The sequence below is a fragment of the Grus americana genome, chromosome 28 (genome assembly GCF_028858705.1).
Source record: "Grus americana isolate bGruAme1 chromosome 28, bGruAme1.mat, whole genome shotgun sequence".
Lineage (NCBI taxonomy): Eukaryota > Metazoa > Chordata > Aves > Gruiformes > Gruidae > Grus > Grus americana.
In genome coordinates, this window is record NC_072879.1 from 2,500,054 (window position 1) to 2,626,417 (window position 126,364).

General features: G+C 55.4%; 11 protein-coding genes across 18 annotated transcripts; 5 read left to right on the forward strand and 6 right to left on the reverse strand.

Moving 5' to 3' along the window:
- Positions 1 to 1,732: 1,732 nt before the first annotated feature.
- On the reverse strand, positions 1,733 to 9,402 carry TMEM59L (transmembrane protein 59 like). Its single transcript, XM_054805362.1, has 8 exons — positions 9,077 to 9,402; positions 7,671 to 7,776; positions 7,290 to 7,384; positions 4,854 to 5,000; positions 4,649 to 4,757; positions 4,207 to 4,318; positions 3,933 to 4,050; positions 1,733 to 3,677 (listed from the first exon to the last, which is right to left on the reverse strand). Exons 1-8 carry the CDS (start codon positions 9,218 to 9,220, stop codon positions 3,516 to 3,518), a joined length of 993 nt encoding a protein of 330 aa, XP_054661337.1. The 5' UTR covers positions 9,221 to 9,402; the 3' UTR covers positions 1,733 to 3,515.
- Positions 9,403 to 14,417: 5,015 nt separating this feature from the next.
- On the forward strand, positions 14,418 to 22,295 carry CRLF1 (cytokine receptor like factor 1). 2 transcript variants are annotated; one of them, XM_054805791.1, is made up of 8 exons: positions 14,418 to 14,697; positions 18,518 to 18,796; positions 19,500 to 19,629; positions 20,002 to 20,171; positions 20,427 to 20,584; positions 20,665 to 20,833; positions 21,140 to 21,318; positions 21,482 to 22,295. In XM_054805791.1, the coding sequence occupies exons 1-8, from the start codon at positions 14,625 to 14,627 to the stop codon at positions 21,503 to 21,505; spliced, it is 1,182 nt and encodes a 393-aa protein (XP_054661766.1). In that variant the 5' UTR covers positions 14,418 to 14,624; the 3' UTR covers positions 21,506 to 22,295. The 2 variants fall into 2 exon arrangements, with proteins under 2 accessions (XP_054661766.1, XP_054661767.1); XM_054805792.1 differs by having other exon boundaries at positions 21,140 to 21,322; positions 21,482 to 21,628.
- Positions 22,293 to 24,658, reverse strand: REX1BD (required for excision 1-B domain containing). Its single transcript, XM_054805793.1, has 5 exons — positions 24,607 to 24,658; positions 24,105 to 24,187; positions 23,381 to 23,585; positions 23,196 to 23,284; positions 22,293 to 22,892 (listed from the first exon to the last, which is right to left on the reverse strand). Exons 1-5 carry the CDS (start codon positions 24,607 to 24,609, stop codon positions 22,820 to 22,822), a joined length of 453 nt encoding a protein of 150 aa, XP_054661768.1. The 5' UTR covers positions 24,610 to 24,658; the 3' UTR covers positions 22,293 to 22,819.
- Positions 24,659 to 24,851: 193 nt separating this feature from the next.
- On the reverse strand, positions 24,852 to 25,922 carry UBA52 (ubiquitin A-52 residue ribosomal protein fusion product 1). The gene is made up of 5 exons (XM_054805794.1): positions 25,838 to 25,922; positions 25,525 to 25,645; positions 25,340 to 25,426; positions 25,116 to 25,218; positions 24,852 to 25,017 (listed from the first exon to the last, which is right to left on the reverse strand). The coding sequence occupies exons 2-5, from the start codon at positions 25,625 to 25,627 to the stop codon at positions 24,924 to 24,926; spliced, it is 387 nt and encodes a 128-aa protein (XP_054661769.1). The 5' UTR covers positions 25,628 to 25,645; positions 25,838 to 25,922; the 3' UTR covers positions 24,852 to 24,923.
- Positions 25,923 to 26,015: 93 nt separating this feature from the next.
- KXD1 (KxDL motif containing 1) lies at positions 26,016 to 28,630 on the reverse strand. Of its 3 annotated transcripts, XM_054805679.1 has the most exons (6): positions 28,481 to 28,630; positions 28,026 to 28,126; positions 27,694 to 27,921; positions 27,251 to 27,297; positions 26,647 to 26,882; positions 26,405 to 26,561 (listed from the first exon to the last, which is right to left on the reverse strand). In XM_054805679.1, exons 2-5 carry the CDS (start codon positions 28,118 to 28,120, stop codon positions 26,647 to 26,649), a joined length of 606 nt encoding a protein of 201 aa, XP_054661654.1. In that variant the 5' UTR covers positions 28,121 to 28,126; positions 28,481 to 28,630; the 3' UTR covers positions 26,405 to 26,561. The 3 variants fall into 3 exon arrangements, with proteins under 3 accessions (XP_054661656.1, XP_054661654.1, XP_054661655.1); XM_054805680.1 differs by having other exon boundaries at positions 26,426 to 26,882; positions 27,769 to 27,921; positions 28,481 to 28,619; XM_054805681.1 differs by lacking the exon at positions 28,026 to 28,126 and having other exon boundaries at positions 26,016 to 26,882; positions 28,481 to 28,617.
- Positions 28,631 to 28,772: 142 nt separating this feature from the next.
- Positions 28,773 to 35,028, forward strand: FKBP8 (FKBP prolyl isomerase 8). Of its 3 annotated transcripts, none has more exons than XM_054805676.1 (9): positions 28,773 to 28,945; positions 29,275 to 29,568; positions 29,742 to 29,911; positions 30,091 to 30,179; positions 30,474 to 30,691; positions 30,766 to 30,938; positions 31,070 to 31,147; positions 33,386 to 33,523; positions 34,097 to 35,028. In XM_054805676.1, exons 2-9 carry the CDS (start codon positions 29,289 to 29,291, stop codon positions 34,181 to 34,183), a joined length of 1,233 nt encoding a protein of 410 aa, XP_054661651.1. In that variant the 5' UTR covers positions 28,773 to 28,945; positions 29,275 to 29,288; the 3' UTR covers positions 34,184 to 35,028. The 3 variants fall into 3 exon arrangements, with proteins under 3 accessions (XP_054661651.1, XP_054661652.1, XP_054661653.1); XM_054805677.1 differs by having other exon boundaries at positions 28,773 to 28,932; XM_054805678.1 differs by lacking the exon at positions 28,773 to 28,945 and adding an exon at positions 28,951 to 29,009.
- A 663-nt stretch (positions 35,029 to 35,691) lies between these two features.
- Positions 35,692 to 91,124, forward strand: ELL (elongation factor for RNA polymerase II). 2 transcript variants are annotated; one of them, XM_054805250.1, is made up of 12 exons: positions 35,692 to 35,875; positions 61,172 to 61,219; positions 66,646 to 66,767; positions 67,055 to 67,218; positions 70,095 to 70,348; positions 73,410 to 73,534; positions 76,905 to 76,998; positions 80,023 to 80,530; positions 83,492 to 83,558; positions 85,568 to 85,739; positions 86,665 to 86,709; positions 87,757 to 91,124. In XM_054805250.1, the coding sequence occupies exons 1-12, from the start codon at positions 35,741 to 35,743 to the stop codon at positions 87,859 to 87,861; spliced, it is 1,839 nt and encodes a 612-aa protein (XP_054661225.1). In that variant the 5' UTR covers positions 35,692 to 35,740; the 3' UTR covers positions 87,862 to 91,124. The 2 variants fall into 2 exon arrangements, with proteins under 2 accessions (XP_054661225.1, XP_054661226.1); XM_054805251.1 differs by lacking the exon at positions 61,172 to 61,219.
- Positions 91,125 to 95,634: 4,510 nt separating this feature from the next.
- Positions 95,635 to 99,937, forward strand: ISYNA1 (inositol-3-phosphate synthase 1). Its single transcript, XM_054805405.1, has 11 exons — positions 95,635 to 95,775; positions 96,651 to 96,775; positions 96,862 to 97,023; positions 97,209 to 97,338; positions 97,413 to 97,606; positions 97,695 to 97,844; positions 97,924 to 98,139; positions 98,225 to 98,389; positions 98,474 to 98,587; positions 98,670 to 98,887; positions 99,531 to 99,937. Exons 2-11 carry the CDS (start codon positions 96,662 to 96,664, stop codon positions 99,745 to 99,747), a joined length of 1,680 nt encoding a protein of 559 aa, XP_054661380.1. The 5' UTR covers positions 95,635 to 95,775; positions 96,651 to 96,661; the 3' UTR covers positions 99,748 to 99,937.
- A 1,321-nt stretch (positions 99,938 to 101,258) lies between these two features.
- Positions 101,259 to 111,706, reverse strand: SSBP4 (single stranded DNA binding protein 4). Of its 2 annotated transcripts, XM_054805406.1 has the most exons (18): positions 111,432 to 111,694; positions 110,414 to 110,486; positions 110,189 to 110,250; positions 109,002 to 109,086; positions 105,144 to 105,233; positions 104,231 to 104,314; positions 104,017 to 104,076; positions 103,835 to 103,904; positions 103,656 to 103,726; positions 103,349 to 103,416; positions 103,176 to 103,221; positions 103,038 to 103,073; positions 102,895 to 102,949; positions 102,704 to 102,774; positions 102,525 to 102,603; positions 102,230 to 102,258; positions 101,665 to 101,766; positions 101,259 to 101,402 (listed from the first exon to the last, which is right to left on the reverse strand). In XM_054805406.1, the coding sequence occupies exons 1-18, from the start codon at positions 111,485 to 111,487 to the stop codon at positions 101,373 to 101,375; spliced, it is 1,167 nt and encodes a 388-aa protein (XP_054661381.1). In that variant the 5' UTR covers positions 111,488 to 111,694; the 3' UTR covers positions 101,259 to 101,372. The 2 variants fall into 2 exon arrangements, with proteins under 2 accessions (XP_054661381.1, XP_054661382.1); XM_054805407.1 differs by lacking the exon at positions 104,231 to 104,314 and having other exon boundaries at positions 111,432 to 111,706.
- Positions 111,707 to 112,987: 1,281 nt separating this feature from the next.
- LRRC25 (leucine rich repeat containing 25) lies at positions 112,988 to 115,631 on the forward strand. Its single transcript, XM_054805410.1, has 2 exons — positions 112,988 to 114,007; positions 114,700 to 115,631. Exons 1-2 carry the CDS (start codon positions 113,106 to 113,108, stop codon positions 114,821 to 114,823), a joined length of 1,026 nt encoding a protein of 341 aa, XP_054661385.1. The 5' UTR covers positions 112,988 to 113,105; the 3' UTR covers positions 114,824 to 115,631.
- Positions 115,632 to 116,505: 874 nt separating this feature from the next.
- Positions 116,506 to 119,146, reverse strand: GDF15 (growth differentiation factor 15). The gene is made up of 2 exons (XM_054805408.1): positions 118,709 to 119,146; positions 116,506 to 117,977 (listed from the first exon to the last, which is right to left on the reverse strand). The coding sequence occupies exons 1-2, from the start codon at positions 119,022 to 119,024 to the stop codon at positions 117,196 to 117,198; spliced, it is 1,098 nt and encodes a 365-aa protein (XP_054661383.1). The 5' UTR covers positions 119,025 to 119,146; the 3' UTR covers positions 116,506 to 117,195.
- Positions 119,147 to 126,364: the final 7,218 nt, after the last annotated feature.

The following is a 126,364-nucleotide window of genomic DNA, read 5'->3' on the forward strand; positions in this document are numbered from 1 at the left end:
GCTCGGAGCCGCTGCCCGCGGCGGGCAGGGTTTACCAGCTGTCTGCACCGATCTTGTGCCCTGCCACCTCCCTCTGCACCAGCCCGTGGCAGGGGGATGCAGAGAGCCCCGCGCTGGGGGTCTCACCCCCAGGCAGCACTGTCCCGGGGTTTCTCGGTTTGCTCCTGCCTGCACCCAACCACTGCTCTATCGCCGCAGGGTGTCCGGGGCCGAGCGGCTGCCAGCACCCTTGCCCAGCCTGTAACAGGGCTCAGCGCTGATGCCCTGGGCTACGTATGGAAAATGCTGGAGAAAGAGACCCCCCGACATGCCATCTGGGGGGCACGCGGTGGCTTGGCCCTGCCCCGGGGGGGGTGTCTTACCTCTGGGTCATCAGCTTGCGCCTACCTCAAAGGCTGCTCAGCGCTGGACTCCCATCTCTCAGCCCTTCCCTCTTGTCCTGCCGGCCCCTGACACCCCCCTGCCCACCCTGGGACCCTGCGGCATCCAGCTGCCTGCTGAGGACACCGTGCAAGCCCCCAAATCCCATCGCCCAGGAAATGCGGCCCTGGCACACGCTCTGCCTCCCGCGCCGGCCCCGCACAGCCAGGGCTGCCCAAGGCGTCGTCCGCACAGCTCCCTGCCTCGTGTGTGACATCCCCCTCCGGCACCCGGCATTGCCACGCTGCATGGGGGTCACATCGCACCCCCGATTTAGGGACAGGCAGGGGCCGTGCTCCGGCAGCGGAGCCTGCTGGCAGGCAGCGGACCAGGCTCCGCGTCCCCTTTGGAGATCCTTCTTTGGCTGCGAGTCGTGCCGAGCACCCCAGCACCCATCTGCAGCCCTCCCCAGGACTGGGCAGCACCTCCTCGTCCCTGGCTCCGCATCCTGGAGAAAACAAGCAGCTGAGGCCAGCACCAGCTCTGGCTCCTCGGGGGCCCCGCGCCGCTGCTGGCTCTGAGGACAGGACCCTGCTGAGCTCCTGAAGTGCTAAAAACGAGCCTCCAGGCTCTCGCGTGAGCTTTTGTGTCGTGCTTGGCATGGGGAGAGCTCGGCTGTGGCATGGACGTGGGCGCCGCGCCAGGAAAAACACACGCCGCAGGGGAAAGGTGGGCACGCACACGTGCGAGCACGTCTCAGCCTTCAAGCCTGGGCGGCCGCGGCGTGTTCCGCTGACGTGTCGTGTGTGCACGGCCCAATTTACGCTTTCTTTCCTCAAAATGGGCGCCCGGGTGTCAGCGGGTGATTTTCAGTGGGAAAAGCCCTCGTTCCCCAGCCCATCCTTATACGCACACGTGAGCACGTGCGTGCAGTCCTCCCCTCTGCCGTGTCTCAGCCTCCTCCTCCTCACGGCTGACGGATGCACGTGTTGGGGTACATGGGCCTCTGCACACCCTGCACCCTCCCAGGTGGGTACCAGCACCCACCAAGCCCACCCACCCCACAGGTGCTGGTACCAGCCCCCCCGGGACCACAGCATCTCCTTTTACGCTTGATGCTGAATCTCTTGACCTGGTGAATCTGCCAGCCCCGCAGCTTGCAGCAGAGAGGAGCATCGCTCCACGTCCGTGCAGAACAGCCCAAGCAGGGGATTTCTCTCCGGTTTGCCGTAGGTTTCATCCTGGCTCAGCTCGCAAAGACAGGACGGCGAGCTGGGAACAGACCTGTGTGCTCCCAGCGGCCCCGAGCGGGGGCTCAAACCTGCTCCCCCGCTGGTGACGGGCACCCTGTGAAGCCACCGACTCATCCAGGTCTGGTACAAACCTTTTATTTCCCCTCCACCCGCGCTGCCCAGCCAGCTTAGGGCTGGGTTTGCCCTTTGGAAGTGAAGCCTGGGGGGGCTCCACGGCCGCCCTCTCCCCCGAGCACGCGCGGCCCGGCGCGGTTGCACCCCAGGGACCGGGAGACCCGCCGTGGCCAGGACAACACCGCAGACTCCACCAAGCTTTACACTGAGCCGAGCGGCGAAAAAGCAACCATGAAAAGTGTACCCCAAAACGGACACGAGACCCCCACCGCCCACCCCCAACCCAGTTCCCCAACCCCAGATATGTTGCACAGGTGAAAGTGATAAGGAGCAGCACAAAACCGGCGGGGGCCGGGGATGAGAGCCCCTTGCCCCACCACGCTGTGACCCCCCAAGACCGCTCAGCACCAGGGAGCGGCCGGCAGATGGGGAGAACCTAAAAACCCAAGGGTGGGGAGTCGTGGGTAATAAGTTAATCTGTACAGACGTGTTAGGTGGACACGGGGATGGCAGGGACCACCGCCGCCGAGCCGTCCCTCCCGAGCGCAGGGGTGTCCCCACGGGGCGCCAGGGGCCGAGGAACCACATGCCGGTGCAAATCAAACCACGAAACGACGCACAAAGTCAAGTGATGGAGAACGGAGGGGAGATGGGGAGATGCCCTGGCTCGCACCGAGCCTGGCTGCAGGAGCAGAGCCCTGCGGAGCAGGGGGAGGGAGGGGACCCCTCCACGCCGAGGGGCTGTGTCAGGGCAAGCCGAGGGGGTCCCTGCTTGGCTGGGAGACCCCAGCGCTGGGCCCCCGCTTCCAGGGCAGCGCTGTGAGCCTGGGGACCTGGAGGCTGGATGCTGCTAGGTCCTGCCACCGGCTACAGACCCACAGGCTGAGCCACTCCTGGCGTTGGGCAGGGATGCCGAGCCCAGGACAGAGGCGTCCCTGCATCTCCCACCTCCTGCCCAAGCTGGGACACAAGCCAGGAGGACCAAGCAAGGGATCCCTGCCTTGTCCCCCGCTTGGTCCCACTGGCAACCCATCGGCATTGGGGCCAGCCACCCCAAAAGCATCACGGAGCAGGGAGGGGAAGGAGCCATCCCAGGGCCCCTCCGCAGCTCTGGGAAGGAGCCGGCTGGGTCCTCGCGTGGGCACAGAGGCGGCGAGATCCGCTCCTCTCTCCGGCTGCCAACGCCAAATCCATTCGCCACGTTTCGGCTCCCCAAGGCAATCAGCTCCGGCCGGCGGAAGGGAGTTCCCAGGGCCGGAGACGGCGCCTTGGAGGCTCAGCCCAAGGTGGGAGGCCGGGGATGTGCCGAGCCAAAGCCCAGAACGCTGCAGACACTCTCCATCCCCCACCGCAGCCGGCTCCCTCCTGCCCAGCGCTGGACCCATGCCCGGAGGGCTGCGGGGCCCCGGGGGCTCCGGTCGGGAGGAGACAGACCGCCCCGCTACGAGGACGGGCTCCCCCCGGCCTCCCTGCTCTGGCAGCTCCTCTCTCGGCTCTTGAGCGCTGGAAACCGGGATCCCAGCAAACAGCACATCTACCGAGGAGCCAAAGCTGCTGCCCGGCTCCCGGGAGCATCCTCCGCAGCGGCCATCCCTGGGGAGGACAGCAGGACCGAGCCAGATCGTGCCCCCAGTCCCCCCCATGCCGGAGGCAGAGATGCCCCTCCGGGAGCCAGGGACGTGGGGCAGCCAGAGGGGCAGGGCAATGGGGCCAGGGACGATGCCACGGGGCCAGCGCGGGGACGGTGACAGGGACGTGGCATGGAGGTGACAGGAGGGGGTGGGAGCACTACAGGACGGTCTTGTCCAGGTCGACTTTGAGGGGCAGCGGCCCCACGTCCTCCCCGCCGTGCGCAGGGCACAGGGTGACGGCGATGACGGGTGGCAGGGGGAAGGCGCCGGGGCCATCCAGGTCCTCCAGGTATTCCTTGTCCCCGTTGATGCTCAGAGGCTGGAAGAGAGGCAGAGGGGACCGTGCAGCCACGGAGAAGGGCACCGGAGCCCCTTGCCCCCGGACCAGGAACGCCGTGGGGCTGGCGGGGGACATACCGTGCAGCACAGACATGCCGGCGAACCCAGCACAGTGGCCGGGGACCACAAACCCCCTGGCCACATCTCACCCAGCAGTGATGGGGACACGCAGGGTGTGAGGGACCCCCGTAGGACACCCCCCCGCCGGCTGCGCTGAGCACCACTCGCCCCGTACCTGGGTCTTGACGTGCTGCTCAGGGGCGGTCACCAAACTGGCACAGCTCAGCCACAGCATCACCATGATGGAGAGGAAGAGGCAGGCGGCCAGGATCCAGCGAGGAAGGCCCGAGCGCCTGTAACACCCCACCACCCCCCACCAAAGGAAAAGGACAAGTTTATGGCAGGGCACGGGGTGGCAATTTGGGGAGGGAGGGAGGAAGCATCTGCTCTGGCACGTCCGGCAGGTCCAGGCCCCCCCCTGGGCCCCCGCACAGCCCCGCTGCACCTACTTGGACATGCAGCCGAGGAAGTCGTGCTCTGGCTGCGGGGGCTCCGCGTGCTGCACCTTGGCTTTGCCCCGTGGCTCCTTCACAGGGGGCTTCTCCACCTTTCCCCGGGGGCCTGGCAGGGGAGAGGCGATGCTGAGCCCGGGCACCCACTGCGGGCACCCCCTCCCCATCCCCCTGCCGCCGTGATGGGGTGCAGGGGGTGCCGGGCAGTCCCCTCTCCCCCCAGGGACCCTCTGCCCACGGAGGGGGTGCAGAGGATCCCAGCAGCTTCTTGGAGCGGATCCCAAGTCCGGAGTCACCCCCCCCGCGTGGGTGCAGGGTGTGGGAAGCTAATCAGACCCGAGAAGCGGGTAATTTGTTTAGCTCTGGAGAAATCGGATGAGAGCCAGGAGGGCTCGGAGGCTCCCGGCCCCGCTGCCAGCAGCCCGGACACCCCCCGCACCTGTGTGGGGCTGGGGGACGCCGGGGCTGGACCTCGGTCCCGGCTGCACCGGCCTCTCCGGCTGGGTCTCCTGCGCCTCGGGTACCGGGTACTCCATCTCGGGCTGGGACTGGTGGGTTGGCAGGGAAAAAGGGAGAAAGTGGTGAGCAAGGGGGTCCCCACCCCTCTCAGCACCCAGCAGAGAGGGGACAGGGGACACCCCCACCTGAAACACCACAACTTTGCCATCGTCCGCCTGCAGGTAGAAGGTCCAGGTGGAGGAGATGAAGCTCTGGGCAGAGCTGACAATGTCGTTGCAGAAGGTGGAGACCAAATCGAACATGGAGAATGACGGTGCCTTCGGCTCCGGGCTCTGCGAAGGAGCAGGGACATGATGTCACCGCTGCCCCCTCGTCACCCACCCCAGCGGACAACATCCCACCCCGAGGATGTGGCCAGGTTGAGCTGGGAGCTCAGGTCTGGGGCTCAGCCTGCTTCCCCCAGGGATGGGGACATGCAGGACCCATGGTCCAGCCCCAGGAGGGTCACAGAGCCCAGGACCGCAGTCCCCAGCGCCATCGCCCAGCCCCTCGGCAGCCCCGCGCTCGCACCAGCTCTTTAAACAATAGGAGCGGAGCGGCCGAGATGCCGAGGGCGTTTCTCTCCTGGCAGCCTCTCCGTGCCCTGGATTCTTGGCCGTCGCGGCGGTTTGTTATTTTTAAAGCATCCCTGCTGGAATCCGCTTGGCTGCTCCCTGCCACTGGCTTCGAACATTTTCCGACAGCCCCTTGCACGGTCAAACCAGCAAACAGGAAATAAATAGGTCAGATTCTGTATCTAATTATTATGCTAAATCTGCTTTGCTTGCTTGTCTGGGAACCCGAAGGAAAAATGCTTTGGGTGGGTGAAGGGAGTGACGGTCCTCTCCGTCAGCCGGTTGCCCCCCGATGCTCATCCCCAACCTTGGAGAGGGGCTGGGAAGGGGGATCAGACACTGGGAAGGTCCTAAAAACAGGCTGCAAAGTGGTTTTTCAAAGGAGCCGCAGCTTTCTACAGCACAAATACATCTTCGCCTGCACGCGTACAAAGCCAAAAGCTTCTACCTTGAGCCAAAGTCTAATTTAATTAATTGGGCAAAAGCTGAATTAATTAAATGTAGGAGGAAAAAGCGTTGCTAATTGCTGGGAAGGATAACAAATCAAAACTGGGGGAATCTGCAACAATCACCGGCCAGAACCTCTCACCCTGGGAATTCGGTGTAACCACCCTGCCTGGCCCAAACCTCTGGGTCGAGCCCAGTTAATCTGATTTTTATGCTTTAGACTAGGCAGCGTGATAGGCCAGCGATGGGCTCCTATCTCCCCAGCACACCCAGAGCACCCATCCGCAGGGGCACATGTGACACGGGATATAAAATAAAGCAAGATGCAGCAGGCATCCTGCAGCGTGGGTTTTGCCGGGCAGCAGGAGCGCGCAGGGAGCGCGCCTGGTCCCAAACCACCCCAGGAAAGCGCCGAGGGAAGCCGGGTCCCGGTGCCAGGGCTCGCTGAGCGGTGAGGCTGGTGGTGGGGGTGGCCAGGAGGCAGCGAGGGGAGGGATGGGGCTGGATGTGCTGGGGAGGGAGGGGAGCATGGATGGAAGGATGGATGGATGGATGGATGGATGGATGGATGGATGGATGGAAGGAAGGATGGAAGGGTGGATGGATGGATGGATGGAAGGATGGAAGGATGGATGGAAGGATGGATGGATGGATGGAAGGATGGATGGAAGGATGGATGGATGGATGGATGGATGGAAGGATGGATGGAAGGATGGAAGGATGGATGGAAGGATGGATGGATGGATGGAAGGATGGATGGATGGATGGATGGAAGGATGGATGGAAGGATGGATGGAAGGATGGATGGATGGATGGAAGGATGGATGGATGGAAGGATGGATGGAAGGATGGATGGAAGGATGGAAGGATGGAAGGATGGATGGATGGATGGATGGAAGGATGGAAGGATGGATGGAAGGATGGATGGATGGATGGATGGATGGATGGAAGGATGGATGGATGGATAGATGGATGGAAGGATGGATGGATGGATTGCATGTGTGGGGTTTTATAGCCTCCATGCCCTGGCACAGGAGGGACTGGGCTGAGCTGCCACGGGAGCAAGGAGTCCTTCCTAAAGTGGGACCGAGAGCCAAGCCGCCACGTCCCAGTGTCCCCCCGCAGGGTCCCGGGTGGGGGTGGCCAGTGGGCTCAGTGTGGTGGCAGTGGTCTGCATCGCATCACATTGCCTGGCAGCAGCAAACCGCGGTCCCTGCCGTGCCCGTGGTGACTGAGATGCCCCGTGTCCCCACACCGGGGGTGACAGGTGAGGTGGAAATGCCCCCCCCAAGGGCAGCCCCACAGCTCCAGGTTCCTCGCAGGGGTGAATGCCTTCCCCGGCTGGTCCCCGCCAACCCTACGGGGTGATGGCACAGGCACGGAGCAGCCGGGACACCCTGGGGGGGCACATCCAGCCCCCACTGCCTCCTTGCTGCCCACAGACCCTTTGGGGAAGGAGCCAGATGCAGGGACAGGGCAGAGCCACAGCCGGTGGCACCAGGGACAGGCCGGCTGGGTTCAGGGGGGGAACGGGGGGCCCCCATCTCCCTGGCCTCCCACCTTCTCCTTCCTGCTCTCCACCTCGGGCAGCTGCTTGCGGCACCCCGTCACGCAGCCAAACTGCTCCTCTGCGTTGCTGTAGGCTTCGGCACACGCTGTGAGGCAGGAAGGGGGGGGCAGTGTTAGGGGGTGCTCAGTCCCCTTGATGAGCCCTGAGCCCCCAGAACCCCCCTACCCATCCTGTGGGTGTAAATCTGCACCCTGCTTGGTTTGCAGCAGGGTCAGGATGCGGCCCCAAGGCACAGCATGGGGCTGAGTGGAGGCAGGATGCTTGGGAGGGTGGAAGGCATCACAGCGGTGCCAGCGGCACATGGAAGACACCCCCCCCCGCCCCGGGACGGTGTTTGGGGCATGGGGGTCGCTCAGCCGCCGGCTCCTCACCTGCTTCACACTCGGCTCTGGTTGTGTTCAGCTCAGCACTCGCATCCACGAAGTGACAGATGGAGAACAGCCGGCAGCCCCGGTAACAGGCGTTGAGAACAGCATCCTGCAGGGAGGAGGAGGAGGAGAGCGTGGAGCTGGCACCAAGCTCAGCCCAGTGGCTGTGCCGGACCCCTAAGACGGCCCCCCCCCCGCACCCAGCACCGGGCGCTGCCACCCTCCCGCAGAACCACAGCTGGGGCTGGCACCCCGAACCCGGGGTGATGGCATCCCCGGGGGAGGGAGAGCTGCCTTCGCCCCCTGGTTTGCACCCGATGGTGGGGTCTGCATGTGGCCTCGTCCCCATCGAGGACGTGGCAGGTCCCCCCATCTATGTCGGGGCTCTTGGCACGGGCTGGGTCCTGGCATGGGCTGGCAGGAGGTGGGGGCTGCTGGGGTGTGTGTGTGATGGGGGGGTGCATGCATCGGGGGAGCCGGGAACACACTGGGGGGGACGCATGTGGGGGTCACTGCGTGCATCTGCATGCACAGGCTTGGAGGAAGCAGGTGCCCCCACCCGCGGGGGTCCATGTGCCTGTGGGGGAGTGTGGGCAGAGCTGGGTGCTGGCAGGGAGGCAGCTCCAGCCCAGATGGGAAAACAACTCCATCCCCAACCCCGGCAGCGGGGGCCGCATGGGGTCCTGCCAAGGACTGGCCTAGATACGGCCCTGCCACCGCGGGGGCTCGGGGACAGTCCGGGGTGCCACCACATGGCCCCCGGCACGGCTATGGCAGCTCTGATCCGGGGCTTTCCGTGATGCTCTGGGTCCGGCAACCAGCGCTCGGCTCCATCTCAGTCCCTACTGCCGTGGCTCGGCGCTGGCCCACGGTGCTGCCACGGCATCACCCGCTCCCCCTGGCTGTCCCCAGCCCCGCTGGCACCGTACCACCGGGGACGGCTCTGCCACGCCGCCGGCAATGGGGTGCGGAGGGCAGCTGGGGGGCAGGCGCCTGCTGCGTCCCCGGCAGGGCCTCACCGGTGGCACCCCCAACCCGGGGCGGCTGCTGCCACCGAGAGCACCCTCACCCCCCCAAAGCCGGGAAGGGTGAAACCGCTGTGGGCACCCCAAACCAGGATGGATGCCCTCACCGAGGGCACCCCAAAGCTGCGGTGGAGGAGACCACCGGGGCTCCCCCGGTGCCCCCCCAGTGCTCCCTGCAGGGGTGGCCCGGTGCGGGGCCGTGCGGTGGCGATGCCGGTGCAGGGTGGGCTGCTGCTCCCGGTGCCCCCGGGTTCCCCCCCCGCTCCGGTGCCCCCGACGCTCCCGCTACTCCCGATGCTCCTGATGCTCCCCACGCTCCCGGTGTCCCCTGTACTCCCGGTACCCCCGATACCCCCGGTGCTCCCGGTGCCCGACCGGACTCACGGCGGCCGTTCGGCGCTGCAGGCTGCGGCCGCACTGCCCGCGGCAGCCCGCGGTGTCTCCCAGCTGGGACGAGAAGGGGTCGGTGGCGGCGGCGGCCAGGGCCAGGCCGAGGGCGAGCAGGGCCCGGGGGCAGCGGGCCGCCATGGCGGGCGCGGGGCGCGGAGCGGCGCGGAGCGGAGCGCACCCACCGCCGCCGCCGCCGCTGCCGGCCCCGCCGTGACGCGCCGTGCGATGGCGGCGGGGGGAGCCGGGGGCGGGGGGAGCCGCCGCAGCCTGCCGCAGATCCGCCGGCACCGGTAGCCGCCCCCCCGCCCCCCCCGCCAGCGGCACCGGTGGGCAGCGCGGACCGGGAATGATGGGGTGGGGGGGATGCACGGGCACCGAGGGGTGCGGGGTATCACGGGATGTGGGGAGGGCGGGAGCTGAGGACCGGGAGATGCTCGGGCACCGGGGGATGCTCGGGCACCAGGGATGCGGGGGTAACGTGGGATGCAGGAGGACGGGGGGGCCTGGGGAGCGGGGGATGCAGGGGGAGCGGGGGATGCAGGGGTACCACGGGGTGTGGAGGATGGGGGGGACTGGGGGATGCAGGGGGAGCAGGAGATGCAGGGGTACCACGGGGTGCGGGAGGATGGGGGGATGCAGGGGGAGCGGGGGATGCACAGGGACCAGAAGGTGTAGGGGGACCAGGGGATGTAGGGGGACACCGGGGATGTAGGGGGACCAGTGGGTGCACAGGGATCAAAGGGGCACAGCCAGACTGGGGGGTGCAGAGGTATGGGGGAGCTCCACCAACACCAGCAGCACAGAGGGACTGGGGAGAGGAGGGGGTCCGGGGGGCACATGGGAATCAGGGGGTACATTGGCACCGGTGGCACACAGAGACAGGGGCACAGAGGGCCCAGGCTTCCCTGGTGCTGGGAGCACATCGGCACCAGCGAGCAGCAGCACTGGAGCCTCACTGCCCCCCGCGCCGGCACCCCCACAGGGACTGAGCCCCTTGTACCCAGCCAGTATTAGACCCAGGCGTGCCACCCTCCATGGCCCTCAGGGCCTCCCCAAGTCACCCTTGTGTGTCCCACCCGCACCCTCGCTCCGTGCCATGGGGCCCCTTCCCAGCCAGGGCGCTGGGCTCTCCCTGACACCCCAGATTTACAGCTTTGATTTCCCAGGGTTTAAAAGACATAAAAGGCACAGGCTTGGCCCCGTGCGCGCTGCCTCGCCGCTGCCCTGCCCATTAGCCTTATTTATGGCAGCACCCCAAAGCGAGCCCGGGGGGAGGAGGAGGAGGAGGAGGAGGGCTGGGGGCTTCGCTAACCTCCAGCCCTAATGGGGAACACATGGCAGGACCCCAGCATGGGGAAGGGGGGGGGGTGTCTCCCAGTCCCAGCTCAGGGTTGAGGGGTGCTCCACGCCCTGGGGCAGGGGGAGAGGGGTGGGGGCAGCTGGATCCCCTCAGGGACGGCTGGGGGAACACAGCCCTGTGCCCCCCCGGGAGCAGGGAGTGGGGCCTCTCCTCACCCCGCTGCGCTCCGCCAGCTTATTCATCTTGTTAATCAAACCAGGGCTGGGAGAAAATGTGCTCTGGCCGGGCTGGCGGGGCTGCCAGGTCGGCTCCGCTCCCCCCTTCCCCCTCTTGGAGCCCGTCCAGCCCCTCGGCCTCGTGTCCAGCACCGGTGACTAATGGCCAAGTAAATGGGATAGATTGGGGGCCGTCACCATAAATCACGGCACCGCGCTGCAGGTGAGGTTTTCATCGGAGGGAGGGACAGAGTCGGAGGCCCGACCCCAAGAGGGACCAAAATCCACCGGATCAAGCGCCAGGAGCACCGTGCTGCAGGCTGAGCAGCCAGTGGGCAACGCTCCTGCCGCACCTGCCCGCACTACACCTGGCACCTGCCCATGCTCCATCCACTCACCTTTTAATAGGAAAAAACCCTTCCCAGGCAATAATATTCAAGTTGGCAAATACTTAGTGCCCTGCCTCCTCTTCCCACCCCTCTCCAGAAACACTCGATGCCTTTTGCATTTACCACTACTGACCTACATTTTTTTTCTGGAGCCTTTCATGAAGCCGCAGGCTCCCCACATGCCAGCCAGGGTGTCCCTGCAGTCGTCCCCCCCCCCCCATGGGCAGGGGACCTGTCACCCCATATCCCGACCCCGCAGAGCCCATCCCTGATGCTCAAGCACCCCCTCAACATCAACCGCATTGCCCCCCCCGCCCCCCCCGCCGCCTCCAGAGATCAGCAAACTCTGTTGTGGGACTTTTTGTGCTTCCCAAAGCAAACAGAGGTGGGAAGGTGCGGCCGCCCGCTGAGAGGATGCTCTTGAGCGAGGGGGTTGTGCTGGGGGGGGGGTGGCAGGGAAGGGGTTAAGCGGGTTATAAATTACCCATGGATGTGGAAATGTGACTGAGAGGAATATAAAGAAAACTCTGACTGCTGGATTCTTTGCATTTCTAGCCTCTTTATTTTTCCCCCAGGTCACTTTAAAAGGATGCAGGCAGTCAGAAGCAGCTCTGCTGCGCCTCTCCTCCCGCTTTTTCTGGGCTTTTGTGTTTTTTTTGTTGTTTGTTTTTTACACCCTGGCCCTTGAGCCAGATGCTGTCTCTGTCCAAGGACTTTATGGAGCGAGCTCTGGCTGGGAAATCAAGTAATTAGATTAATTCAGGGTAGATGTGCTGGGCCCAGCCCTGGTGACACATGATGGAGGGCTGGCAGGAAGGTGATGGTTGGTGGGAAGCCGGACAGAGGATGCTCAGCCTGGGTTTGGGGACGTCACCAGGGCCACCCCGGGGTCCTGGATCCATCTGGGGGGAGTCACATCCCGCCTGGGCAGAGCAGGGAGCTCGTGGCTGTACGGGCTCCGTCTGGGAGCTGGGCCCCGTGGCCAGATCCTGCACTGCAACAGGGCAAAGAGGCCCTGGGAACGGAGCCACGCCGGGAGGGGGCAGCCGGACCGCACCAGCCCCAGGGGACCACCGCGCTGACGCTGACAGTCCGGTCCGGGGGTCAGAGGGGGCTGCTGGGCCGGATCCTGCCTCCCAGCCGGTGCCTGCGAGCACGGCGGCTCGTGGGCAGGAGGGAGCAGCCCTTTAAAGGTCACTGTCAAAGGGCAGTGCTGACCACATCTGCCTGCTGACCGACACGCTGACTCAGAAAGCAGGAGAGCAGCTCTGTCATCTCCGGCTGCTCCCCGCCACCGGCGCTGCTGTGGGCCGGATCCTGACACCAGCCAAGTGCCTGGTGCCACCGCCCCGGCACTGCCGCAGTGCGAGGACCACAGGCGCGGCTCGCTCAGGGCTGGCTCTGTCCCCCCACGCTGTCCCCATCCCACAGCGTTGGGTCCGGATGCTGCCGCGGGTCGGGCAGGGCGAACATCCCCGAGCCACCTGGGGTGACACCCCAGGCACGGCCCAGGTGACACCAGTGGGGACCGATGCTCATCTCTTCTCCGGACACCACTGTCCCCCCACCTTCCCCCTGCCCTCCCACCAAAGCCTCAAACCACCTTCTGATGATGCCTCTGCCAGAGCCGGCCACGTCCCCCCTGCCAGCACCAGGATGGGTGTCACCACCCCCCCTCGCCCCGGGAGCCCACCCATCCCTGCTTCCCGAAGGAGCTGTGCTAAATCCCACTTTGCTGTGGGCTCTGGGTGGAAGCTGAGGGGCTTGGCCAGGGGAAGAAGGCGGCAGATGGGGCAGGCAGCCATGCAGGCAGTGCAGGTGGGCAGCTGGGGGGGCTCCGACTCCAGCACCAGGGGGGTGATTTCTCTCCCCCCCCCCCCCCAGTACCCACCACTGGCTCCTGGCCCAGGGGGGCTTCCTGGGAGCATTGGGGCAGTGGGTCGGGATTGCGGGCGGCCGCCAGCCCCCGGGGCGGCCGTGATTCACTCGGCCAGACTGCGGACGCTGGGGCTGAAGTTTCTCAGGCTGGGTGGCTCCAGGAGCCTGACATTTTTGGGAAATTTCAACAAAAACAGTTCAGAAGCTTCCAAAAAACAGGATGATGGGAAAAGGCATTGTTTTGTCTCCCTCTCGCTCTCTTTTTTTATTTTATTTTCTAATCCATGCAGTCCCTTCAGCTGGTGCCCAACACCTCGGAGCCCTGCAGTGACTCCCACGCGGTGTCACACACCCCGTCCCTGCATGGCTGCGGGGCTCAGCCCTCACCCCGGTGCTATGGGGCAGGGGCTGACTCATGGTGTCACCCCTTTGGGAGGAGCACCCTGGGCCACCCAGGTGTGGTGTCCCCCCCATGCTCCATCCCCTGCAGGGAGCGATGTCCCTCTCCTTGCAGCCAAGAGGTTGCACGGCACAGAGCGGGGACAGGGAGCAAAGGGACAGGGAAAGCCACTGGACAATGTCCCCATGGGTTGGGAACAGCCCCCCCCCCCAGCTCTGAGCCCTCAGAGTCACCCACAAACCCTGGCCACGGCAGCAGTCCCACGGCCTTGGGGCTCCCAGCTCCATCCCAACCTCAGGGTCAGGGCCACTGGGTCCCTCCATGCCCCCCCGTGTCCCCTCTGCTGGGGGGGGGAACACAACCCAGGCACCCCCTTGCATGGGGTGCTCTCAGGGCACCCCACTGCACCCCATCCCACACCCCAAGGCTCAGGCGGACCTAAAGGATGCACAGCTGGGGACAGCCCACACAAAGGGACGGTGGCTTTGCCGTGGCCAGGACCCGCTGTCCTCGGGCTCTGCCCACCTGTCGGGGGTCTGCAAAGCTCTCGGTGCCCCCGAGTCCAGGGTGGGGGGACAGGAGGATGCACTGGCATAGAGGTGCGGTGCCCAAGTGGGTGACTTTGCCACGGTGCCGGTGGCACAACCGGACATGCCACCAACTCCGGGCTGCCTGGGACCCCCCGGGGACAAATGCAGCCCCAACCCAGTGGGGGCTTGAAGCCACTCGGGGCGTTTTTCCCACCTTGTGGGGATTTTTTTTAGGGAAAAATACAGAGATGTTGGGTTTGATAGAAAACGTCAGGATTTAGGGGAAGGTACTCCCGGTTTCACCCCCAACAGAAGGAGTAACAGGATTTTGGTCTCCTAAAGGCACTTTGGATGGGTGGGGGGGAGGAGAGAGCCCCCCGAGGGGGGCCCGGTCCGGCCGCGTTTGCAGCACCGGGAGCGGCCCCGGGGGCACGGGAGGGTCCGTGGAGGCCACGCATGAGTCACCCGTGGGAAGGCGGCCCCGGGGCGGCTCTTACTCACCTACCGCGGGGCTCGGGGGGGAGCGGGACACCGGCCGGGCGGGGGTGGGGGGTGGGGGCCGGGTGCAGCATCCCGCGGCAGCACCGGGCGCCGCCGGGCGGGCACCGTATGTCGGGGGTCGGTACCGGGGCCGGTACCGGAGCGGGACGGCGGGGCCCCGGGGCCGGTGCCTTTCTGCCCCCCCGGGGGCGGGCCCGGGCCGGGCGGGGCGGGGCCAGGGCGGCATTTAGGGCTTTGGTAACCGGGGGTTGCTCAGACTTGCTCGGGACTTCCCCGGACGTGCCGGTGCGTTCTGCCGCCCCGGGCACCGACGGGCACCGGAGCCGGCCATGCCGCCGTTGTTGCTGTTCCTCTCGCTGCTCCTGCTCTGCCTGCGCCTCCTCCGCGCCGAGCCGCTCGCCTGTGAGTACCGGGAGCACCGAGCGGTTCCCGCAAGGTGGGCGCGGGGGGGGGGGGGTGTGGGATGGGGGGGGCGATGCGGGGGGTCCCGTCGGGTCGGGGCCGGAGCGGGCGCTGCGCGGAGCCCCCCGGGGCTCCCCCGTTCGTTGCGGTCCATGTGCTGTGTCCCGTCTCCCCCCCACCCCCCCGCCCCGAGATGCGGAGCGGCCCCGGGAGCGGCGGGGGCATCGCCGGGCGCACCTCGGGGCTGCGCGCCGCGGGGTAGCAGGGTGAGTGGTGTGTGTGTCCCCCCCCGCGGAGAGCAGCCGGGACCCCTCATCACCCCCCGGTAGGCAGCTGGGACCCCCCGGCCCTCCCCGGCCCCGCAGCCCAGCCGGCAACCCCCCCCCCACCTTCTCCGCGGAGAACAATAGAGGAACCTTTTTTTTTGTTCCCCCATCCCCGAGAGCCGCAGGGACCCCCCCTCCTCCCCTGGGAGCAGCGAGTGCTCTCTCTCCCCATGGAGAAGAGGGTCCCCCCTCCCCGAGAAGGGTCGGTCCCCCATTGTCCGTGTGTCCTTCCCCCCCCTCCCCCCCCGCCCCCCGCCGTGCAGACCCCCCTCCCGGAGAACAATGCGGCTCCATTCCCCACCCAGGACAATGGAAACCCCCGTCCTCCGTCTGGAGAACAATAGCGGACCCCTTCCCCACACAACCCCCTCCCACCCTCGGGAGCGATGACCCCCTTTTCCCCCCCTCCGAGCCTCTGAGACCCCCCTCCTCCTGCTGAGAACAACGGGGGGGACCCCCCTTCCCTTCCCCCTGATGAGCCGTACCCCCCCACACCCGTCCCAGAGAACAATGAAACCCCTTTTCCCCACCCAGAACAATAGGGAGCTCCCTCCCCCACGGAGAACAATTAATCTCCCCCCCCCAAAATACCCCTGGGGGACTCGGCAACGATGCCCATTTGGGGGTCCCACCCGGCGGTGGCAGGTCTGGGAGGTGCCACCTGTGGGCTGAGCTGTGGGCGGCCTCAGCCCTGCGGGGGGTTGGGGTTCCCCCTCTCCTTGAGGGGGGGACACACACAGAGGGCTCCCCCCTCTTTCTGCAGAGCCCTAAACCCGAATTAGCCTCCGTCCCACCCGTCACCTCGTTGTTTCCCCTCCGGCCCGGGCGAAGGGGAGGCGAGATCCCGTTCTCCGCAGCAGGAAGTTTGGCTTCCTCCCTATGATGGGAATTTCTCAAGGCGATGGATGTTCGCTCCGACGCGCAAATGGGTCCCGCCAAGAAAAGGCACTGCTCAGCAGCTCCCACGTCCCCGGCGATGCCACGGGGTCCCGGCCGCCCGGGGCGTGTTACCCCCTGACCCGCACGTGTCATTAACGGGAAGGCTTGAAGAGCAATAATTGGGGCAGGAATTGCAGAAGCAGTGGAGGGAGGAGGAAAAATGCTCCAAAAATCCCTTTAGGAGCCGTTAACAAGAGCCTCCAAATCGAGGCGGGTTTCGGTGTGGAGCGGTGCCCACCCCAGTGCCCTTCCTGGGGGGCCGAGGGGTTAATCCCACGGGGGACAGCGTGGGGCTCTGGCCGGACCCCCCTTGGGGCTGACCTCGCACCTTTTGGCTCACCCCGGTAAGGAGATGCCTGGTGTCGCTCGCAGACGGTTTTACCCCCCTCCAGGACCCTCATTTCCCCCCCCGCCATGGGGGTCCGGTGCAGCCAAGCAGGGCGAGCGCTCGCCCCGTGGCCCCTCGACGTGCAGCACTGGGGAAAGGCGAAGCCAAATCTCCTTTTAGAGAGCGAATGTTTCCCCTCGGTTCAGCTCGGTCGCGCTCGCTGGAATGCCTGGGCTTTTTATAAATCCCTCCTCGAGCGGAGGGATGGGCACGAGAAATGCCAGTTGGAGAAGGGAAGGGGGAAAAAGATACTGGAAAGGAGGGATAAAGTGGTTTTGGGTGCCGTGTCTGCCTGCAAACCTTGTTGCTTGAGCTTTAGAAGAGCTCTAAATAAATATTTATTTTTTTAAAAAATTTATTTTTCTTGTAGAATTCAGAGCTGCCCAAATTTCCTTTTGTTCTTCAGGGTAATTATGTATATTATTTTTTCCTTAACCCCCTGCACATCTTAATAAATCTTTTTTAACTGCGTGATCTCCGACACTTATCGGAGGGGTTCTTTTTCTTTTCTTTTCCAACTCCTTAAAACACTGATATAAAAATAAAATGAAATCCGGCCCTTCAGAAGAAAAGCATAAACGTTCCCGACACCTTGGAAATGTGGTTTTACTTTATAGCATTACTTAGCACCTGATCAGCATTTTTTTTTTAATAGGAAAGCCATAAAACCCCCGAGCAGGTATTTTCGTTGCGACTTGCACATTCCACAGCCTGCCTGCGTCTCCCTGGCCTTTTCCTCTCCGATCTGAAAACTTCACACTTTTCCCTTTTAAAACACATGTTTGGCGCTGTATCTGTGTGGAGGGGGAAAAAAAATTACAGGGGGGAAATAAAAAAAAAAAAAAATTATATAAAATTGGCCCCTCCAGAGGCTCCTGCTTGGAGGAGGGGAAAAAAAAAAAAGCAGGAAAAAAAAAAAAAAATAAAATTGGCCCCTCCAGAGGCTCCTGCTCGGAGGACGGGAAACGTGTCTGTTTTACGGCGCTCGTGTGTGTTTCTGGTGCTGTTTAGATTAAGATTTAGGAGAATTAGGGCCCGGAGCGCCGGATCTGTTATCGGCAGAGCTGGAGCAGCCCCGGTTTGGCTAATGGAGGAGCGGGTGCTGGGTGGGCTCGTTACAGAGCTGGGGGTGCGTTTTTTTGGAGGCCCTGCTGGAAGATGGGACGAGTCGGGGGGTGGGGGGGGCTGACACCCCACCCCCCACTCGGGGAAGGGTTTGCTTTGGGGGTGGGTGGGATGGATCCACGCCATCCCCCACGGGTGCTTGGGGAACCCGGCACCGACGTGTCCCGGATGCTTTTACGCTCACCTCGACAGCATCCCCTGAGCGATGGGAGGCACCGCTAATTGAGATATCTCCAGGGTAACGAGGATTTTTGGAGCATTAATTGCGCCGGGGTGGGAGCTGGAGCACTGAAAGCTGATAGTGGCCGGGGAGGTCGGAGGGGAGAGGAGGTCGCGGTGCTTTCCGGGAGGTAATTTGGGATATTAGCCTGGCGCGTGCGGATGGAGCCGATAAGGCTGATGGACACGGAGAAACCCTACAGTGGGGTCGGGGAGCTTTTTTTTTTTTTTTTTTTTGAAGCTTCATGTCAGAGGGGTCTCAAAATAAAGCAGCATGGGGGGGATTTTTCCATCACGGAGGGGCTCGCTCCCCAGCATGCAGCACCCTCGGCGGGGGGGGGAACACCCCAAGAACTTTCCATAGTCGCTTTTGAAATCCTTTTGTTGCAAAAAAAATTTACAAAGCCACAACCCAGCCCCCACCCAGCCCTGGAAAAACCACAGCGTCACCGAGATCCCCCCAGCCTCGCGCAGCAAAGCCTCCCCAAAGGCTGTCGATGCTTCCTGGCTTGAACCCCCCCCCCCACCCAAACCCCTGGCCCCCGAGCTTGCGGGGAGAGCGCGGCCGAGCCCGGCGCCTCGCGTGCTCCTGCCTCTGCTTCAGAGGAGGGCGAGCGCTGCTGTGAGGGGCTGTGCCGTGAAAAACATAGATAATTTTTATATATGTATATAAAAAATAGATATAAAATATATTTAAATATATTTAGATGTAGAACATAAATATGTACTAATATAGATAGATAATAGATATCTAAAAATGACATATAAAATTATACATATAAATGATTTTTTTTACCCCCCCTTTTCATTTCTCTGGCTGCAGACCCCGCAGTGATTTCCCCCCAAGATCCCACCCTGCTGATCGGCTCCTCGCTGGTCGCCACGTGCACGGTCAGCCCGGACTTTCACCTGAAAGCCGAGGACCTGTACTGGACCCTGAACGGCCGGCGCCTGCCCGCCGCCTCTTATGCCGCGCTCGGTCCCACCACGCTCAGCGTGGCCCTCGCCCGCCTCAACGGCTCCAAGCAGCAGTCGGGGGACAACCTGGTGTGTCACAGCAGAGACGGCGGCATCTTGGCCGGCTCCTGCCTTTACGTTGGACGTACGTCGGCGGCGCCGGCACGGTTGCACGTGCCGGGGTTTCACCCGGCCCCGGCGCTGCTTTGCCGTTTTTGGGGGAGTTGGGCGGGGGGGGCGGGGGGGGGGGGGGAAGAACCGCGGCTGCCGGCAGAACCGTGGGAGCAATTGGGGATCCCCACGGGATTCGCACCCCGGTTCTTGCCAAAACATGCCGTGGGCTCGTGGCAGTTGCTTGTGGCTGCTCAATTTTCATCTCCCCACGGTTTGTGCCCGGTGCCCGGACCTGCAGCCGCAGCCTCCGGCTCGCAGGAGCGCGCAGCAGAAAGGCTGTTTTGGCAAACCCTCGGTAAAATTACACTTGTCCGAATCAATAATCGTAAGATTTTATCTCAGGCTATTTTAAGGACGATGCTACGTCCTAGGAATACAGAGGCTTAACTGGGAACACAACTTGGATTTGTTTTTTTGGGTTGCTGTTGCCGAAAGAAAACAGCTCTGGAGCTGGGTGCAGGCAGGGGCGGGCAGGAGCCAGGGGCAGGCAGGAGCCAGGGGCAGGCAGGGGCTTAAACCCCCCCCCCAGCAAACACGTTCACAGCTGCGGGGCTGGAAACCTGCGGCTGCCGGGGACCGCAGTGGCATTGCCTGCTGGGACCGCAGGCTGCGTTTCACCGCTGCGCCTTTTATCCCCCCCCCTCCGCATCTTATTTTTTTCTCTTCTCTCCCAGTACCCCCAGAAAAACCAGTGAACATCACTTGCTGGTCCAAAAACATGAAGGACCTCACCTGCAAGTGGGCACCCGGGACGGAAGGGGAGACCTTCTTGCACACCAACTACACCCTCAAGTACAAGCTCAGGTGGGGTCCTTGCTTTAATTCCTGGTATTCTTAAAAAAACCCAAACTGGCTGGCAGGGAACAGGGAGCCCAATGCCTCCTGGCTGGCCCCTGCTTGGGGATGGGGGCCGGTGTGATGAGTTTCCTCGGGTCTCAGCTGCCACTGGTGGGCAGCCGTGCCCCGTGCGTGCCGGGCAGGAGGAGGGTGAGGAGAAGCTGCCGCGGGGCCGGTAACCCAACGCCTCGCCAGCGCGATGCCGGCGGTGTTGGATGGCGGATAAATGAGCCACGGTCCGCACCGGGAGCGGCCGTTTCCTCTGGGGATGGGTGAGCATCCTTGGCTTGACCGCGGCACCCAGCGGTGCCAGTACCGGCACTGAGCGCCCGCCCGCAGGTGGTACGGCCGAGACAACACGTGCCAGGAGTACCACACGGCCGGGCCCTACTCCTGCCACATCCCCAAGGACCTGGCTCTCTTCACGCCCTATGAGATCTGGGTGGAGGCGTCCAACCGGCTGGGGGTGGCCGTCTCTGACGTCGTCATGTTGGACATCCTCGACGTGGGTAAGCGACGGCATCATGATGTCACCGCCATACCGGCGACCTCGCGGGGGATGCGGGTGGCAGGTTCACGCAGTGGGATGTAGGGGGATGCAGCAGGAAATGGGCGATATGTGACCAGAATTGCTCCTAATCGAATTAGGCTGTTTTCTTCGAGTTTGGTTGGGTTTTTTTTTTTCGCATCTGCGGCTCCTTAACCCCCGCGGCCCCGCGGCGCTGCCTGCGCCAGCCCTGCCAGCCCCTGCCCTGTCCCTGCAGTCACCACCGACCCGCCGTCAGACGTGCACGTCAGCCGGGTGGGGGACCTGGAGGACCAGCTGAGCGTACGCTGGAGCTCGCCCCCAGCCCTCAAGGATTTCCTCTTCCAAGCCAAGTACCAGATCCAGTACCGGGTGGAGGACAGCTCGGAATGGAAGGTGGGTTGGCATCACCCGCTGGCAGCGGTGGCCGGCATCATGCCTGACCGCGCCGGCGCTGCCATCTCCTCCCTCTCCAGGTGGTGGACGACGTGGGCAACCAGACATCCTGCCGCCTGGCTGGCCTCCGCCCCGGCACAGTCTACTTCGTCCAGGTGCGCTGTAATCCCTTCGGCATCTACGGCTCCAAGAAAGCCGGCATCTGGAGCGACTGGAGCAACCCCACCGCCGCCTCCACCCCGCGCAGCGGTGAGCACCGCTGGTGCTGGTCTGGCATTGCTTGGCGGGCGGGAGGGGGGGGGATGCCAGCAGCGCTGTGCTCCCCCTCCCCTGTGCACACAGGACGTGCCGGGGGGGGGGGGCCCTTCCCCGCTCCGTGCCCGGCACCTGGATTTCTTGCAAAGGAGCCAATTTGGAGCTCGGCTTTCCCAGCAGGAAGCCGAAAAGCCGCTCGTTTTCCTCTCTCTCGCCCACCATTATTTATGGTGCGGTGGCGATGGGGGGGGCGTTGAGCCGTGTCCCCCCGGGGCGGTGCTGACCCCCTTGTCCTCGCAGAGCGAGCGGCGGGGAGCTGCGACCCCAAAGGAGGGGAGCAAAACACGACGCTGCGGCGGGAGCTGAAACAGTTTTTCGGGTGGGTGAAGAAACACGCTTACGGCTGCTCCAACCTCGGCATCAAGCTCTATGACCAGTGGCGCGTGTGGCTGCAGAAATCGCACAAAACACGCAACCAGGTAGGTAAGGAGCCTTTCACACTTCTTTTCCCCCGCCGGGTGGGGATGCGGGGGGGATGCAGGGTGACACCCCCCCACCACCACCGCCACCCCGGGATGTGGGGTGATGCCAACCCCGAGGCGTGCGGCCAGCGGCGACGCGGGGCTCTGCTCCTCTCCGCAGGTTCTTCCCGGTGATAAGTTGTAGCCCCCGGGGGACTGAGCGCCAGCAGGATGACACGGGGCGCCCAGTGACCACCCGGGACCGCCTGCTCCGGCCCTGCCGGGGGGGAGCACGAAGGCGGCCGGGGCGAAACATGGCCCCGCAGCCCCAGGGGACGGGATGGGGTGAGGTGGGGGGGGTCGGCTGGGCCAGCCCCGGGAGCCCCTCACGTGCTGCTGGCCCTGTGAGACCACGGCCCCCCGCCACGCCGCTTGCACCCCATGGCAGTGAGGGGACCCCCCAGCCTCGCCTGGCCTGGGGGGGGCGCGGAGGCTTTGCTCCTTAACCGCCAAACGGAGCGGCCTCTGGGATGAAAGGGGTGGCGGGGGCTTCCTGGGTATCCCCCCCACCCTCGGCGCAGCACCCCCCTCCTCCGGGAAGCGATTTTGGCTGTTTTCTCCCCGGGGACCCACGTGCGAGCGCACGGGGTGGGTCTGTCCCCGGGGGAGCCACGCGGGCTGGTTTGAGGCTGCTGGGGTTTGCCCAGTGCCTGCTCCAATTTTGATTCAAACCAGCCTTATTTTGGTTCCATTTCAGTCAATTAGGAACAGATTTAAGCTTAATGCCAATAAACCTCTGAAACCCCACCGGGGTCTGCATCAGCGGAGCGGCAGCAGCGCGCGGGGATGGGGATGCAGCGGGCAGCCAAATGGGACCCGTGTCCCTCGTCGCCCCATCCCAGGGCTCCCAGGGGACCGAGCCAAGGCGGAGGGGGTGGCACTGCGTGGGGGACAAGCCCTTTAGATCACACGACTCAGGCCAGCTCTATGGGGACAGCTTTATTGTGGGATGACCGTAGAAAGGACACTTGTGGGGCACCAGAGCTGCCATGGGGCTGGGGTCGCAGCTGATCTCCGAGAGGTGGTTTTGGGGGGCTGCTGCCTGCGGAGCTCCAGCTGGCAGCAAAGGCAGAGCCCATCGCAATGGGGGTCAAAGCAAGGCAGCCCCTTGGCAACCGTGGGTTGTGGTTTCCCTTGGGTAAAGCCCCACCATGGTCGGCAGGGCCGGGGGGTGGAACCAGCCCCACGCTGGACCCCTCTGCTGAGGGGTGCTCAGGATTCAGGGGAGACCCCACTTCTCCCGGAGAGGGTAGTGGTGGGGGGAGTTCTCCACCCTTTCCAGGCTCTGCTTAAGAAAAGGGGCTGGGGGCGGGGGGAAGGTGCCCACCTCGCTGGGGTGGCGTGGGTGCCCAGGGTGGGTTGGGGGGCTGCATCAGGAGCGGGTGAGGGCTGGGGGGGGAGCGAGCAGGGCCCCCGCTCCACCAGCCGGCCCCTCCAGCAGTTCCCACGGGGACACCCATCACTCGACTTCTTCCGAATCATACTTGAGGTCCTGGAGAATTTCGCTGATTGCCTCAATGGTTTTAATTAGCCTATGAGAGCGGATGGAAACTATAAATAAAGCCCATATGGAGCGTATTATCTGGGCCGCCTCGCCTTCCCCGCGCTGTTTATGAAACACTCAGCCCAGGGAGGCCGAGGGGACCGCGGCCGTGCGGCATCGCCAAAACCCTCCCCGGGGCTGTGGCTGAGAGCACTTCTGAAGGCACCATCTGGGCCCCCCTGGGCCGGAGGGAGGGGAAATGCGGGGAAGGGGCTCCTAGCACCCACTGGGGGGGATGCTGCCACCCCAAAGTGGAGGGGAGAGGACAGACGGCAATGGGGCCACCACCTACTTGTGCTTGAGCTCCCGCACCTCCTGCTGATGGGCGTCCACGTCGGGTTGGTCCTGCACCCGCTGCCGAGCCAGCTGGAGCTGCGCCGTCTGCAGTGGGGGCACAGCAGGAGTTGGGACCCCCCCAAAAAGCAGCCCCAGCCCTGCCTGAGGCAGCGGTGGGACCCCCTCCCCCCCGGCACTCACCAGCTGCAGCTTCTCCTGCTCCCGCTCCTGGAGGCGGGCAAGGTGCTGGGCCAGGTCGGGGCGGGCGAGCTCGTCCCGCAGGCGCCCAGCGATGCACAGCACCTCCCGGGAGATGCCACTAAAGGCCAGCGTGATCTCGTGCACCAGCTGCCGGTAACGCGGGAAGTCATAGTGGGGTGCGCTGCTCAGGTACGCCCGGTGGCCCCTAGGAGGGGGGGGAGAAACCACTGTCACCACATCCAGGGGGGCACCGGGATGGTGACACGCCGCCATCCCGGTGCTGAGCCCCCTTTGCCACCCCACCAGTCAGCACCGGGAGGGTTTTCCTGCCTCGATTCGGCAGCTCTCCGTCCCTGTGACCAGGCAGCTTCGCCCCTCACATGGGGCTTGGCAACTGCTTTTTTTCTGGGGAGGGAGATTGTGGATTTTTTTTATTTATTTATTTTTTCTTTTCACTCGCAAGCCTGTGAGTCCGGGAAGTCCATCATCTCCCATCGGATGCTAAAATAGGATACAGGTGTCCGGTGCGGGCATCCCCCTGCCAGCTGGAGCTCATCAGCCACCCTGACGACTGCTGCTCCGCTCCGGCAGCCTCTTCCCATCGGGATGCCAAAAAACCCCCCCCAAACCGGGACAGGGAATTCGGTTCTTTGCTGGGAATCCCCTGCCCCAGGAGGTGCCCAGTGCCCCGGAGGGTCCCGTCCCCACCGGTGCCGGTACTCACTCCTCGAAGAGCCGGTACGCCTCGGCCCGCTCGCCCTGCAGCGCCCGGAGCCGCCGCAGCAGCGCCTGCACGGCCTCGCCGGTCTGCCGGGGAGAAGGGGACGGCGGCGGCTGGGACAACGGTGACACCGGCACGGTGCACACTGCCCCGGGGGGGAGGCGGTTGTCTCTGCTCCCGGTAAGGGGCTCTGGGCAAGAGCTGGCACCGACCCGGGGGTCTCGTACTGCTGCCGGGGCATTGAGCTCTCCCCCCGCCCCGGTGTCGGGGGAACCCAGGCTGAGCCCAGCCCGGCACCGGGACCCCCCCCCGGCCACGCGTGCACGGCCCCGCACCGGGACCCCCCCGGCCACGTGTACACAACACGGGACCGGTTTCGGGACACCCCCCCCCACCCCCTCCCATCCCCACGCACCGGGAATCCCCCACCCCCAGCCACGCATGCACGAACCGGGCCCCCCTCCGTGCCGCCCCCCGCGGCCGCCCCGTGCCCGGTACCGCTCACCATGGCCCGGCCCCGGTCGCAGCGCGCAGGCCCGGCAGGGCGCGGAGGCGGAGCGCGGTTCCGCCGCCACCTACAGGCACCACCCGGCATCGCCGCCGCCTCCGCTCCCCTCCCCGGTCCCCCACCAGCCCCACGCTGCTCCACAGCACGCCCGCCCACCCCCCCCCCCGCAACTGAAAAACGCACCCATTTGGGGAAAAAACAAACAAACAAACAAACAAACAAAAAAACACCACAAAACGGGAGCGGTTTGAGCGCTCTGATGCTTTATTGGAAGGGTGCAGGCAGGGGTGCAGGCAGGGCCGCCGCTGCCCGCTCTACTTGACCTTCTTCTTGGGGCGGAGGTTGTTGGTGTGCCCGCACTTCTTCTTGCGGCAGTTGACGGCACGGGGGTGCAGGCGGGCGTAGCACCTGGGGAAGGGGGGGGTGTCACCAAAGCCCCCCATTTCCCTGGGGAAAAGGGGGTTCGGGGGGGGTCCCCACCCCGCGGGGGGGGAGCGGGGACATACTTGCGGCAGATCATTTTGTCGCAGTTGTATTTCTGGGCGAGCTGGCGGAGGGAGGGCTCGATGATGCCCCCGCGTAGGCGCAGCACCAGGTGCAGGGTGGACTCTGAAAGCAGAGAGAGAGAGAGAAGCGTCACGGCGGGGCCGGGTGGTGCTGGGGAGCAGCCGGTACTCCTCAAAATAAATAAAATAAATAACAAAAAGCCCGGCCCGGGATCCGGGGGTACCTTTCTGGATGTTGTAGTCTGCGAGGGTGCGGCCATCCTCCAGCTGTTTGCCCGCGAAGATCAACCGCTGCTGGTCAGGGGGGATCCCTGCGAGAGAGAAACCGGGATGGCGGAGGGCAGCGATGGCGGCAGGGGCCGCCGGGGGCGGGAGGGCAGGCGGGGGCTGCCCGCGGCTCCCCCGGTACCTTCTTTATCCTGGATCTTGGCCTTGACGTTCTCGATCGTGTCGTTGGGCTCCACCTCCAGGGTGATGGTTTTGCCCGTCAGCGTTTTCACGAAGATCTGCATCTTGGCACCGTTCAGCGTCTGCGGAGAGCGGTGGCCGCGTCACCCCCGGCCGGGCCCCGAGCAGAGGCCCTCCCCCAACCCCCCCCCCCCGGGGCCCCGCCGCCGCCGCACCCGCCCCCAGCCGGGACGCAGTCCCCTGACCCCCCCCATTGCCGCTCCCGAGCCCCCCGGGCCCCCCCAGCGCCGCCGGTGAAGCCGCCCCGCGCGCACCCGCCGCCTCGCTGCCGAGAAAAGGGACGACCGGAACCGGAACCCGCCCGCAGCTGCGTCACAACCGGTACGTTATCGCTCCGCCCCTTTCTCCACGGAAACGTAGTGCGCAGGCGCCAGCGCCCCCTCCCCGCCCGCCTCGGTACCACAGGCCGGGCCCAGAACCGGGCCCCCCAGCCCCACCCCACCGCCCGGGTCTCCGGCCCCACGCTCTCCCCTCAGCCCCTCGCAGGCAGCAGCCAGGAAGAGCCCGGGCCAATCCCCCGGACACCGTGAGGAGCCGGGGAGGGAAGAGGCCGACGTGAGGGGCTGAGGCATGACGCGGGGCAGGTGAGAACCAAAGGGAAACCCGGCTCGGGCTCTTCCCGCAGGCGGGGAGCGTGGCGGCTTGCGGGGGAGACAGCCAGCACGAGTCCACGAGCAGCACGGACAGACGCGCAGGAAAGGCGGAGCGCTGGCGGGCACGCACGCGAGCCTCAGCGACAACGTTCCTTAACAAAAAACACGGGTGCCCCAAACCGGCTCTTCTGCACCAAAGTCTACGTCAACGGTGGGGTTTTGCCGCTCTCCTGATCGCACAAATGAGAAAGGACAAGAGGCGTTTCAAACCCACGTTTTACTTATTCACCCGAAAGCGAGTCACAGGGTTTACACTACGGTGGCAGTTTAGAGGCAGAAGGGTACCCTTCACTCGGCCATTGCTTCTCTCAGCCTTCGCTTCCCTCTTCCCGAAAAAAAAAGAAACACACAAATATAAATACAAGGTAGAAAGTTCTCCAGGGACGGGTGGCGGCGCAGGACCCGCGCACCTAGTCCAGGTCGTTGGCCGTGTCTTCATCTGTGAGACTCTGTCCGTTCACGGCCGGTAAATCGTACTGGCCCTGGGATAAATCCTCAAAATCCTGACTCATGGTGGGAGAGATGATGTCAGGGCTGGTGTCGCAGGACTCTGTGCTCTGCTCAGAGGTAGCGATGGTGGTTGTCGTGCTTTTTGGGATGGGGTCGAAGTCATCATCGTCTTCTAGGATGGGAGATTCGTGGATGTCTGGAAGGGAAGACACAAACATTAGTTGCACTGGTGGTGTGACACCAGGTACAAGAGATGCCCCAGCAGAAGGATTTGCTAATTTCTAATTCTACGTTTTGTCTGCATGTAGCAGTAATCAATTAAAAAAAAAAAAAATCAACACCACTGCAATTAGAGGCCATTTGTAACTTCTTGCAACCATGTTTAAGATAATCAAGGAGCTTTCCAGGCTTTTAGCACAGCAGCCACGCGCTGGCGCACACCCGGACATCCCGTCAGCTTCTCCCAACTCCCGAGAGCCGCCTCGCGCGTTCTTAGGACAAGGGACTCTTTGCACGGAAAGAAAACCCGACGGAAAAATCCGCGTGTCGGAAGGAACCACTCACTGCTGAAAGCCTCCGGGTACTGCTTCGCCAGCTTCCCTTTCAGCGTCCTAGGGGAGGAGAGAGCGAGCTGAGACCACAGGGAAGCCAATGGATCCAGAGCTGAGCTGCCTAGTGTTTGTGGATGACATAAAGGAATCCCCGGGGATTCCTTGGGCCGAGGGGCTCCCTCCCAGTCCCCCCCTCAGCATATCGAGTCTTTTTCTGAGTCTCACAGCTCGTAACCACCCCGAGCAGAGCCCGAGCCGTGTCCCTCCCGCTGCCCCGAGGGAGCACGGACCATCCTGGCCGGAGCAGAATCGAGGAATCCTGAAGCTCCGTGCTCCGCGGCTCCTCTCCTGCATCGCTTGGCCACACGTTTTCCCCTCTGCAACTACTTTTACCTCCGAGAGCACCCCACGCTCCTACGTGTGTCCCATTTTAACACCCCCCCAGCCCCTCCAGACCTTGACCAGCCACCCTGCCATCTCCACGCTGTCTCCCTCCCCGCTGGCAGCAACGTTCCCATCACCGTTGCCCACCGGATCCTCCGGAAGATGCTGTCCAGATCCTTCTTCATTTCCACCAGCGTCTTGGTGTGGTGGAGGAAACGCTCGTTCATCTGCTGCATGCGGACGCTGGAGAGGTTGTTGAAGTTGAGGAGCATCTCATTGGTCTTCTCGAATCGATCCAACCTGCGAGGGGGAAGCAGACAGAGCTCAGCAAAGATCCCGGGAGGTTCCCGGTGCCAGTACCGGGGTCCCCACGGGTCAGTTTCCCTGGTTTTCCCGGGACTCACATATTTTTCTGGGCCAGGATGATGGCGTTGACGTCCTCGGTGTTGACCATGCCTAGCACCCGCCCGCAGAACACTTGCGAGGCCGTGGGCTCCATCGCGGCCTGTGGGACCGCGGGGGGTGGGGTGGGGTGGGGTGTCGGCTCAGCCGGGGTCAGGAGCCTCCCGCGCCCCTAGGACCGGTAACGGAAACCCTCTCCCCCACATCCCCGGTACTGGGCTCCCTCCGCCCTGCCATGCCGCCGGTACTGGAGATACTACCCCCTCCCCGCCGCCGTGCCCGGTCCCGGGGCGGCCCCACACGCACCCGACTCCGGTAACGGGGTCCCCCCGCCTCCCAGCCCCGGTGGCATGTGCGTGTGCCCCCCCCCCCCCCCGGTACCGGGCTCCCTCGGGGGAACGCGGACCTGGGCCCCTCCCAGTGACCCCGAAGCCTCCCGCCGGCAGCGCCCGCGCACCTGGGGGAGCCCGTCCCGCCGCTTCACATGACGGGAGCGGGGGCGGCACCGGCGGCCGCACCTTGCTTCCGGGTGCGGGGTCACGTCGAGCGCGACCCCGTGGTGTCAGCGCGTTCTTGCGTCACGGCGCCGAGCCGGAACTAGTGGTGGCTGGAGGAGGGAGAGGGTCGGGATCGCCCCCGGGTATCACGGGGCCACCCCAGTGCCGAGACCCCCGCACAGCACCCCGGGCACACACGGGCCCCCACGCTATGGCCCAGCGGCGGCAGCCGCCACCCGGCCCGGTCCCCCCCGCCCCGCCCCGCGGAGCGGGTGTTGCGCGGCGGCCCCTTTAAGACAGTGCTGAACCCCGTCCGGCGCCTCGCTGACGAGCGTTCTCACCACCCAATGGCGTCAGCGCGGTGGGCGGTGTCGGTCCAATAGGAGCGGCGGGGCGGGGCCGGCGGCCGCAGGTTCGCGGGCCAGGTGGGAGCGGCGGGGGGCGCGCGGTGGCGGCGGCCGTTGCTAGGGGGAGTCCCGGCGCGTGACGGTGACGTGGGGCCCCGCGGGCGGGGGGCAGGCACGTGGCGGCGGGGGGCGCGCGGGGCAGCCCATTCTGCTACCGGCACCGGGCCGGGGCCGCAGCTGCCCCCCCCCCCCGTGGGGCCCGTTCCCTCCCCGGAACTGTCTGGGGTCTCCCCTGCCCGAAGCGCTTCCCCCCGCGGAGGGCCCCGGCGCTGTCCGGGCTGGCGGTCACGCCCCCCCCCCGCTCCGGTAGGCGTAGGCCCGACGTCCGTCCTCTCTCCCCGCTCCAGGTTGCTCCGCCGCGATGGCCTCCAGCGAGGAGGAACCGAGGAGGGGCTCCCCGTGCCGGGCAGGCACCGGCACTGAGCCATCATCGACGGCCGACACCGCTCAGCTGGACACGGCGGAGGATTTCGAGGTCCTGGAGGAGGAAGATGATGATGAGGAGGAGGAGGACCTGAGTGAGCTGCCCCCACTGGAGGACGTGGGCAGGCCACCGGCCCTGCCGCGGGAGGATGCCCAGCCCTTGGAGCAGGGTGGGGGGGAAGTGGCTGATGACCCCCAGGAGTGGCTCGACATTTTGGGTAAGAGCCTGGGCAGGAGGACACTTGGCTTGTGGGGCTACTTGGGCTTCCCTGCGGCTCTGCTGGTGCTCCCTGTGCCATGAAGGCCAGCCAGGAGTCGGAGAGGGGCGTTGGGAGCGAGGCTTTTCCCTCCCAGCCACGGGCTGATGCTCCTCCGGCTTCTCCTTGCCTAGGGAGTGGCTTGCTCAAGAAGAAGACGCTGGTGCCAGGCCAGGGGGTGGACACCCGTCCCCGCAAGGGCCAGGATGTGACTATCCGCCTGAAGGCCACGCTGGAGGATGGCAGTGTGGTGGAGGAGAACCCTGCCCTCACCTTTACGCTGGGGGACTGCGACGTCTTGCAGGTCAGGGCTGGGAGAAAGCTTGCCTGGCTTTATCACTGCCTTGCTTTTGCTCTGCAGGGCAGGACCTTGCCTTGGGGGCTATGGGTAGGGTTTGGGGTCAGCGCCATCCCTGTTTGCGGGTCAGAAGCAGTCCCTCTGCCCTTGCTTATGCTCCCTCCCCACGATGTTGTTCCCTGTAGGCTCTGGACTTGTGTGTGCAGCTCCTGGAAATGGGGGAGACAGCTTTGATCGTGTCAGATGCAAAGTACTGCTACGGCTCTCAGGGCAGGTGAGCAGGGAGGGAGCAGGATGGCTTGAAAGAGGGCTGTGAAAGCTGTCCCCTGCGCTCCCGCTGACAGCCCAGCCAACAAGCAACTGTGGGCAGGGAGACCCGGCTCGCTTGCCACGTGCAGTGGATGGCAGTGTGTACTGCCTGGGGAGAACGATCTGCATTGTGCCCTGTCCCGGGTAGCTTCTGTTGCTCTGATTTCTGGGCCGCAGTGCTATATCTATGTGGCCCAGTGGCTGATGGAACTGACAGAGGTGGCAACGGTGCCACAGCTTTGTGCCCCTCTTTGCACAGGAGCCCTGACATCCCACCCAATGCGGCCCTCACCCTGGAGGTGGAGCTGCTGGCAGCTCAGGATGCACCGGACCTGGAGCTGCTCAGTGGGAAGGAGAAGATAGAGCTGGCCAACCGCAAGCGGGAGCGTGGCAACTTCTTCTACCAGCAGGCAGATTATGTACTGGCCATCAACTCCTACGACATTGCCCTCAAGGTCATCGGCTCCAGCTCAAAAGGTACCTGCTCCTGCCCCGGGCAAGGGCTGCCTGGGCTCCCTTCCCCCTGTAACCCAGCTCTGGGGTCTTTGCAGTTGACTTCAGCCCGGACGAGGAGGCTGAGTTGCTGGACGTGAAGGTGAAATGTCTCAACAACCTGGCAGCTTCTCAGCTTAAATTGGACCATTACGAAGCAGCTCTGAAGTCCTGTAACCTCGTCCTGGAGCACCAGCCAGGGAACATCAAGGCTTTGTTCCGAAAGGGCAAGGTGAGGCCGGGCACGCGGCAGGCGCCGTCGTCCCTTCTCCGCATCATGGCTGGGCCTGGCCATGGCAGATGGAGGGCAGGGATGAGGGACAGACCTCAGCCGTCCTGCTCAATCCGTATCTTCCCTTCCAGGTCCTGGCTCAGCAGGGTGAATACAGAGAGGCCATCCCCATCTTAAAGGCGGCGTTGAAGCTGGAGCCTTCAAACAAGGTAGGCCGCTGTAGCGTGCCGCTGGTGATCCTCCTGGGCTGGGCTATCCTTTTGGCCGTGTCCCTGCAAACCTCGGTGTCCCCTGCAGAGGGCTGAAGCCCCCCATAGCTGTTCCTAGCTCCATCCGTGAAGGGAGGCTGGAAATAGCCCCCAGGACCTGGGCAGCCATGGGGTGATGTGCCCCATGGTGCAACACCTGAGCTTGTTTGGGCTGGTGGGTCCCTTATCTCCATGTTGCGAGACTCCCTCTTTGCCCTTTGGTCCTTGCAGTGGCAGGACTCCCTGCCAACCCATCCCTGCTTCAGCGATCCTGCATGTACAGTCCCGGCTGCTCCAGCTTCCCTGTGTGGCCCCAGTGGCTTGTGCCATGGTTGTGGGAAGTGGAGCAGTCCTGCAGACTCGCTCAGCAGCCCAAAGCGTGATTCACTGGGTGGCAGGAGCGGCCCCAGAAAGCCCAGACCTCGGTCCAACGCTCAGGCCAGCATGAGCTCTGGGTCAGGAATTTCCTGTTGGTTAATGATCAGCTGCAGGACCGGAGCCTTGGAAGAAATCAAAAGCCAGTGCCAGGAAATGGCCCTACAGGAGCAACTCTGGGCAAGCTGGGAGAGAGGCAGGGAGGCACTGCCTGTGTGGGGCTGAGGTGTGGGGGGCTTGGTGCTACAGGTGGGCTTTAGTCCTCGACTGGGTCTGTTTGTTTTATCCACCTCTTTTCTGGGAATTTCACCAGACCATCGTGATTTGCGTTGTGATCCGGTGCCTGAAGGTCATGGGTAGGATGGGGCACTGTAAGCAGGCACTTGGTGGTTCCGCAGCACCTGTGGAACCCGCGGTCTGAGAGCACCCATGGGGAAGGGCGAGGAGGATCTCAAATCCTTCACTTCCCAACAAGGTTAGGGTGGGCAACGATGCAGGCAGCTCCAGGAGCAGCTCTGGAACGTCACTGTTGGCTAGGCTGCTGCTCACCAGCCTGTTTGGATGAAGCTTTTAATTGGAGAGGGGGTAAAAAAATCAAAATGCCCGGCAGTGACGTTACCAGTGAAACCACAAGTACAGCAAATTACTGGCCTCTCCAGCTGGCTGCTGGGACTCCCGGCAAAGTGGCAGTGCTGATCCAGACAGCCGCGTTAAACACGCGTTGGTGAGTCACGGGCTATGGCTACTGGTGGTGAAAACATACTTGAGAAATGCTCGGCTCCACCTGCCTCGGATGAGGAAACCTGGTTCTCTGGGGCCGTTGGCACCTTTCAGCTGATACAGACCCTCAGCTGCTGGGCTCCCTTCTCCTGACCCCTTGGAAACACACATTCTGGGAGCAGTGGGGGATGGCAATGTTTGTCCACCATTGATGTGCCAGCCCCGGTGAGCTCAGGGGTCCCCTCAGGTGCTTTGCTGTTTTGCATCCTTCAGACATCCAAAGTCTCACGTTCAAGGCAGCGGTGCCAAGCGTGGCGTGGTTTGGTGAAGCCCTGGCTGGTCTCTGGGCGAGCCAACATGGGCTGGAGCCGGTGCGGGTCGACGGTGGCGGTGCTGGTGTTTCGGGGAGGCATTGGAGCCACCCGGGCTGCGGTGTCCCCAGCAGAGGGCACAGCACGGCTGCAGCACCGGATGGCTGCGCCACCACGACATCCTTCCTGCCACCGCGGGCTCGAGTAACCTCGGCTCGCTGGCGCTTCTTGTTGCTTTTTGGGAGCCTGTGAGCTCCGTGCAGGATGCAGAGCTTTCTTCTGCAGCTCTCCCTCCAACCCCAGCCATCGTAGCCGGGCAGGTACCAACATGCTCCTGAGTCTTGTTGCAATCCCGCTTTAGACCAGGCTGAGTTTAAGCCTGCTTTCCCAGCCTGCTTCCAGACAGAAAAGTGGGAGAGCTTGGGCACGTCTATCCCTGAGGCAGACACTTTTCCATCTCGATTAAAGGATAAAATCCTTTTCCCAATGTCTGTCATCAGCCCTGGGCTCTGCTGCCCATTGCCAGGCGGGGAATGGCTTGGGTGGCCAGAAAGGACAGAGGGGCACTGGGATGCACGCAGCACCCAGCCTGGGTGTCTCATGCCAGCCTGGTGCAGCCCCTCAGGGCAGGGGAGCAAGGCAGGATCAGACCATCAGCCCTCCAGGCTGCTTCTGAGCTGTTCCACAAAGCTCTTGCACAGCCCCGGGGTGATCAGACCTGCTGGTGGTGGCACTTTGGTCCCACGGGGACAGTGCAGAGCTGATAACCGCAGTGCTGCGCTCTCCTCCCCAGACCATCCATGCTGAGCTCTCCAAGCTGGTGAAGAAACATGCGGACCAGAAGAACGTGGAGACGGAGATGTACAGGAAGATGCTTGGGAATCCCAGTGCCATTGGTACCCCGGGGAAGTGCAAAGACAAGCTGCCCTGGGTAAGGGCTGGTGCTGACACACCAGGGATGTGGCAGAGCGGGTGGGGGTCACCCCTGGTGGGGGGAGCGCTGGGCTGGGTGCAGGGGTCAGGTTAGTGTCCCCCAAGTCCCTGGGGGTCAGCACAGTCCTGCTCCCAGGCAGGGGGATGCTGATGTGACCCACAGGGTGGGCTGCGTCGGGGCAGCAAGCCTGCTGGGAGCTGGGGGCCTGTGCTCTGGCAGCCTTGCCAGGAAAACGCCGATAGCTGTGGCTGTGCTCCTGGCTCCGTCTGACAGCTCCCGGCGATGCCAGCCGGAGGGTCTGGACTTTGCTCCCAGCTGCCGCACTCAGGAGCCTGCTGGCTGTGCTGTCAGCTGGGCTGCCGGCAGCACACGCTGTCCCCGCGGACGTGCCGGCCACGCACTGGGCAGAGCCAACGCAGCACTTGCCTTTTTGGGCTGCATTATCTCGGATATGTGTTGGGAGCTCGGTGCTGCCCCGTGCTAGCACAGGCTGGGCTCCGCGTCCCTGCTGCTGACGGGGCTCATGGCATGCCACGTGTATCCCGTCACCTTGCCGTTTCTTCTCCTTAGTCCATCCCCTGGAAGTGGCTCTTCGGTGCAACAGCCATTGCGCTCGGCGGCGTGGCCTTGTCCGTGGTCATCGCGGCGAGGAACTAAGGATGGCGGCAGGGCGGCCCTGTGGCATAGGACCTGCGCCGGGACATGCCTCTCCCCTGCCAAGGGGCTTCCCTGGCGCTTTGCTGACCCCTTCCCACGGACTCGCAGTTGCAGAAACAGATGCTTTCTCTGCCGGAGGTGCTGGATCCCCCTCCCAACGTCCCCCCGCATCCCTTCTGGTGCTGGTGGGGTGCAGCTGCGGGGACAGAGCTGTGGGCAGAGCAGAGACCCCCAAGCACCCTGCCGGCCGGTGAGGCCTCAGCCCCCAGCCCCGAGCGTGTCGGGGGGAGCGGGAGCTCCTGCACACGGGTATGCTATGGCTGTCCCCAGCCCGGTGAGCCCCAGTGGGCGCCGTGGTCCTGCTGACGCAGTGAGATGGGTGGGGGGAGGCACGTGCAAGGTGCAGTGGGTATGAAAGGGCACGGTGGTTTCTGCAGCTGGCCCAGCCGCGGGAAGGGAAGTGCTGCAGATGTGCCCAGGGCTATGTGCAGTGCTATTCCTCGTGTCCTGGGGGGCAGCTGGCGGCTCAGTCCTCCTGCAGGCACCCGCTCCCTTCCTCAGCACTTCCCCAGAGTGTGCAATGTCTAAAGGAAGCCAAAGAAACCCATGGCAGGAGGGATGTGGGAAGGGAGTGCCAGAGACCTCCTCTCCGGGCTGTCTCTTGCGGGTCCAAGCTCTCGGGGGTCCCCCTTTGCCCTGCAGCTCTCTCCAGCCTGGGGCCATCCCCCATGCCCCAGGGCCCACCGCTGCCCCTGTCTCAGCTCTGCTCATGGAGGGGGTGTTGTAGCACTGTCTTCCCACCCCAAACCGACTGTGAACTTCCCAAATAAAGGACAATTCCTTCACGCCCAGGCCTCTTCATTGCCAGCGTGGCACGAGGGGGGATGCTCCTCTTGGCTGTCCCCCCCTTTTGCCACATGTTCGTGGCTGCTGTGGGGGCCAGGAGCAGCTGTTTAGTTTGGGGGGCAAGGGGAGGGGAATTTTTCTGGACCGGGTGCGGTCCCGAGCCGTAGCAGGAGGGCAGTAACCTCTGTGGCCGGGGGGATGCTCCGTGGCCGGGGTTGCTTGAGTCGGGGAGGGGGGGCCTGGTGAGCACGGAGCGGTGCCCTGGGGTGCCCTACCGGGGAGGGGGGGAACCCGGGGCCTACGGGCCCTGCCCTGGGGGGGAACCCGCGGCCTACGGGCGCTGCCCGGGGGGGACGCCCGGGCCTCCCAGGCCATGCCCCGGGGGGGGTGTGCCCGGGGCCGGTGGATGCCCGCCCGCCCCCTCCCACCGGGCGTTCCAGCTGCAGCAAACCACCCTCCCCGCCATGCCCCGCGGCCCTCGTTTGCATAGCCCCGCCTCCTCTTCCCATCTCCCAATCCGACTTAGCGGCCAGAGGGGACCGGCCAATGGGAGCGTGCGCTACCCACCTCCTCGCCCCAGCAACAGGCGCCCCGGGTGGGTGGGACTGGCGGAGCGGCGGCCCGTCGGGTCATGAATAATGCATAAGGGGGCGTGACGGCGGCAGCGGGAGGCCCCGGCGGCCCAGGCGCGGAGGGGGAGACGGTCCCAAGATGGCGGCGCTGCAGGCGGAGCGCGGGTACGGGCTGTCTTGCGGCCGTCTCGGCCGCGGCACCCGCGTCTCCGTCTTCCACGTCAAGCTCACGGAGAGCGCCCTGCGCGCCTTTGAGAGCTACCAGGCCTGTAAGGTAGGGGCGGAGGGCGTGGGGGCGGCGGGTACGGCCCCGCGGCGGGCGGCCGCCACGAGGCCCTCGCTGGAGCCCTGCGGGCGGCACCGGTGGGGTTGGCACCGGTGTCGTTGGGGGGGGCTTCCACGTGGGGGGTGGGGGCCCGGTCCTGCTGCTGCTGCCGCCGCCGCCTGTGTGATGGGGGGGAGGGGGGGCGGACCCGGCGGATGACTGGGGAAATGGGGAGGGGGGGGGGGGATGTCGCTCGGTGTGAGGCCCTCCCCGGTGAGAGGCTGAGGAGATGCGAGGGGCTCCCGGCCCCCCCTCTGCGTGAGTGACTGGGGAAACTGCGGGGGTGGGGGGGCGATTCCACTGTCGGGTGCCAGAAGGAGATCGGGAAGGGCTCACTGTGCCTCCCCGGTAACGCCCCGGGGGTGCCCCGCTTCCCCCCCACGCTGATGTTTGAGGGGCCCCGGTGGGTCCCCCCGGTGTGTGACCGGGGAGGGGTCATGATCCTCCGGTAAGTGCCCGAGGGGGACCAGGAGGTGTCGGTGTACCCCCCTGGTAACTGGGGGGGGGCCCAGCGCGGCCCCTCCCTCGGTGAGTGACGGGGGATCGGGAGCTGAGGCTCGGTGCCGCCCCCCGGGAGATGCCTGGCGGGGGTGGGGGGGGGCGGCTCTCGGTGTCCCTCCCGGTAGATGACTGGAAGCCGCCATCAGTTCCCGGTAAGGGGAGGGGGGGGGGGGGAAGTGAGCGAGACATGTCGGTGCCCCCCTCCCCGGTGAGCGTGTGCGAGGGTGCGGCCCCCCCCCTTCCCCCGGTGCGTGACGTGAGTTTCCAGGGCCGGGGGGGCCGGTCTTACCCCGGGGACGTGGCTGGGGGCGGGGGGGCAACCGCGGTGCTGGCATCCCGGATTTGGGGGGGTCCCTTCCTCACTGCCACCCTCCTGGAGTGCCTGGTTGTGTCCTGTCCCCCCCGGTGCTCCCCTCCCCGGGGGGAAGCGGGTTCAGACTGGGGCTGAATTTTGAAATTTCCAGATTGTCTTTTCTGAGATATTTCCTTGAAACACATCCAGAGAGCTTATTAGTCATATAAATAAAGAATAATGGCAATACTCGGCATCTGTTGTTAGGATGGCCTGGAGATGGATTAAAAGATGTCCTTTTTATTGTAATTTTACTTTTCTTCTTTCTGCCTCTGATCCTGTGAAAAGCATTTCTGTCTCCTCACCTTGCCAGGGAGCTGGGGGAAGCTGGGAACCTAACCCGTTTGTCATTAGGAGCGTTCTGCCTGCCAGCTTCTGTAGGATAAACCATATGTTGTCACAACACTATTTTTAATTTAGGGTGTTGGTTACATCACATCACTGAATTAGGCAATCTCTGTATGAGGACGAAGGTAATTACTGTACCAGGGTTTATCAACTTATATTTAAATGAGTGTTTATCAGCATTATGAGAAGTCACTAGCAATAAGTACCTTGGATAGACTGAGTTAGTAGCTTGCTCTCAAAAAAAAAAAAAAAAAAAAGAAAAAAACCCAAAGAAATGCTTTCCTATATATTAGGAAAGTCTTGTCTTTTGGGGGAGGGAGAGTAGGAAGACTACAGGCAGCTGTGTTAAATATTTTGGGAAGCTATTCTGAGTCCATGTCACACATTCATAGTGGTGTTTATTTTCTAAATGAAGTCTGGTCTCTAGATTGTTTGGTGGCCAACGGCCACTAATGAACTTTGCTTCCTTCACCACCACCCAAAAGAGAAATAGTCAAAGGCTACTGGTGATTAAATGGGCAGGAAAGGATAAGGGCAGAAGAGCTCACTTGTTTGTATAGTGAATAACGCAACAATTAGTGGGCTATTAAACACATATGCTCATTCTGCATTTGTTCTATAAACAGTTTCTCCAGCCTGTTGAATGCCTCTGCTTTGTCTGAAACGCTCAGCTATGGCGATGCCAAGAAGCGACTTTATAACACACCTTCGGAGCGTGTGTTTGTCCAGTCTAGGCTCTGATTTAATTTTGGTCTGCAGTAGGTAAATGGAAAAAATTTGCTAAGGCTTCTTCTGCTTGGTTTGGTTTTAAATGTGGTATAACTGATGGCAGCGTTGTGTAATATGTATAATGGCCTGGAATTCAATACTGTTGTTTGTGTTACCTGAAGTCCAACGTGTGTGCAGTCTGACCTGTTTTATGCACCAGGATAGCACGTCAGTGCGATTTCTGCGACAAGACTGTCTTTTTGCCAGAACAGGCAGGGTAATGTCTTCTGCTGCTTGCTTGAGTTTGTTCTTGGTCTAATAATAATGTATTGGGATTACATAATCCAAAAATGATCACCCAGCTGGGCAAGCTGCCATTTGTTTTTAGTGTCCCTTGTGCCAGAGCAGTTGTGTTCTTGGTGTGGAGCTGTACCATGTGTGGATCAGGCAGCAGGACTATGGAGAAATGATATTTGTCATCTTGAGTCTCTCCTGCTTGGGTGTCTGCTAAATTTTTTCCGTGTCCTGGTGAAGAAAATGGCCCCGGGTCCACACGTCGATGCCGAACTCCATGTTTCAGGAAGCTGTTTCTGTTTCGTGTACAGGGAACGTGGAGCTGCTGCTGAAGAGGTCCAGATCATGGGGCTGCTGGCTCCACGCTGTCCTTAAAAGGATTTCTTTCTCCAGTAGCAGGGGGGTATGCTCACCTGAAAGAAATGAGTCTTAAAAATAACACCAGCTTCATAGGGGATGTTTTAAGATGTTGCCCGTCTGCTCCTTGTGAAACTTGCTGCCCCTGAAACTGCTTCCACACGGTTGTGAAACCATGAGCACTGACTGCTGAGCTCTGCAGCTGAAGGCTGAGCGGTGGAAAATGTGTCCCAAGTCAATTTATCCACTGATGAAATGGAGCCGGTCTGGTGTGTTAGCCTAAATCAACTCTTGGTTCGCCAAGGAGTGTAATTCTATATTAGCTTGCAGTTTTCTGCGTTCCCTTTGGATGTGTGTACAGGCTCTGTTTAGGCCCTCCCAACCACAAAAAAAAGCAGAGCATGACTTTTCCCCATCTCTTCTGGTCTACCTCCAGCTTTCTTGCTGCCCATCTCGAGGTACAAGGGAACTCCTTGTGCCCCTGCCATATTTTCCTCTTTCTTTCTTTATCCTGGACCCTGTCTTTCACACTTGATGACGGGCTGTTGTATCTGTCCTTGTCTAACACACCTAGATACATCTCTGTTCATGGTATTCATCCTTTGCTTTTCACACCTGTTTTTTTTAAGCAACATCATGGGGGTTTCTGGATAAGTAGAAATCTCAAGGCACGATTTAAAATGCTACATGGCAGACCCGAATGTCACTTGGCAGCAGGTACATCTATCTCCTCATGCTATTGTGGTATTGGTGCCGACAGCATGTAAACAGTGTTAGGGCTGTTCCTGGAACCCTTCCCTGGGAATTTCCCGACTTTCACATATTTATTTAAAACCTCTCTTTGTGGCTCGAGGAAGGGGACTATGAGCTTGAATGATGGATTGCCTTTTGATAACAAGTGACATGATTGCAGTTGCACACCTTTCTCTGTTATTTGTAGCTTTTGTGTTGACTGAACCATTGCTGATGGACACCAGGCTCAACTCGGCTGCCAACCCTAGTCCTGGCTTGTCTGGTAGCCTCATGATTTTTGGAGGACGTAAAGAGGATCGTAGCATCCCTGCTTTGGTCAGTGCTTGATAACAGAGGCTGAACGGTGTCTCCCACTCCCATTGTACCTCTTTGCCACTGCTACATGGCGTATTTTGAACTGAAGCCACCAGTTGATTCACTGGTGAACTTTGGCAGATGCACAAATATTTATTGGGGGCTAAGCTGAGATAACCAAAGCACATTGCCCCTGTGCTCTACGAGCTGAACTGAGTTTTGGAACCGTGGACTGACAGACGTGGCTTCCCAAGTCATCTTCCCCATGCCTTCTGTCGCAGTCGTTTTAAGAAGAGCACAGAAGTTACTTCTGAAAGGTTAGGGTTAAACCGACCCCTTGTAGTCGCCGCTTATTGAAAGAACTTTTTCAGACTTTGCTTTTAGAGCCGGTTGTTATAGACGCCTTCATCTTGCTGTGTTTAAAGCACAAAACACAAAATGAAGGCTCCTGCTGTCATTACAGGGTCTTTAGGGTAATGCGTATTCATGCTGACTTGGGAATTGAAAGCTACTTGCAGGTGTCAGGAGGAGAAGAACAATCCGGCTTTCGAATCAAAATTCATTGAATTATCTTAAAGCTTTTTGCATCATTCCTCCTTTCCTGTAACCTGTTTTTTCCTGTCCTATTAATTCACTGATGCTGTAGTCCGTCAAAATTGAGGCTATTATGACATCGGGAACATGAGTCGGTGACATGACTAAATGAATCAGAGGAGGCTGGCTGGAAAAAGAAGCTCGTTGTACACGTACATCAGCAAAAATGGGACAGGATATGCAGAACGTACTGAACTGCTAAACTCCTGCTAAATGTTCTTAATGCTGACCTGAATGTGGCACCTCCCATTCGAAGGAAGGGGACAAAGAGACATTTAACATTGTGCAGGAGGAATGTTTTGGCCTGTGGCAGTTTCCTTTCAATTATTTAGGGTAGCTTTTTCTCTCAACCATATACCATTTGGATCTGCTCAAATTATAGATTCATCTCTATAGTTTTCAAATTGCATGGGAAAGAATTGTCTGTAATTTACATCTAAAGTGACGTACAGTTGCTATGGGATTCGGTGGCAAATTATAAACCCATTATGCTTTTTTTTTTATCCTGGTGGTAGCAGATTAAAGAAGTAGGTCTAATTTGTGATGTGCCAAGGGAAAATAGAAAGTTTGTGACAGAATCCTTGTGACCGACAGTGCTTTTTTTTTTTAAACGTGATCTGCTTTTTATCACCAAATCATACGACATCATTAATCAGAGAAATTGAATTTGGGCATTAATAACTCTTTGCTCTCTAGCAGTACTGGGGGAAGCAAGTTTGAAGATTAACCCCTTCGACTATTTTTAAGAGGCTAGGTTATTTTATTTTTTTAAGATAGGTAAGTGGAGTGTTTTGGGTCCTGTATCAAGGGCTCTAGCAGCTGGATCCTGGTGATTGTATTCATTACCCAGCAAGACTAAACCCTTGCTCCTTTTCAGCATCTTCTATAGTTGGTTTCTTCTTCAACTCGAACAGCAGCAAAGGAAGAAAGGAAAGCTATTCTAATTTTTTTTTCTACTTCTGTCTGAAGCATATCTGATCAAACACGACGTGCAGACGTGCCGTCTATTTCCTGGTGACCTCTTACCTGGCCAGCGTGTGCTGCAGCAGCAGGTCCTGCTTCTGTGCTCGCCGTGAGCTAAGTCAGCTCCCAGAGCTTGGAGTCTATCGGTAATCCTCCAACATCAGGGTTGTTGGTGTTTTGTTGTTTTTTTTTTTTTTTTTCTTGAACCCGTCTGAAGTGCTCTGTCCTGTTTAGTTAGTTTTTGTCATAGCGCTGCTTGGCAGAGGGATGGTGACTGTTGAAATAGTTCACTTGCATAGTGCCGACTCTGTTGGGATAGCAGAAGAGCCTTTATTACTGGTGAGGGAGGGGAAGTTTTGTTTGAAAAAGCATTTGAGGTCTCATTAGTAAATGAACGTGTTATCTCCTAAACAATTTGCACATTTCAAACAATTTAAACTGCCTGTAACTTGTAAGCCTAAACTTGTGAAGCAACTCCAAATCCCTGGTGTTTGTGCATGTTGAAAAATGGGAAGGGACAGACTGCATGCGTCACTCTTGTACTAATTTGTGCCAGCTAATCCATGGGAGAAGAATACATTTTGGCTGACTTAGTGGTTTTACTGCTAATGCACAGGAGAATGCATTTGAATGGATGGAGTGGCTGCATGGGTTTAGGTAGACTTTGAAGAGATACTATATGTCTACAATACCATACCAAATACCCTAATTTGTGAACAAGGTCGTGTAATATACTGGTTTTACTTGGGTTTTGGGGAATGAGAAGTTGAGGGGGGGAAACATGGTCAGCAGCTCAGTGTTGTAATACTGGGAAGGTTGAGATCAAGTTACCTCTGAATAATTAAGGTTAATGCTGCTTCTGGAGGAACCATTATCTGCAGTGAACTTAATGCTAATAAAAAAGAAAAAGCTTGATAACCTGAACTATGCTGATATTTTGTACAGGGTGGATACAGAGGAGACACCACCAAAACTAGGCTTCCACCTTCAACATGCCTTAGCTTGACCTAGATGCGTTATCCAGGAAAGGAGCTTGGATTTGCTGATAAGAAGGGTTTTCTATAGTAGCTCATGTGTTGCTTAGAAACATCCCATGTACATAAGGCAACTTTTGCACACCATGGTAACCTAGTATTGCCTTTTGACTGTTTTTTTGGGGGGATTTTTTTTCCCCCCCAAAGAATTTATATAATAAGGGGCACGATAAACACCTCAGCAGTTGGTTCGCAGAGTGTTGGTGTGTATCACTGCTGCGCTGGGAAAGCAGACTTTCAAAATCCAATCCTTTTTTCATTGCTCTGGCGAAAAGGCAGTCTAAAAAAAACACCACTCCATGCATTTGTTCTCTCCTTTCTTTACATTGGACTAGTGCCTTTTTTAATTTAAAGAAACCAGCGTTTGCTTAACTCAAAAAGAGGTCACCACTTGTAAGCATGACTTAGCTGCCCACCTCCACCCACCTTGAGTCTTCCCTGATCTGGTACAGTCTGATTGTAGTTAACCCTCTGCTCTCCCTCTGTGCAGCAGAACGTTTCCTGGCTTTTGTTATTCATGAGAGAATACTTTTGCCCAAGGTGTTCATGGAAAACCAAGATATTTTACTTTTCTTTAGAGTCTCTTCAGGGCGGCTGCCACCACCAGTTACTCTTTCTTCTGCAACCATCCAGGGAGGCTCTGGGCACAGTCCTGCGGCATATTGCTCTGCTGGAAAGCAGGTCATTGTGGGGAGAAGGCTGGAGCCAGCGTCTCGAAGGACAATCTGTGCGTAGCACTGCAGGCAAAGGCTTAAGTTATGCTGCTGGCTTCGGCCTGCGATCCAGATCATGCCATTGGGTTTAATGGTAGACGCCAGCTTTAGGCCTGTGTCCGCAGGTGATGGGGGTTAACATGTACTGTGAAGCTTCCTAAAAACAGCTAGTCACCTAAACCTTTGTAGTATTTAGATTTCATCGGTACAAACATCCTCTTGAATACTTGGCTCAAATGTTTTGAGATCCACATAGTTTAGCTGATAAGCCGTTCTTTGATAAGAGCAGCCACCTGACGACCATCGTATTTTCATTCATACAGGATCAGTGCTGCGAGGACAGTTTAAGCTAATTGTCATTATTTAGCAAGAACAGATGTTTTACTTAAAAGCCTAGCAAAAAGCCCAGCAGGATGGAAGAAATGCTACCTCAATCCTTATCACTGTGCCCAAAGGATCCATATTGTCTGCAACTGAGGTGGAAGATGCTAATTTAATCTTTCTTCTATATTCTTACCCACTGAGGGCCTGTTCTATCATGGGCTGCAATCAATACATTATGTGCCAGTTGTGGTTATTTGAATCATATTTCCACATTTCAGTGTCTAGACTTTGTGTGAGTTTTGTTGTACCTTTCCAGCTCCGGCGCTGATTTCAGTTGTTTTTGGCTCCCGGTTTCTATGAGAAAATCAAATGGGCTGTGTTTCTGTATTTCCCAGTCCCCAAAAAAGAAGGGAACAAGAGAATTGGCAGAACTTAGTTTTTTCAGCTCCTTTGCCACCATTTTTCGCTCTTTTGAGAGAATCTGTGTGTGGATGAACCAGGTTTTGCCATTTGGTGACTAGCAGACAAAAGCGAGGACAGACCACTGATGACTGGAGATTAAATCTCTCCCTGGTTCTGGCACTGAGAAAAATCTGCTGTGAAAAAATGTATGATCTTGGTATAGGCAATCAAGTTGAGAAAAAGTGAATATGCACGCATTTTTAGAAACAAAAAAACTTGATAATCCACAAACTGAGGGCATTGGTTGAGAGTGAAGCAGCCTTTTAACTGACTGCTGCTACTGTGCTTTGTTTTTAGCCAGCAGCTTTCTTGCGCTTGCAGATATTCAGGATTCTGGATGCGACTGTATTTGCATTCAGTGAGCAGGAGGGTTGCTCTGTGTTCAGTAAGTCTGAGTTTCTCTGTGATGCTCAGAGAAGTTGATAATGGCACAGAGCTCGGTTATATTAACCTTACTGCGATCGGAAGGTAGGACAGGCTTCAGTAATGTTAACAGTAACTGACTTGTGCAGAAAATGGTGTGTAAACCTGAGCTTAGACTGTATTCATTTGATTCTGAAGACAAAACTCCTGATATATAGTTCAGTGTAGTATGGATAAATTGGTGAAAGGAAATAATGTTCCCAATTCATAATTAACTTGTAAAGTTTGCTGCCTTGAAATTTAAAAGGCTTGAGTGCATCTGAATAGCAAGAAAAATTGGTTGTATGGTATGCAAAAAGAGTAACAGCTGTGGTTACGACTTCTCCATGCACCTCTGCCTGCGTATCGGCTCTTTGGCTCCCATTTCTCCCCTGTGTTTGAGGTGATCCAGCTTGTTGCCAAAGCTGTGGCTTTACCTCTTCCAGGGAGCTGAGTTCCATGCAAACATCAGTGTAAATTCTTCCATTCCTTTCAGATCCAGGATTCAGTGGATGCTTTTTCAGAGCCCGGGATGGGCGGAGTAGCAAGGAAGCAAATTTTTCCACCCTGCCTGAGCTTGGGCAAGCGGAAATTGGGCCTTGGAAGCTGTATAAGGGCTCACCTTTCTACCGAGAGGCTGGAGAAGGGAGCAGCCCTTGCTCACAGGGAGAGTGTAAGGTCTGCTGGTCCTTTGAAGTTGTTCCCTGTGCGTCTGACACTTGCTGGAGGTGTGGTGTGGCAGGCCTGATTAAGTCGCAGCAACTCATTAACTCCCTGACTTGTGGGACTTTAGCACGCTGTCCCAAAACGAAGGCGTAAACTTGTGATTCAGAATGAAACTGCTATAAAATGACTGGAGCTGGGAAGAAGTTGACGCATGTCGGAGTGGAGCAGCCTTCTGTCACAGGGCTTCTTCACTTCCTTTTCAGCGGCGTCTGATGCGAGTGCTGCCGACGACAGACTGGGCCGAGCAGGACTTTGCTCTGAAATGATAGTTCCTATGTCATTAAAATAGATTTTTGAAAATACTAATGGCACCTGTTCACGCTTCCAGGGGTGTTCAGCCATCAGAGTCGGTGAAGCCCGAATTGTGACCTCTGCTGCTGCTTTTCGCAGAATTAAGAACAACTTCTGCTCCCATAAATAGTCTCTTAAGAAGTGCGTAGGAGCTCTGCTGGCCAATTTCTTTTGAAAAGTGCTTTCAGTGACACCTGCGACAACAACCTTGCTCGCTGTTTCCCCTCTGCGTGCTCGCCAGGGCAGCCGTGTATTGATGGGAGCGTGGTGGTCCTGTCCACAACCTCTGCTTCCTTCTCTCCCTAAGATACTCGGTAATAAAAAGAACCTTTAGTTATCTCTGTACTTAAGTCCTCTTCGTGGTCGGGTAGGGAGGTTGCTGGTAACTTATGTCTGCTTCTCCTGCTGTAAGACCTGAAATGCCTCCTGCTTTAGTGGGGTCCACATTGCTGTTGAAGAGGTGAGGATGGTTCCTGTGTGGCTTCTGAACGCTCCTGGGTTCTGTGCACCTCAGAGATGGTCTGGCACATGTAATGGATGGCTACCAATCCTTGTCTTTATTCCAGAAAAAAAAGTGTGGTTTTTTAAAGGGGAACAATGCAGCCGAGTGAGTGTATTGTAATAAACCAGTTCTCCCAGCCTGGAGTCTAGGAGCAGACCCGTGCTGACGGAGAGTCCTGAGACACAGCTTTGCTAAGGAAGCGGCTTTTTGTTTAATCTTTAGAAATGTGGAAATGGGAAGGGGGAGGTAGTAATGGATAAAGGAAGAATAACGTAAAACATACTTAACCTTTATGAACGTAGATGGGATATCTTAGATCTGTTTGAAATATGTGCTTTTGTTGACGTGGAACATAGTGGTGATTAAAACCAATTGCAAACATTTTTCTAGAGGTGTGATTCTGAAATCATTTATGAATTAAGGACTTTGTTCTTAATGCATTAAAATGGTACAGTAGTGATCGCTGCATTAAAATCTAGAACATTTTCTTTTTGGGTTTCTTAATATGAACAAAACAAAAAAAAAAGATTTATTACCTAGAAAGTTTGCTATTGTAGTGTCAGGCATGTTTCCATGACCTTCCCACAGAATCTCTGCAGTCATTCGCAGTGGAGATGTATCTAATGTAGGTGCCACCTGTATCTCGCTGCAAGCTTTAGCACTCTCATACAATTAAGGCCATTTAACTCAATAGTAAGGCCTTTTACTTGTCATTAAGGTTAAATTTTGCGGATGCTGACAGCAGGAAGAAACACACTTTTATTCTAACCTCAGATGGGCTCAGTTAAGAAAGCAAAACGCTTCAGCTGACTAGAACTTGCACGGATTGTTATATTTAGACCAAAATTCTGGTCAGACAATTAAGTGCCGGCTCAGTGGCCATACCACTTCTTTTGCATGTATGAATTAGCTTAACTGCCTCGACTCACTGTGTCAGGCAAGAGAGGTTCTCTAGCTTAATGTATGAAATCTCTCGGGGCTTTTGGGCTTGGACCCAGGGAGTCTTTTTGCAGCTCTGTGGTCAATCTCTATTGAGTCAGCAGAGGTGGTATGTTTTTACTGTTCTTATCTGAAAATTTTTCATGTTAATTTTTGGAATTTGTTGTAACCTGAACTTTCACAGGTGTCCTTGAGGGGAGCAAAGAAACATGTGACTTTTTTTTTTAGGTAGATTTTTGCCAGTTCAGAAGAGTATGTTCTTTCTTTTACTGTTTGTCGCTTTATTTTTGGAGCAGGTTTGTTACCAACCAGCCTGGCAGAGCAAATAAAGACGTAGCAGAAACAGTGCAGGTTCTGTGCTTCTCGTTGAAGGAAAGGGAGTACCTCGTTTAACTCGGCAGTGGCTTCTTCAGGCAGCTGCCTTCACTTTTCTGTTGGAGAAAGCAAGCACTCCTCGAAGATGGTGTTTGAGGTGGCTGTTGGCAGTGGTGTGTTAGCGGAGGGTATGTAACACGCTGAGGTTATAACACGATAGAAAAATCTAGTGGGGTTGTCTTGCTCAGTACTTTCAGCTGGACTTTTTGTGGGCAGCTTCCCTCAGTGATGGAAAAAACTGTCATTTGCGATGACTTTATGGCTCACTCCCCCGTGAAGATGGTGAGATGGTAGGAAATTGCAGTGACATCCCTGTTGAACACTGAGTTTCTGTCGGGTTGTGTTTCCAGAGTCCTGGTCAGCATTGGAGCACCTATGTTTGCCTGAAAGCCAAAAGAAGCCGTGTCTGAGCATCTTGCTTTAGCTTTTAAGGTTGATCTGGCTCATGGGGTGTTGGTGGTCAGATTTCTCTGAGATTCCTTTAGGATCCTGGCTCTGTTGACTTTGGTTTATCGTAGCCTCTTCCAGCAGGGCTGGCTCTGACTCTGTGAGGGATGTCTGAACATCGTCTTAACTAGAACTTTGGCAGACTAGTAATTATGCTTCCCTTAAAAGTGTCAATAGGATATAGTTGGGCACAAGGAGAAAACTGGTCCAGGCTTGTTTTCCTAGGCTCAGCAGTGTGTATGTTAGGTGAGATTTGTTCTGGGATGGTTGAACGAGTTCGTCAATCTGATCTCTAAATTGCCTTTCTATATTTTTCTCTTGCAAGAAAAGTAGTAAAGCTGTGTGGAAGATAAGGATCATACTGATGTTTCAGCAGCTTGTTTAAGCCATCTTATGAGCACATAGGCAAGTGAATCAGCCCTGGTGTCTTAATATGTCCTGAAATAAATTAGACTTTCATAAGCAAATTTGGTGGGTTAGAACTGCTGTATTTTCATTAAAAGATTGCAGTGGAGAGAACACACTTTAAAATTCAGCCTTAGGGTTGTGTTGTTCATTAACTGATAGTCACTCCTGTTTACCTTGTGTGATAAGTACGAAGTTAAGAATGGCTAACAGTGCTGATGCCGTCACAGCTGCCCTTCAAAGAGAATTACTTTTTTTTTTATGGCTTGGTTTACTGACAGGTGGGTATTTTTGAACTAAAATAAATGCAAACAGCCAGAATGTACCTCTCCTAATCATGGAAACCGACTTTCCCCCCACACTCCCCCTTGTTCTTAGCAGCTTGGTAACGCTGTTCTTGGTACAAAGGTCATTTAAAAATCTGACATGTCAGGCCGGTAACCTACTGCCTCTTAATGAGGCTTAAAACCAGTGTGTAGCTGCCTGGTGGAAATATATTCCACTCTGGAGCAGCAGAATAGAGGAGCAGCTTGTTGGGATGGGATCACCCTTCTTTCCTGCACCAAGCCCTGTATCTCTAGGTAGCCCTCCATACTCAAGTACTTGCAGTTCACTTGCGTAATGGAGTTTTGATTTTTCTCTTCTTATGCAAATGAGTACAGGTGTTGGACAGCACATCCGTGTTCTCAAAAAAAAAGCAACTAAAATATCTTCAAAAATACACATGCGCTATTTTAAATTGGTTTCTCCCTGTGTTTCAGAACTTGATATTATCTCCTCCTAACCTTGGCTTCTCGCGGCCCCGTAGCCACCATTCAGCAAGAAGGCGAGGAGGTCCTGCAACGCCTCCGTTACTTCATCGCCGTCTTGCTTAAGCCCTCCCGTCCCTCCTCCCCAGGATGTCACTTGACATTGAACCTTAAATTCCTTGTTCTCTGTGAAGCTTCGTCAGTACTTTGAATGTCTGAGGGCTTTCGCTCTAATCCTGTTCCCCAGTGCTTCAAGCTCCAGTACTGGAATTTCAGCACCTTCAGCCTCACCTCAGTCTTTTCGGCTCTTTGACTGTTCTCCAGTTAAAACTAGGTCAGAAACCACTGTCAGCTTCTGATATTTCACTATTCCTGTTTTATAAGTTGTAACCCAGTGTTACCATGTTTAATCGCTTGCTTTAATTTTAGCATATTAAATGTCTCATCTTGCTCTGCACGAGCAGCCTGATGTAGGAGAGCTGGTAAAGCTGCTCAAAATAACATCTTGGCTATAAAAGAAACGTTACCTCGATTGGGTCTGAAAAGGTGAATTATCTGTTTGTTACATATAATGCCTGAGATGCCAAACTGACAGATTTTTTCCACCAGTGCTCTCTAACTGTATGTTTGCTGGCAGTTTGTATACAGCCAGTTTTCTAGCTGTAATTAACCAGCTTCTCTTTCTGTCTGAGTGGCTTTTTAACCTGATGGGTGAAAGAAAAATAGCTTTAAAAAAAAAAAAATCAAGTAACTGAAAAACCACAAATTTGGTGAGGAACACAGTGAAGCGGGTATGTTGGAAGTAATTTAAAATATTTATTTTTAACTGGGAGTTCTAGCTGACTGTACCCATTCAGCGTTTTTATAGGACTATTATTGGAATGGTGCTTGAAGTCTGAGCCGGAGTGCCTCAGTACTCAGTGAAATCCACCTGGTGTAATTTAAGAATATCCTTACTCCTTTCTCTTAGACTTTGAGCTAGCTAGCAATATCAGAATGCTTAGGCATTCTTGCATAAATTGTGTTTAAATGAATTCTTATTTTTCAGTATAGCTTAAAGGTTGTGGGCTTTAAATTCTGCCTGAGCTGTCGTCTCTAAAAAGTTTTCCAGAATGACAATTTGTTTTATTAAGCTGTTCTTAATACACTCGGTTTTCTTGTTTTATGTATCTCCTGCTGTTCTGTGAACCTTGTCCAGGGTCTGAGGATCCCTGGGTTGGAAACCCTTGGTGTGGGGGTACCAATGCAACCCAACTCTTGCTTACAGACCTGAATGGTCTCCGTTAAATACGACGTGAAGTGGCGGTGTCTCCATATACCACCTGGGAAATATTACCTGCGTTTCACAGATGGAGGAGTTTCAACCCAGAGGTGAAATGCTTTATGTAAGGTCAGAGAAGGAAAGCTTCTGGCAAATGGAACAAGTCTTGACTCTAAATCTGGTTCCATAGTCACTTTACATTGCTTCCACAGCATGGCCTTAGCCTCAGATGGAAAAGCCTGTGTATTTTAAGCAGTTATGGAAACTTTATTTATGACGGGAATGAGGGGGAGTTGTTTAAGATGTGCTGTCGTGACACACTTTTCTATATTAATTTGGGGAAACGTTTTCTTCTGATAGTTGAGCATTTTGTACAGTGCAAAAGCTAGAACCAAAATATTTGTTGTACCAGCCAGTTTTGGAAAAGCTTCCTTTTAGCTATTTAGCTTCTCTCAGCTCTGAGCATGGGAGTGACCTTTTCATCCGTGTCTTAGGCCTGGCCAACACAGTGGGAACGTGTGTGCTTCACAGTCATTAAAGGTAAAGACCAGACAGATACAGAATTGTCTGTAAGCAGCTTTTGTAGGGTGGCAGTTGCAAAAAACCCAAACGTTAACTCTTGTCTTGGGCTAAGAATGATGATTTTATGGCTGTCTTGGAAGAGGCTTGGCTGGAAAACCTTTGTATTATATTCACGTAGCAGTATGGGAACTAAAGGTGAGTTGCTTCAGTTACCTCTGGATGCATCTGTGCTGAATAGGCAGCGCGAGCACGTATTGGCTGACTTTTGTTTCCCCTCACTGGGGAAGGGGAAGTACATCTTGGTCTTCCCTATATTTAATAGCTAATTCTAAATCTTTTCAGTGCAGCTTCTTGAAATCATCATTTTTCAGTTCAACTTTGAGCCCATTGAGGGTGGGAAGGCTCAGGAATAGAAATGCTGGGTAGTTGCAGTGATCTCTTTTGGGAAATCAGACCAAAAATGCCTCCGTCTTCACATTTCACAGACCTGATTTTGTTGTCAAAACAGATGGAAAGCAGTATTGCTTGTATTGCTTCAGAAAGGCTAATCGGTGAAAAGTACCATTTCTAAGACAGATGATAGTGAGCCAAATAATTTCCATGACTGAAATTGTTTTCCTCAGCATTTTCACAAGCTTTTGGGTTCCGTTTGAGAGGTGGCTGTGTTTTCAGCATCTAATAAACAGTTAGCAAACCTCCCTCTTCTTTCAGAGGAAGCACAGAAGCCTTCATTCAAGGTATCTTGTACTAGAGGAATGGTTTTTAAAATATTAATCTGAGAAAATCTAAAACCCCTTAATGATTCTTGGCTCATAAAACTGTTTAAGTAAAGCCTTTAGGGAAAACCAGAACTGCTGTTCACCTTTAACAGAGTTGGGAATTTTGGATGATTCAGTTTCCTTCTGCCAGTTGTTTGTGTTTTTTTTCCTTAGTCCTTTCCCAATTTAACAAGATCATCTGATAGCTACAATAAAATTCTGCTGCAAAACCAAGCAGTGTTGCATACAAGAGATGATTACCTAGGGAATTTCAAGCATGGATATCTTAATGGGATTCTTGCCAGACTGAGGTCTCTTGAAATTGTCTTGTAGTGCAAATATGTACAGATGCTGAAGCCATACTGCTGAACTTTTCTTAAGAGAATATTTAATAATTATTATACTTCTTAGTATTTCCAATGTATGGAGGCAGAACAGGAAGTTTCTTTGCTGAATAGTGTTTCTTGTTGAAAACAGTGTTTCAAAGCAAATCCACGTGTTCAAAAAACAAATCTAAGAGGGTTTGCTTTCCTTTGCCTGCACTTTAGAAATACCAATATTTACCTTCCTTTTTTCTACCTTATCTTTAACTTACAGTATGTGCTAACAGATTGTTGTGTTAAAAGATATGCATTACAGCTCTGTAAGAAAGGGATAGATTCAGGCCATATGAGCAGACTTAAATTCTGACTTAATTTTTTTATTTAAAACACTTTTTTCCTCCTGTATAAGCAAGTGATTATAGGGTTGCTATTTTTAAGAAGGAGTGGGCTTTGGGATGTGCTAATTTAACTTTTCCCCAAGCTCCATACAATTGCTTACAAGTAACAAAACAAAGGACCTTATTTCTAGGTTTGTGTTTAAATTTTTTGCGATGAATTCGCCAGCACAGCATTATCTTTGTACGAGTGCTTTGGGAAATGTTGTTTCAACTTGTTTTATGCTTTCCCGATTTTACCTTCTATTGCTTTTAGTCTGAGTTACAGGAGAAAAAAATCCCTTCAGTGGTAATAAAAAGAACCATTTGTGCAGAATTTTGTTGCTTTCTAGTGTGCTTGTGGAAAAGGAGAAGGGCAACTTGAACCTCTGTCTTGGGGATTGGGTTGGGGAGAACAGGACAAGACCCTGAGAGAAAGGTAAGGGTGTTTAAATGGAGAGTTTTTATTCAAGAATGCAGCGCTGACTAATAAAATTAAAGTAGCTTTGAGGGCTACTGGTTCTTGGTTTCAGTGAGGGTCTGGAACACCCTTTTGTAATGAGTAATGGGTGCAGAAAATCCAACAACAAGAAATGAAACTTTCCAGAGAGGTGCAGTAATTGTATAAAAACTCCTAGGGTTTTTACTTAGAGTGAAGGAGATCTCCTGCATTGTTGCACTAAAAAATGGGCATGATGTCACAAAATTGTGGGAGTTGGCTGTTGGTCTTCTGACAGTAAAACCTCACTAAGTAGCCTCATCTTGTTAATAGTGAAATTGGTGGGAGTTTGTAATGATCAAACTGCAGATAATCATCCTTTAAGCTGTCATGGCAGTCTGGTGTCAGGCATAAAGAGTTGAGACTTTATGATTATTGCTTCTCTTGCTAGACTTAATGAGTAGATCTCCCTTAACTCCATGGAAAAGCAAAGATAAAAACCACAAAATTAAAAAAAGGAGTGCTGTACTGGGAAATGTGCCCGTAGTCTCCGAACTTGGATTCCCAAATGAGGCTGACTTCTGCATCAGTGCTGAAGATGTAACTGTGTCTGAGTTAATTGGGAGCTAGGGGCCCTCGGTGCCACAAAATCACCTTTCATCTTTTCCTGTTTCTTACCATGTATGTTCCCTTCGACCTCAGAGTACAAGTCACCTCCCGTTTTGGTGTGGAATTGCACTGCTTTCCAGCTTTGGCCAGGTGGGGAGAGCTGCGGCTGCTTGATACCGATCACATCGAGCAGCAATGTTGGATGGCTTGGAAGCAGCAGCAATGGGATCCAGTGACCAACTGGCCGTTGGAAAATAGTGGTATTCAGAACAGAAGTGTTGTGGCTCTTAAAATGAACGAGACTATGCCTATATCCGTCCTTATTGCTTATTCTCCTCTGCAGTAACCTGTCCCCTAACAGGTGAGCCCTTCTCTGGAGACAGGTAGATTTAACTCTTCAGTGTCCTCTGGAAGTCCCAGGTCTGTTGTCTGCAAAAACAAAGCTTGCATTTTCTTTGGAGAGAGAGCATTGCATCCTTGCAGCATCTCTTTCAGCCATTTCATTGTATTTATTACAGAACAATTCCATATCCATCTCGGTGCTCTTGAAAAAAGAGTTACTCTGTTACTGTATTTGCATTGCCGTGGAAGTTTAGGAATAGGGATTGCAAGAATTCATTTGGTGGTGCCTGCTCTTGGTAAGAAATCGGTGTGTTTGCTGTAGCCAGGTTCTCCTACAGCCAAACAAGGTCGCCTGCTCTACAGTGATCAGAATAAATGCGATACCAAGTGACAATAATTATTTCTCTAAGGAATTGAGCCTCCTTTTAATTTTCTTCCTGAAAGGCATTGCCTAAATAGCATATACGCGTAGCTTTCCTTTCTAGTGGAAAACTACTGTACCTTGTGCTAGCCAAACATCTTGGCTTAATGATCGTGAACGATGTGTGGTTTGTCCCGGGATTTTTCAGTGTACGCAGAGAGTTGGAACTTCTTTACCAAAGCTACCTTTCACAAGATTTGTGGTCTGAGGTTAAAGATGATCAGAGTATCAGATTTTGTCAGAGGCATCTGTTCTTTTGGAATTTAAAGGTTTATTTTTGCAAATACAGGATTGGGAAAAACACAGTTTGGTTCTGCACTAGGAAGCAAAGACTCTTTTGAAGCACGTCTGGAAAGATTTACTTGAAGTTACCAAGTTTAAACACAAAAATTTCACTGGGCTTGAGCGTAAAACTTGAACGACCCTGTATGTAAAACATCACTGCAGTGAGTTTTGTTGGGATTGTTTGCTGGTGCTATGGAGGGTTTCAAAGCCGAGACCCACCAAGAAGCTTCATGCTCGGGACTAACGAAGAAGAAAGATGGTTTGAAAAGTGGGGTGACCACTCTCATAGTGGCACAGTAAAAAATGCTGGCAAAGCACCCTGTGCTGCAACCTGTTGCTGTGAAGCTGGCCAGTGTCAGCCTCCCTCTGCTCTCCTGAGTTTTGAGGGTGCAGGATGGGTGTTTGGGTAGCCAGTTTGGCTCTGTATGTTCAATTTCTCACTCTGTCTCTCCTTTTCCCCAGTTCCTCTTTAAAAAAAGCTTTCTGGCGGCTGGCAGGGAGGTGTACTGGGGAGCAGGGGGGGAGTTTGCCTTGCCCATGCGATGCTGCTTGGGGAAGCAGTGTTGCATTGTTTCGGTTTAAGTTTCCAAATGAATTCTGCAAAGAATCATATCGACAAATACATTGCGTTTTATTCAGAGAGATCTTTTTAACCTGGATTAGACAAGATCAGGAGATCCAGGCATGTGTGAGAGAACAGGCTCCGTAGCTAACTCAGCTCTCGTGCCTGTGGGGTGACATCTTGATGACAGTGGAGTTTAATTGCTTTCTGGTTTGCTGATACAAGCTATTGTCCATTTAGGGACTGAGTTTCTGCTTTACGTTGCAGGCACCAAGCATTTCAATTAGTCTACACTTTTTTTTTTTAACTTAATCATGTGTCTTACTCTCTAACCTTACTCAAAGGTAGTGGTTTTCTGCATTTCAAGTGAGACGGTATCTTTGCTTAGATTGTGCAGTGATATAAAATTTTGTATGCTTCCTTAATAAGGAGCTGTGAGTGTTGAAGTTCTGTAACTCAGCCACATTTTCACTAACATCAAGGGGTTTTTTTGAGCTGACATTTTTAATAAAACTTGTTTACTATCTTATAGGAGCACCCTTGGGTTTTGACCCTGGAAAGTTAAACTACTGAGGAAGTGTCGTTTGCGCTGCAATGGCCCACTTAAAATTATGCAATGATAAATGAGGAAGCCACTATGTATTTTGCAGTTTAGCAATTAAAAACTTTAAAACGTACAGCTTAGTATTTTGGCTGACATAAAAGCTCTTTATCATTTTATTGCTGCTTGCACCATGTTGTGGCTAGGATTTCTAGGTGCTTTAATATTGCAGTGATAATATGCATCTGTTAATGCATATTAGGAAAATGATAGATTATAATAAATACAAGCTGCAGTTCACAGAGTAATTGGTAAGTCTCCAGTTCCTAAACCTTTGTCAAAAGCACCTTTTTAAAAATTATTTGTATTAAAAGCTTGAGTACTTCTGCCCCAAACAAATATTTCTTTTAGGTTTTATGGGGAGAGCAAAATGGGATAGAAGAGCAGGAAACTGGGCCTAGCAGACAGATGAGGATTCTTTGTTTGACAACACTTTGCTCATCAAAGTAATAAACAGGGTGATCTTGGAGAGGAGGAGTAAGCAAACGCGTATTTCCGTTAATTTGAGGACTGTAGCCCAAGGAGCACCCAAGGCGTCACGCTGCTCCTGCACGGAGGCTGTGCACGGTGGGGTTTGCAGGTGCTGATCTCTGCATCTCTGGAAGGATGCAGGGGGACCCGAGTCCTCCAGAAGCATCCCCATGGCCGTGTTTCTCGCCTCAGCAGCTGGCTACTGACACCTCTCTTGCGTAGAAAACTACACTTTTGCTTCAATAGTTGTGGATTTACATGGGGTTTCCAACACTCTTTCCCTGAGAACATTGTATTTGAATAGCAAAACCAGTAGCTTGTCTCAGAGGCTCACGTAGTATAAAAAGATCTGGAAGGCTTTGTAGTTTAGGTCAACAAAAATTATATAGGATCTATAATTTCCAAGTCTCAGCAGACTCAATCCCATCTGCAGTCTGTTAGTGTCCTCAGCTTCAAATGAGATTGTTGGGAGGCCTGAAATTGCAGATGGAAATTGAGTTGCAGGGAGATGGTATTTTAATTCCATAAGTAATAGATGTGACATAAAAAGCCTCCTGAATATTCTTTTTTACTGCTGTGTTTCTGGTAGGAGGTAAATATAAGCCTTGAAAAAGTGGGATGTCTTGGGAGAAGTCTTTTGTCTCTACCTAATATGAAGTGGTTCTCTCTTGGGCCAGCTTTGGCTAATTGACTGCCAGTAAACTTCACACAGAGTCACTTGAAGTTGTTGTGAGTATATTCAAAGGTATTTATTTCCCCTGGGATTTATATATCTTGCTACTAATGAACTTTGGGGCTCTGAGGTGTCTCTTGTGAGTCTGTCACAGCGAGACACTGGATATATTTGCTTTGGTTTTGGTCTCTGTTTTACTTTGCAAAGTCTGCCTGGTGTGTTTAAAACGAAAATATAAGTGGAAATCAAAACCATTAAGTTATGTCCAGGTCTGCAGGACACTTTCAAAAGCATCCAGGTCTGCTTGAACTGAGCATCCTCCTGGATTGGGATTTGACCCTTTTTTTTTTTTTCCCCATCCTTTACCCCGTTGTGCTGAGAAGCCGGAGGAAGTAGAGGAGGGAGAATGCCTATATTTGGGCCGTGCGTGGGCAAAAGAAACATAAACTAGTCATAACCAAAGAATTAAAGAGGAACTTCGATGAGTTTGGGGTATTAGCGAGTCTGAAATTTTATGAATTTTAAGCGATTTCTGTTTCTTCTCATTTTTTGTAACGGACTTCTGAGGTGCAGCGGCTTTACCTGGCTGGAGCTGCACGTGACAGTTCAAAATGTCCCATTAATGCCAGTCTTGGGGTTAGAATGGTTTTATAGTTTCTCTGTATATTTATTGGAGTTCTTGCTACTAATTTTAAATGTTTGCAAGAAGCTTTAAATTCTGAAAGCAATTCCCTTGTTCCAACATAAATAAGGGTAAGCTTTCATTTGCTCTGTTTGCTCGGCATTTGTGACTCTTAACATTCAAGAAAACAGGCAAATGCACCGATACTAAGTATAGGCAAATATTTTCCGTATAACACTGCCTCCAGTATAAATTCCAGTAAATGCATAACAGAACTTCTCGAAACAATGTATTCTTTAATTATCTGTATTTCCCTGAAAAACCAGGGAGGTTTCCAACTGGTTACTTGACCTGATGTTTTCAAATGTCCTTCCTGGTCCTGTGTAGGAATATCCCATCCAGCTTTTCCCAATAGAGTATTTTATTACTTTCAGTTTTTGTGTGTTTTATTGACACTTTCCTGTCCCTCCTACTCTTTACTCAAACTTCCACGTGCCAGATCTGGAGTATTTAAGTGCGAGGAACCATTTGTTTGCCTCTGTGGGCTTTCAGAGTATGTATTAAGGGTTACTAGCTGTCCTCTAGCCCAGGGAAGCTAGAGGACGATGATGAGCATAATACCATGCTAATAAAAGACAAATGTTTTGTGGGAGCTTCGGGGATGAGTTTTTGGTTTAATCTCATGACTTCTGAAATAATCTGACAAAAAACACTTGGGTCTGTGGGGTTCGATTCCTATTGGCGTCCCAGAGCAGAGCTTTAGCGTTTGAAAGCTTGCTGCTTTATTTCTCCACCGTGCCTGAAGAATACAGCAGGAGCTAGGGAAGGCAGTGAACTGGGCACAGAAGCATGCGTAATGCTCTTTCCAGACAGCAAATAAGTGATTATTTATGGAGTCTATTCAGGCTCTTTTTTAGGGTCTGTTTGCAAGTCAGGTAGATATGGTGAAGCTGGTAATTTGGGGAGATCTCGGAGAAGTACAGCCATGCATTCGTGGTTTGGGTGTTCCTCTGGAAGCTATAGAGTTTTGGGGCATTGGTGAGTCCAGCTGCAGGAAGGACTCTCCGGTTTATTAAAACAGTTCTTTTTCTCTTACAGTAAGATGGGAGGAAGTTTGACGCATTTTCTTAAAGGTCCATTGTAGGAACCAGCAAGCAGTGAAGACGTAATGATTTGCTAACCTTTCAGTCCTGCGTCAGGAAGCCTTTTGTTGAAACAATAGCGAGCACGGAGCAGACGTGCAATTCATGCGTCTTAAGTGTGTTTAAAGGGGCTTTGCTTGCTCTTACTGTATGCATAGTTTGGAAATTCATTATTCTTGCATGGCAGTTGCTTGTTCTCTGGTCCCACACGTCCCAGCAATCACGCTTATTCACTCTTCAGCAGCACTGCCACTGTTACGGATGAGTGTTAACCGCAGAGGTGAACATCAGGTCCCTGGCAGCAGCAGAAAAACTTGAACTGACAGGTGTCTTGGTTTAAAATACTTGAACTGTAGTTTTCTTGCTTAGATTTTTGTCTTTATCCTAATCAGCTTCCAGTAGCTATTCTTAAATACAGTGATTCTCATGGAGGGATAAAGCCAGAATTTCTTAACTTCCAGCTAACTCTGGGCAGACGGATCCATCTTGTTTTGCCTCTGAATTGAACACAAAGGTGAGGTTCCATCAGCATCCTTGATTTACCAAAGATTCACTGGATCCTATAAGTTGGCATGCTCTGGAGAAGGCAAACTTGTACCCACAGTCCTGTCCTTGAGCTGAGGAGATGACTTGTTTTAATTAGAAGGAAAGACAGAAAGAGGGCAAGACCTTGTTCCCACCGAAGGTGGATGGGATGGCATGTGTAGGAGACTGTAAGGAAGGACGTTCACTGTCTTGGCATCACCAGGGAAGAAGAATTAGGTGACTCTTTAGAAGATGACAGAGGGATTTTGGAAATGGTAGCAAGAACTCTCTTAAAATTGAGGTTTCTCCATACAAGAACGTTCAGGAAAGTTATCCAAATGAACTGAAGATATAAACTGAAATATGGTTTTAATTTGGTTTAGTTTAATTCGTCTGTTTACTTCTGTTTTGAATGAAGGTGTCCATGCAGGAATTTAATTTCACCTAATAAAAGCACTTAAATTCATATCCTTAATTAGGTTAGGGTGTGCGTGTGTGTTCTTTTTCCATGAGCATTCTCAAATGACCTTTAGCTAAAGGAATGGGGCATCAGCAGAAAGGAAGGGATGCCCGTGTAGGTACAAGGGCAAAAGCCTTCCCCTTCCCTCCCTGAAAGGGGAACTCAGGCAGTGCAACAACTCTTCCATACCCAGCTCTTCCCTGCGATCCCTTCTGTGGAGTGCGGCGAGGAGTGACAACGCTGATGTTCCTATCCAGCAGATCACAAAACCCAGCAGCCCCCATGGCACACGCGGCTCGGGAGCCTGGAAATACTGTACGTCAGGGTTCAAGGAGGCAGAGCTAAAGTTTGCCATTTAACTCACACCAACAGTCTTCTTTAAGGTTGAGATTGCACATTTAACTTCAAACCATTTTGTATGTAGATTAGGGAATTTATAAGTTGTGTAATTAAAGCTTGTCCTGATTTGTTTAACAGTACTTTTGTATTGTTACTGCCTTGTTATTCTACTTGCATGCTTCATATTACCTTTTTATTCCCCTTAAGTAATTTTCCAGAATTAATTTCAGAACATCAGAAATCCGTAATTAGCTGTACAAGATGCACATTCAGATTTTTTTAAATCCAGATTTTTTTAATATTTCAAATGCTTGTTTGCTCAAGTATGTTCGTATGAATTTCTGGACACATTGCACAGTACATGCTGACACTGTGAACAAAAAGCTGGCCAGTCTGTCTATGAACAGTGCGCTATGGTATGCAATGTCGTGGCACTTGAGGAATTCAGTGATCTCTGTACGAAGAGCAAGATGTTGTTTGTTGTTTCTTTATAAAGGTTGTTTCGGGTCTATAAAACTTGCTGTACAACACAGAGCGAGTGCTGTCAGCTTCAAGCATGTTCTTGTTTTACTCACCGTCATAAATATCTCACAACAATTTAGGGTGTGATGCCGGTCTGTTAAATCGTATTGGATGGGCTCTTAAAAGGCTCTGAAGATTCTGTCTTGGTATGAGCTTATTCATCTGTGCTAGGAGGATATTTTCTGGCTAGTGAATTTTTTTTTTGTTAATGTCAGCGTATTGTGGCTCAGATTCTTCACTCCTGGGCTGAAAGCATTTGGAAAGGTTTTATGAGAGATGATAAGCTTTCAAGCTGTTAACTCTTTTGCTGCTAAATGTAAATGTCTGTTTGTGTAATCCTGTGGAAGTCGACGTGATTCTGTATGATGCCGGGCGATGCAGGCACTGTGATACAAAAAGGACAACACAAATGCACCGTTTGGACTTTGTCTCCTAAAGTCATCTTGGCGTTTTTCCCATGAAAGTGTGTGTCCTGTATATGTGACGCCTTCACTCCTAAGTGACATTTGAACCTATTTGTAAATTCTGCTGTTCCTTTGGGAGGCTTCCCAATGGGATCCCACACACAGCGTGTTTTTTCCACTCCGTGGAGCCCAACTCTCTTGGAATTTATGTGACTTAGGAAACAAAACGAATGCAGCTGCAATTCTCCTGAAATTTAAGAAATAAAAATTTAGTGTGGCTTGGATTGCATATGTTTTTTCTTTCCCTATAGTTGAAACCTCAGGTAAGAGTTGGCATTCTAAAGCCTTCGTGATCTTTGTAAAATCACAGCAAACCGAAAAGTGCAATCACAGTGCCAAAAGGCTGAAATTCATCTGCATCCTGAAATCTGCTCTGTCTTGAGCACATTTAAGGGAGTTTGAAGCTAGCAGGAGTATGACTTCTTGAAACCTAAAGCAAATTAGTGTGGAGGAAGAGGCAGATTGTTGAAATGGGCAACATAACAACAGTATTTTGCAATAAAGTTGCAGTTTGCTTTTCCAGTGAATTGCCAGCTTTCTGTTGGAAAAAATTTGCTTATCCCATCTCAGACCTAGAACTGCAATAAATTTCCCCCTCAAATATCCGCTGTTTAACTCAAAACTTAAATAAGCACTGAAGATCCACAACTAAGCTATTCTCTGCCTGAAATGTGGTGTAGGGGCCAGGAAAGAACTAAGTGTAGCCCATCTGGATATGGTCTCGGAGATTTTTCTGAAATAAGGGTTAATGACTGAAGAGTGAAGTTGTTTAAGAACTGGTGATGTTAAGAGTTTTATCCCTTTCTAGCTGGAAATCACAGTTTCAGGAGGTTTTATGTTTTCTTGCTTGGAATTCTATATATTTCCCTGAACCTTTTTCTCCTTTTAAAAAAGAAAAAAGTGTAGGTGAAAAATCAAGCTGAGTGGTTTTTGGCAGTGCATGTTGGAGCTTTAAATTTCTCTAAGGTAATTTTTTTTTCCCCACTTGTTTTTGTAGGATGCTGTGACATCAAAACCAGTAATCCAGTTTCAAGGAAGCCAAGGGGTAAGTTTGTATGTGGGTTGCCTTGGAAAGTCCTTTACTGGCTTACACAATTAATCTGAGTAAGGTACTTGTTCTGTATGTCTGTCCTATTCCTGTTCAAAGAATGATGCTCTGATTTCTCAAAGTGAGAGATGTGAAGTTCAGATGTGGTCCAGGAAACTTTGCTCATTCATCATCTGGATTCTCTCTCTTTAAAAACTCCCCCCCGCTTTATTTTCTAACCTTGCTAAATCTGTAGCAATGCAGAAGTGTTGCTGGTGGTGAAATTTTAGTTTTATAACTGTTGGGTAGAGCGAGGAAATGGAAAGTTTGCTGATGGCAGTGCTGTGGTGGGTGCAGCAATCCATGGAAACCTCGCCTGTGTCCCGAGGAAACACCATGCCAAGCCTGGTAAACTTGGTGCAAGACTTTATGGGTACCAATTATTTACAGTAGTCATACTCGGAGGCTGCTACAAATGTACTGAAGCTTTGTTTAATATGCATGTCTAAACAAGTGTGCAGTTTCTGTGAGTATCAAAAGTTTTTTTTATATAACTCCTCCAAGATATTTATAGATGCTTGAAACCATCTATCATGCCAGTTACTGACAATGCTGAGATTTAATTGGTAGTGTTTCTGGTAAAGTGATGCAACTCTTCAGTGAACTTTAAAAATGTCATTTATATGCCTTTTAGATACAAAAAGGTGTGTGAACTTTGACGTGCTGCATAAGGAAGGGGAATTTTTCAAAAATCTGAACTCGCCTGTAAATAACTTAATTTTTGTGGTGGCACAATAAAACTTTCAAAAACGCTTGAATTAAGTAGGCATTAAAGTCTAGCACACTTCTCCTTGCCCATATTTTACGTTGTGATTAGTCTTGCTAGGTCCATAGTGCTCTAACAAAACCTAGCAGGAAAGATGTGATTGTTACAAGTTAAAAAGAAAAATACAACCCTTTTTGTCCTGGGAAATATAGAAAGGAGCTATTTCCAGGGTTTTTTTTTTCCTTTGTTTACAATTAAACTTCCCAGAGAGCTCAGCATGAAAGCTTAGATAAAAATCTGCAACTGAAGTTTGGCAAAATTAGAAGCAAGTGACAAGGAGAACTTCCAAGGGTGTATGATTTGTTGCTCTTAGATGAGCAAACAGCTTTGCACGTAATAAAGAAGCTAAAAAGACTGCAGATGCTTTTCCTTCCCTTCGTAGAGCACCTTGAGAGGATCTACACCTGACTCTTCCTGTAAAGCTGCTTAAGTTCTAGAAATGCCTCTTCTCTTAATCTTCCTCCTCAAAGAAAATGTAGCAAAATGCATCAGAACAGCTTAAAACACTCCACTGCCCTCAGCTGCTGGACTCCCCTTGTAGTGGGTTTCACAGGGATGAGATACAGACCTAGGCATTTTCAGGTTAACCAAAAGAAAATCTATTCATAAATCATGCAGTTCCTTATAATAATTTTTTTGAATACCTATTTTAAAATGATGCAGTTTCCTATAATGATTAAAAATACTTTAAAATTCTGCAGCTCCTTATAAAAATCAAAAATATTTTAAAAGGATGCACTTCCTTATAATAATTAAAATAAATATTTAATGCACTTAATTATATTTTAGCCCTTAACTTCCAGGGAAGAGTTTTTGGTGAAAGAGCTGCCAGTCACCTGTAATTACAGTCCGGGTTGAATGGCAAAGGAGCAAAGCAGCGCGATTGCGTCTGATGTTGCCGTTGAAAGAGGGAAGCGTTGAGCCCTGCACAGTGTGAGCAGCGCCGGGGCATTGCGGGTGGAAGGAGGATGTTGGCAGCACAGAGCTGACCTCTGCTTGCCTCATTTTCAGCTGTTTAATTAATTGCACTGTCGAGTAAAGGCCAAAGGTAGAGCTTTGAAGAAAGCGAGATCCAGTTAAATTGGTAGAAAGAGCTCTTTGTCCTTTTATTATTATTTTTACTGGGTATGACAAGAAGCTGGCAGCTGTGTAACCATCTGTTTTTTAAGTGTCCTACTCGTATATGTCACGATTGTGCCCTGCTTTAAGGAATTGACAGCAAGTTTTAAATGCTTTCTAGCGAGCCTCCTATCAATTGGACTGAAAAGATCATTTCAGTAATTTACCAAGTTCTCAAATTCAGGTGATGACATTAAACCATATTAGTTAACTATTTATTTTTTTGGAACACACTTTCCTCTGTTATACCTTAATTCCCCAATTTGTTGCCTTCCTGTTTTGCCTCCTAATAAACGTTGCTATGGAGAAGATTTCCCATTAACTTTTGAGGGTGGTAGGTTTTATACGTAGCACAAATGTCAGAGTGTGATTTAAAGCAGTGTCCAGTGATAGGAGATGTTAATAGTGTGACTTTTCCCTGTAAATATCCCTCTCAGAGTACTTGATGACTGGGGGAGGCAGGACATAAAGAGTTTAAAACAGACTGCTGTTTCCTTAATTTAATTCTCTAGAGGCCTCCTGACCTGTTGAATCTCATTATTTGTGGGGGGTTTAAATTCCTGCGTCAATGTCTTTTTTTTTTTTTTTTTTACCTATTCTCAGTATTAGTCTAATGAATGCTACCAAGGATACTCTCAGCTTCTAATACGCAAAAAACAACTTGCATCCTTAATATTGTAATTCAACAGAGAAGGGAATTGGCCAGGAATAAACCACAGGGTCAGCAAGGTGGCAGCTCTGTCGGCCAGGTGCTGAAAGGAGGATGTCGGTGGTTCTAGCCCAAAATAAAACCGTTTCGGTGACAGGGAACGAAACCTCCTGCGTGGATCCTGGTCTGGATCAAATCTCATGAGAGTTTTTATAAACTCTGGACTGTAAATTATCTTTGCCTTGGTATGCATTTCTTTGTAGCCATGGTAGTCTTGTTAATTACTTTTTCAGTGCAACAATCTGTGTAATAATCAGAATTTTGATAGTAGTAACTAGGTTGTAATTAGCAGAGTGTTAATCTCCTTTGAGATGCTGAAGTGGGACTATCTGGATAGTCCTTAAGAGCAGCATCTGTTCGTTACTTTTTCATCATGAACTGGATTTTCTTGGATAGTTTTGAAGTTTATATGGAGTCTTGATCATCTTGCTTGTTTCAATGTGCATGTCAGTTAGAATTAAAGAGCTTGAGTACCAAAGCCTTACAAACAGTGGTAGCTGGAGTTCACAAGAAAAACTGAAGATGCTTCTATTTCGGTAAAAGCATGCACAGAATTAGAGATTAGGTTGGGTCAAATTTGCAGGTGTTTACTTGGAGGGGAACTGAGATGGGGGGGAATAGGGAAAAAACTGAACTGGGGAAGAAAAACCTTCAGGTGCCAAATACACGTATGTTCACGCAGCTTTCTTAAATATGACTGTGAGGAACAAAATGTCTTTACGTGACTGGAAAATATGATGGTTTTCCCTATTTCTTGGGATGAACTTGTGCTGGTATTAATAGAGGAAGGTGAAATTACCATTCAGAATGAGCTGTACACAGATGAATATTACTTGAAAGAAAAAAAAAAAAACAGAAGTAACATCTGTACTGAGCTATTTTTAAGTGTCTATGATTACTGGTGTAATACTCTGCACCAAAATTAGGGCTCCCTCAAAGCAGTTACCATGCTGATTTGGTGGCTTGAGAAACCTTCTGTTTTAGCTAAAAATAATTCCTAGATAACGGCCAGTTTGCATATGCTACACTTTTCAGTACTGAAAACGCTAAAGTGACTCTCGCTCCCATCTCATTTGATGTCCTTTGAAGAAGCTGCAGAAACTCTACAAAAATGCCAAAATTGGGGCTCCAAGCAGCCGGGTTTTTACCATGGTAAATCAGGAGCTAGAAGCAAGTTATTTTACTATGTGAATATATAATTTGGTTACATCCTCCAGGTTTTATTTTACAAACCTGTCGCGTGCAGCACAACTCACTCCCCCAATGAACGACACTAGAAGCTGAGCAGACCCGTTGCATTTACCTTCTCGCCCCGTTCCCAGCAAATTAACTAGCAGATGAACAGTGCCAACTGTAAAATACCCGCAGTCTCCTGTTTACATAACTTTGACTTCGTGCATATTCTCAGCTCGCTTGTAAAGCAGAGGAGAATTTTATTCGTTCTGGATGGGTGGGGGCAGAGGGTGCTGGGACAGATTAAGGGCTCAAGGCTGTTTGGCACAGGAGATAACAGGGCTCAGCTGCCGCTGCCGGAGGGTCAGCGCTGCCCGACAGCACCCGGATCGCCACCAAATCTGCTCTGGGTATTTTTAGATCCTGGGACTGCACGGAGGGATAACTTGTCCTTCTGTATCACCCAACTCTGGGTTCCTTGGTTTGGCGTTTCAAAAGAAGGGCAGTCTGTTTTGAGGGCTTGGCTGGAGGATAGCTGGTCTTTACGGAGAGTAAATGGAAAATGCTGCACTGGCTCAGCTTGTACAGGTCATACGAGTGTTTCTTGCTGGTTCTGAGAACACCCCTGTGGTTTAGCAAAGTGGGACAGATGCACTGGGTTTCCAGGCTGCTGTAGACGTCTGAGGTCAAAGGAAAACCACCTGGAAACCCTTCTGTACCAGCAGTCATCTTTTATGGAGCGCAGTCATACATGGATGCCACGAGTTGCTTTGCTAGGCGTATATATTTTGTGCATATATGTGGCAATTTGGGTAAATATAAATCTGTGTGGTAGAGTGTAGCCTAAAATAGGTTGAAGCTGATGTTCCTTCTGTCTCTTTTTCTGGAAGCCATCTTAATTATCAAATATTGATGTGATAGTAGAGCTTGGATGCTGAGATTTATGTTGGATCTTGAACGCAGAGGGGAAACAGTTTCCCTTTTGAAAAATGAATGGCTGGGGGGAGAAAAACAATGCAAATCGCTGTAGAGTTGTCTGCAGAGCACACTTAATGCTTGATTAAATATTTAATTTAGCAGCAGCGTCATACTCCACTGTGAGCCATGAAATCTTGTTATGGAATTATAATCTCTTAAAAAAAGAATAAGCATGCTGTCTAGTGACCTGGCTTGTGCTATGTTTAGTGCTGGATCACTAATTCTGAAGAAGCAAGTCTCAAGTGCTTTAAATTGAATATAAACAGTGGTAGCAAGTCGGTTTTGAGCCTAAATCAATAAATTGGGTCAGATTCCTAGAACAAGATTATTGTGGGCTCTACTTTGAAAGGCAGCGAGCTGCCAGCTCAGCCCTTTGTTCTGTTACAGACATAGCTGTCTTTTTTGCTATTCTTTACAGCTGTCTACCTCTGTTACCTTATCTTTTCAGCACATATAGTTTTGCTAACTTGAATCCCTCTTGTAGCTTCTTGCTTTTTGCAGTATCCTATATGCAGCAATCTGTATGCTTTGCTTGTAGTGGGTTGCAAAATGGCTATAACACACAGCGACTGCAGAAAAATTGAATTTTGTGTTAGTGCGGGCTACCCAAGTGACCAATATTTTTCTCTTTCCAAACAGCACATCACCATTCCAAGGCCTGATCGACCTACAGAAGTGCAGACTTTCACATTTTATCTTTCAAACATTGGCAAGGACAGCCCCCAAGGGAGTTTTGACTGTATCCAGCAGTATGTATCTAGGTGAGTGGTACAGCAAAAGAAAATCTAGCCTTTTTTTTTAATATCTTCTGTAGAATCTTTTCCCTAACAAACCTGAACAAAACTTAATATGTGTCTTTCCTTTTAGTGTCTTTCTATTCTGTTTGTGTGTATTTGGGTAAGGAAGCACTCACAGAAGAATCCATTTAGCCCTCAACTTTTTTGTCCCCTCCTATTATTTAGATAATGCAACCTCAGTATTCCCTAGTGACAGAGACGTGCCCGTTTGCAGTGTCAGGAGTATCTTTTCCATTGCGTTTCTTTTGCAGCAATGGCAATATCCATCTGGATTGCCTTGGAAGCATACAGGATAAAATCACCGTGTGTGCTACCGATGATTCGTACCAGAAGGCAAGGCAAAGCATGGCACAGGCAGAGGAGGAGACTCGCAGCCGGAGCGCTATAGTCATTAAACCTGGGGGGAGATATGTAGGTAAGCAGCAGCTAACAAGTATCTGGTAGTTCCTTACGGGTGCCTGATTCATTAGGATGCTACTCTCCTTGTATTGTCACTTCTTCATGGCTTCCATCTTCACCCGAGAACATGTGTGGTGGTGTTTGCGTGGCCTCTGAGGATTGTCTGTGTGCAGCCACATCACTTTCTGGCGTTATTTCATGTTTGTCATGCGGTGATGCTGAGAGCGTACTGCTGATCCATCAGAAGTGTCTGTGCTCTTAGCGAAGTCAGCTAAATTGTACCACTGCTGTTGTCACGCATCTGGTGACCATAACATGCAACAGCTAGGACGCAGATAGCAGTGTCCTTGTGTTAGTAAACAGAGACTAAAGCAGTGCTGCTGGCTGCAGTCTTAAACATCTTACAGTGACAATGAAAGGAGAATCGTAGGGAAGGAAATAAAACTGTGGCAAATAGCAGCGGGTTCCGGAAGGAGCCTGCAGAGACCTAGCTTTGGGCTCAGGTCCCTGCTTAACCTCAGTCTGGTCACAAACTTAGGGCACAAATATAAACCAGAAAGCAGTGGGGTTTTGCTTTTTTTTTTTTTTTTTTTTTTTTGAGCCAGCTGGTTTTTCTGCAGCCCATGTAATCTGTAGCCAGTCTCTTCTCAGAGAATGTCTGTGATGGGAATGGTGAGTTGCAAAATGTAGAACTGACCCTGACTCATTGTTTTATCAGCCAAGCGCTCAAAGCTGAGAAATAAGATAGTAGTCAGGAAGGAAATGCATTGATTTCCTGTAGACTAGAAGATTATTTTGTTTAGCTTATATTTGAGAACATTACAGTAAGTGGATGAAGTTGTTAAGCTTGTGAGGGAGAAGATTCTCAAAGAAAATTACTTCCCGGAAAGATAGAGCACAACTTTTGATTTAAAAATACTCTTTCTAAAATGTTTACTGCTCTGAAATGGAGGTACAACCGTGTAAGAAGCAGTGAGTGGGAGTGCATGCTGCATATATAAGATGTCAGTGTTTAAGATGAGGGGAAAGAACCGGTCCAAGAAGGAAGAGCCTGGGCAAGGACAAGTCCACTTGCGGGATGCATGCATATTTGGTGTGCCAGCACCATCAGCTGATTCACTTGCAGGCTGGTCTGGAGGGAGAAGGCTGGCTCTCTCATTTCCATGAGAACATGGAGCTCAGCACTTAAACGTCAGTGGAGTCATTCCAGGCAGCTCAGATGTGGAAGAATTTATATGAAATGTTGAAATTGGAGATCGACAGAACAGTATAGATGTGCACTAATACTTGAAGGAATATATATATATATATAAAAAAAAAAATAAATGATATGTCTGAAGGGGGATGTGTGTGCTTATAGATATACTAAATGTGTCTGTGTACATCTATAGATATGCACATGTATAAATGTGTTAAGACTCTTGTGTTCTGGCTTAACTTAGTTTTTTCTTTTCCTATCGTTGTGCATTTTGGCTCCAGCCTTAAGTAGAAATGTCCCAATGTGTTTTTGCTGTTCATGACCTGGCAAGAGTTAAGGGAGTTCTAGAAAGCTGACAAATCTCCTCTTGTCCCATTTCTGGAAATGAAGTCCAGTTGACCTCTGAATTTTGGGACGTTTACTGTGTAAATTGTTGTTTTTCTCCCTCTCGTCTTAACTCAGCCCTGCCGACGATGGGTCATTCTTACTTGCATCAGCATGACGCGTAATAAAAAGCCAGGAAATGGGGACTCAGTTATGCAATCTACATTTCAGTAGAATAAACACTGCAGACAATCACCAGTATCTTCAGATGACTCAGTTGAAAACATTGCTTCCTAGCAGTGGAGAATTGCCATGCTGAAATAAACCTCCAAATTTTTTGCAGTAAATGCTGGATGTTGTTTGTCCTGGTGAAGGTCACTTTCTTGAACTGATGTGATTATTGATTGCATCTCCATGTTTTAGACCTCAGAACCTACAAATTTTCTTTTTCTGTTTGCTGGTTTCGCCTTTGGTAGCAGGAACCTGCCTTCATGACCTGTGTCTGTGTTCAGAGTAGCCAAATTCTTTGATTTGCTGTTTCGTAAAGGATGCGGGACTTATGTGAGGGTTCTAGTTAAAGCTGTTTTTCAATAGGAGTGGGAAAATGAGTTCTTGTATAATGCTGTCAGAAACCAAGAACCACATTTGGGATGGAGTTGAGGAGGCTGCCTCTGAGGGCTTGAAATGAACTTTTGAGACAGCTTTATGTTCTCACGTATACATAAATGTAATCAGAGGGTGAAACAGTTATTACTACAATGTAGAAGGGGTTATTCTATTAGAATAGACAGCACACTAATGAATAGGCTAATGTGTTGGTGTTAGACCCCATTCATGGGGCTGTGTTTGGCGGGGGGAAGGGAGGTGGACCCAGCCCCATAAAGTTCCTATTGTTCTAAAAGCAGAAACATCTGCTGGAGTAGCATTTTTGCTGAGATCAGCAGCAGGGAGCCGCTCGTTGACCAGTTCTGCTCTTTCCACTCCTTATTTCGACTCTTCTACATAATAATGCAGAATTTTCTTCTCATAAGGAGGGAAAAAATGGTTAGATTAACCATGGGGATACATGGACTTGGGATAAATGAAAAGCTGGCAAACAGAGAGCTTTATGTAGGCTTGCGGCCAATAATTCTCAGGTTTCCAGAACTTGGTGTTGCTGTTTACTTGTTACAAGCTTGTCACGAATCATAAAACTCATGGGATGCTCGTTCCGGCGACATACTGGAACGGATGCGGTGTGTTGGTTGTGTTTGTCCTTCGTTGTCATCTTCTGCCACTTCAGATGGTTTGATGAACTCCGTATATGTGTTGACAGACCACTGGCCTTTGCAAGGTGACTGCTGCAGTTCACTATTCTCATCTCATTTTAGGCAAAAAGGTTCAGGTGCGTAAACCTGCACCAGGAGCTTCCGATGCTGTTCCCTCCAGGAAGCGCCCAACGCCAGTCAACCTTGCCAGTGCTATAAAGAGAGGCAATAGTGCGATTTCTCAGAGACCCTTCAAAGATAGGGTTGTGCACTTACTGGCACTAAAGCCTTATAAGAAACCTGAACTTATTCTCAGATTGCAGAAGGATGGACTTTCTCAGCAGGACAAGGATTTGCTGGACAACCTTCTGCAACAGGTTTGTACTCTGATGAAGGCAACGATTTAGGTAAAGGGATACGTCTTCTCAGAACGGTCATAACTTCTGTATTAGTCTGAACGTAACCTGTGTATCTCAAAGCTGCAGCTGAATGCTTCTTTAAAGGCCGTGTCCGACAGAAGTTCGCAATTCACATCGCTATTTTGCTAGAGGTAGCAGAAGCCCCTCGTGTATACGTCTTGGTTTAGGCGGATGCAACTAAGCTGTATGATTTCGGTTCACCAGATCAGTTACTTTAAGAGGAACACTTTTAGCTGGTCGTGGGGGGAATTATGCAACAGAGGATCTATGAGCTGTTTGAATTGTTATAACCTATAAATCTGTTTTATACGTTTTTATTAACGTGGACATAAAGGAACATGTTTTATATTCATACATGTAATGTTTCCTCTGTGAAGGAGAAATATGTCTCCCTCCACTAAGCTTTACATCTTTGTATTGTTCAGGCCCATGCCTTTCTTGCTTAGAAGTGCAACTGGTTAGGTGTGAAGATCATGCAGCTTCTTGCAAAGCGTATTATTTGTATGTCAAGCGTGAAAGCTGTCTCCGAGCTGAATCAGTTCTTAACACTTTAGTCATGTTGGAGGTGCCATTTTAGGAATTGCAGTAAATACCTTTATTGCTCTCTCAGTGCAAAACACATCATGGATATTTATTTAAATGCTGCAGCTGCCCTCTTTTGGATTGGATTTATTTTTTTAATTGTTTTTATTCCTTTCTATAGCTGAAGAGTATGAGACAGTGATGAGTTAGTTTGTCCAATGGCACAGGGCAGGTCATATTGAAAATGGAGTTATTGCCGGCACAACTGCCTCCTCTCCTAGATTTTAATCCTGTAGCCCTTAATTTTCCAGCAGTGCTAGAATTCTTTTGAGCACCCTTTTGAATGCTATAAATAGGTTTAATAGTAGAAATACTGTTTCTGATAATCACCTTTTATTGATGCTCTCACAAATCCCTGGCAGGCAAGTGGTGTCTTCGGTAGTGTCCGCATTGTCAGCCTGATGGGGCTAAACGCTGATTTGACTGTAAACGTATTGCTCGTAAACTTAATCTCCTCTCAGTGCTACCAAGGCTCCCATCCACAAGCAGACATAGATAAGCTAAAAATTACAGGCTGCATTAAAGCTACATGTCTAAATATGTCTAGGTGTGGGTTTCATTGTGCTCTTGCATCTCTCCTAGGACTCTCTGTTCCTGCTGGCCTTTTTGCCTCATTTTGCAAGGTTTCTATTTTTGGGAGGCCTGGGGTGGAGCTTGTGGAGTCCCACACCAGCAAAACAAGGAGGTAGCAGCTCCCTGCCTCTGTGCAGAGAAAAATCTGAGTTGTTCTGCCTGGGCTACAAGCCTTGCCGAGCAGCGTGTCTCCCACTGTAGAAAGAGGCAGTAACTGGAGAGATTCTCGGAGAGTTTTTGAAAAAGAACCTGGCTTTGCTTTTGTCTCTTGGGCATGTTTACTGGGATATCTAAATGTAAAACACAGCTCAAATTCTTCTTGTATTTTGGCTCAGGATTTTGGAAAGCTGACAGAACTGAAAGGAAAAACAAAGTGTTCGTCATATAAACTGATAACTGTGCTTTTTATTTTTTGCTTATTGGGAGAGTTTTGCTGTATTAGTTCTGCAGCTTTCTGCTTTTAAATTCAGAGTTTTTAATATTAGGTCATAGTCTCCCTAAAGTAAAAGCAGAGGAATTAACAGCATCTTCAGTTAGTTCAAGACTTTCCACTCCTTCACTTGCTTTTCTGAGGCTATTTTACTGCTGTGTGGATAATAGAAATTCATAAGCACAACTGTCTCCTAAATAGAGCGAGCAATGGAGAACACTAATCCTTAAACAGATGCACAGTATCTCCACTGACTGAACAACAGCATCTTCTAGTTTCAAGCATAATACAGTCAGCTAGAGCAGTGAATTTGGGATGCAGCTTTGCCAGTTGATCAGCCTGGCCATAGCATTTGGCACCTCTGCATCCCTGTTATAAAAACAAGTGTAAGGCATTGTTTTCTTTCTAAACTTGCAGTGCTCTACAATCACCTGAGAAGGGTTCGCTGAGACACTATCTGTGAAAGCTTAGTTGGGGCTTTTTGGTTTGTGCTAACATTGTATTTTTCAGATGTGTAACCAGCAGCAAGAAGTAAAATTTTCAGTCTAGCTCTGCAAAGACTGATTAAACTGGGATAACCCTTAACAAGTTGTTTCCATTCTAACACAATTCTGCCGGTTCCAGCAGTGTTTCCTATCCGTGTAGGCACCGTACAGAGTTTTGTGGGGAAACTACACCCAACGGAATGGATAAAATGTCACAAAGTTTCTCCTGCAAGTGTACCGAGCTAACTGCTGCACGTAATTTAGGTGCAATGCTTTATTGTAAAACCCTGGGTTATAAGCTGGTAATCACAGGTTTTGTTCTTGCCCTGAAGTAGTCCTCAGAAAAGTTCTACGTGAAATCCAGCAGATGATCCCAATGCACTGAAGTGCTCGGTGTCATCTGCAAGCTCCCTAATGCATTATATTTGCAAGGCATTCTCTTCACTGCTCCTTGAGAATGTAGCTTTCTGTCACCTGTTTTACTGGCTTGTTAGTGAGAAATTATCTTCTGGCAATTGTTAACTAAGCTATCGCCGCAAGAATTCCTCTACCAGCTAATAAACTGCACCGTTTTAGCTATTGGACAGATGTGGTAAGTGAACTGCCTGTTCCCACTAGGGTTTATTTCCAGGTATTTCTATAAACTGATGTTGTACCTTTCCAGACTAACCAAGCTGAATAATTTGTTTAGATATCACCTGTTTCCCAGTAAAACTGGATATGCTTTGGAAACTCATAATAAACTATTGCAATAACAAGGCAGAAGGAAAGGCACGGTTTGATTAAATCATCAAAATAACTAGGAAATGCAACGTAAAGTCTCTACTTGTTCTCTGACACTACTAACTGCTGCTAAGTCTGCTGAGATTTTACTTACATCTCCGATCTCTTTTGTTAGAAGTGAGAAAATTAAACCCTAACAGTTGTTTGCAAATTACTTTTGTTTCAGGTGGCAAATTTGAGTGCCAAGGACAGCACTTTCACACTGAAAGATGGCGTATACAAAGAAGTGCAGAAGGACTGGCCTGGCTACTCTGAAGGAGATCAGCAGTTGCTGAAGAGGATACTTGTTCGGTAATTATTCCATCTTCTCTGTAATACCATCTGAAGCTTGAAAATACTGGGCCAGGTCATTTGCTATAAATCAGGGTAACAGAAGTCAGTAGAACTATGGTAAGGTGAGTGTTTGACTTATTTGAACATAAAGTAAATCTGTTTATCATCCAGGCAGCTGTAGAAGTCGACTAAACTTGAATATGAAAGTGGATGCACGCTTCAGATTGTCCTAGGTTGCCTTTAAATCATTATACTAAAAGCTAGGGGAAAAACCTGGATGGGGAACAAAAGTTACAGTTGAAAGTTAATGGTGGCTTCAAATCCTGGGAGATGAATGGATTAAGGCAAATTTGTCCAGCTCAACTCTCCATTGAAACGCTCCTTTCCTTTTTCCATATCTTCTTGTACATGGCTTCCTGTGCAGACTGCCGTGTTTGTTCAAGGCAAGGAGAGAGACGTTACCGTGCAGCCAGGTCCCCTCGTTGTCTTGCTTGGCCGTTCCTGTGGATGTCCGTATTCCTCTAGAGCCGTTTGCTTTGGAGACTTTGCTGCTTCATTTCTGTAGCATTATTTGGATATTTATTTACTTGGATGTTTTTTTCTTGTGTTGCAAATTCTGTTAGTATCGCAGTTGCCCTGCAAGACTAAGATTTGACGAAGTAAGGGATGCACGAGGCAGTTCTGCAGAATAAGTCCCCTAAAATATGTGCTGGTCGTCCTGCTGTCCATACACCATAATCCTCACTGTCCAAGGGATACCTGTTCTCATGTTCCTTCCTGAAAATAGCCCTTAACAGCATTAGTTCAGAGGATAGCTTTGTCTCATCGGTTGCTAAAGATTTTTTTCCTCTACAGATATTTTTCCTTAGGTGAAGCCTCCAAGCTCGGAAGCTCTTGGCTGGCAGGCAGCAGGGAAAGAGAACGTGTATCTCAGGTTTTTAAAGGAGAATTTTGCTCTGAGTGTTTATATTTCCCCCTCTGGGTTTTCAGTGTGTTTGTACAGATTTTGTAATGCAGATAAAGATTTTCCTTGACTTGTTTTTGAGATTTGATTTTTATTGCACTTTTGGTTAAGATTAAGTAGAGCATGCTCTGTTTGAAGAGTTTCCATGATTTGAAGGCACGATGGGCTTGGAGATGAGACTTTGTTAAACCAACAGAAACTTGCACTTAAAGTGTTTTGGCATGTCAGAGAAAAATCAAACTCGTTTAAATGGCCTTGATGTTGAATAATAATTAAATGGAAAAATACAACTGCCATGCAATCTTTATGGCTTTCAAAAAAAGTTAATTTTTCCCTGTAGAAAGCAATGTTTACTGCTTTTTGTAGAATTGTGGCATTCAGTTATGTGAAGGTCTAAAAATAGACCTTGGAAAGGATGTATTCAACTGTACAAACAAAGACCCGCTCAGCCAATGCAGGTAACGAGGCTCCAAAATGGAAAAAACATGTAGGGGTTGAAGACAGTAGAAAAACATTCACAAAAAGGGCACAGGCACCAGGCGCAGGACTTCGGCCAGCTGCGGTGGTCTGCGTGGTTGCCTAGATCCAGCCAATTGTTAAATGTCCTCTCAGTTTTCAGGTCCAGTTGCTGCTCGATGGTTCATCAGCTGCAATAATTAGCACATCTGCAAATGTTAAAACTGTATCTAGCAGTGCCTGTGTTAGATTAACCCATTTTTCCTCAAGTTGTTTGTGTTTTCCATCCTTCTTTCACCATGGTAGTGAAATGGTTTTCTGCTGTTAAAAGAGCCGCTGAATTGAAAGTCGTCATCTTTCATTCCCTTTTTTAAAATCCATAATTAACGTGTTGGGACATGTGACAAGGTTGCTCAGTCTAGTCAAACAGCATCCAAAAAGCCACTTTCACTGCAGTGTTTATGGAATATCACTGTTCCCCTTCCTGTTTTCACAGTCTCTGAGTACTTTTCTTGAGTTGATCCCTGGCTGTTGAGACTGTTCGAAATAGAAATTAAACAAAGCAGCAACTGAAGCCAGAAACTGCAGGCACCTAAATGTTGCTGCAATATGACCGAAGGTTCAAGCTCAGGTTAAAAGAAAATCTTGTAAAGTCGTGGGCTCTATCTCTGAAATAATCTTCCCAATGTTTGAAAAATATGTGCACACTTTAAAGCTGATTATAGCCTCTTGTGGAAGAAATTAGACATTGCTTATTTAGGCTGTACAGCTGGTGACAAAATGACTGCAGAGCTAGTTTATTAAAACCTTTAACCCTGAATTTTTTTTTTAGCTTGACAGCTGCAACTTGATGCAACAGTAGTTTTTCCTGGGTGATTAATAGACAGGCAATCTGGCTGGTGTCGGAAGAGTAGGGCAAAGCTGGTACGCTGTGAAACTTTACTCCGAGATCAGGAGAGCCCCTTGGGTGGTGGGGAGCGGAGATACCCAGCGTGAATGTGAATTAACACGCTTACGTGATTAGAATGACTTGCGTTGTACGTTTTCGCTACAAGAGGTTTCTATTGTTTGTCGAATGCTGCAAATAAAGAGCAGAGTAGCGCTATTTTGCATGATGCAACTTAAAAGTACTATTATGAAGCCCGAAATGTAAATCCTAGTGGATCAATAATACTGTAACGGTTCCGGTTATAATCTTGCTTTTCCTGGACCCAGAGGGGCTTGCTTCTGAAAGAGGACTGCTGTTCCTGTAAAATGTTGTTTCAGTGGTGCTAATGAGTTGGAGTACTTAGTCCTCAACATCCAAATTTGAGTTTTGTCCCCTTTTCAGTGTGCTTGTTTTCTGAATTTTCTTGTGAAGGCAATTCTAACTGGGTGAGACAAACTCATCAGAAATTAGTTTAAATACTATCTTGTTTATTAAGCTGTATTTCAAGCAGTAGCTAGAATATATCTCCCACACACTTTAAAGTTCAATGCCAGCTTTTACTAATCTGTATACGGATCATTTTTATGAGGTTGTAAGTTAGTTATTGCAATAACTGAAGTCACCAGGTCAAGAGAAAAGAGGTAAAACTGTCAGAAAATCAGTTCCGTCCTCAGTAAGGAATTCTCTTGTGTGTCTGATAGCTCAGCCTGCCTCCTCCCTCCTTCCCTGCAACAACCTTGGCAGTGTCAGTCCAAGGTGTTACCTCCCTTCACAGAGAATTACAAAAAACATGGGAAGGCAAGAAGGAGATAAGCAATTACCATACATTGTCGATTGATATTTTTCTGTAGTAGTTTCTTCTTCCTAGATTTTGTCTGAGATCGAAACTGTAAATGCCTGAACAAGCCGCTTTCATGGCATCTTCAAGCAGTCAGAATTTGAGCCCACAAAAAGGCTCATTGCTCTGCAGGAAGATTTGAAATACCATCTGTTGGCTTGTCAAGCATGGGATTTGAACAGCTCTGAATTCTGTTTTTCAGGAAACTCTGTCAGCCGCAGAACAGTGGTTTTCAAGGAGAAGCGCCTTCCCTGAGTCCACCAAAAGACAATGTGAACTCCAGCTCTCCTCCTCAGGTAGGTGATCCCTCTCCGAGGGTGCTGGGTCCGGTTAGCGCAGAGCCAGCAATTGGTTCCATCTGCTCTTGATGGAGTCAGTTGCTGGACGTAGGTCCAGGCTGAGCTGTTCTGTCTGTCTGCACGCTGCAGTCACCTGCTGCTGGAGGCTGTTAGGTCAATAGGTTGTTGGGGTTGGGATTTTTTTTTCCATTTTATTAAGTTAGAATCTAATTCTGGGTTTCCTCAGCATCTGTTTCTCCTCTGGATGTGGTTCAGTGACAGCCTATGGGGAGGATCTCTGACAGTGTGTCTTAGGTTTAGTTTTAAGGGCTAAATTTTTTTCACAGTGCCTACATCCCTCTTGGAGTTCCTGGGAGAATGAGCCTGTGTTTTACTCATTACTAATAATTGACTGGAACGAAGCAGTAATAAGTAGCTCCCAAACACGGTTGAGTTATTAAAAACCTTGACCTTTTGCAACCTAATTGCCGTGACAGATCAGGGACAGGTTGGTCTGCTCTTTGATTTGCTCAGATGCCGGTGCGTAGCACTGTGAAAAGTACGTTTGACTGTTTTTTTTCATGATAAGAAACTACAAAGGAGCTGCATTTGCTTGTGTGTTAATCAGAGTCTGTCCCCACTCTTCTCAGTATCACTTAGCACAGGCTTTTCTTGCTAGCATTGTGAAATACCAGCTTCCCTTCTCTGCTGTGGGTCAGCCCAGACAAGTTGAGTATTTGTTCTCCTCCTGCCAATGGAATGTGTAATGCCTACTTGTCTGGACAGACGCACTGAGGATTAGTGGCAAAGAATATTAGCAGGTAAAGAAATTATGTGCTTTCTGGCAGTGAGAGGGAGGCAATTCTCTATTAAGAACAAGAACTCTGCAACTTGTTTGCCAGGTACCTAATTCCAAATCCTCTCCTGCTCTGCTGTGGGCATGTTCCTGGTGAATAAAGAATGATCCCCTTCGTTCGAGTTAGCTTGGAAAGATACAATGCTGTTAAGAAAAACACAAGACTAGCCTCTTAAGCTGATTCTGAAAAAATGTAGGTTGAAAAATCATCTCGCTTCTGGCTGTACATATTTTGAAAGACACAGAGGTCTATAGGGGTGTTTCTGGTCTCTTGAGGTGACCCAGCTGAAACTTTGGATGGTTGATTGATTTGGATCTAGAAAAGGCTAGTGAAACAGGGGCAACCGAACATGGAATATAAATGCTTCTAGCAGTGTGTCTAACATGGCTTGTGTCAGACAGTAAACCACAGACAGCTTTTTTTTTTTTTTTGGTAAGCCATCTTTTTTTTTTTTTTATACTCTATAGCTGTAGTTTCTATTTAGAGAAGGTATACAGGCTAATGGTGGCAGTCCCAGCAGAGGACTGGGATTTGGTAGCCTGGAATGCAGAATATTTTGGGAAAGTTCGGTTGTGGAAGGAAGGCAAAGAAAAAGGTTGGTCTAGTAATTCTAAGGAAGCACAGCAGAGCAGGTATCGCATGCGTATACCACCTCATAGCGAGAGAGGTAAAGATGGTGAAGATCGTATTTGTTGGCTTTGGAGAAGGGTGGGTAACAGATGGCAGTGCTTTGATCTGTTGCTTGTTCTGAGAGCTGTAGCCAAAGTGAACGGCCCCTGCTTTTGGGAGACGGAGGCTGCTTGTGTTCTGCTGGGAAGGCCTTCGGTGATGTTGCAAAGCCGGTTCGACGTGCTGTCCTTGCCCCTTGAGCTCTGCGGCAGTATGAGCAGCTCCTCTTTGTAATTACCTTGACAGGTGGAAAGGATTTCTGCCACCACGCAGTGTCCTTGAGACCCGTGGAGTTAGCAAAGAAATATATTAACTGGGGGGCAAAAGGGGCTGACAAAGCAGCTGTGCATCCAGTTGCACTTCTGTGATGGCACAAAATTTCCATTTGCGAACACATCGCAGCCCTGTCTGAGACATAAAGAAAACAATAAAATATCCAAAAGAAATAACCAGAACTATTGCTTGTTTTCCTCTGGGCACTAAATAATCTTTCCTCAGAGTTTCTGCAGCCCTGTGCTGCCAGGCAGGCACACACTGCTGCACTGGTGCCTGTCCAAGGTAATTCTGGCTGGCTCAGGCTGGACCGAGCCTAACAGCCGTAGTTCTGGCTCTGTGTTGAGCTCTTCTCTCTGCTGATGCAGGGGTTCTTCCGTGGTGCAGCTAACCCGGAGCCTATAGACAACTGCTTACTAGGAGTTATGGTGGCACTGAGCTTCTCCAAGCCCTCCACTGTCCAGGGAGGGCTGATGGGGACAGTTGGGAACATCTACGCTTACTTAAAGAAGGGATATTCAGGTCACGTCAGCCTGTGTGACATGGCTTTTAAAACTGCTATGAATGTCCTCTTTTGCCTTAAATTCTCAGAACTTAATGCTTTCTCGCCTCTTCTGGGAAATGCCTCTTTCTTGAGGAGAGGAAGGAGTGGTTTTGCAAGGGTAAAGTTGTTGAGCACAGAGTTGGTAAAAGCAGTTGGGAATGAAAAGCAGAACTTGTGAATCCCTCCTTGCTCTGGAGGTCTGAGCATGTCTTTCCTTCGCAGGGACTTTGAGGTGCTCTAAATGTCATGGCACAACCAGAAGAGATGACAGATGTTTTTATGGTTGTTTCCATTCTCTGCGGAATGGCTGGGATGGGGGGATGACGAAGGACAGGGTTTTATTTCTGAAGGGCTAGATTTGAAATAGGATGCAATGAGAGCAGGCTGGGTTGTGTGGCTGGAGGATGAATAGTGCTGGAGATGGATAGCTGCTGACGGGATGGTGGGTTTCTGTAAGCTCTCCCACCGAGCTGTGGGCTCCATAGTGGCTGTTGGGATTGTTGGGAAGCTTCTGTAGGAGCCTGTGTCCAGGACCGGCCTCTGAGCAGGGACACTTGCCGGCAGCTCTGTTGATAGCAGGGCTCCTTTTCTGGGAATACTCCCTGGTTCTCTGGTATTGCACCACCACCTAGTGGTAACAGCATCCAAAACTCTGCCCTCTAGGCTTCAAGGTTTATTTTTTTCCTTTTTCCTTCTTAGAAACGATCCCAACCTCTGGAGTTTATCGATCCCCTGGCCAACAAAAAGCCCAGGATCTCGCATTTGGCTCACAGAACTCAGCCCACTTTCAACGGGAAACTGAATTCCTCCAACGGGAAGGACGTCCCTACCCCTACCCCTGCCCCTGCCCTGCCGCCGGCTGTCCCGGAGTCGGTGAGCTCCAGCTCCAGCCTCCCGGTGCTGGAGCTGCCGAGGCCTCACGATCCCCTTTCGGATGTCAGCAATGACCTGACTCACAACGGCAGAGACTGTGAGAACCCGGAGACGGCTGACAGACTGACTCATCCTTTGTCAACAGACTGTCCCCAAACGAGCAAGCACAATTGCAGCTCGTATGTAAAAACCAAGAAAAAATCCAAAAAGCACAAAGACAAGGAAAAGGAGAGAAAGGAGAAGAAAAATGAAGAGAAATGCAAAGAGGAGAAGCAGGACTGTGAAGTAATAAAAAATGCTGACTTAGTTAGTGTTCCCCAGGAACAGGTCACAGGTATGTACGGTCCAAGACATCCTCCTCTATGGCTTGTGCTAAGATAATACTGGCATCGGCTGTGTGTAATTTCTGTTCTAAATCCATTTGAGGAAAGAGGTTGCGTGTCCACTTGCAGAGACCTTGTGGTTAACGAAATAATATCACTGTCCCTACCTACAAATCAACAGATGCGCTTCCTCTCAAAAGAGAATATCAGGTTTTTCCTGTTTAACCTTTCATGCTGTTTGGAACTGCCTCTGACTGTGTCATGTTTCTCCTTGTTAAATTAAAAGCCGTATTAATATATGGGGATGAAAGGCAGACATCAAGATCTCTTGGAAAAAGCAGTGCTGCTTTGATTACTTACGGCTCTTCTGCTTGTGTTTGGTATTGTGATGACTGTTGTATTGATTTTTAACTTGGTAATGAAAAGTTAGTCACAAAAGCTTTTAATATTGGATACAAAAGAAATTATAGATAAGTCTTACGATAAATGTTGTTAAAGCAGTATACAACCAGCTCTTTCAAGCTGAAAGAGCTGCTTTGTTGTATCCCACAATTACTCTGAATTTATTTTTTCGGGGACTAACACAACAGTGAATCTGTTACCCGTTGAGATGTGATGAAAATGTTTTCCATCAAACCAGTATATTTCTAAGTCGATTCTACGTGCTCTTAGAAGTTAGAGCAGAGAATATATGTTGGCTAATCCGACCCGTTCCCTCACCAGTGCCTTCAGCTTTCCTGTTTTCTGCTGTTTTGTTAGACTTTCTTTCGGCTCCCTGGAGTGGTGGGATTTCCCCTGCAACCTCTAGGAATATTGCAGTCCTGATCTTCTGTTAAATTTCTTTTTGGTTCTATCTTGTTTTCCTCTGCCCTGTTCCTACTTTCTGACACTAAGTTCCTCTTCATGCTTGGTGTATGAAAATCATCTAGTTTTGGCTTAAAAGGGACAGTAACTCAAAAACCTAATTTGTTGAATTCCTGGAAAGGGAGAGCTTCACAGGGAATCAGGATCAATGTGATATTAGCTCTCACCTTCCCCACAGTCTTTGTAGCACCTACAAAAGGCATTTTGATTGCTCACCAGTGATTTTTAATGACAGTCCATAGTCCCGATCGTTGTGTGGCACTGCAGAACCACGCTCTTCAGATACTTTAATCTTTTGTGTCAATCTTAGTTTTTTCTGTGAACGTTGCTTTTTCTTCCCAGTATATCTTGTGTCTTGAATGGTAGTGGATAGATACACACACACTTTCTCTCTATATATATTTTTGTCAGTATTTATTATAAATACCCTGAATTCTTTCTTCATGAAGTTGCTGACCTCTTATCCCCTTTTCTGCTTTGCTTTAAAAACAGTTTAATGACTGGCTCTTTGTTAATTAGTAGGAGTCAGGTTTTGTTCCTGCTGCACCACTGATGTACGCAAGGCAACGAATCCAAGCTGGACTTGGGAGTAATCATAAACAGGATGTGGTCAGTGGCTGCTCGCATCTGAATTGGGATCTTTTCCCTCTCTGCCTTACTTCGTGTGGATAGCATGGGCCTAATCCTGCTCCTTTTGTCTGCAGCAAGTGGCCAACCGCCTTCTCCAAGTCCCCCTTGGGCCAGGGGCTGCAGGGAAGCAGAGTTTCTCCCTGGAGGTTTGTTCAAGAGGCTGTGGAGGGACCTTTGGGGTCCTTTCAGCAGTCAGTAGGTGGCACTCATAGGCAGAATAAACCTTCTTTTCTCCCTGTCTGCTCCACAATCTTCCTTACCCACGTTCTGCATCTTTCATGCTGGTGGTCAGGTAAGGACAAAAGCAGAATTGACTGCAAATGTCTACAGTAGGAATTTGAGACTGAGTGTTTGTAATGACACTGTTTTTTCTGCAATTCTTCCATTCTGCTCAGGAATTCAGAGAAAAATCAATTTTTTTAAAAGATATAATTAGGGTATTGCTTTTACATGCCTGTGTTTATTACTTGGGCATTTCATGCTCCCTACAGTTTACCTGGGATAATAATTGTGAAGTAAGAGTGTAGGGGAGTGTAGGGATGGGTGAGGCCTGGGGCTCGCACGTACCTTTCCTGTGCATCTGGGGAAATGCAATCAAGGTACCGCTTGCTCTAAGTTACAGGCTTGGAAATAAGAAACAGTTTTGTGAAGCGTCTGAGTTAAATCCTTTGCAGCCTTCTTCACTTGTGGCTTCTCCTGCCTCTTATTTTGCTGCCTTCTCATGGACGCAGTTGGCTTTCTGATTAGGACTTCCAGTATAAAACACATTTTCTGAGAAATATCCCTTTTCAAGCCTGTATCTGACTGCTTTCTTCCTCCAAGCTAACAGCACAGTGCTGAGGATGGGGTCTGGTTTAGGCTCACATTCAGAATCCCGTTCCTCTTGAGGTCTTTGGTCCCTTCACTGAAACTCCTAAACATTCTTAGTTGAGCCTTGCTTGATTCACGTTTCTTCATCGAGCAGAGAGCACTTTGATTTGTCTACAGGGCAGTAGAGCTATGTGAGGAAAAAGCTGTATGCCTTATAAACCTCTCTGTTGTACCCTAGAGTATTAATAGTAGGAATCTGAACCTGGAGTATTAATAGTAGGAAACTATATCGTGTAGAATCAGGAGAAAGGAATGTGCACCTTGCTTGGCGCTCTGTTCTGTGCAACTGGACTCATAAATTTGTTTAGCAGTGGTGATATCAGTGTTATCCCTCCCTGCAGGCAGTGTTTATAAACCAATTAAGTTTTTGTGCTGCTCAGTGCATTGGCTAATGTTGATATTGTTTTGCTGACAGACAAATATTAGAGAAGCCTTGAAGTTTCACCCACCTTATTGTGGATCTTCTATCTTTGTCAGTTCAAAGCAAAACCAGAAGTCCTTTAGAATTCTATGGACCGTATATTGCAAATAAGTTTATGAATTTGAAGTTTAATTGCATAGAACTTTAAAGTTTAAGGATGTCTATAAACAAGTCTTTATTTTTTCAGGTTTAAATGGAACATGCAATAATTCTAGTGTACCAACATCAACTTCAGAAATGCCAGATTATTTATTGTAAGTATATTTATCAGTCGCTTCATTGCTTTGGGATCATGTGTCAAGCTACAAATTGCAATGTAGTGGGAATTTTGTTGGACTTTATTGTTACTCGATATAACTTCGTAAGGTGGGTTTAAAAAAAAGAAAGAATAAATCCAACTTTGCAGATAGTTCCAGAGACTAAACGTGGCACCAGATCTGTTCTTTACCTCCTCATGGAGTTCAAGGTTATCTTCCTATAAACCAATTCTTAAAGTACTTCAAGAAACATCGCATACCTTGAAGGGCTTTGAAAGGATTACACATCTCCGTGTTACAATTGGAAACTTTTGAGGGGAAATTATCTGCTTTAATGCTGTGAGAGACAGGGCAAGAAAGGATTTTGAGAGGTTAGCTAATTCTTCCCCTGTTCAGAGCCAAGATCATCTGCATAAACTAGTGAAATATTCTTCATGGGGAGGTTATAACCCGTGGGTTAGGATGTGAGTTGTTTCACCTCTTGACTTTTTAATCAGATCCCCTTGAGGTTAATTAAACAATATACTTGTCTGCTGAAGGACAAAAATCCCTGTGCATAAAGCCAAAAATCTGCATAAAGCCAAACCTGTTACAGACAAAGCTCTGTGACAGTGAAGAAGGGTAGCTGTGGGTGATGTTCCCTGCGTACGTCTCAGCCAGGGTTTTTAACGCCATCAGATCTGGTTTGGCTGTGCTGTGATCACTTGGAGGGAAGAGATGGAGGAGGAGGAGGCAGCAGTGGTGGCATCCGCTCTTGGCTCTGCAGGAGCAGTCTCTGGAGTTGACTAGAGGATAGATAGGGTTCCTGTATGGTTACAGAACTGTGGTTTGCTGGGCTGTAGGAACTATACGAACTGCTTTGAGTTGGCATTTCTAGTACCATTCAGAAGAATACAGATGGCTGGGTTTTTTTTTTTTTTGTACAGCAGATGTGCTGATCCCTCCTACTGAGGGATATTGCAGCTCCTCAGTCCACCTCCATAAACCTTACAAGATTTCTTTGAACTCCTGTAAGCTTTGTTGTCTCCCCTTTTGGCATGATCTGACTGTTTTGATGGTCAGCTCCTTTAAATTATAAGAGCTGTCTCTGCCGTTTTGATCACAGAGGCATATGTTTCGTGCCGGTGAGGACAACTTCCTTATCTCATAGTAGCGTATCCTTTGTAGATGCTTAATTATAGCAACCCCTAGCAAGGAATCGGTTCTTGAAGGCTAGAGCACGTTTAGGTTAACAGAGTGGAAGTTTTCCCTTAATTTGATATCTAAGTTAGTTTATATGTGCTCATGTACTGAGCTGGCACTGCTGCAGACAGTGTAAGGTGGCAAAGTAGAGTCATCACCTACAAAGAGATGAGTTTTGTCATCAGAGGAATGGCTGCTGGGCTTTCCGCAAACTGTCAGGTTTAATGGCTTTTTCTTGAGCTGAATAACTTTCAAAGGGCCTCAAAGGCACATCTGTTAAACACGAGCTTTTGCGTTCAATTCACGTTGGGTATCTTCCGAAGGTAGCGGACATACATTCAGTCTATTCAACATGGTTTCTTGTACTGTGAGCATTTTGCAACGATAGCTGAATGCTTTTTGTGTTCCTTTTAAAGACTTTACACTGGAAGCATCGTATTCCTGCTGTTCCAAGGTCTGGCACAGATGCAGAACTCCATGTTCCGCGGGACAGCAGGAGTTAGAAAAGCTGTAGCAGTGCTATCTGAATGTCCTCCTACACCCTCAGCTGCTCCCAGGCTTGGGCTGTACCTGCATATTCCACCCTATCTGGCATAGATAGGAGACTTTTGAGAGCAAACACTGTCTTGTTTTACACAGCAGAGGTCGAGGCAATAATCCCAACGGTTACCTCCGTGCTACTGTAATGCAAATCTTAAGAGCCTCTATTTGCTTTCAAATGCAGTCACCTGGTAGACTTGGCATCCTGGTTTTGACATTGCAGTGTTCGTGCTGTCTGGATAGAAGACTTACTAAACCAATTAACTAAATTATTCTCCCTCCAGAAAATATGCAGCCATTTCCTCTTCGGAGCAGCGTCAGAGTTACAAAAATGACTTCAATGCAGAATACAACGAGTACAGAGACTTGCACGCTCGGATAGAGAGGATAACTCGACGGTTTACGCAGTTAGATGCCAAGCTGAAGCAACTTTTGCAGGGCTCTGAAGAATACAAGGTAGAAACAGAAATCTGTTTTTCAAAAAGCTATTTCTGCAAGTGGCGGTGCTACAGCTTGTTTTAATCGCTCTCTACACAGGGCTGTTTGGGATGGGTTGGTGTCTAAAACGTACTGCCCAGAGCCCCAAACTGGTGGATGTGGAACGTGCACACAGCTGACAGCTTTGTAGACTGTTCTTAAAACAGCTCTGTGTTCTTTCGTTTTCAAGCTGGAGCACACATCATGGTACTTGTTGACAAGGAAAGGCCTCAGTGAGACAATTGGCGTCTTTAGCCAAAAGCTGCTGGAAGCTATTAGTGTATCCCAGCCAGAAAACTCATATTCGCACATATGGTAGCGTATCGGGGCTGGAAGGGGAGTTAGTACGGGGTCATCTGTTTCTCTGGAATCTTTGATCTTAATAATGTAGCGTTATTCGACTTGTCAGACTGATTTTAAAAGAGCTTTAACTATTCATTATCTTGAGAAAGTAAGTCTCATTGAGTATAATAAACAGGTTTTTACAGAGCACCTATTGTACTAAGCGCTGTTTCCTCCCTCAAACATCCTTCCCCTCTCTTTGAGAAATTCAGTGATGCCTCACTGAATTATTTTTATATCTTGGGGAAAAATTAGTCTGAGCTTTGGAGGAAATATCAATTACCCTGCCAACCCAAGTGCCTGTTTCAGGTAGTTGTCATGGCTGGGGAATGGGGCCTGATCCTTCCAGCGCTTCTGGTGGCAGCACCAGTATAGGAATGGAGTCAGTGAGGCTGGGTAGCCATCAGATCTCACAGGGGGAAGTCGTGGAGGGGGTAGATTCATTTGGGTTGGTATTTAGAAGAAATGTGTACGTTCAACCGTCAGTAAATGCTTGCCTACTGCGGTAGGTTGCAGGACTGTTGGCTCGCTTGAAAACAATAAGCTGTCTTTTCCTTTTTAGACCATCCATGATCAAATTTTACAGGAGTATCGGAAAATTAAAAAGGTAAGTAAAAAAAAAAAAGGCTACAAAAAAGGCTCTTGGGTGGTGCCCCTAGTGCGACTGAAAGAGATGGGTACTTGCCAAGTGAAAAACCCAGTCTCTGAAGCTTCATAGCAGATTGTTGTTCAGCTTGAGCTTGTCCAAAACGTGATCCCTTCCCGATTCAGAGAGGATTTGTGGGGACTTGAGGCTGCTCCTTGGATCCTGGGTAGCATTCAGTTGCGTTAGTGGCGTGCTAGGCCAAGAATGAATGTGTTAAATTAGTGCTTTTATCCCATCAAGTGAGAGAACAGTTTGTATTTGGGATGCACGGGCTGAGTGATAACATGATCCTCTGGGTCTTGGGGTCTGCTGGTATATTTGGCATGATTTGAGCGCAGTCTCTAGTGTGAGTCGCTTGGGTACGTAGTCCCCTGCGGGGCTCAGCATGGTTTTTTGGTGTGTGGGGCACGCAGAATGCTTTACATCTCTCTATGTATATATAAAGCAACAGTTGTTGACTGGAGGGATTTATGGTGTAGCTGGATGAGGTAGAAATGCCAAGGCAGGCGGGGGCATCCATACACCAGGGGTGGGGTTTGTTTTGTATTTTTTTAAAAAATCTACAAATTTGGCCCTGAACTCTGCTGTCCCTGAGGGATTTTTGGAGCTTTTTGAAGGGATTCCCTGTGTGTTGTAAGTTCAGCTTACAAGCCCAGGCTTGCACAATTCAGTGCTAATGTGGGGGCAAAGGGCAGGTGAGGCTTGCTGGAAGCTGAGGTGTGTGGCCCAGCTGCCCCGAGTTAGACTGAGCCTCGCTCAAGGTGCACTCCTTTCCCTGTGATGAGGCTCTTGGAGCTGGGTATCCATGAAGAGCAATTTTGTTCTTTGCCTTGTTTGAAAAGAGGAGGTCCGTTTTAAATGGGTATCTACTCCTCCAGCTTGAGAGCTTCATTCCTTCATCGTGTATTTATGGTCTGAGGTCCAATAGCTTTGTCTGAGTTCAGCATAGGTGTCGCCGAGTTCCGAACAATTGCCTTCCATCACTGCATTTTCATTTTTTCTTTACAGACTAACCCCAATTACAGCCAAGAGAAGAACCGCTGCGAATACCTCCACAACAAACTGGCTCATATTAAAAAACTGATAGCAGAGTATGACCAACAGCAGTTTTAGCTGGCACTAATCTGGACTGGGTAGGGCAAAAAAGTCACCTGGACGTTACGTTCCCTTTTATACAACTAGATTCCTTTCAGAGATGAGCATTAATTCCTCGTGGTTGAAGAATTTGGGGATTACTTACGATGCCGAATCTGTCATGTCTGTGTCTGAGCCGGGTTGCAAGCCCTGTGCCTGACATGGTCTTCTCGAGTTTTAGCCTCTCTGAATGTTGGAATGTAACAAATGGAAAAAAAAAAAAAAAAAAAAACCTCCTTATTTGAAGCCAGCGTTTGACACTTAAGGGAAAAGTTGCCTAAAGTGAACGAAGCTCCCAAAGGTTAAGAATCAGTAGTTTTCATGGATTAAAGTTTGGCATGAAGTGTAATTACCCCTGGCCCAGGTCCACTGGGTTACAAATTGTCCAAATGGTGAGGAACTGGAATGCTGCTAGGTTACCTCCTTCTCTGGCACCTGCGACTGTTCATATGCAAGCTGTCTGCTCTACATGGCACCGCGTTAAATACACCAAGTACCCAGAGCTCTCGTTGTTTGTTCCTGCTTTTGTCATCTCCGGTGTGTGCTCTTTTGAGGTGGTTGTGTCGGTAGGAGGGGATCAGCCCGGGGATCTGCGCCGAGTTCCTTGTGCAGTGCAGAGGTGGATCCTTCATGTTCAAAAACAAAAAACCAAACAACACCTTTTTTCTTTTTCTTAAATCTGCTTGTGTGTTTATAAGCAGCGGGTGTAAACATTTTTGCAGTGGCCTCTCCAGCATGCTCAGTCCACTCTGCCTGCATTACCTTTCACGTACCAATGCTGGGAAGATTGAGACCTGTCTGTCTTTGACTTTTATAATTTTATACCAAGGCAGCCAATTTTACTAATTGCTAATGAGACTATGGTCTATTTTTGTATTTAAACAAAAAAAGCATCTTTTTCTAAAACTGTGCCTCCCTTTTCCTTTTAGGCCAAGTGTTTCAGAACCTTTCCTGTCTTATAACTGCAGTATTACTAAAGCTTATCGGCTAGTTACCCAGAGAAGTTATTTTATTACCTGTACTGACCCATAAGAGGGGAGGGGGGCGGGGGATGCTTTCTTCTTCTGTTTTTTGTGCATTTCCAAAGCAGCAGCAGCAGAAAATCATTCTCAGAACAGGCGCCCGAGCGTGAGAGAAGTAAGGTAGCGTTTTCCCATGCGGGTCACTTCCACTGTTGTGCTTTATCTAGCCAGTTTCTCCGTGCAGTCTTTCTTCTTGATGGTTTTTTTTTTTTTTTTGGACTTGAAGGGAACATTTTTAGAGTATGGCCAGGGTGTGAGAAACACGCCAAAAAGCACAAAGGTGTCCTTTAACTCTGCTATTTCTTTCTCTCCCCTCTCCCCTTTTAATCCTGCCAGCCTGTGTGATTTGACTTCTTCCCGCTTCCGTTTATCTCAAAGTAAAGGATTACTTTCCTGTGGTGTCTCCTTCCTTTGGAGGTTGCACTGAAGAGTCTTTCACCCTTTGAAGGAGCGGAATGGCAGAGTTAAGGAGGGAAACAGTTCTTACACAAGGAGTATTTTATTTTTTTTCCACCCCCCCAAAAACAAAAAAGTGGGTCCATCTACTGTATTATAAAAAAAAAAAAAAAGAAAAAAATAATAATCATAATTCCATTCTGGCCTGATTGGTTTTGCTGTGTCATCTGGCCAGGGCCACCGCTTTGCTTTGTCGCTTGCAATGTTCTGAGTTCCCCTCCCTGCCGCCTCGCATCCAGCACTCACCAGGACTTTGCCATCCTGTTCTCCAAACGAAAGCCAACGGCTGAAGGGACGGGGCTGAGCTGTGCGTTACTGGCCCGGTGACCCTCCGGCCGTGGTCTACAGACTGCCACTGGAAAACCCCCTTTTTCTGCTGGTCTGCAAAACCCAAACCTGTTCAGAAGCAGAGCGGTGAAGGAGCGGGGGGAAGAGATGTGATGTCCAAGGAGCGCGGCAGTCCGTAGGGTGAGCACCCCAGAGAGCCCTGCTAGGGAAATCCCGAGGAGCATCTTGGGACTCGGGGAATGCTTCAATCCTGTCTCTTCCTCTCCGAATAAAGACGACTGGAGGTTAGGGAGCTGTTTCTCTTGCGGGCATACCCGTTTGTGTAATGCTGCCTGTCTCCTGTGCTGGAAAACACACCAGAATTAAAGGCGATGAGCTTTTGGCCAGAAAAACTTTGTCCTCCTGCTCGGTGGGGTCTTGCACCTGGTCGGGGCAGTTCCTTATGCAGTAAGCGGCAGCTGGTGATGATTTCTGACCTCGAGCCTCGCCTAGGCTCCTGATTCCAGCAAACTTCCCGTGGCTGTGAATGTGCACTGAGGTGGATTTCACCAGAGCCGCAGGAATCCGGGAAGGGGGCGTTCGGCTGTGTGGAGGAAACAGGATGCCACGCTTTCTCGGACCCACTGTGGGATTTGTCACTGCAAAACAAGTGCCAGACCCGTGAGGGACATCGCCAGCCGGTGGTGACATGCATTTCGGCTGAATTTCCCGGTGCCGAGCTGTGGGGCTTGGTGGGACCTTCATCTCCAACTGTGGTGCGCGAGGAGCCCCAAACTTGGATGGCAGAAGAGGTAGCAGCTACAAACCCAGGATGAGTAAATTCTTCCATGGAAACACTTCTCCTTCTGATCCTTAATATTTTGAATGGGGTTTGGTTTTTTTTGTTGTTGTTGCTTGGGGGGGCGGGGGATAGAGATGGATCTCAGTCTTTATACATCTGCTATAAGATATTTTTGCAAACAGAGTTGTATACAAAGATGTATTGTGTACATTTACATGTATATTCTGGAACTTCTAAAATTTGAATATAAAAACTGAAAATATTTAATGAATATCCAAACTGTGAGACCCAATTAGCATTCAACAACTTTCTGCTTCACTTTTCTTTTGGACTGTGTTAAAGAATTGTAGTAGAATCTGCCTTTTTTTTTTTTTTCCTTTAGAGATTATGAAGCTAGGCAAATTTTGTGCTTTTTGGGTTAATAGAAACCAGTTCTAGGTGATTAAGTATGATCTTAACTTATTGATACTGTGTTTTACTTTGTAATATTGTACTGTGGATAAAACTATATTGAGCCATGGAGTTGGAGTTTACAAAAGAGCTTTTCACTTTGCCAAAATGTTACAATTTAAAGGCAGCATAGTCTTCAGCTTTCCTAATCTTTTCTTAAGAGCTAGTGTCTTTTTTGTACACTAAAAAGCTGAATGCTGATTTTGCAACATATAATAAATTCACTGTATTGGAAAACAAGCAAACAATAAGGTTGTATATTTTCAGTGCTTCTTACTGCAAGAAAACTCGGAAAGGTGATAAATGGCTGGCATGGAGTTTGAAAGCAGGAGACTTAAAGGGACCGAGTCAGTTGAGGGAGTTAAAGTTATTGGAGCAGTAGGTAAGAAACATGAGAAAGAAAAGGTGCTCAGCATGGGCCATCTATTTTCTGGCTGCTTGCCACATACGGGGAGAGCCCTCGCCCAGAAATGCTGCCCCGGAGCAGCCTCGCTGGGATCAGCATCTCTGTGCAGGAGCTGGGGGTCCTCCCACCCCAATGGCAGCAGCGCCCAGGTTTTTGGGGGGAGGGAAAAGCTGCTTTCAAAGAGGCACCCATCGCTGGTGTCGGTGTGGAGGTTGGCTTTACAGGGATGTCCTACGAGCGCGGGAGGCTGGAGGGTGTATGGCCCCGGGCAGACGGCAGGAGCAGCAGGGGGGCTTGGAGGTGGTGTGGGCAAACGAGGTCCTTGGTGCTTCCCTCGGGATCGGTGATGCTGCGACTTCCAAGGTGATGGTGGCTCTTTCTGACAGCACGTAGCCCTGGTCCGGGGCTGCTGGGGAGGGTCCAGGCCTGGTTCAGGTGCCTCCGCTCGGCCACATCTGCGGAAGAGGCTGCTGCCTTTCCCTGCCGCTGAGCTGAGCTGGGTCTGACGTCTGAGATCGCTCGTGTTGGGGGTGAGTCACATCCGTAGGGAGCTGGAGCAGCGATGTGGATGCTGCTGGAGCAGTGACGTGGGGATGAGCCTGGCATAGACTCTGCCACCGCGCTGCCTGTCCATGCTGCTGGAGCTCCCACCTCCACCCACGGGTCTGAATCAGCCAGCTAAAGCTCGGGATGCAAATAATACAAATAGCATCTCGGTTGTATCGAGACTTTGTCCCTTATTTCTGTTGTCGTGATGGCTGCTTGCTCTGGTCCTGGGTCTGCTGCTCAGTGTGGCTGGAGCAGGCAGAATTACAAAGCAGAGTATAAAACCACTCCAGTGACTGCTCATACCAAAATCTGCTCTGAATAACTTCTGGTTTCCGTCAGTGGTTGCTTTGCTGCCTGCTTTGGGATCCCCTCTACCCGTGGGTGACAGTCACAGGTTCACTGGGCTCGAGACCAGAAGTGCTGGCATAGGTCGTGCTTGATCCACTTGCGTACGTAACGAGCTTGTGTTCATCTACAGCTCGCTTTGCTTTAGTGCAGGATTCTGGTTCTACCTCCAAAATAGCAAAATATGGAGAAAGGGAAAATATCCCAGCTATCGAATAACATCTTACAAATGCCTTAGCTGTTTTTTAAGGTGGGGGGGAACAGGGGAGGCTCTGCTTGGTCCTGTCTCGCGAGCCTTGACCTTGGAGTTGACAGAACAGCATGAGCACCCGTGCAGGCAGGCGATGCTCCCACGGCTGGCGAGGGTTTGCTCCCACAGGGCACTCGGTTACAGAGCAAGAGCTGAGACACGTTGGACGAGCTGATGCTCCCGCAAATCCCTAAATCTTTTTTTTTTTTTTTTTTTTTTCTTTTCAGTTCCAAATGCCACCTCTGAGCCAAGCCACGCACCCTGGGCCTCTGTTTTACCATCTTTAATTCCTCATTTGTGTGAGCCTCACCCCTGGGATGTTCATCCAATGAGAGGCTGTCCCCTGGGATGTGCATGGGGACGCTCATGCGGGACAGGTCTCCGTCCCTTCCTGTCCCATCCCAGCTTTCCTGGGGAATTCCTCTCAACCGCTGGCAGCTCCTGCTCTGGCTGGGGTCAGGCACTGAGCTCATTAACTCGGAGCTGCCCCAGTGGAAATTTACTGGCTGCGTCTGCTGTGCCAGAGCCAGCCGGGCTCCTGCTGCTGCAGCCTCCTTATCTGCACCCAGCCGAAACCCGGCTGCCGGCCCTCCCTGGGGACTGTGGCGTGGGGACGAGGAGCAGCATCTATTTCGGGCTGTGTCTGTGTGTCCCTCCTGCGTGCCAGAGCTGAGCCCACCATGCAGGTTCAGGAGGAGCCCTGGGCTCTGGTAATTCAGGTCACAGCTGGGAAAAGTGTCATTTTGCACTGGATCAGGCACAAGCTGCCCTTAAATTAAGGTCACACATGTGTGGGAAGGTAGAGATGACCCTGCAGTGTCCTGGCTGCCCCGGTCAGGTTTGAGGGATGCTTGAAATACAACAAAAGCAGCGTGGTTTTTTTCCTCCCCGTGCACCTTTTGCTCGTGGCTTGTTTATAGGAGGAAGCTCATTAGAATAATTTGTCCTTGACATGGTCCGATGGCGCTGGTCCCTCTCGCAGAGCAGCTGCTGCACCTCCTCTGCTGAGCGCAACCACCCCGAATCACCCGTTCCCTCCATCCCTTTCCGTGCGTGGGTCCGTCCTTGGGCATGCAGCACCTGGAGAGTGACAGCGTAGGGATAGGGAGGAGAGGACAAGGAGCTGCGAGCAGCCGGCGGGGGCAGAGATAACAAAGGGTCAGAGCCTGGGGATTGTTTTACACGAGGGGAAAAAACCCAACTGTGAACAGAGGAAAACATGGCCAGGGAGCGCCGGGGCTCTTTGTGTCTGTAACGCAGAAATCTGGGGCTGCTTGGGTTGGCTTTGACCTGCCTGGGGGGACGAGAGGGGTTCCTGCCTGCGTCCCCCAAGACCAGGCCCTTCCCAGCGCATGGAGCATCTCTGCCAGCAGCACCATCTCTTGCAGAATCCGGCCCTGAACCTGCTTATAATGAACCACCGATGAGTTTGTGCTGCCCTGGGTCCCGCAAATGGGGGCTGCTGGGGGGGGGGGGGGGGCTGCTTCGTGGCCCAGACACCCATCCCCAGGGATGAAGGGGGGGGGGGTGTCTGCTGGAACAGAGGAGTGGGTACCGTTGCTGGGGGACCGGGCCGGTCGCTATGGCTCCGCGGCTCGCCTGGCCCCTCGCCAGCCCCCGGCAGCTGGGGAGCCGAAGGCGCTGGGCGGCTGGCCCGGGCTCCCGGCCCATGAACGCGTTGGGCGAGCGGGAACAAGGGAGCCCCGCTCATGCGGTGCCGAGCGTGGGAGGAGTGGGAAGGGAGTGGGGGAAGGAACAATGGTGGGAGTTATGGGAGGGGGGCAAAAAAAAAAAAAAAAAAAAAAAAAAAAAAAAAAAAAAGGAAAGCAGTGGAAAAATACCAGTTCTGGGCCCCTGGCAGCGCTGCCCAGACCCTCCCCGCCCCAGGATTATTGTACAAAGAAATGTTATTTTTGTTTCAATAATTTGCTGAGGCACTGGCATTCCAGCGCAGGGCTCGTTTTGTCCTCCAGCCCGGCACCAAGGGATCATTGTTCCTCCATGGCCAAGGGGCCGGACGCGGCCCCCCGGCACCGCCATGCCCGCCGCCGCCTCTCCCCGCGGCTGCCCCGGTCCCGGCCGGCGGCAGGTGCCCCCGGGGTTGGCCCCGGTGGTCCCATCCCATCCCGTTCCGTGCCGGGAGGGTGGGTGGCAGTGCCAGCTTCCCCCCACGGAGCCAGGGCCCCGGGTGGGTGGCAGAGCCGTCCTTGCCACGTCTGCGGGGAGCGAGGGTGGGGAAGGGGCCGGGGCCCGCCCGGGCGTTGCTCCTGCTCCGGGGGCTCCTTTGAAGCGGGGCCTGCCCATTGAAAGGCAGCCGGGCCCCCCCGGGGCCGCCGAGCGGGGTGCCAGCCACGGCCCCTCGCTGCCACGCTGCCCTTTATCCGCGGCGGGCGGGAGCGGCCCCCGGGCATCCCCCCCCGCGCTCCCATGGCCGACATGTGGGGTGCGGCCTCACGCAGGGCCCCGCTGCCCCCCGGCATCGCCAACGGCGGCTGCCCGGGATGGGATGGGGGCATCGGGCAGGGGGTGCCCGAGGGGCGGCCGTGGGGCGGAGGGGGGGGGCGGGGGGGGGGCCTGTGCCAGGGGATGCGGGGTGCGTGGGGGGGGTGCGGGGTGCCACTGCCACGGCCTTCGGGGTGCCCGGGGGGGAGGCTGCAGGGTGCTGGGGTGCCGATGCCGGTGGCTCTGGGGTGCCCCGTGGGGGGGGTGTGGGGTGTGCAGGGTGCTGGTGCCAGAACCCTTGGGGTGCCCATGTGGGGGGCGTGCAGGGCGCCGAGGCCTCTGGGGTGCCGGTGCCGGAGGCTGCAGGACACGGGGGCCGGGCTGCCGGTGGCGGGGCAGGGCGGGCAGCACCGTGGGAGCGGCACCGTGGGACGGCGCCCGTGGGAAGGCGCAGGGCCCCGGCAGCGCAGGAAGCCGCCGGCCCGAGTCAATAGCCGGAAGGCGGCGGCGGGACCCCCAGCCCCGGCCCGGGCCCCGGCCCCGGCGCCACTTCCCCTTCCCGGGTCAGCGGCCGCTCCCCTCCGCCTTCGCCTCCCGCTCCCGCCGCCGACCCCCCCCTCCCTCCCCGGTAAGAGCCGCCGGCGGGACCCGGGGCTGCCCCGCACCTGCCGCGGAGCCGGGACCGGGGAGCCCCGGGGGGGTGTCCGGGGGCGCCGGTGCCGGTGGCGGCGGGGCACGTGCGGGGGGGGCGCGCGGGGGCCGGGAGGGCGGGGCCGGGGGGGGCGGGTCCTGGGAGCCGATTAAGCGGCGGGAGCCGGGGCGGCCGCAGCCGCGCTCGCATCATCCCCCGCGGGGCAGCACCGGCACCGGCACCGCCGCCTTCCAGCGCGCCCGGCGCGGCCCGGTGAGTGCCCGCGGGGAGGGCGGGGGCGGCCCCGGGAAGAGGTTCGGTTCTTGGGGAGCGGGGGCGGCCCCGGCCCGTGTCCCCCCGTGCCCCCGGACACGCCGGCGGTGCGGGGACAGCCCTGTCCCTAAATCCCCTGCTCCCCCGGGAGTGGGGACAGCCCTTGTCCCCGTGTCCCCCGTGCCACCCCCGGGAGTGGGGACAGCCCTTTCCCCAAATCCCCTGCACCCTCTGCTACCCTGGGGTGCAGGGACAGCTCAGTCCCCGTGTCCCCCGTTCCCCCCGGCACCCCAGGGTGCGGGGACACGTCCCCATGTCTCCCGCACCCTCTGCCACCCCCAGGAGCGGGGACAGCGCTTGTCCCCAAATCCCCGGCATCCCTGGGAGCGGGAACAGCCCTTGTCCCCATGTCCCCTGTGCCACCCCAGGGTGCAGGGACACCCCCTGTCCCCATGTCCTCGGGGAGCATCCCTGGTCCCCCGTGCCCTCCTGTGCCCCCTGCCACCCCCCGGGGAGGGGACAGCGGGGACAGCGTCCTGCCAGCCCGGAGCAGGACAGGGACCCTGCACCCTCCCAGCTTGCTGGGGGCTCAGTGAGGTCCTGGGGCTGGGGGGGGGGGGACGGGGACGGGACAATCACCTCCCCTGCTCCCCGCCTGTCCTGGGGGCAGCAGCGGGGTCACGCGTGGGAAGGGGCCGCGGTGGCACCCCCGCTGCTGCGCTGGGAGGCCGCGGGGCAGGGAGCCAACAGTCCCCACCGGCGGCACAGTCTGGGAGGGAGCGGTGCCAGAGCTGCGTCCCAGCAGGGTGGGGGGCCTGGGGGGGGCCCCGGCGTGCCAGGCCTGCGGGGCTGACACCCATTTCCTCCTATTCCAGCTCCGGGAACAATGGCAGAGACATTCCTTGTGGATAGCCCCGACGTCACGTACAGCAAAGACTTCATCGAGGCCAAGTACACGTACAGCACCGTGCACGTCTGCAAGGAGAATGGCGTCACTAAGGTACGGGCAGGGCAGGCAGGGCGCTGGCAGGGGGGCTCGGCGGTGGCTCTGCTCATCCCCACGCGTCCCCTGTCTCTGACCCGCAGGTGCGGCCGTGCTCAACCCGCTTCACCTTCCGGACGGGGCGGCAGGTCCCCCGGCTGGGGGTGATGCTGGTGGGCTGGGGGGGCAACAACGGCACGACGGTGACGGCGGCCGTGCTGGCCAACAAGCTGGGGCTGTCCTGGATGACCAAGACGGGGCGCAAGGTGGGTGCCTGTGACCGTGGCAGGGATGATGGCACGGAGCTCGGCTGCTCCCGTCTCCACCTGAGTCCTGCACCCCGATCTCTTCCCTGCTCCTGCGGAGGTGGTCTGCAACCCCAGCCCCCTGGTTTGGGGGTGCTGGGGACCCCCCCCATGCCGGTGCCTCATCCTCATGCTCTCCATCCCAGAAAGCAAACTACTACGGCTCCCTGCTCCAAGCCTCCACCGTCTGCCTGGGCACCGGCCCCGCCGGCGATGTCTACGTGCCTTTCCGTGACCTGCTGCCCATGGTGCACCCCAATGACATCGTCTTCGACGGTAGGTGGGACATGGGGGGGACCCCGCAATGGGGCGGGGGACCCTGAGCAGTGGGGTCACCTCTTGTCCCCCAGGCTGGGACATCTCCTCACTGAACCTGGCGGAGGCCATGCGGCGGGCGGAGGTGCTGGACTGGCCGCTGCAGGAGCAGCTCTGGCCCCACCTGGAGAAGATGAAGCCCCGACCCTCCATCTACATCCCCGAGTTCATCGCCGCCAACCAGGAGGAGCGAGCGGACAATGTCCTCTGCGGGTCCATGGCTGAGCAGGTCCTGGTGGGGCGGTGGCGGTGGGGGGGGACGTGGGTGACGGGAGGGACGCCACCGTGCTGATGCATCCCCCTCGGTGGCGTCCCAGGTGGAGCAGATCCGCAGGGACATCCGGGACTTCAGGGAGACCAGCGGGGTGGACAAAGTCATTGTCCTCTGGACGGCCAACACAGAGCGCTTCTGCGACGTCGTACCAGGGCTCAACGACACCGCTGACAACCTGCTGCGGGCCATTGAGGTCAGAGGACAGGCGAGAGGGGACCTGGGTGGGTGACAACACCGCCGCGCTAGTGCTGAGCCGCCCCGTGTCCCTGCAGCGAGGCCTGGAGGTGTCCCCGTCCACGCTCTTCGCCGTGGCCAGCATCCTGGAGGGCTGCGCCTACATCAACGGCTCCCCCCAGAACACCTTCGTGCCGGGGGCGGTGGAGCTGGCCGCCCAGCACCGCGTCTTCATCTGCGGCGACGACTTCAAGTCGGGTCAGACCAAGCTCAAGTCGGTGCTGGTGGACTTCTTGGTGGGCGCTGGACTCAAGGTACGTGGGGACGGGGTGGCCCGGGGGGGGACCTGCCCGTGTTGGGGGGGTGACAGGGGGTGACCCACCCGCAACCGCTGCCCAGACCAAGTCCATCGTGAGCTACAACCACCTGGGGAACAACGACGGGAAGAACCTCTCGGCCCCGCAGCAGTTTCGTTCCAAGGAGATCTCCAAGAGCAACGTGGTGGACGACACGGTCCAGGCCAACCCCATCCTGTACGGCCCCCAGGACAAGCCCGACCACTGCGTGAGTTGGGGGCCGGGGGGGGGGGGGGAAGAGGACACGATGATGGGGGGGTGGCAGGGTGGTGATGGGGACGTCGCTTCGCAGGTGGTGATCAAGTACGTGCCCTACGTGGGGGACAGCAAACGTGCGCTGGATGAGTACACGTCGGAGATCATGATGGGCGGCACCAACACCATCGTCATCCACAACACGTGTGAGGTGCGTGGGGGGGGTGACCGGGGTGTCCCTGGGGGTGGCACGTCCCCAGGGGGGTGGCTCACCCCCCCTTTGGTGCCCGCAGGACTCGCTGCTGGCTAGCCCCATCATCCTGGACCTGGCCATCCTGACGGAGCTGTGCCAGCGCGTCACCTTCTGCACCGAGGCTGACCCCGAGTTCCAGAGCTTCCACAGCGTCCTCTCCATCGTCGCCTTCCTCTGCAAGGCCCCGCTGGTGCCCGAGGGCACCCCTGTTGTCAACGCCCTCTTCCGCCAGCGCAGCTGCATCGAGAACATCCTGAGGTACCCTGAGGGTCCCTGTGCTCGTGGGTGCCAGGTCCCACCCACCCCGGCGCCCATGGTGGCACCCAAGGCTTGCAGGAGGTCCCGGTGCTTGATAGCCAGGGTGCCGACACCAGTGGGTCCCGGTGTCTTTGGGTGCCTAGCACCCATGCGTGGGGTGGCCAAATCCAGTGGGTCCTGGTGCACAGGGTGCCCAAGGCACCTGGTGGGTACTGGTGCTCAAGGCCGCTCCCACCAGTGGGTCCTGGTGCCCATCACACGTGGGTCCCACTGCCGATGCGTCCTGGTGCGTGATGCCCAAAGGTGACGGTCCCAGTGCCCAGGGGGTTCAGTGCTGGTGGGTCCCGGTGTTCTGGTGACGCTCAGCACCAACAGGTCCTGGTGCGGATGGGACCTCGGTTCCCCGTGCCGGGGCTGCCCAACGCCCAGGGGGTCCTACACCAGTGGGGCCCAGCACCCATGGGTCCCAACGCCCAGGGTGGTGCCCAGCACCAGTGGGTCCCAGTGCCCAGGTTGCCCAGCCACCGATGGCTCGCGGCCCCCCCCCCCCGCCAAAGCTGCTGGCTCCTGGCACTGGGGGTGCCCAGTGCACCGGTACTGGGGGTGCCCATCCCTGAGCCCCCTCCCTTTCCCCCCCTGCCAGGGCCTGCCTGGGGCTGCCCCCCCAGAACCACATGCTGCTGGAGCACAAGATGCAGCGGCCGGCACCCAGCCCGAAGCGCACCTGCCCCGGGGGGGCCGCCTGCCCCCTTGCCCCCAAGAAGGCACCGGCGGCCACCCAGCTCAACGGGCACCCCTGCCCCAGCACCCCCCGGCCGGGGCCCCCCCGGACTCCCCTCCACGTTGACGGGGCCGACTAATGGCGGGTGCCTTTTTGTATTTCGTATCAGCTTTTTAGGGGGGGTGGTGGGTGGTGGTGGGGGTGGATTAGGGGTCTGGAGGGGGGGGGGGGCGTCTGCAACCTCTTCCCCAGCACTCGGTGCTGCCTGGCTCCGGCGCGAACTCCAAACTGTGAAGCTTTGTACCCACCAATAAACCCGGAGCATGGGGGGTGTGTGTGTGTGTCCCCGGATCTCCTGGTTCCTGGCACACCCCCCCCCACCCAGCCCCAGGCAAAGCGAGAGCCGAACGCCGGCGCCTTCTGAAAAAAAATCAAATTACATTTATTGATGCAGGGGAGGGGGTGGTTTGTTGTTGGTTTGTTTTTTTTTTTTTGGTCAGTTTTGGGGGTTTTTTTTGTTGGGTTTTTTTGGTTTTTTTTTTTTTTTTTTTTTGTGAGGACGGGGGGGGTCCCCATTTTGTTTTGATAAGCAATGGGGGCTCTAAAGGCTCTAGGGACTAGAAAGGGGGGGGTCCCTACACAGAACGACTATGTCTACAGCGGGCGCTACCCCTACAGGGGCTGGGGGCTGCCCCCCACCTCGGCGGGGGCACGGCAGGGTCCCCCCGGCACGGGGCTGTACAGGGGAGGGGGCCGGGGTGCGCAGCGGCAGTCTGGGGGGGGACGGGGGACACGGGGGGGTTTTGAGGTCCTTTCTGTTATAAAAGAGGAAAAAAAATCAGAAAAAAAAAAAAAAACAAACGAAACACACACAAAAAAATTCCTTCATATTAAAGTTTTACAAGTGGTCCCTGGGGGGGGCGGGGGGGCCCCGGTCTGGCGCTCGGGGGGGGGGGGGGGCCGGGGATCACAGTGCTGGCTGAGCACGCAGACGGGGCTGGGGGCCAGGGACCCCCCCCCTGGGGCCGGCTTGCTGCCGGGGGAGGGGGGGCTGCTCTCTGCACTGGGGCCTGCCCTATAGAGCGCTGGGGGGCGGGTGCTCGGGGGAGGGGGTATGGCTTCTCCCCCCCCCGCATCCCCCAGCACAGCCTGGGGTGCCCCTGGCTTGGGGGGCCTGTGCTGGCGGTACGGCCCCCCCCCCAGGGCTTTGGCAGGGCTGGGGGTGGGCTGTGGGGCCACCCTTCCCGCCCCCCCCCCCGCCAGGGAGGGCACCGAGAGAACTGGGAGGGGGTCACACCCTCCCAGGTGGGGGGGGGGCAGCCCCATTGCTCATTAGCATTGCAGCTAATTGCAATTAAGTGCACATGCCCCAGCTGGGCACCATGCTGTGGCGGGGGGGGGCACAGCACCGTGAACCCCCCTCCAAAAAATCCCCCTCCCCATGCTTTGGGGGGTGGGTGGCACCACCCCAGGGGGACAAAACACCCCCACAACAGCCCCCCCCCCCGGTGCCACCCCCCGCCCCCCAGTGCCTGCCCCCACCTGGGGGGGGGGTCCCAGCACTGAGGTGGTCCCTGCCCTGGGGGTGGGCAGGTGGGCAGTAAATAAGTCGCACGACTTATTTCTAATTTTTGTTTTTTTCCCCCGCAATTTTGTTTGTTTGTTTAGTGTTGGGGGGGCGGGGGGGGTGTTTGGTAATTATTATTAATTATTTTTTCTCTGGTGTGTGTGGGCGTCTGGCTGTCGGCGGCCTCGGCGCTGGGCTCACACGCTCATTGTCATGCTGGGCGAGTACTAGAGAGAGCGGAGACACCAGAGGGTTAGCGGGGTGGGGGGGGGCCGGGGGGGGGGCACACACCGCTGCCCCCCCACACCGCCCACCTCACGCCTCCCGGCCGCTCGGCCAAGGCGAACCCCCCGCTGCCATGGGGGGGGTCTGCCACGGGGACCTTGTTGTCGGCCCCCCCCGTCCCCGGCTGCCGCGCCCCCCCCGGGCCCCCCGCCCTCGCCGCTTGCCCCCCCGGGGGTCCCCGGGGGTCCCCGCCGGGTCCCTTACGCTGTCGCTTTGGAAGGGGTTTAAGAAATTGCTGCTCAGCTCGGCGTCGTCCCGGGGGGTGCCAGGGGGGTTGCTCAGGGCCCCCAGGTTACTGGGGGAGCTCTGGGGGGGGGAGAAAAATGTTAGTGGGGGGGTGGAAATGGTGCACGGTACCAGTACATTGGGGTTCCCAGTGAATGGGGCGGGGGGGTCCCAATAAATGGGGTCCCAGTGCATGGGGGGGGTGTCCCAATAAATGGGGTCTCAGTGCAGGGGGGGGGGGGGCGGGGGTCCCATTAAATGAGGTCCCAGTGCATGGGGGGGTCCGAGTGCATGGGGGGGGAGTGTCCCAATAAATGGGGTCCCAGTGCATTGGGGCGGTCCAGTGCATGGGGGGGTCCCAATAAATGGGGTCCCAGTGCATGGCGGGGGGGGTCGTATTAAATGAGGTCCCAGTGCATGGGGGGGGTCCCAATAAATGGGGTCCCAGCACATGGGGGTCCTGGCCGTGCAGGGTCTGCCAGTGCACCGGGGGGGGGGTGGGGGGGTGTCACAGCACACTGGGTTTCAGGGCCCCCCCGCTCACCTTTGGCAGCCCGTCCATGTCCCCGGAGCCTGCAAGGATGACAGCAGTGCCTCAGTGACACCCCCAATCTGTCTGTTCCCCTCTGCCACCCCCCCCGCAAGGTGTCCCCACCCCCCCATCCCCACTGCCCCCCCCCAGCCTGCACAGAGCCCGGCTGCCCGCAGATGGAGCTCACGGACCGCAGGATGCGGCCACGGCAGGGCTGGGGACCACTGCCCTCTCCTGGGGGTGCTGGGGGGGGGGGGGGGGGGGGCCCCCGCCGCGGGGGGGGGGCGGGGGGGGGATGGGTACCCACCTAAGGATCCGTTCATGTGATGCGGCTCCATCGCGCTCATGCCGCCCATGGGCCCCTCGGGTCCGGGCCCCATCGGGAACTGGAAGGGGGGGGGGGGGGGAGGGGGGGTGAGCGATGTGGGCTCCATCCCCCCCCACTTGTGTCCGTGGCCCCCCGCCCCCCGCATCCCCATCACTCACGTTCGGTCTGTTCCCCGTGGGCCCGATGGGGTTCATCATGGTGTACATGTTCTCACTGGAGTTGGTGGAGTCTGGGGGGGGACGACACCGTGTGTGGGGGGGTCAGTGCGGTACCCCGACTCTGCCCCCCCGCCCCGCAGTGTCCCCCAGCCCTGTGCCTCCCCCTCATCCCGCTCCCTGCAGACACTCACCTCCGGGGCTGGGCAGGATGGGGGTGCCAGGGGGGCCACCACCCCCGGGAGGGCCCTGGGGGGGGAAAGGAGGGAGGTGGGTTGGGGGGGGGCCACAGCGGGTTTGCCGGCAGCATGGCCCCCCCCCCACCCCCGATACTCACCACGTAGTTCCCAGGGGACGAGGAGGAGTAGGCAATCTGGGGGATGGACAAAAGGGGGATCAGCATGGGGGGCACAGAGCCAGCCCCCCCATGACCCCAGGCCCCCCCCACCCCAGTATTTCCCCCCCTCCAACTTACAGAGTTGGTGTTGGGGTTCGGCCAGGGCCCGCGGCCGCCAGGGCCCCTGGAAGACAACGAGGAGACATGAGGGGGGGTCCTGCCGCGCTCCAGGCCCCCCCACCCTGTGGGGCCACCCGGCCCCCCCTGCCCAGCTCTGGGGTGGGGGGCGTGGGGGGGGGCAGGTGCCTTACATGTTCATGGCAGGCATGCCAGGACCAGCCAGCGAGCTTGGGGGGGGGCGCATCCCGCTGCTGTAGGTCTGCAGGGAGAGCAGGGGGTCAGCAGGGAGCGGGATGCTCTGTCCCTGTCCCCACCCCCCCATCCCGGTACTCCTGGTCAGTTCCCCTCCCTGTATCCCTGTCCCCAAAGCCATCCCTACCCCCAGATCTCCCTCTCTCTGTACCCCCCCATCCCTGTGTCCAGCCCCCCCCCCATCCCAGTCTGTTCCATCTCTGTCCCCATCCCGGTCCCTGTCCCCCTGCCCCAGTCCCCTCTCACCTGGGGGGCCATGCCGGCCATGCCTCGTGGGGGGTTCATACGCTGCATCGGGCCCCCCATGCCGGGATGCCCTGCACAAAGGCGGGGGGGGGGAGGTGTGAGACCCCCTGCAGCACCCCCCCAACGATCAGGGGGCGGAGGAGGGACACGGATATGGGGATAGGGAACCCCCAACTCACCCTGTGACCGCGCAGCTGGATCCATGGCGTTGGGCAGCAGCGGCTGGGAGCCGGGGACACCCACAGGAGGCTGCGGAGAGGGGGGGGCAGTGGGTCAGGGTGCTGCAGGACCCCCACCCACCCAGAGGGGTCTGCACATCTTGGGGGGGGGGTGGGGGGTGTCCCATCCACGACCACCTCACCTGGTTCGGCATCCGGAGTGGGGGCCGGGGGCCACCGGGGTAGCGGGGGGACATGAAGGGCTGCAAGAGAGAGGGGGGGGCAGGGGTGAGCTGGGGCTGGGGGGGGGGGGGGCTGCGGCATCACCCTGGGGGGGGGTACGGGGGGGGCGGGCCGGGGCACTCCTGCGGGCGCTGGGGGGGCGGGCGGGGGCTGCCGGGCTGTGCCCAGCCTTACCTGGCTGTGCGGCCCCAGCAGGGGGGCACCGGGGTTGGGGGGCGGAGGTTGGGCGTGGGGTGATGGCTGAGAGCCCGCAGGTCCCTTCAAGAGAAATAAAACACGGTTATGGGGACGGGGGGCCTGGGGGGCGGGGGGGGCAGCGGCCCCGCTGCGGGGGGGGGGGGGGAGGGGCTGGTCCCAGCCCAGGGCGCTGTAAGGGGGGGCAGCACCGGGGGGGGGGGGGGGGGTGGGGGTGGGGTGGTGGCTGGCTGTGCCGCAGCGTGGGGCGGGGGGGGGGGGCCCGGCTCAGGTGACTTTCCCCGCGCCCCCCCCTTGGCTGCACACACACACACACGGGTGTGGGGCTCAGGCGTGTGCACACGCTAAGGTCATGCTCACAGCGTGGGGAGCACAGCCGGGCTCCCCAGCACTGTCTGCATGGGCCCTGGCATGCACACGGGCTAACACGCGTGTGCTTACACATGCACGTGCTCACACACGTGTTTGCACACATCCACACACTAGCCCTCTGCGCGCACACCTGCATCATGCACACACACACACAGAGACGCAGGGCTCAGATGCACGCGTGGAGCTCTGCGAGGACAAGTGTGCGTGCTCACACTGTAAGCACAAACACACGACGCTCACACACACGCATGCTCACACGCATGCATGCATACATGTGCACGTACGTACGCACAAGCAGGCTCACACACGCGTGGTATCTTGCATACACACATGCACATACATCCATTTTCACACACACTCACACATGCACACGCAGCAGGATCTCTCACACACACCCCCCCCCCCCCCCCCCCAGGCCCACCGAGCCCCCCTCCCGTCCCCACCCAGCCCTGCCTGACTCCCCTGCAGGCAGCGCAGGCAGCGCAGGCAGCCCCAAGGCGCGGTGCAGGCAGGCTGGTACCTGAAAGAAGGCGGGGGGCATGGGCCCCCCCGGCATGCCATCTCCAGGGGGCAGGTTCCCCATCACCGGGCTGGGCGCTGCCGCTGCGCTCTGCAGGGAAAGGAGAGCTCAGCACCGGGGGGGGTGGGTGCGTGTGTGTCCCCCCCCCCCAGCAGCTCCGGCCACCCCGGCAGTGCCGGATCCGGCACCCAGCTGCGCCCCATCCCTGGCACACCCACACCGTGGCACCGGGAGGGCCCGGGGCTGGCCGACCTTCAGGGCCATCGTGTCCCACCGAGCCAGGGTGGCCGTGTCCCCAGCCAGCCGGCGCAGTGACGCCACGCCACGCCACGCCAGCTGAGCTTGCCCTGCGCAAGCGAGAGGGTAGCACAGGGAGAACCCAGCATGCATCCCTCCAGCCAAATCGGGGGGGCACAGGGGGGCTGTGGCCAGCTCCGGGGGGACCCCGTGGGGGCCAGCTGGGCCAGGGGCGGGGAGGGGGGTGCGGGCAGGGGGCCCTGGCCCCACTCGCCTGCCGGCCCCGTCCGAGGGGAGCTGTTAAGGGGAAGGAATGTGCCGGCTTTCCGGCTCAGCCCCTCCGCCACAACTGGTTTCAATTTGTAGGGGAGGAGGAGAAGGGGGGGGGACACACACACACCTCATGCTGCCCCCTCCACCCGGGGGGCCCCGCGCCACCCCATAGCCCCCCCCAGCCCGCTGCCAGCCCGGGGGGGGGGGGGGGGGTGGGGGTGGGGGGGAATGGCAACACCTGGCAATGGGCGACACGGTCAGGGCACCCGTGGGTGCTGCTGGCGTGGAAATGGGGATGGGGCTGCTGGCTGGGGAGGGCGAGACCCTCAAGGGCTCCCGGGGTGGACACACGTGTCACGCAATGTACACAGGTCACGCCAGCACATGGGTCCTGCCTGGGACACGGGTCACGCCATGTGCGTGGGTCACACTTAGTACACGGGTGGCATCAGGCACATGGGTGACGGGGGTGCCCAGGGCACCCAGCTGGGGGGGGGGGGCATGTCGTTCCCTGGCCCCCCCCCCCCCCCGGCATGCCCACATTGGGGCCGGGAGCCTGCTGGGGTCCGAGGCTGGGGGGAGGGGGTGGGGGGGGTGGGGTGTCCTTGGGGCTGGAGGGGCGTCCCGGGGGCTGGCAGGGTGTCCTGGGGCCCCCAGCCTCATTCACCAGCTGCAGGATCCGGCCCCAGGCGCCCCCCAGCCCCAGAGATCATTTGCAAGACAACGGAGTCTGTGCCGGCAGCCAAAACCAACGCGGGGGGGCCTTGCACAGCCCCCCCCCCCCCAGCGCCCTGCACCCCTCCAGCACCCCTCCCTGCTACGCCCCCCCGGCCCGTGCTGTGGGAGGGGACTGCGGCTCCGGGGTGGGGAAGGGACATGCGGAGCCCCCGCGGGGTGGGGGCACCTTGGGGTGACGGGGGTGGCGCAGGGCTCACGGTGCCCATGGGGACCCCACCGCGGTCCCGCCCCACAGCCCCCCACGGTGCTGCCATCACGGTGCTCGTCACTGAAGGGTGCCCACCCCGGCACCGCACAGGGACCAGCCCCCAGCCAGCAGCTGCCCTGGGGCGGGGGGCGGGGGGGGTCCATCCCCGTCACCTGGGGGTGTCGGGTGCGATGGCAGCAGCAGACCCCCACGGCTGTGGGGCCAATACAGTGCCCACAGAGCCACCCCATGGAGGGGGTGGGGAGCAGGGGACCCCCCTTTGCCTTGGGGGGGGGACAGGCCCTGTCCCCTCTTGGGGACCCCCCCACTCTCCTGCCCTACAGCACGGGGATGGTTCTTGACACACCCCCCCCACCCCCCCCCCCTGCCCAGAGCAGGACCACCGCTGCCCCCCCAGCTCCAGCCCCACAAAGGGGACAGTGCTGCCCCCCCCCCCCCGTGGGACTGAATTGGCCCCCCCGGGCCCCCCCCGTCAGTGATGCAAAGCCGAGTTGCCATGGCAACAGGTTGGGGAGATTCAGCTCCTCCTGCAGGCTCAAGGTCAGGAGGGAGAAAACGGGGTGGGGGGCACACGGGGTGGTGCGGGCTGGGGGCTCCCCACACTGCGGGGAAGGGGGGGGGAACCCAAACCCTGCTGCGGGGCCAGCTGCTGCCACCGCTCCTCCCCGCGGCTGCACACAGGTGGGACCCCGCTGGACCCCCGGTGATGTGGGGTCACCATCCCCACAGTGTTCATGGTGGGATCCTGATGCACACCCCGGGGGGGGGGTGAAGGGGGCAGGGGGCCATCCGAGCAGCACCCATGGGGAGGATGCGGGGCACCCGCTCTGCAGCAGGGAGCCCCGATTCACCCCGCAGGTACCGGTTTGGCCGCAGTGGTTGGTGGGCACCGGGATGGGGATGCGGCTGTGCCCAACATCCCATGGGATACAGTGGGGGGGGGGGGGGGGGGGGGGGGGGGGGTGCGGGGGCTGTGAGGGCTCCCGTCCCCAGCAGTCCCCAGCACCCCGGCTCTGTCTGCCAGGCAGCACTGCCATGGCAACGCGGCCTGACCCGCACCGCGTCCCCGGCGTCACCGCACCAGCAGCCTCATTAATTCCAGCATGGAAATCAGCTCTGTGCCGCGCCAGGGGCCGGGGGCGGCAAGGGGAGGGGGGGGCTTGCTGCAGCCCTGGCCCCGGCAGCCCCCGCGGTGCTGGCGCAGGCACACGCGTGCCCACGCACACCCACGGGGACCCGCTGTCCCCACAGTGGTGACGGGTGTCCTGGAGGGCAGCGTGGTCGCCCCCCTCCCCCCCAGGCTGGGTGCTGCTGTGGGGTGCTGAGCACCCAGGGAGGGTGGGGGGAGGCAGGGGGAGCGGCTCAGTCCTGCTCGGCTGGGATGGGCAGAGGGGTGGGGGCGAAGCGTGCCCCCGTGGCCCCGGGCACCCCACAGCAGCCCGAACGCCAGGCCACCGCACGTCCCACAGCATCCCGCATCCCACAGCGCCGTGGACCCCGCAGCATCCCGCATCCCATGGTGCCATGGATACCACAGCATCCCGCATCCCCCAGCACCGCATCCCCCAGAGCGCTGCGGCACACAGCACCCCGTACCCCGCAGCGTCCCATGCGGCACGGCACTGTGTGCCCTGCAGCATCCCGCATCCCACAGCGCCGTGGATCCCACAGCATCCTGCACCCCTGGGACCACTCACCATCCCCCATCCCAGGGCACGGTTCCCCCCCCCCCCAGCAGGTCCCCATCACCCCAGGACCCAGTTCCCCTCCTGCCACCCCCCCCATCCATCCATCCCCTGCCCGCAGCCCTGCCTGCAGCCCTGCCCGCAGCCCAGGCAGGCAGGAGCGGGCACATGCGGGCAGCCGGGCTGTTGACTCTGTACCAATGATTAACTCGCTGAAGGCCGGCGCCGATAAGGAGCAGAGCTGCTGGTGGCGGGGGGGGAGGGGTGGGGGGGTGTCCCACTGAGCCCCAGGACCGCGGGTGGCCCCCCCCCGGGGCACCAGATGAGAGGGGGGACCCCAACCCCGCTGGGGTGCCCCCTGTTTGGGAAGTGAGAGCCTGTTACCTCACCCACACCACGGGATGGGGCCAGATCTGGGGGTCCCGGTCCCCCGCGGGGTGAGAGGCAGGGGATGGGCATGCAGGGGCGCACCAGGGTCCCGGGGCGGGGGGGGCGCTGAGCCAGGCCCCCAGGGATTAAACCCCCCCCCCCACCACCGCCACGCAGCCCTGCAAAATAGGTCACCCACACTGGCGAGGCCAGGCTGGCAGAGCCGGCATTAACCCCCGGACTACCGGCATCCTCGGCACCGGGGTCTCACTGGCAGGGGGGACAGGGGGGTGCAGCGTGGGGGGAGGGAGTGGGGCACAGAGCCCCCCCCAGCACCGCGGTACTCACATAGTCGTGGAAGGCTTTGGCCTCGCTGGAGTGCTCACAGGTTTCCCGGCGGTCGGGAGCGGCACAGTACAGGTCCCAGAAGACGCTGGTGGGGGGGGACACAGTGGGTCAGGACCCCCCCCAAGACGTGTCCCCATCCCCCCACACCACCCTTGGCCACTGCGCTCCCCCACCACTGGCTGAGCCCGGCCACACTCGTGTCACCGATGGTGGGGGGGGAGGGGGGGGCTGGTGCTCTGTGTGTGCGCGCGTGTGTGCGCATGTGTGCGCATGTGTGTGTGTGTGCATGCGTGTGTGCGTGCATGCGTGTGTGCGTGTGTGCATGCGTGTCCCGGCGTGGCGGGGGCCTCCCGGCTCCGGCACTGCCGCCTGTTTTCCCTGGAAACGGTCGCTACGGCCGGAGCCCAAATTCCTGGGACTTTACATCAGGCTGCAGCATCCCGGAGTGGGATGGGGGGGTCCGGCTGCCCACACCCCCCGCCCCGGGTGCCAGGGTGGATACGGGAGGGCGGAGGGGCCGGTGGGGTGTGTGTGCGTCCCCCCCACAGCAGTGTTTGTGGGTGCCCCCCGATTTGGGGTGTGGTGGCTGGGTACTGGCAGCAGGAGGGTTAAGGGCCTGGAAGGCGCCGTGCCCCCCCACCCTGGCCCCGCTGTGTGCCCCCCCCCCCCATAAATCATCAACTAATCGTTTATTGGAAATGGCTAAATGCAGCGGTGGCGGCATCGCGGCGCCCGGCACGGCCGCATCCTGCGCCCCGCTGAGCCCCCCCGCCCCCGGCATGGTCACAGCAGGGCAAGACCCCCAGTATGACGCCAGCCCGTGGGGTCCCCCCGCACCCCCCGGCACCACCATCATCACACCCCCCTCCCCCCTGGGGTGCTCTGCTGGGGCCCCCCCCGGGTGCGGGGGTTCAGCCCTGGGGCTGGGACACCCCCCCACCCCCCGCCTGGTGCCAAATTGGATCCATCTGGAGGGGCCGGGCGGGGGGGCCGGGGCGTAGCTGCGACGAGGGGGGGGGCCCCCAAAATCACTGATGGGAAAAGCAGAGCGGCAGGTTTATGGGGTACAAGGTGATGTGGCGGCACCGCCGGGAGGGGGGGCAGCCCCCGGCCCCGATCCCAGCCACACCGCCGTGGGGAGGGGGGGGTGTCCAACCCCGCTCCCGCCCCCCCCAACCCCGACTCACCACCACCAGGAGTGCAGGAAGCCGGGGGGCTCGCCCAGCGTGATGTTCTTCTCCCATCGGATCTGTGGAGAGGGGCACGGGGGGGGGTGGGGGGGTGGTCAGGCATCACCTCACCGGGCCTGACACCCCGGGGATGGGTGCAGGGAGCTGGGGGGCTGCAGGGCCCCGAGCCCATGGGATGGGGGGGCCGGGAGGTGCTGTGCGTGTGTGTCCCCCCCCACTCACCTCCGAGAGGAAGGTCTGGGCCGATTTCTGGGCCCCCACGTGCAGCAGGTACTCGTAGACGTACAGCGCCAGCCTGCGGGGACAGGGACGGGGTGTCAGGGCGGGCACGGCCCCCCCGCCGGCGGGGACAGCACCCCACAGCCCCCCCCACCAGAGCAGCACGGTGACAGCCCCGTCCGACAGACCCCGACTGACACCGGGGACCGGTCAGGATGGAGCCCCCGTTAAAGAAGCGCAGAATTAATGAGGGGGATTCGATGTCACCTCCCTGCAAGGGACCCCCACGGGCATCACGGTGACACCGAGTCCCACCGGTGACACCGGGCGCCTCTCCCCGGCACCCGGCCCCATCGCCGGGGTGGCCACCCGGGTTCCCGGTTCCTGTCGGTGGGATGACTCAGGGACGGGTGACACGTCCCACGTGGGACGTGGCCGAGGGGCGAGTGCCACCACGGGTGTCCCCTGGCAGGGCACCCCCCCGGGGACCCCACGGCCCCGGCCCCGCCGCTCCATCACCCACCGGCAGTGGGGAACAGGACCCGCGGGGACCCCACGGGGGTGGCCGGGCTCTGGGGGGGACCATCGTGGGGTGCGAGGTGCCCCACGGACAGCGGCGGCCCCGAGCACCGGGGCACGGCGGGGCCGGGGACAGCCCGGGATGCCGGGTCAGGCTGTCGGTGCCCCGGGGGATGGCAATGCCCGGGGGGGGGTGGGGGTGGTGGGGGGCATCACGGCTCCCGGTGCCCCGGGGGATGCAGCGGACCGGAGCGCGTCGCGGCTCCCGGTGGCCCCGGGGACATCGCGGCTACCGGTGCCCCGGTGTCCGGCTGAACCCCGACGGCTCCCGCTGCCCCGCGGCGGCTGCCGGTGCGCCCCGGCGGGGCGGGGCCGTGGGGGTCCGCCCGCCCCCCCGCTTCCTCCCCCCCCCCATCTCCCTCCGTCCCCGCTCCCCCGGCGGCCGCCCCGGCAAACTTCCGCGCCCCCGGCCCGCGTCCGCCCCCGCCCCCGCCGCACTCACTTCTCGCGGGCCTGGCCGTCCGAGGGCACACCGGAGCCCTTGCCCTTGGCGTACATGCTGGGGCGGCGGCGCGGCACCGGCTGTCAGCGGCCCCGGTCCCGGCCCCGGTTCCCCGCCGCCATCCCGGCCCCGGCCCCGGCCCCGGCGGCTCCGGCCGCGCGCCCGCGGGGGAGCTTGAAACCGCCGCGCCGGGCCGGGGGTCCCCGCGCCGCCGCCGCCTCCCCCCGCGCGGCTGTTCCAGCAACACCACCACCACCCCCCCCCGCCCGCGCCTGCCGCTCTTAAAAGGGCGATGGCAGAGCGGAGGAGGTGGTGGGGACACGAGGGGCTGGAGGAGAGAGGGGACGCGGAGGGGAGGAGAGGGGTGGGAAGGGAGGGGCAGGGAGGCGGGTGGGCGGGCGTGCACGGAGGGGGGGACACGGGGTACACGGACGCGTGGAGAGACAGGGACATGAGGGGGTGGGCACGGCCACAGAGGGACACGGACGCGAGAGGGTGGACGCAACCGCGAGGGGTGGACATGGAGGGACTCAGAGGCTGGTGGGGGGGGTGGGCCCGGTGGACACGGACGCGAGGGGGTGGTCATGGAGGGACACGGATATGGGGAGGGACACGGACACGAGGGGGGCGGACACAGGAACGGCGGACACAGAAGAACACGGACGTGAGAGGGCGCACACGGAGGGACATGGACACGAGGGGGTGGGCGTGCGTGGACACTGACACGAGGGGGTGGCACAGACGCGGCGGACACAGGGACGTGGATATGAGAGGGTGGAAATGGAGGGACACGGACACCAGGGGGCGGACACGGACACGGACACGGTGGACACAGAGGGACGTGGATGTGAGAGGGCGGAGGAACAGAGGGACATGGAGACGGGGGATGGACACGGATGGACACTGACACGAGGGGAGGGACACGGACAGGGTGGACACAGACGGACGTGGAGGCGAGGGAGTGGGCATGGAAGGACACGGACACGGACACGGTGGGGCACGGACGTGGGGACAGACCGAGAGGGATGCGGCCATGGGGAACACCGAGCCGGGGACACCAACGCTGCCCGGGGACACGGACACGCACCCACGCACACCCTGCACGGAGCCCTCCCCGCCCCAGCCCTCCCTGGGGGACCCGCGCAGAGCCCCCCCCCGCCCCCGGGTGCCGACACCCCAGGGAGGGCCCGATCCTGCCCGCACGCCCACCCGGGCCGCCGCGTTGAGCAGGGAGCAGCAGCGCTGGGGCTCAGAGCCCCGCGGCACCCCAGGAAAGGGCCGGGGGATGGGGGGGGGGGGGGTGCTGCCCCCCCTGCCCCCCCCTGGGGCCGGCTACGCCCTGGCAGGGTGACACGGCATGGCAGGACCCGCCTGTTCCTCTTCCCGCACCCCTGCCCGTGCCAGGCAGAGAGGCGGCCGGAGTGCAGGCGAGTTGGGGTGCTGGGGCCGGGAGGGACCCCAGGGTGCTGCCCTGCCCGGGGGGGAGGAGGGGGGGGGGCAGAGGGAGCAGGGCGGGTGTGAGACTGGGCTGCACTGGTTTGCACTGGTTTGCACTGGTTTGCACTGGGAGGGGGAAACCGGCCCTCTCGGCAGGAAGGGGCGTCCGCTGTGGCAGGTCTTGCTGACACCCCCCCCCCCATTTCCCACCCAGGCGCCCGGTGGGGTTGAAGGGCCATGGGGCGCCCTGCGGCTCCCCTGCTGCTGCTGCTGCTGCACCTCGTGCCCCCCTCGTCCCCCTGCTTCACCGTGCTGCCTGATGCCTCCACCAACCTGAACCTGACCAACAGAAACCAACCGTGCACCGAGCTGGACTGGGGCCTCTTCCAGCGGCAGAGCCAGCTGTGGCTGAGCCATAACCGCATCGAAGCCCTGAGCCCCTCATCCCGCCTCGAGCCGAGGCTGGAGGAGCTGGACCTGTCGTACAACCGGCTGCGGGACCTGCCGGCCGCCTTCCTGAGCCGAGCGCAGGGGCTGCGGCATCTCCAGCTGCAGCACAACATGCTGCGGGAGCTGCCCGACGGCTTCTTCGCCAACGCCACGGCTCTGGAGACCCTGCAGCTGGACGGCAACCCCCTGCGCGCCGTGCCCCCCACCGCCTTCCAGGCCAGCCTGCGCCTCCTGGCCGTGCCGTGCCGCTGCGACGTGGTGGGCAGCGTCCTGGCGCCCTGCGCCTGTTCCTGGCCCAACTGCACGGTGCCCCAGTGCCGCTGCATCACGTCCCAGCACGATTCCTTCAACGTCACCGATTTCCACGCCCAGGAATGCCGGCACGGTGTGGCACTGGTGGCCGGCTCGGTCGGGGCCGCCGGTGCGGTGGCTGTGCTGATGGTGGTCATCGCCGTCGTGGTTTGCCGGCAGAGGAAAGCGTCCGCCGCTGCCGTTGGTGCGGGATGGAGTAAGCGGGAACCCACCGCGGCCCACGGGCAGCCCCGCTACATCAGCCGGACCACCGAGATCGGCACCGGCGATGCCGCTGCTGCCACCGCACCAGACTATGAGAATGTCTTCATGAGCCCCTGCGCCGCCACAGCCACCGCACAGGGCTGGACGCCGGGATGGCAGGAGGAGCAGCATAGGTGAGGCTCTGACAACGCAGGGACCGGCTGCTCAGGGCATGCCCCATCCCTTCCCTGCTGTGCTGTGCCATGTTGTCCCATTCCATCCCATGCCATCCTGTCCCATCCTGTCCCATCTCATCCCATCCCATGCCATCCTGTCCCATCCTGTCCCATCCCATCCTGTCCCATCCCAACCCATCCCATCCCATCCCATCCCATCTCATCCCATCCCATCCTGTCCCGTCCTGTCCCGTCCCCTCCTGTCCCATCCCATCCCATCCAATGCCATCCCATCCCGTTCCATCCCATCCCGTGCCATCCCATCCCATCCCATCCCATCCCATCCCATGCCATCCCATCCCGTGCCATCCCATCCCATGCCATCCCATCCCGTGCCATCCCATCCCATGCCATCCCATCCCATCCCATGCCATCCCATCCCATCCCGTGCCATCCCATCCCATCCCATCCCATGCCATGCCATCCCGTGCCATCCCATCCCATCCCATCCCATGCCATGCCATCCCGTGCCATCCTGTCCCACCCCACCCCACCCCACCCCACGCTGCCCCATCCCACCATCCCCAAGGCCCAGGCGCTGAGCCCTTTCCCCCCCCGCTGGTTTTCTCCCCCCTGTTGGGGACCGGCCCCCCGTCCCACCCCATCCCCTGGGCACGGTGTGGCGGGTGCCACCCCTCTGTCCCCCCCAGCCCCCAGGTCCCGGTGGACGATGACTATTTCCTGGAGAGCGAGGCCGACCCCGGGGACCAGCCCATCTACGCCAACACGCAGAGCCTCGGCGAGGACAACGTCTACATCATCCCCAATCAGTGAGGGGCCAGGGAGGGGGGCCCGGGGGGGCTCTGGGGGTGAAGCTCCGACTTCCACGGATGCTTCTCCCCGGGGCTTTTCCTGGTGGCCCCCCAGCCCAGAGGGGACGGGGATGGGTGCTCCCCATGGCTGAAGGCTCCGTGGGTCTCCCCACGGCTGGGCTGGGGACATGCGTGGTCCCCACGCACGCATCCTGCCTGGGGCACCTTTCTCTGGGGGAGGTCTGTGTGTATTTTTACCCCCCCCCCCGTTCCTCCCCGGTCCCCTCCTTCGCCCCAGTTCCCACCACGGGGCGAGGGCTGAGGGCTTGCGCTTCCTCCACGGGGCCAAGTGGCCACTGACTGCGGGGACACCTCAGCGCGGCATCCGCCGGCAGCCGGCACGCCGGAGCCTTCCCGGCCGGGGACACACGTGGGGCCCCCCCGGGGCCATCTGGCAGAGTGGGGCGGGGGGGGGGGTGTGGGGCAACCGCAGCGCATGGTTCCTCTTCCCCTTTCGGCTGCCGATGGAGAGTGTCAGGGTGTACGTGCGTTTGGGGACACGCCGTGGTTGGGGACATCCGGGCACCGGGACCAACCCCCCCCTCCCCTTTTCCTGCACCCCCTCCTTTTCCTGCTAAATCCGCCAATTTGGGGAGCATTTTTTTTTTTGTGTTACTCCCCGAGCCCATCGCTACGAGGTTGTGCACCCCAAAGGGACCGGCAGACACGGGGTCTGGGTGCCCCCCCGCCACCAGCTCTGCGTGGGTCCCCTGAGCTCCGGCCCTTGCAATGCTGCGCCGTATCCCATTAAATGGTTTAATTATCTTAAATGACCCATGTAGCTCATGGTCTGCTGGGAGCCCTGGGCAGGACACGGGGTGCCCCAAGGCTGAGCTTCTGCCTGGGGGGGGGTCGGTCCCTCTGGCAGCAGCAGGGTGGCACCAGCCAAGCAGAGCCGCGGTTCGTTATCTGTTAATGGCACCGGAAGCCCCGATAAGGGGTGTCGGTAGCACAGGGGCGGCTGTAAACATTAACCTGAAGGAGCTGCCTGAGGCTGGATGTCCCTGGAAGTCCCTGGAGCTCCCAGAGCCCCTGTTCCCAGAGCAGGGGTCCCAAGGGACCAGCACCCTCAAGGACAGGTCCCCAGAGCCCATGCCAGTCTAGCCCAGGTCCCTCAAGTCCATGTCCCCAGAGTAGAGGTCCCCGTAGCTTGTGTCCCTCAAGCCCAGGTCCCCAAAGCCCCATCCCCAGAGTGGACGTCCCCATATCCCACGTCCCTCAAGCCCAGGTCCCCACTGGGAGGTGCCGAGGGGCCGGGCAGCCCAGGACACCCCTGGGACATGCTGGAAGAGGGAACAGGACAGAGAGGAGCTGTGACCAGCAGTGCCATCCCATCCAGCTGTGGCCAGTCCCTTGGGGACGCGGGGTGTGCCACCAACCTCCGCGGTGGCAGAGCCCAGGGGAGCCGGGGTTTCCCCCACCCCTTGGTGTCCACAGGGGGTCCCACGGCCAGAAGTACCTGGAAATAGGGCAGCATCCGTGTCCTGGCTGGATGTCCTGCCCAGGGGGTCAAGGCTGCACCCAGCACCCATCTCAAGGACACAAACAACTCAAAGGTCTTTGGGAGCATCGCCCAGGCATTACTCACCTGCCCTGGCACCGCTGGCAGGGCAGGGATGGCGCTGGCCTGGCCCTGGAAAGCCATCAGGATTTACCGGCAAATCCGTACGGAGTCAGCTCCGGGCCAGTCGCCTGCGGAGGGGGGCTGAGGGACCCCCTGGGTGAAGAGGACCGGTGGTGGGACTTTGGTCCCTGCTCACCCCGTGCCATCGGAGACACCCACCTGGTTGTGCGGGAGGAGCAACCAGCATCCCCGTTCCCATCATTTATTTCAATTACATTATTACAGTATTTCTGTTTTATAGAAATATATAAAGTACAAATACACCAAAAAAACCACAACACCCAACCAACAAACCTTCCCGAAAAAAGGTATTTTGCTATAAAATACAATAAGTTAGAAATAAATAAGAGGGTCGTATAAATAAGTCTCTAAGGAGAGAAGAGATGATGCTCAGACATGGGGAGGGCTGTGGCTGCCCATGGACAGACCCATCACCGGTCCGTTTGGGGAAAGGATCCACCTACCAAATAAAATACGGTTTTAAATAAGGAAAGACAGGGGGGAATAAGTTATCGTGGAGGGGGGTGCTCACAACCAGAGACCCCTGAGGGATCCCATCTGTCGGGCGGGCCAGACCCAGGGCTGAGCCAGCATGGAGGCATTTCGTGACGTGAGCTCCGGTTTTTGGGGTGCCGGAGCTGCTGGGAGGTGGGCAGGCTCTGCCCCATCCGGGGGGTGATGGGTGCCGGTCCGAGCCGGAGGCGATGCCATCAGGCGCAGTGGCACTTGGTGACCAGCATGTCCTCGAAGAGGGTGGAGACCAGCCTGCCCTCATCGTCGTAGTGCATCAGCACCATGGGGTCGTAGCCAGCGGGGACGCAGCAGGGCGGCGGGGTGGCTTTGGAGAGGGAGTGCATACGGGCTTTGATCTGGGCATGCATGCTGGCCGGCTTGTAGTTGTGGGGACAGGAACCTTCACAGAACCTCATGTAGTAGCTGTTGGGGGCGATGACCCAGTCCGACCAGCCGATGTCCTGGAAGGAGACCTTGAGCGACTTGAGGCAACACTTCCCATCGCTCTTCCCGCACTCCTCCTCCAGCCCCCGGGCTCTCCTGGCCCCCCGACCTGTGCTCTCATGGGTTTCCACCTCCAGCACCGCTGAGGTGGCCAATGAGGTTGAGACATTGGCTGTGAAGCTCAGCTCCAGGCGCAGCGTGTCCTCGGGACCGGCAGCCCAGAGCCGGACGGCCGCTGTCAGGTCCAGGCTTGGGGCGTCGCGGTCCAGCTCTTGGCTGTGCAGGAGCTGGGGGGTCCCGTGAGACCCCCATAGTGTGTAGATGCTGACCTGGGGGGGCACCCAGGCGGCGAGCGGGGACATGCCGGGGGATTCCGGTGGTTGCTTGAAGAGCTTCAGCTCTGCCTGCACTACCTGGATCTGCTGGTGGAAAGCCTCGGTGCGGGAGACGATGAGACGGTAGTGGTAGGGGCCACTGGGGTCCTGGTCTCCCTGGGGGTCCCGGTGTCCCTCGGGGATGTCCGGCCAGCGCAGCACTGTGAGGACAGGGAGGACAGCTGATGTAAGAGCTGGCAATCCACCCGCCAGCCAAGGTTCGTGACTGGCTCCTGTCAGGCAGCCAAACCGCGCCTCCGGGGAATCACCCCAATCCCGAGGGATGCCCCATCCTCAGCCTTGGATCACCCGAGCCCCGCCATCCCCAAGGAGCCCCAGCCCGAGGGTCTCGCCGAGGGGTGGCAGCTGCTGCCGGAGCAGGTGCCCTGGGACCCAGCGGGGTGACCCCCCCCACCCCGCATCCCGGCTGTGTCGCCCCCTCCCTGCACCCCAAGCAGCAGGAGCTGAATCATCCCAGATCCAGATAAATCCCTAAATCACCCCAGATCCAGCTGAAACCCCAAACAGGTGGAGCAGCCAGCTGGGGCACCACCCCACCTCCCCTCGGCTCGCCCCCCCAAGCTGTCTCAAACCCTGCTCCTCGCACCCACAGCCTGCCACCAAAGCTTTCATCCCAAATTTACTGCGTTTTTTGCATTTTTAAACAAAGCAGCTCAAAACGGTGGCTCCTCCCCACTGCCCGGGCGAGGGAAGCTGCTGGGACGAGGATGACCACGGTCGCCGTGATGCATGCCCGGTCATGTCCTGGCACGCGCCAGGCAGACACGCCTGAGCAGGGACGCGTTGGGGGACACACACGCGTGTGTGCCGCGGCGGGGGGGGTTGGGGGTGATGAGGGTTGTGGGATGCGTGTGGAGCCACGGCCACTTACACGTGGGGGTGAGGCGATGCAGGCGCCTGGTCCCGGGTACGGCTCCCTCCTCCTCCTCCCTGGTCCGGTTCCTCATCAGCTCTGCCACTTTCTGCCGGTACAGCCGCTGCGCTCTCCGGATGCTCTCCTGGTCCAGCCGGTGCCGGATCACGGGGGGAGCGGGCATCCCCAACCGCTCCAGGATCCCCTTTTTGATGGCTTCCAGCTGGAGCCTGTCCTCATCCCACGTGTGGGGCCTCAGCTCCACGCCGGCAAGAAGCAGCAGGAGCTGGAGGCAGGCGAGGGCGGCCCCGACATCCCGCAGCACCCTCGGCATCGCACAGGCAGCCGAAGGTCCCGAGGGAATTTATTTGCAAAACCCTCTTGCGCAAAGGCTGGCCGCGCAGCTCCTGGCGATGCTGCCAGGGTAATGAATGAAGTGGACCAGATCCGACTTTATAGGAGCCGAACTTTGCCCGCCCTCTGTCCCCCCTCCCTGTCCCAGGCTGCCTGCGGGTGACGCCGGAATAAACACCCAGCAGGAATCTCTCCTCTCTGCCTGGGATTTTGTATGGGAGCTCTGATGGTGCTGGAGTCGGGTGATTTGCAAGCTGGTTTGCAACCCTGGAGATGAAAACTGTGTAATACTTTTTCTCAGACACAAACATTTCCCTTCTACCTCCTGTTTTCCCCACGGATTGCCATGCCAGCTCGTGGCCAGGGAGACCCCCCTTCACCTCCCCCGCCCCATCAGCGGCCACGGGCAACGTCCGATGTCCTCCGAGGTGACGGAGCGGGTAGCAGGGGGTGATGGAGAGAGGAAGATGTGCAGGCAGGAGAGTGCTGCGGGCAGCATCACGGTGCAGCTTGTCCATCCCTGCATCCTCAGCTGCTTTCTCCATCCTTCCCCCGTTGGCACACGGGGCTGAGCCAGGCACGCAGCCCGTTCCCTAAAACCTCTCCAAAGCAGAAGCGGAGCAGGGAAGCGGCAGCCGGGCGGCCCGGTTCATGCCGGCACATGCACAGAGGAGGGAGCGGATCAGCGTTGGACCTTGTCCTACCAAACTGGCTGACGACACCCCAGCCCAGCTTGCGGCAGCAGCTCCTGCGTGCAGTCGGTGGCAGGTGCGGCTGGGGGACGGCTCTGCCCCGGGTCCGGTCCCTCCTGAAGCAACGACGGCCAGGGTTACGTCATCTCTGGGCAGCCCGAAGACGGTCGGGATGGAGCCGGGCACGCTGGGGTGGCACGAATCCAGCGAGGCCACGTGTGGCGGGAAGCACCGTGCCAGACCAGGGCTGCCCGTGCACCGGGGAAGAGAAAAACCCAACGATGGGAACAAGCCCCCCAGGCTGGCGCAGGACCACCCATCTCTTGCCTTCTCTAAGGGATGCTTTGAGCAAAAATCATGAGCAGAGGGATGAGAAACCCCCCCGGTCGGACGACGCAACAGGCAGGTCCCCCCCGGCGCCGGCCAGTCCCAAATGTCCTGAAGTCAAGCCAAGTGTCCTTAACCGCGATCCCACCACGGGATGAACGTGCTTACAGTAATCCCGTGATTTACGGCTGTTTATCCCCCGCTCCTCCTCGGAGCCAGCTTCAGCATTACTCCTGCCTTTCTCACCCAGTTCCTCGAGGGGTTGCCTGAGGCAAAACCGAGACCAAAAGTTTCACCCTAAAACACGTGAAAGGAGAAGTTTGTCAGCATGAGCAGCGTCATGTGGAGGAGATTGCCCCGGCTCCAGCTCCTCTGCCCTGCTCTGGATCCGTCCTTGTGGATGGATGGATGGATGGACAGATGGATGGATGGATGAAGAGGGGGCAGGAGGACCCCACCATTTCACGCTGCCTTTCTCTGCCCAGAAAGACTTTCTTTCCAGCTTGGAAAGAAACCCCACGCGTGGCTGACAGGGAAACTTCAGGGCCAGGTTTATCTCGAGTGCTTCGTCCCATGCAGAGCTGGGCACCGTCCCGCTGCTGCGGTGGGTGGTATGTCCCCCACCCCTCTGGCAGCCAGGCAGGGGATGCGCTCGGATGAGACAACCCCCCTCGAGCATCTTCCCACAAGGAGCCGGTCTGGTCCGGGCACTGGCTCCTCAGCTGGTGCTTTCGTTCCAGCTGGACCTGTGGGATCCTTAGGGGGTTCTGGGGAGCACCAAGCCCCTCCGTGATGCCTTCTCCTGGGGACTTTATCAACTGGGGTGACTGTGACCCTTCAGCCCCCCAACTCCAGGGAGAAGGGAGGGGGAGCATCACCCCAGGAGGACCACAAACCTCCAGGTAACATCCCAGGGCGGAACCGCCATGCCACCACCCCCGTCTCGAGCATCTCCAGGTGCAGCCCCAGCAGGCGCCAGCCTGGCAGACAGCACCCTCCACCATCTTCAAGGTGCCAAACATGCCAAATCAGAGCCACGTAGCGTGTCCGGGTGCAGGAAGAGGCCCTGTCCCACCAGCAATGACATTGCCCCGCCCTTGAGCAAGACCCAGCAAACCCCTAAATCCTGAAGTTCTGCTTTTGCAATGAATTTTCTAACCGTGGGCGCATTGCGTGGTACAAGCCCCATCCACGAGTGACGCGCGGTGGCCGGCACTCGCAGAGCATCAAAGTTTGCCGAAGCTGGATGTTTTCCCCCAAAAGGCGCCAGCCGTGGAAGTTGGAGATTTACAGTCCAGGAATGGCCATAAAACTTGTGTTTTAAGAGCAGCGGTTGTGAATGCCGAGAGACCCGTTATGAAATGTCCCAGTGTGTCCTCACCAGCCCGCAAGATGTGATTGCACAGCCTCAGCCCCACGCGTAAACAGCATCCCACATTTCCTCCGGTCCTTGCTGGGCCGTTAGCGCATCGTCTTGCATCAGAAGGTCAGATTTATCCAACAGCTCTTCCCAGAGGGACGCAGGATCCTCTCCGGTTAACGCATCCCACGCGCGTCCCTCGGCAAGGTGCAACCTCGGCGCAGCTCTCACCTCCCTGGCACGGAGCTAGAGCAAGGATTTATAAGAGCGCTTGGCCATGGGGACTCCCGGACCTCAGGGGGGCCGAGACAAGGGCTGAGGGTGAGGAGGAGCTGATGTCCTCGTGTCGCTGCTCCTCCACATGCAGAGAGCAGGGGAGAAAACAGGAATTTTGGTGATTAAAGCATCACATGGAGGCCAGCACCCGGAAAGGCTGCTAGAAAAGTCCAGGGAAAGCTCAGAGTGTGCGCTGCTGAGCCGGGAAAGATGTAAATAATCTTTTTGCCTTCTCTCTCCCCTTCCAGACATGAGGTGGTGGGCAGGGAGCATGGTGGGGGACATGGCAGAGGCTTGCTGCCGTCCTGAGCGTCCCCCAGAGCCACCCGCGGCTCCCAGCTGAGCCAGCGCCGGGGAAAGAAGCGACGTTGCAAATGCTGAGATTAAACACCAGAAGAAGTGGGAAGGGGAACGTGAACGTTAGTCACTTCCCCATGAAACGCAAGCTGGCTGCAGCCTTGAACTGGAACTCGAGCGGGGCTCAGAGCAGGATCGGAGAAGTTCCCAGTGCTGTGCAGAACGCGGGGACGAGCCCTAAACTGCCCACGTGCAACCGGAGTTTCGTGGTTCCTCGAATGCAATCGCTTCCCCAGCTTGATGCGATCGCGGCCGGGGGAAGGAGGGGCCAGCCCCGCTCTGCTCCCCCCAGCCTGGGTTTTGGGACGCTGATGGGGGCAAGCGCAGACAAGGGAGCTCTGGAGGGCTTTGATTCCCCAAAAAGTGTGAAACTTCCCCACGGGCGCTTGCCCACACGTGCTTGCAGAAACCTCGGTTATTTTTGTAGCATTCGTTATCGCAAGCAGCGAGAGGGGAAGTGCTGCCCCCTGGATTTTAGGTCAATCAGTTCCTCCTGGCTGCTGAGCGAGTGGCTCCCGAAAAGGCGCCGAGACCCTCCGATGAAAGCCAAAGCCCCGCGAGAACAGGCACGCCTCAGCCCCCGGGACCAACAGAGCGAGGTTACAGCATCCCATCACCCAGAGCATCCCGTCGCAAGGCAAACGGCGTCAGACTGGGTGCTCCCCATGACCGACGAGGACCTTGGGTGCTCCCCGAAATCACTCGGGTTGAGCAAGTCGGATGCTGGAGGGGGGATATTTTCTACAAACCACCACAAAGTGAGGAAGACGATACTTCCCCACGATGCATTTTCTAGCCAAGGGCTAAGAAGGGCAGAGCAGCACGGCTTCCCGTATCTGCTGCCACCACGTGAAGTTCCAAGCAACCCTTGGCGCTTGGTCTTTAGGGAAGTTGGTGGCTGGAAGCAACTTCAGCATTTCCAGGAGTAATTCGGCATGAGAAAACCCTCGGTGAAGAGGAGGAACCCGGCTGGCCTCTGGGATGGTCCATGGGTCGCATCACGCACAAAGTTTGTTCCATCCCGTCCCATTCCAGGTTTGGAAATGGGCGCAGAGGGATGGGAGGTGAGGACTGCCACTCTACTGCAGGCGTGGGATGTTTGGGAAGCTGCATCCCGTGTTTTCCCAGTGTTGGCTGCTGTCATGATAAATTGGCAGAGTGGAAGCCGTCTCGACCTTTAGACATTTCTAAATAAAAGACAAACAGGATGTGTCAGGTGATCAAAAAGCAGCTTTTGCCCTGCCACAGTGGGAATCACATTTTTCTTTTTTTTTTTTTTTTTTAGCTTTGCTACGAGATTACAGCATCTGCCAAAAATGAAACTTCTGCTCCACTTGGAAAGACATTTCTGCCTCGATTGCACCCGTGGTCAATGCTTAACTTGAATTCCCAGCCCCCTCGGCCCGGGCAGTGCAGGAAATGACTCCAATCCAACTGCCGAAAATGGAAAATCACACTTGAGAGATCCTCGCTCGCCGCTCCAAACGCCTTCCTTACAGCGATGCTTTCAGCACAAAGAAGTTCTCCGCTTGCAACGGGCATCTTTCCTGGAACGGACTCCCCAGACAGACAGATTTACAGGTAGGGTCTGTCCTCCGGTGAGGATGCTTTACAGCTTGCAAAGGTATTTCCCCTCCAGCAGGTATAACGCCTTGAGAGCATCATCAGCGTGAGCAGTAGGCAATGAGCTCCCCCCGCGCAGGATCGAAACAATGGTTATTGAGAAGCAACTTGAAAAAGAAGCTTTTCCACGGCGCGAGCGTCTCGCTGTTCAAAGGAGGAGGCGTCTCGCCCCTCTGACGTCCCGAAACAGCCCTGCGCCTCCATTGTTAGCGCAGATGCAGCGGGGACCCCCAGGCCAAGGCTTTCGGGACCATCCTGCTCCCTCGGGACGGTGGCGCTGAGCCCAGAAGTGAAGCACAAGGCGGTGGCAGAGCGAAAGCTGCAGCTCCGACCGGGGACCTGCCTTTGTGCAGGCTCCAAGCCGCACTCAGGAGGGACCCGAGTCAGCTCTAAATCTCTCCTCCAAAAAGCTTTCCAATTCAGAGCAGGGGAGGGAAATAGGTGAAGGAAATCAAATCCAACCTAGGCGCATCCCAGAGCAGCACCTCTTTTACCAAGGAAAGCCTCAGGAGATGCTACAAGGGAAGAACAACCCGGAAAGCTCCTTAAAACCAAAGGATTTTAAGAGCCTGGATGGTTTTTTAAGGCACAATCTTGGATGAGGCATGAGAAAGCAAGCTGCTGTAGAGTTAGAGGAGGTTGGAGTTAGTCTAACCTCCAACAGAAATAAATTTATTTATTTATTTGTGAACCTGGGCACGGACCAGGCTTCGTGCACCCGCCAGGAGGGAATTAGTCACCGGAGCGTGACTCGGGGAAGGGCTGTGTACACAGGGCACGCTGCCTCTGCGCCAGAGCATCCACCGCAGCGGGGAGCAAAAAGAGACTTTCACCCAGGCCTGAGCCGTGATACTGGTTGGGAACTGGCCAAGAAAACCCCGGCCCGTAGCAGAGGTAGGTGGTGAATATCCATTTATATCTCCTGAAAGGCTGGAGTTGGACAATGAGGTACCTCCAAGCAGCAAGGGGAAAAGCAAAAAAAAAAAAAAAAAAAGCAAAAAAAAAAAAGCGTGGTTGAAATGCCATGGCAAGGAGCCCCAGCACGGGGAAATACCCGGCCAGAACATCATCCCTGGCACGGGAAGCGCATACTGGGAATTCTCTGCTGCTCCGGGAGCCTGTCCATCCCCAGCCACCCAGCCCAGGGTGCGAGAGGCAGCGAACCCTGACCCGGGACCTGCCCGCACATGCCTCCAGCGAAGGCAAGGAGGGCTGCTCCGAGCGGGCAGGAAATTCCAGCCATTCCCCTGCACCAGATCCACAGCTGCGAGTTTCTGATTGAAGCTCTGGGGAACCCTCCAGCAGCGGCTGTAGGAGAGGGTGGGCTCTCCGGCACCATTGCTTGAGGTCAGCTTTGATTTGCAAGCTGGGAAAACGCGGAGGGCGCGCAGCCTGCCAGATGGACGCTGCCCAAAAATCCCACCTCGTTTACGAAGGGTTTGGAGGGCTCGAGGAGCGGGGGAGGACAAGGGGGAACAGACGAGGCTGTTACAAGAAAGAATTAAGATGAAGATCTATGAGGAGCCGGTCCACCGAAGAGGTCTCCTCCCCAGGTCTCTGGACCTGCGGCCAAGGGACCCAAGCGGGATGCTCTACAACGAGCTTCCTCACAAAACCTTCCATCTCTCCCTCCAGAGAGTTCTGGTTGCAAAACGACCTCGTCGACACATGGCTTACCTAACAGCATGACATCACTCTGGAAACACCGCCTTACAGGAAAAGCTTACCACCTTATAAAGGGAATTAAAAGGAGAGTGATTTCATCAGGGGTTGGCTCACAGGATCTCAAACCTCCCCGGTGCCCATCGCCCGCTGGGTATCCAGCGAGTGTAACGAGAGCCGGAGAACAACGGAGCACTCGCTCTCTGAAGAAAAGGCTGGAGAACTTGGCAAGCTCTCCATGGCAGCTTGGGAAAAAACCCATTCCTAGAGCTAGGATGTAAAAAAAAAAGACAGAAAAGGCAGAGATTCAAAAAGAACTGTCAAGTTTTTTCCCTTCTGATCTCCCCTCCAGTCACAAATCACCATTAACTCTCCAGACCAGGGGCATGGTAAAGTCCTCACAGCTTTTGGGCGAGGACCACTGTGTGACCTCTGTGAGCCCCGTCCCACCTCACCATGCTGAGTTGGCTCTGGGCTTTACCCAGGGCAGGCTTTAGCCCTCGGTCGTAGCAAAACCATGCCTTGCGGCAATAAATACGACATCCAACCTGCCCGCAGAGCAGCTGGCGAGGGGTAAACGCTGAATCACCAACACCCTTGCGTTGCAGGGACCCGGTGCTGTTCCTTCACGGTGATGCCTCCTCTAACACCAGAGGTGGTGAAAGGCAGAACCACAAGAAACCCCCCAGGACCAAGCTGAAGCTGGTGAGATGTTGTACCTGTGCCGGGCTGTCCTGGTCCAGCTCACTGGGGTGAAGCTGCGCACAGTCCAGCTGCATGGCAGCACCATCTGGTGGCGCCAGCACTTCCCTGCCACCCCAGTTTGCTCCCAGTCAGGACCAGTGGAAGCAGGAACAGGCCTGAAAGCAGCCAACACAGGGCTTCTGCCTGTCCTCAGCCGAAGCCAGGTGACATCACGTCCCAAAAGAAGCAACTGCCATGGCAGCCAGCCTACAGTGGCGCTCAGCCGGCAGCGCTGGAACAGCCCGGCAAGGCAAGAAGATGCTCTTGAGGAAGACAGGG

Coding starts and splice junctions, on each gene's coding strand:
- LRRC25 (XM_054805410.1), top strand. CDS start 113,106: ATGGGGCGCCCTGCGGCTCCCCTGCTGCTGCTGCTGCTGCACCTCGTG. Junction 114,008..114,699: donor TGGCAGGAGGAGCAGCATAG/GTGAGGCTCTGA, acceptor TGTCCCCCCCAG/CCCCCAGGTCCCGGTGGACG.
- FKBP8 (XM_054805676.1), top strand. CDS start 29,289: ATGGCCTCCAGCGAGGAGGAACCGAGGAGGGGCTCCCCGTGCCGGGCA. Junction 29,912..30,090: donor GGGACTGCGACGTCTTGCAG/GTCAGGGCTGGG, acceptor TGTTCCCTGTAG/GCTCTGGACTTGTGTGTGCA. Junction 30,939..31,069: donor CTTTGTTCCGAAAGGGCAAG/GTGAGGCCGGGC, acceptor CTTCCCTTCCAG/GTCCTGGCTCAGCAGGGTGA.
- KXD1 (XM_054805679.1), bottom strand. CDS start 28,120: ATGGAGCCCACGGCCTCGCAAGTGTTCTGCGGGCGGGTGCTAGGCATG. Junction 27,922..28,025: donor ATCCTGGCCCAGAAAAATAT/GTGAGTCCCGGG, acceptor TCCCCCTCGCAG/GTTGGATCGATTCGAGAAGA. Junction 27,298..27,693: donor TGGCAGGGTGGCTGGTCAAG/GTCTGGAGGGGC, acceptor CTCCTCCCCTAG/GACGCTGAAAGGGAAGCTGG.
- TMEM59L (XM_054805362.1), bottom strand. CDS start 9,220: ATGGCGGCCCGCTGCCCCCGGGCCCTGCTCGCCCTCGGCCTGGCCCTG. Junction 7,385..7,670: donor CAGAGCCGAGTGTGAAGCAG/GTGAGGAGCCGG, acceptor CCTGCCTCACAG/CGTGTGCCGAAGCCTACAGC. Junction 5,001..7,289: donor TGGAGAGCAGGAAGGAGAAG/GTGGGAGGCCAG, acceptor GCTCCTTCGCAG/AGCCCGGAGCCGAAGGCACC.
- ISYNA1 (XM_054805405.1), top strand. CDS start 96,662: ATGGCAGAGACATTCCTTGTGGATAGCCCCGACGTCACGTACAGCAAA. Junction 97,024..97,208: donor TGACCAAGACGGGGCGCAAG/GTGGGTGCCTGT, acceptor TCTCCATCCCAG/AAAGCAAACTACTACGGCTC. Junction 98,588..98,669: donor TCATCCACAACACGTGTGAG/GTGCGTGGGGGG, acceptor TGGTGCCCGCAG/GACTCGCTGCTGGCTAGCCC.
- CRLF1 (XM_054805791.1), top strand. CDS start 14,625: ATGCCGCCGTTGTTGCTGTTCCTCTCGCTGCTCCTGCTCTGCCTGCGC. Junction 18,797..19,499: donor CTCCTGCCTTTACGTTGGAC/GTACGTCGGCGG, acceptor CTTCTCTCCCAG/TACCCCCAGAAAAACCAGTG. Junction 21,319..21,481: donor CGCACAAAACACGCAACCAG/GTAGGTAAGGAG, acceptor TCCTCTCCGCAG/GTTCTTCCCGGTGATAAGTT.
- ELL (XM_054805250.1), top strand. CDS start 35,741: ATGGCGGCGCTGCAGGCGGAGCGCGGGTACGGGCTGTCTTGCGGCCGT. Junction 73,535..76,904: donor CTGAAGAGGATACTTGTTCG/GTAATTATTCCA, acceptor TCTGTTTTTCAG/GAAACTCTGTCAGCCGCAGA. Junction 76,999..80,022: donor ACTCCAGCTCTCCTCCTCAG/GTAGGTGATCCC, acceptor TTTCCTTCTTAG/AAACGATCCCAACCTCTGGA.
- SSBP4 (XM_054805406.1), bottom strand. CDS start 111,487: ATGTACGCCAAGGGCAAGGGCTCCGGTGTGCCCTCGGACGGCCAGGCC. Junction 104,315..105,143: donor TGCCCCCCGCCTTCTTTCAG/GTACCAGCCTGC, acceptor TTTCTCTTGAAG/GGACCTGCGGGCTCTCAGCC. Junction 101,767..102,229: donor ACATGGACGGGCTGCCAAAG/GTGAGCGGGGGG, acceptor TCCCCCCCCCAG/AGCTCCCCCAGTAACCTGGG.
- REX1BD (XM_054805793.1), bottom strand. Junction 23,285..23,380: donor AGCAGGAGAAGCTGCAGCTG/GTGAGTGCCGGG, acceptor CCCCCACTGCAG/ACGGCGCAGCTCCAGCTGGC. Junction 22,893..23,195: donor GTGCGGGAGCTCAAGCACAA/GTAGGTGGTGGC, acceptor CCGCTCTCATAG/GCTAATTAAAACCATTGAGG.
- UBA52 (XM_054805794.1), bottom strand. CDS start 25,627: ATGCAGATCTTCGTGAAAACGCTGACGGGCAAAACCATCACCCTGGAG. Junction 25,219..25,339: donor AGACTACAACATCCAGAAAG/GTACCCCCGGAT, acceptor CTCTGCTTTCAG/AGTCCACCCTGCACCTGGTG. Junction 25,018..25,115: donor GACAAAATGATCTGCCGCAA/GTATGTCCCCGC, acceptor CCCCTTCCCCAG/GTGCTACGCCCGCCTGCACC.
- GDF15 (XM_054805408.1), bottom strand. CDS start 119,024: ATGCCGAGGGTGCTGCGGGATGTCGGGGCCGCCCTCGCCTGCCTCCAG. Junction 117,978..118,708: donor GCATCGCCTCACCCCCACGT/GTAAGTGGCCGT, acceptor CTGTCCTCACAG/TGCTGCGCTGGCCGGACATC.